The 125,618-nt window shown below is 38.1% G+C and overlaps 4 protein-coding genes and 1 non-coding gene across 7 annotated transcripts; 3 read left to right on the top strand and 2 right to left on the bottom strand.

Annotated features, from left to right (window-relative positions):
• Positions 1 to 13,040: 13,040 nt before the first annotated feature.
• On the top strand, positions 13,041 to 40,724 carry LOC121428159. The gene is made up of 10 exons (XM_041624753.1): positions 13,041 to 13,530; positions 17,971 to 18,117; positions 20,384 to 20,560; positions 30,287 to 30,393; positions 32,865 to 33,151; positions 33,541 to 33,896; positions 34,450 to 34,532; positions 35,390 to 35,667; positions 36,917 to 37,062; positions 37,574 to 40,724. The coding sequence occupies exons 1-10, from the start codon at positions 13,138 to 13,140 to the stop codon at positions 37,889 to 37,891; spliced, it is 2,292 nt and encodes a 763-aa protein (XP_041480687.1). The 5' UTR covers positions 13,041 to 13,137; the 3' UTR covers positions 37,892 to 40,724.
• A 284-nt stretch (positions 40,725 to 41,008) lies between these two features.
• On the bottom strand, positions 41,009 to 84,877 carry LOC121428157 (nucleolar complex protein 2 homolog). Of its 2 annotated transcripts, none has more exons than XM_041624751.1 (17): positions 84,663 to 84,877; positions 58,640 to 58,759; positions 56,933 to 57,221; positions 55,469 to 55,585; positions 54,415 to 54,526; positions 53,602 to 53,689; positions 52,604 to 52,676; positions 50,728 to 50,838; positions 49,952 to 50,065; positions 49,347 to 49,535; positions 48,623 to 48,762; positions 47,666 to 47,777; positions 46,245 to 46,358; positions 45,108 to 45,209; positions 44,710 to 44,853; positions 43,285 to 43,398; positions 41,009 to 42,287 (listed from the first exon to the last, which is right to left on the bottom strand). In XM_041624751.1, the coding sequence occupies exons 1-17, from the start codon at positions 84,704 to 84,706 to the stop codon at positions 41,733 to 41,735; spliced, it is 2,538 nt and encodes an 845-aa protein (XP_041480685.1). In that variant the 5' UTR covers positions 84,707 to 84,877; the 3' UTR covers positions 41,009 to 41,732. The 2 variants fall into 2 exon arrangements, with proteins under 2 accessions (XP_041480685.1, XP_041480686.1); XM_041624752.1 differs by lacking the exon at positions 84,663 to 84,877 and adding an exon at positions 63,445 to 63,479.
• An 893-nt stretch (positions 84,878 to 85,770) lies between these two features.
• LOC121427261 (uncharacterized oxidoreductase YrbE-like) lies at positions 85,771 to 106,458 on the top strand. Of its 2 annotated transcripts, XR_005971682.1 has the most exons (9): positions 85,771 to 86,252; positions 89,682 to 89,919; positions 100,355 to 100,425; positions 100,772 to 100,880; positions 102,526 to 102,653; positions 103,373 to 103,596; positions 105,060 to 105,197; positions 105,369 to 105,481; positions 105,983 to 106,041. XR_005971682.1 is itself a non-coding variant. In XM_041623596.1 (8 exons), the coding sequence occupies exons 2-8, from the start codon at positions 89,696 to 89,698 to the stop codon at positions 106,102 to 106,104; spliced, it is 1,044 nt and encodes a 347-aa protein (XP_041479530.1). In that variant the 5' UTR covers positions 85,775 to 86,252; positions 89,682 to 89,695; the 3' UTR covers positions 106,105 to 106,458. The 2 variants fall into 2 exon arrangements, 1 of the variants encoding a protein (XP_041479530.1); XM_041623596.1 differs by lacking the exon at positions 105,369 to 105,481 and having other exon boundaries at positions 85,775 to 86,252; positions 105,060 to 105,225; positions 105,983 to 106,458.
• A 6,106-nt stretch (positions 106,459 to 112,564) lies between these two features.
• LOC121428240 lies at positions 112,565 to 112,726 on the bottom strand. The gene has a single exon (XR_005971762.1). It is a non-coding gene; the product is annotated as a U1 spliceosomal RNA (small nuclear RNA).
• Positions 112,727 to 115,518: 2,792 nt separating this feature from the next.
• Positions 115,519 to 117,023, top strand: LOC121427411. The gene has a single exon (XM_041623789.1). It carries the CDS (start codon positions 116,067 to 116,069, stop codon positions 116,835 to 116,837), a length of 771 nt encoding a protein of 256 aa, XP_041479723.1. The 5' UTR covers positions 115,519 to 116,066; the 3' UTR covers positions 116,838 to 117,023.
• The last annotated feature ends 8,595 nt before the right edge of the window (positions 117,024 to 125,618 follow it).

Here is a 125,618-nt window from a genome sequence, read left to right as displayed (position 1 = left end):
GTATGCAAATGAAGGAGCTGATAACGTCACTTACTATTTTCTTTGTTTTTGATATGAAAATGAAATATTATAAATTTCTCCTCATTGTCCTGTGATAATTCCTCAATATTTAGAATAAAAATTCGTTTAAAATTTCATGGTTCAGTCAAGTTGGTCCTTATTGCCAAATATTATGTAAAAATTATAATATTGTATATATATTTCGGACGATAAAAACAAAAAAAAAATAGTGAGTGAGGGACATTATCGACTCTCTCATTTGCATGTCACCGAGTTGTGCATATAACTATTTTGTGAAAAATAAGCGAAACTTATAATGCAATTGCCCTATTACACAAAAATACGGAATGACCCAGACAAAGTTAAAGTTGTGCAAGACTGCTCATGCAGACATCAGCAATTCCACCAATGGTGGTCAAAATCCTAATTTAGCACAAAGAACATTGCAATGGGGATATACAATCCTAAGCAATTATAGCCATAAATTATCTTTCATAATAAAACAGTGAATTCTTTAACACTCTCAGTCATATCAAGACAATAAAACGCATACAAATTTGAAAAATATAGATAACGACAGAATAAATATACGTTTGACAAATTCCTGCACACCATAAACGATTGAAAATGCGTTCTGTGAACCATATGGCAAATGACATTGATACATACTATTTGACAAAATCAATACAGAAATTGAAATAGATTTAGATTTAGATTTTATTCATTTTCCGTTCACAAAGCACAACAAAATCAAACAATACATAGTCAAATTCAAAGTACATCAATCGAAATAAGGTATAAACAATGAGAATTAATGCAAACTAAAGTAACTTTGACTATAATAACTATATAAAACAGAACGGAGGGGCTTGCCAAGAAAAGCGAAGCTTGTATGGGAGGCAAGCCCCCGTAACTTAGTTTCAATACGTATATTACAAAACTATAGTATAAAGGAGAGACGGAAGACAGTTTAAAAGGAGGCTATACAAAATATCGAAGGTAACAACGAAAGAGTGAACCAAATTAGAATAAATAATAATAGTAATAACAATAAAAATAATAAAAAATAACATGGTTACAATAATTGTGATTATGAGGGAAGAACAGAGGCAAATATAGGGAGAGAGGGGGTGCAGGTACAATTGGAGGTGCAAAGAAGAGCATGGCAGGTGCGGAAACAGGTAGCAGGCAAGTTGTATGATGGGAGGAAAAAAAAATTGTAAATGGTTTTGGTTATGTGGTAGATTGACTTGTTTGTGTAAAGTATTGGCAAATAAGCATCTTTTTAAGGTTATGTTTAAAAATTGTGATGCTTGGGGATTCCTTAAAGGCGTTGGGCAAGGAATTCCAATATACAGGACCAGAAAAAACAAAAGAATTTTTTGCAAGTAAAGTTCGGGTTGGAGGTAGGTGATAAGAGTTTCGTTGTCTTGTAGGATAATCGTGTACAGAGGAGTTTTTGCAGAACATAATTGAAAAAATTGCGGGGAGATCATCTTTATTTAGTTTGTACATAAATTGGCCGAGTTGGAACAGATATATATCATTAACTTTAAGGATTTTGTTTTCAAAAAATAATTTATCTGTGTGACATCTGAAATGTGTATGAAATATTATCCTAAGTGCTTTTTTCTGTAACAAAAGTATCCTATGTAATTGTGTTTGAATTGCACAACCCCAGGCCAAAATACCGTAATTAATGTATGGTAATATTAAGGTGTGATATAATGTAAGTAGTGTACGAGATGGAAGAAAAAATTTGAGCTTGTTGATAATTCCAATATTTCTTGAAATTGTTTTGCATATATTATCGATGTGTGGTTTCCATGACAATTTATTATCAATAAGTACACCCAAGAATTTTGTTTCAGAAACATTTTCAAGGACAGTGTTTTCAAAAATGAGATTGCCAGGCAAACTATTTACTCTATTACTAAATAACATGTAATTGGTCTTTTGTAAGTTAAGTGAGAGTTTATTTGCCTTGATCCATTCAGTCACATGCATGAGTTCAGAGTTAACGATCCTAATAAGTTGGTTTATGTTATCATGAGAAAAGAAAATGTTGGAATCATCGGCAAAGAGTATGAATGAAAGTAAATTTGAAGTTTTGTGGATGTCATTGATGTATGTGATAAAAAGAAGAGGGCCTAGTAAGCTACCCTGTGGTACCCCGCATGTAATTGGAAGGTTGGATGAATTGTGATTATTTATTGATACAAACTGAGTCCTATCTGTAAGGTAGCTCTTGAACCACTCCAAGGCCTTCCCCCTAATACCGTAATGAGATAGTTTATGCAAAAGGATTTCGTGGTTAATGGTGTCGAAGGCCTTGGAGAAGTCCAAGAAAATACCGACAGTATGACAACCTTTATCAGTGGAAGTAGTGATTTTGTTAATGAAAGATAAAATTGCATGCGAGGTGCTGTGATTTTCGCGAAACCCAAACTGAAAGTCCGAAAAGATATTGTTAATTTTAAAGAACGTACTGGTTCGTGTATGGACAAGTTTTTCAAGAATTTTTGATAACGAGGTGAGCAATGATATGGGACGGTAGTTGGAGACGTCCAACTACATGCATTTATAATGTGCATGTTTTTACTATAAAGAAATAGAAACGATTTTGTAATTGAAAAACAACAACGTATAGCAACACACTACAATCATGTGTCTTGACGTTTGTGCAAAATTTCTTGTTACAATCAGACCATTCAAAGTCGAAATCTAAAAAGGGGGCCAGAATGACCTCTCCCAATGAAAACAATTAAGGGTCTTAAAAAGCCCAGTTATAAAAAAAAAGCTGTAAAAGCTTGCAAATGGAAACGATTTCAATGATCCGCAGGACAATTCAGAGGGTTTGTCCGCTGTACACAACATATTTTGATAATTCGCAAAAACAAAAGCTACATCATCTTTTTTAGTCAGTTTTAATTTTTCATTTCATTTTTCATTATTTATCATTGTTGACGGCTTGATGACACTATTTTGAATCATGATGGATACCAACTTATTTTGTTTACCTTGATTAAAATCATCTGATTAACTTATTGGTATGATTGAAGAACACGAATTATACCAATGTTCTCAATAAAAAAAATTGAAGTTTTTAATGAAATTACATCTTACATTTGATTTCTTGGTGTCCAATTCCTGCAAATGAATTGAGATGAAGACTCATGTACATTTGTATCTGAATACTATTCCTTTGTCATGTTTGTAGACAGATCATCTAACTTCTACGGAGCCTTTAAAGTGCCATCGACTTGACGACTTGACTAGAAACTTTATATTTCCATGTCGACATATTAATATCCTTATTATGTCGACATGGTGAGATACGTTATCTTGCGAAGTTGACTTACAAAACATTATATGTCAACATGGCGAGAAGTGTCCAAGGCCCGGCGAGAGTGCAAACATCTCGCAAAATTGACATAAAACCTTTTATAAGTCGACTTGGCTAGATAAAATATCTCACCTTGTGGACATATATAACTTTTTATATGTCAATTTGGCTAGATAACATATCTCACCTTGTGGACAAATAACCTTTTATAAGTCAAATTGGCAAGATAAAGTATCTCGCCAGGTCGTCAAGTCGATGGCACTTTAAAGGCTCCGTAAATTCCGCCATTATTATTGGTTCCGATGAAAAATATCAGTGTGAAGTTTGATTTGTCTTCATTCATTCAGTGTTGTTTATCACGTACGGCACATGGATGGACTCACCAAAAGGCTCCCCTCTTCTCGGTTTTCACTGAATGTGCGTGCGCGTTAGGACTTAGGAGCAGGAGCATAGTGAAGTCACGTGACTTCACTTTCAACCAATCAGATGGCAAGGCCGCGATGGGGGTAATCACTAACGAGCAAGAATCGTATGTGTATGCCAGCACGATGCAATGTGACCTGCAGTTTTGTATGTTAAGAATTTAAACGAGAGAGGGAGCAATAATGGCTGAAACTGTTCCCACATTAAGTCAATTCATAATTCATATAGGAATTAAGCCAATTACGATTGTCGTTCATTTTGGAAGAACTCGATAAAAAAAAGAGAAAATAAGAACAGGGATGGTATACCAATGTATTTTGATATGACATCGGGGGGGGGGGGGGGGTGGACACGGAGTGGTGAATCACAGGTGATTTTTTTTAACAATAGGTTACAAAATCATATCAATATTATCTCGTTTCCATATTATTATTTTTATTTCTCCTTTTTATTATCTTCCCCTCTATACTTTCCCCCTTTTCCCATTAATCTTATGGTCGTGTTATCCCCAAAATACACAATAATATTGATAGGTAAAGAGTCTGTCAGAATCTGAAACTTTTTAGGGATTAGTGGACTAATCGCTTATTCCTTTTCATGTTTGTGAACTTCTTTATATTGCTGGAAAACATAAGTGTACTTAACCTTATAATGGCTGCGGTATTTTGACGCCTTAAAGACTGGGGCTGATTCAGCTCCCACCTATTTAATTATCTCGGCCGCGCGGCTCCACGCCATGGCGACGAAAATTAATCGCATTACACATGGCATAAAATTTGCGAAACTGTACGATCATTACTAATTATTTATGCTAATTTATTCTTTAAAATGCTCTAATTGATAAATAATGTCTCAAACCGTTTTTTTATTCACACACTCTCTGTACGATTCTAATCGAATATACTTTAAAAGTTCAATATCACATATTTTCTTTCATACTTTACTTTTTAAAAGTTCTTATGTTTTTCGACTTTTTAAAATTGTTTTTTCGATATAAATCGTCGGCGAATTTATTCTGATAATAAACAAGATAAAAATCGATTGAGTAGGCCTATAATCAGTACAAGTATGAATCATGATACATTTATGAATTGGGGCTAAAACACAAGTTGCATTTGATTTGCATAAGAACTCACATTTGAGCAATTTTGGGTCTGACATGCACTTACGAAATGTTGCGTAATCCAAAAATTTTGCAAGACTTGAAAAAAAAAAGTCACGACATGGCGCCGCGCCAGCCTTTGGCGTTACAGATTCATTGCAAAAAAATGTCGGGGGGGGGGGTGCTGAATCAGACAATCAGACCACAGCTCATGGCCACACGCAGAATTTCTTTCTGGGAGGCGGGGGGGGGGGGCAAGAAGAATAAAAACAATTTCTAAGAAACTCGAAAGCGAGGGATTGAAGCGACCCAGATTCTCACAGGGAGCTTTTGCATTTTCGAAAGTGAAATTAAAGGAGTCATGCACACTGTTAATGATTGTTATGAAAATTTTCAGTAAAAGAATCTAGGTTTCAAAAATTTCTGGGGGCAACTGCCCTCCTGCCCCCCCCCCCTCCCTCCGCTGCGTACGGCCATGCCCCGGTCTTATTCTAGGGTTAATGCATGGCTCCCTCGTATTGTAATTCTTATAGGCTCTTTCTGATTAATACGCCAACAAGGAAACGCCGGTGAAACGTTACGAAATATAAAAAAAATTGTCAATATTATTCTAGGACATTATTTCAATATGATACCCCCAAAATAGACATTAATATTTGGTATAAATCTTGAAATCGGTAAAAGAATCAGATCGAAAAGAAGAGACAAGATGAAAATGAGTGAAGCGACAGTTTGAGCACCATAATTCACACTTCACAATCTGAGTTAGCACTGGATCTAACAAAAGATGGGAGCGGCAACTACCTTTTTGTCCCCGTTTCCCTTTTTTCGGCAATGGCTCCAAACAAAAATATTACTAAAATGTCAATAATAACGACAATGATAATAAAACAATAGTTTTTCACCCACGGTAGCCACTTTAGGTCTTATAACGGCGGTCTGTTCATATTCCTGCAGAACTATGAATTTTAAACATTCAAACACGATCAGGGCAGGTGGAGGAATCTCTGAGTAATGTAATTATTACCCTTCTCTATTCTAATACGCCGAGTGCCTGACCAGGAGGCAGAAGGTCCCATTTCTAAAGTCTTTGGCATGACTCGGCCGGGGATCGATCCCACAACCTCTCGTTCATAAGGCAGACGCTCTATACCTACGGGATACCTACGAGCCATCATGACCGTTATGACGTATATGTTTTATAAACTTGTTCGACACTCAGAGATGATTATATATCATTATCTATAAAATGATAGTATTATGACTATTTCATGAGTATGAAGAAAGAGAGACAGTTTTGTTTATTCACTGATCATCATGACCATGATCGTTCTGCGTCGCTCGCAGGCTTCCAACTTTCTGTATCATCGCCGGAAATGCTTGTGACGAGAGAGATTATTTTGTTAAAAACCTTGTCTTTGTCCAAGAGTAAAGCGAATGCATTTTCTTCCGTTTGAATTCGATACGACGCAGTACATGGCAGAGAATCAGGAAAGTTAAGGTCTCTCGATGGTTCTTTTCCGCTCTCCGCCATTCTTCCGTACCGGAAACAGTGTTTATGTCAGATAAAAAGCCTATCCCCCGAAGCTAGCATGCACGGATCTCGGGCGCGAAACGGCTACGTTGATTTTTGCCAGTTTCCCTCTTCGTGCAGACGACCGCTGAATCGCCCGCCGTACACTTCGCATTAGGACGCGTCTTTAACGTATGAACCTCTGATTGCAAGAGTCAAGGAAATAAAAAAAGGTAAGTAATTATTATACATTTAATTTCTGAATAGCTTACACCACCCCTGTTTTGACCGAAGGTATCTCTTTTAAAGAAGTGGTCAGTAATGTCTTTCGTAAAAATGTTTGACAAGTTTCTTTGATTGGTATCACATAGTGTGTATGAAAGTGACATGTTCGATTTTGTATTGTCACATTTATACACGTAATCTTCATAATAAAGTTTCAAACTTTGAATATATGTGGATTTAATTCATTTTTAACTTCAAATAGCATTTTCCTGTTGTCTTTTCAATCCCTTATCGTTCTGGTTGTCTTTTCTTTTTGCGAAGAAATGACAAGCAAAACTAATGGTACGTTCTGCTAACTACGGTAAACGATAATCAGTACTTTAAAACACGCCCTCAAAGTGGCATGTGGGGAGTTGCAAGGAAATAACTGCAATTGTAAAATTTATTTCGTAATTTACAATTGATAGATGGATTTTAACTACATTAAATCAATTCAATCATCTGGTCTAATTTCAACAGCACTTCACTGCAAGACTTATTGATTGATTTATTTATTTTTATCCAAAATTGACTTTCGGGTGATTGCAAGTTTCTTAATTGCAATGCCCTAAATAATGGCCCTGGGATCCCCCCCCAAAAAAATAATTTATTAAAACTACTAATCAAGCGACGAAATAATGAACATTTAATTTTCAACCCGGTGGGTATTTAGGCATATTCGAATATGAAATTTTGTTATACTTTTCGTTTGGCATGGTTTTTTTTTTGCGTGGTCGGTCTCGCGATAAAACGTGAACATTCTGAACTAACAGAGGGTGGAGGTCGAGTCACCAACCCATCTGCATTTCGATTTTTATGAAAGTTGAATCATATTTGTTAGTTATAGGCCTATGCATATCATTAAAGGTCAAGTCCACCTCATGAAAATGCTGACTTGAATAATAGAAAAAATCAAACTAGCATAGTGCCGAAAATATCATCGAAATCGGATGTAAAATAAGAAAGTTATGACAATTTAAAGTTTCGCCTATTTCTTTTTTTTTACAAAAGAGTGATATGCACAACGAGGTGTGGGTCAGTCGATGATGTCAATCGCTAACTATTTATTTTGGTTTTTTTTATTGTTTGAATTATACAATATTTCATTTTTATAGATTTGACAATAAGAACCAACTTGACTGAACCATGTAATATTAAACAATGCTATTGTGTTCAGGGAGGGATTATTCGTTGTATCACTTAACTGACAATGAGGAGAAAATTAGAATATTTAATATTTCGTATGATAAAATACAAAAAAAAATAGTGAGTGAGTGATGCCATCAGTTTACTCATTTGCATACCAGCCAGGATGTGCATATGAATATTTTTTGAAATTAAGCAAAACTTTAATGTCATAACTTTCTTATTTTAAATGCGATTTTGATGAAATTTTCTTGTTGGATTCTCCCTTTTTTATTCAAATCAACTTTTTGTTGGGGTGGACTTGCCCTTTAAGAATAAATTTCAATAAGAATAAAATAATGTACGGGGGTGTGAACGACATATCAAGAGGTAACCCATCAGTCACATATAGAATTATAATACATTTCCAAGTTTCTGCCGAGATGTGACATCGTTTCGTCATCATGACGTCATGCGGCACCAAACTTTCAGCGCTAAATAATCGTCATTTCCTGATAACGTGGTATGTTATTTTCAACGGGAATACATGATTACGATGACAACGGGTGGATTTGAAAGGGATAAGGGCGATTTCGTCATAAATATGGCCTAAAGCTCGATTTAAGGAATAATACCGCCACAACTTGCTAGCTAGAGCACACGGAAGAAGCATTTCTGTAGTTTTCTTAGTCTAAAATAACAATATCATATTTTCTTCTTCTAGGAATTAAAGAATGCGTTTTCTGTCTGAAAATAATTCAGTAAGCAATAATTAGCCTAATATTGTAATTGTAAGCCTAAGGTTTAGGCTGAGAGCAACCACACAATCTTTGTATCTTTTATTTGATCACGATTTAAATGACTAATCAGTATTTTGAAACATATTGTTTTTCGATAGTAGAAGGTTGAAATATAGATGCATATCACAGCTAAATCCATTTGTATTTAAGTCACGAGCGTCACTTCTTATTTAAGGGGAGCCACCCCCGTAACCGCACCTGATTTGAAATCTGCGTTAGATATCTACACACTCTCCCGAAGCTTGTATGGTTCGATGCCCGGATGAGTGGTGATGGATTCAGAATGGTGTTCAAAGCGCAGCATGATCGGTGTTAACCTATATAGGAGGGTTCGATATTGATATCACGAACGGTTACATCGACACCCCGCTACCTGTCCTCGTCCCTCGTATCCTGCCCCCCTTCCTCACGCATTACCCCTCCTCCGCTGAGTCATTCCCAAAATGGCCCAAACGTCGCCGGCGGACGTGGCGAATTTAGGAGCGGAGAGGCGGTAACTAGGAGAGGAAGAAGCGGGGCGAGAAGCCGTGAACTCGTCATCAGTTCGGCCTCTGCATAATACGATCGAGGTTCTGGATTTATCCACGATTTAACCCTCTAGCTCTCGTGTCCTTTAAAAAAAGGGGAAGACACACACACACACACTCCCAGGGACTTCCCGTGTGAAAGTGAACTCACGACTATAGCCTTTGACTTGTTTTCGGTCTCACTTTTAAATAAGCCTATATACTCACTTTCACTGGCGTGAAAACGGGTGCTTATAGGGTCTATGACCACCCCCGAACACCCCCCCCCCCAAAAAAAATTATAAAACCACGACCAAGAAAAATGGAATAAAACAAAGAAAGTGGAAGGAAAAGGAGTGAAATATGATATTATTTTCTAAATCATTGTGTCCAAATCTATCTCAACATTATAGGGTTTTGTATATTAAGTAATTTTTTTTTCTCGCTCGCTTCGCTCGAAACCTTTTATAATTTTTGCATGGTAAGCCATATCTGACCCCTAAATTTTATGGGGCTCATTACTGCTCCCACTTTAGAAAAATGCCAACTAAATCAGCTGATCAAGTTATTTACATAAGCATTCTTCACAACTTTCGTCGCTAAAATTTCATAAAATAAAAAATTCAACTTACTGACATAATTTGGTATCGTAAAAATCCTACAGCCTACGGGCACATAATTTCTTTCTTTTCCGAGTAATCAATCTATTTTCATGTATATGTCCAGTGGCACAAGCAGACAGGTGGGGCGCTTGCCCCTCCCCTCTCGTCAAAATTTGGGATAATAAATCCAAAGTGACCTTTCGTATATCGTTTTTTCATTATCGTTGTTTGGAAGTTTTAATTGCTAGCAATTGCATGTGTTCCATTTTAGGATGTGCCGACCACTGTCTCTCTCCATCTTTCTCGTTTGTTGTTGCTTTGCTTGTCGGAAAAGTCAAGGCATTTTAAGTCTTGAAAAGAAGCAATCGAAAAAAAAACAGAGAGAGAGAGAGGGGGGGGGGGGAGAGAAACACAATGGGATCCGAATGAAAGCCTCATCATCGACCACCCCTCCCTCTCTCTTCCTTTCTGTCTCATTTTCTTCCTCCATCTCTCTCTGTCTACCTGGTTCATTGCCCGCTCTCACTCGATTTTTCTCTCTCATATTGGGGCACAGTGCCAACCCGCATGCCCAAAATAAAAAGTGTCTAAAAATCTTATGTCTTATATAACTCCCGTATACAGGTGCAGGGGGGGGAGGGGGCAAAGAGTTTTATCTGTCTTTTAATTACTTTTGATTTCTACTATGGTATACTGGATCGAGCTCCCATGAATTAATGCTTAAAGCAATAATAAATCATGTAAATTGATGAAACTACACCTAAATTTGATATTTTAAAACTAAGAAGAAATTGTATATACGTTGTCAGGTTGAGTTTTCTGAACCTGACAAAGTTATGAATGCCATTGAATACACGTCTAGACGTGCAAACAAAATAAATTCATCTATTTTGCAACAGCTCAAAATTTCCGACTTTTCTCTTTGTTTTATTTCTTAGTGTGACTTCTTGGAGGAAAAGCAAACGGCTCGAATACTAATTTATTGTTCCCAATCGTCTTGTGTTGTATCATATTGTTTCATTCAATTATTTTCATGAAGGAAGTTTAATTATGAAATGACGGGGATGGACGCCGACCCGTTGCCTGATATAGCAGCACGAGAAAAAGTTTACCCTCATAACTATCTTGAAGCGTAAATAGGAACAAATAATAATAGCTCCATTGTATAGAATAACAATTAATTATGCACAATCTAGTGTGCCGATTTTTCTTTCCACTTCGTTTTTGTTATTCGTTAATAGTAAATTCAACGTGTTCCGTCGATATACATATTGTTTCTTTTTCCTGCTGGAAAATAATGTAAATTTTCAATTCTTTAGTGACTGCCCCATTTAATTCCACTCTCCACTATATACGAGTATTTGGGGGTGACGAGAAATATATATGCTCCTGAATTGTGAATTCCCTCCCCTTATTTCTATGAAGATTTTGGCTTAGGGTTGTAAAATTCACTGGCCGGCTTGGTTTGGCTTATTTTGGTTGATTGTTTTGAAGTTTCTCGTATTATGTAGCTTTCCACGGTTGAAGTTATACAGTATAGTCCCACGTGCGGAAACAAGCCTCGCCTCTATGACGTCAGTCGTCGCGGAGCGAGCGGAAACTTGGTATTATCTACGTTTGCCTTATCGAGTCCACGCAAACCTCTGTGGGGCGACCAGTCTGCAATCCCCCTCCCTAACGGGCGGCTAACATTATTCGACAGGCATACCCCCACGCATGGAGGTAGAAAGAAATGCCCCACCCTACTAATTCCCTTCCTTAATCATGTACCCCTTCATGCCGAATTTAAGCTCAAAATATTTTGGCATATACGATTGGAATCTCGAACGCCCCTTCTTCCCGCACCCCTCTCCCCCTCTCCCGGCCCTCTCTATATCCACCCACAGCATCTTCTCTCTTTTTTAAAAAAAATCTTCCTTTATCTAATATCTTGCCCTCTGCACCCTTCATTATCCAAATCCTATAGACCTACATGCCCCCTCATCCCAACGTCCTATTCCAATCGTATTCTCTCTCTTTTTTTTTACCTAGTTTATGATCAGTCTGGCCATTATTACCATTGTGTCCCTTGCCTGTTCATTCGCAGTATTAGCTGCTACACTAAAATCATTACCATTGGTTTGCATGGTTTGGTTTTATTTACCGTTTAAAAATCACAACAAATTACATTGTACAAAATATGAAATTTGAATATGTAAACACTTAAAAAGATACGGATTGTTCTTTATGGAGGTCCAATGTTTATGAAATATAAATGTCATTGTATGTGATAATTTTTCTGCGTACCCCCCCCAATTTCGATTATTTTATATTGTAGAATTAATCGTATATGGCCCCCTTACATAAAGAGAGGCCAAAATCTCACGAATTAGTTTTGGTGAGGGGCCAAAGGAAGTATTCAAAACTCTTTAAACAGGATAAACATGGCTAAAATGATCTTTGCAAGGAAAAAAGGGCAATTACTTCACCGAATTGTAGTAAAACACAAGTTTCGTCACAACAGTTCCTAGTTTGTGCGTTCCGATCGCTTTCTCGAGAAACAGAAAACTTTTTTTTCGAGGCACGTGACCCGGTAATGGCGGTCAGGTTAAATTTCCGTCGATTTCCGTTCGTTTCTGCATGCAGTAAAGCTTCCTATGGCGTGGGGTTTGGGACGGTTAAGCATGGTCAAAATAGCTCGAAAAAGAAAATGACGTCACTTTGGAGAAAGAGAATGGCTGTATATACGCCGCATAAGGGGCAGGGAGCAGTTGCCCTTTCCCGCCCCCCCCCCCTCCCCGAAATTTTTCAAACGTACAGTGCATTACTCTTACTGAAAATTTTCACAAAATTCACCAAAAGTGCTGCACAAAATCCTTCAATTTCACTTTAAAAATGCAAAAATGCCCTCTAGACAAGCTCGTTCCTTTCGCTCCCTCGCTTTTTATTTTCTTTCTTAACAAAAATTGCGTCTTGCCCCGGGACTGCGAGTGGAGGAAAAATATATAGACGTGAAAGATTACTGATATTTTTATAGCCGTCTCAGAGGTTTTTATTTTCGAAAAACAATGAATTAGGCCCTACTCATATTCATGATCTGTTTTTGGTAGCATGATAGGGCATCAACTTAAGAGACCCATCGGTATATTCCGGTGCCCGTTCCATATAACTTGTTATAATAACAAATTAACAACAGTTTAAAACTACTGTAATCATTCGATCTCATTAATGGCTGATAGTAAATTTGTTATGTAAATTGTGTATTGTTATCAGAACAAGTCTTTATGAAAAGTGACCTTTATCATGATTATGTTCTATATTTTGTGAAAATATCAGTCATATTTTTACCCTTTTCATTTTTGTTATCTTTTCCTATAAAAAGGCGGTGTCGACGAAATCTTGACTCAGGAGTCATAAGGAAAAGTTCATCATCATCATCTTCATCGTCGTCGTCATCATTCTATACCAAACTCTAGTATGGGAGGACCTGAAGGGTCAAACGACACCGAAAAGCAAAACGGAAATGACACTGCTTCGCAGACACCGACAAAACCAAACCCGGTGAGCATGGTGAAAGTCAAAATCGAAGTTGACGACGACGATGATGACCACGAAAGGGGTGTCCGGGTTGACGTCGAGAATAGCAGACAGAAAGACTTGAAAGCGATGCTGACGTCGGATGAGAAGACGAGATCGATTCCGAAGAGGGAGACGGATGATGCTGTCGGCAATGTCGGACGAGTTAGTACTCGAAGGAATTCGGACAATGCAGCAGGCGACAATGGAATGATTTCAGCAGGAGCGATAGAGAACGAAGAAAATGGATCGGACGATCTTAATCATGATCGATATTCACCGTTCGATGGGATGGTAAGCTTTTATCATTTCGTTTTCATTGAAATTGAATTTTCATCGGGTTTTTCTTCTGTCTGCTTCCATTCCTCTCTTTTATGGGGGGGGGGGGGGGGCAGGGCTATGTAGCTTACATGGTTTACTCTAGTCGTCTCGCCTACTTAGCGGAGTAAGACTACGAGTCGCCGCTTTTCTGATGGCAACGGCTCGCGTCGTCAACATTGAAATCTTAACCAAGGTTTAAGTCTTTGAAACGTCATCATAAACTTAGTAATTATATGGAAGTATTTTATGAAATTGAGACATAGGGGTAATCAATTTACCTCCTGCCCTTTTACTATCAAGTCATATGACCGAGGTCAAGGGTCATTCAATAATTAATCAACATCGAAATATTAACCAAAGTTAAGTTTTGGAAATGTCATCATAACTTTGAAAGTATGACTCTATTTATGAAACTTGGACATAAGAATAATCAAGTATGATTTATATGGGTTTCAAGTCACATGATTATGGTCAAAGGTCATTTTGGGTGAATGAACTATGATCATGTTGGTGGTATTTATTGAAATGCCGTCATCATCTAGTTCATGAATCTTTGGCACTTTTTGAAGGGTAATTAAGACTTTCACTGATCGTCCTGTACAATTCTATTATGATTAAGTTGAAAGGTCATTAAGGGTCAATGAATCTTGTATTTCACCATGAATGGTCATAGTATTAACGACAGAGGTCAATTCGGGTCAATGATGATGTTGGTGTATTAATTTTGCTGAAATGTCGTCATGACTTTGAAAGTTTATGGATCTAGTTCATGAAACGTGGGCATAGGGATATCACTGATCGTCTTACACGAGTCTAAGACTAAGGTCACGTGTCTTATCATGAATGATGTTTTTTATGAAAAAAATATTCATACCGGTACTTTAGTAGTTTTCAAAGTCAGCAATGCTGCTACATTGCATCGCGTTATGCAGGCGAGACTGCCAGAGGCGTTCCACTTGTTTATTGTCTAAATGCCTTATTTGTCAATGGGCGGTATAGTTGCGCCTAATCGTTTTGCAAGTTAAAAAAAGTTAACAAAAGGGGAAGCAATCCCCCAAACGAACATCATGGTCAAAACTTCATTATCACTTAGTAATATAAGGGGGGGCAAACATAGCGGCTCATTCCGAAGAATAGATTGGTCCTCGGAGCAGGATCCAGACAGGAGCAGGGGGATATGGTGGACATTGGACCAAACAACGTCCGAACCCCATGCAAGCAATCATAACACACGACAAGCCAACTTCGCCCTACATTTTGTAGCGATGACGTGACGTAATCTATAAAAATAGCGGCACTCGTTATCGTTCCCGGCTACTGCGTTAGCGCTCCATTTTGCACATGTCTATGGCGCATATACGCGCTGCGCTTAACTACGCTGTCGTTGATACGCATATGACGCGCATGAGAGCGCGAATATCCTGCGTATATGGAGCGCATGGAAGCGCAGTGCAGTCGATCGAATATTATTGTTAAGCAGACATTTTAACAAAGCTTAACGATTAACGTTAGATCTATTCCAGAATGATGCCGAACGGGATGATGCGAATGCAAATGGCAGATGGCATGTTTATGATGATGCCAGAACAAAGACCCGGAGGAGGACCTATGATGGCCCCGATACCAATGCCAATGGGCATGCCAATGCAAATGGCCCCGCCGCCCATGGGAATGCCAATGCAGCAGGTGCCCGCTTCTTGCCCGGACCCACCCCCACGGGCGGCCGATGTGAATGTTACTGAGGGTAGCGCACCTAATGCTGTCTCAAACGATAACGATGTGCAAGAGAATGTTTCTGGCGCTGCTGTCGCTTATTACACTGCTGAAATGAAGGTAGGACAAGCCAACTAGGCCTAGGCTAGAGCTAGACCCTAGACTAGATCTAGAGTAGAGTACCGTACCGTAGGCGTAGATCTATCAATCGTCTAGCTTAGATTATATAGAACTAGCCTAGATCTAATCTAGTCTCCAGACCTCATGAAAGATTCTGGCCAGGCCTATAAAGCCAAAGCTAGGTTCTACGTACATGTAGATCAAACTTAGATCTAGATCCAGCTAACGTTATGTTTTGATCAAAATCTGTTTTTAATATCAAAATGATCAATCATAGATCTACACTAACGTTAAGCCCAGTCTAGATGGATTTTCTATCAAAGTAGACCCTCTAACTGTTAGATGTAACTCTTTAAGTGAGAGAAACCCTCTTAAGCGCCAAAACGTTAATTAGATCTACCGTTATCTAAAAGAAAGCTTAAATGTCCTATAAACTAAAAAAAAATACCAGTTACCACCACCAAAAACAATAACCGACAAAGAAAGTTAAACTTCTCACTCTAAAAAAATTGGTTTATCACCTTCATTTAGTCTAATTATCATGATGGTTTAATGTTTATGATGATGACGATGATGGTGATGATGATTATATGACAATGAGATGAGATGATGAAGAGATTGTGATTATGATGATGGTGGTGATGAGATGGTGATGAAATTAGATAATGATGATGAAATGATAACGATCTGAGGTGATGATGATGAGATGACGATGATGATTTTGATGATGATGGTGATGATGAGATGATGATGAAATTGTGATTTTGATGATGATGAAACAATGATGATGGTGGTGATGATGAAATGGTGATGAGATTAGATGATGATGAAATGATAAAGATCTGAGGTGATGATGATGAGATGACGATGATGAATCTGATGATGATGATGAGATTGTGATTATGATGATGATGAAACGATGATGCTGGTGATGATGATGATGAGATGATGATGATGATGGGATGAAATGATGATGAGATGATGATGATGTAAATTGATGATATGAGATGATGGTGAGATGGTGATGAGATGATGGTGATGAGACGATGATGATGAAATGATAATGATCGGAGGGGATGATGAGATGACGATGGTGATGATGTTGATGATGATGACCTGTGGTTATGATTAAGATCCATATCTTTAAAAATGCATCACCGAGGAAGTTTAAGATTATTCGCACAATCAGAGGGGTAAAAAATGAACTTGAGAAGAACTAATATAATAAAGACACGACGAAAATAATTAGGTCTAACGGCCTCTGTACGATACAAATGAAATAACCATGATACATGGATATCTCACAACAAAATCACCAAAACCAAATGAACAGCAACAATCATCAAAACAAAACATGGAAAAAATAATCACACGAGCAAAAAATAAAAAATAAAAAACCGTAAGTACGAATATTAAATAAAATCATTTATTTTTGTTTTGAGTAGCGTTTAAGGCGCTGTATCAAATATCTTTTAGGTTGAATTGGACGGGATGAAAAAGTAGAAAAATTCCAATTTGGGAGGAAAACAGTAACAAAAGTGATATTGATGTATCATGTCCAGATATAGCGCAGTATGTCTTACCCAACTGCGCTTTGATACTTGATATCATTATACCCAGGCCGGGTACCCATTCACCTCACCTGGGTCGAGTGCAGCACAATGTGGGTAAATATCTCGCTCAAGAAAAACACGCCATGGCCGGGATTCGAACCCACGTCCCTCTGATCGGAAGGCGACAGTTGTAACCACTAGACAACCACGCCCCTACTACCTTAAAAGGGAATAGTTGTAATGTATTCAAATCAAGCCAGATCATAACCACGATAACAGATTTAAATTTCTAAAAGTATTACTTGGTAAACTTCTCTGTAAACTCATCTTCATGTATGATTATATTTTGGTTTTAATCTTAAAGGGATTGTCCAGGCTGAAAATATATCTAGCTTAATAAATGGAGTAGAATTCACTGAGCAAAATGCCGAAAATTTCATCAAAATCGGATAGTAAATAACAAAGTTATTGAATTTTAAAATTTAGCAATATTTTGTGAAAACAGTCATCATGAATATTCATTAGATAGGCTGATGATGTCACATCCCCAGTTGTTCTTTTGTATTTTATTACATTAAATTAGATTATTCAAATTCCTTTCTCCAGGAACTATAGATATTGGATTGACAACTGATTTGATGCATTAGATATTTATTGCTGCAACTTATTTCATTATAAGAAAGACATATTATTCACACAAGTATGAAATGACAAAAACATGAATTTATGTAATAACATTAGAAAACAGAAAATAGAGATGTAACATCATCAGCCCATCTAATAAATATTCATGACGACTGTTTCCACAAGATATTGCTAAACTTTAAACTTCAATAAATTTATTATTTGCTCTCTGATTTTGATGAAATTTTCGGCATTTTGCTCGGTGAATTCTACTCTATGTATTAAGATATAAATATTTTCAGCCCGGACCATCCCTTAAAAAAATTATCAAAAAATTATTTAAAAAAAAATGATCACAGTTCCAGATATCTGCCATTTTGTACTCCCTGTTTTATGTATACAGTGTGAAAACTCCGAGAGCGATTTCTTTAGCCCGATCCAGGACCAGAGCGGCAACGTGATACTTGAAGTGGCCTGTGGATCAAACAATGCCTTACTTTACGTCAATAAGCTCTGTCAGGGATCCAAGGGGCAGTGCATTTTCTTCGAGGTAAGTTCATCTTTAAGATACAGTGGTGCTAAAAATGATCTTTTAGATATTTACATGTAATTGTGAAATCAGGGCCACGTCTTACAAAGAGTTGCGATCAATTATGGAAAGCCATCAACATCTATAATGCGTGTCGGTACAAAATATTTTCTACACATGCTGTATATTCATGCACTCTCTGCTTCCGAAAGACACCGAGTACAATTTCCTGCAAAATAAATTATGATATTGATGCTTTGTAAGACGGGGTCCCGGTGATAAAATATTACATTCAATTTCAATAAAGTTTGTTTCTCAAGGCTCGCCGGCCTATTGTAGTGTTGTCTAAATTCAACACTCAGCATAAAGGAGTGCATTTTCTTGTGGGGTTCACTATACCTTTTAGCACCACTGTAATATGAATAATTCAACGCTTAGAAAATATTATTGGCCTTGTTTTAAGGAATAAAAATGATGGTCCTTTTAGTTTATCATTATCAGTATTATAATGATGATGATGATTTAATATTTGGATGAGTGGGGGTTGAGGAAATAGCATACTTAAAGGTCAAGTCCACCTCAGAAAAATGTTGATTTGAATCAATAGAGAAAAATCAGACAAGCACAATGCTGAAAATTTCATCAAAATCGGATGTAAAATAAGAAAGTTATGACATTTCAAAGTTTTGCTTATTTTCAACAAAATAGTTATATGAACGAGCCAGTTACATCCAAATGAGAGAGTCGATGATGTCACTCACTCACTATTTCTTTTGTTTTTTATTGTTTGAATTATACAATATTTCAATTTTTACGAATTTGACGATTAGGACCTCCTTGCCTGAAGCACAAAATGTTAAAATAATGGAATTCCACGTGTTCAGGAAGGAATGAAACTTCATTTCACATGACAATGATGTGAAAATAAAAATATTTCATATTTTATATAATAAAATACAAAAGAAATAGTGAGTGAGTGATGTCATCAACTCTCTCATTTAGATGTAACTGGCTCGTTCATATAACTATTTTGTTGAAAATAAGCGAAACTTTAAAATGCCATAACTTTCTTATTTTACATCCGATTTTGATGAAATTTTCACTGCTATGCTTGTTGAATTTTTCTCTCTTTATTCAAATCAAGTTTTTGTTGGGGTGGATGGACTTGTCCTTTAAAAAACAAAACGAATTACGTTTTTAAGATATGGGAACACTTTGCCAATTCTTTGGTAATTCCTTTCAAAGGCCTGTTCATGAAATCATGGATCCATTGATTCATATCTTATTTATGTTATTAGAGAGATTTCTGTTCCAGACTCTTAAATCTGTAAAGATTGGTTACCATTTCAGACGGTTCACGAACGGATTGTATATGGTTACGGAAATCATTCCTTATTTATGTTTAAAAGTTTATTCTGATTTGAACAAAGACATCTCTCACTCCAGAAGTAGTAATGATAATAATATGAAAAAAGATATTAATTATTATAATGATGATGATGAAGGTGAATAGTAATATTGATATTATTAATGATGATAACAATAATGATAAATCATAAAGCTCCAAATCCATTATGCATAATGCTCAATGTACATAGAGAGTTAAGAAAGAAGCAGAAAAGCTGTAAGCTAACTTGTAAGATTTAACAGCGATACACATTTTGATGTCTTCGGGAAGGCTATTCCACGAAATCAATACTTCTGCTATTTTCATTTCCCATATTCTTCCTGGAGGGAAAAGGTTGTAAGGGCGTAGTCGTGTTAGTATTTTTCAAAATCATTTTACAGAAGCTCTGGTGGCAATCAATTTCCTTGTGTTATGCTGTTACTATTTCCGATCGATAACAGTTATTTCGGTAATACCGCGGTCTGGTATTGGAAAATTTAATAGTGTATAGGCTCTGCCGGGATTCACAGGAAACTGCAATTTTTTTAGGTAAGACATATATGAGAAAACATATTTGATATTGTTTGAGGAATGAATAGAGGGTTATTTTATTGGCCTCCATTTTATTATTATTACTCTTATTGTTATCAAAATTGTTATCATCATCACTTTAACTTTTTGAATTATTTATTTATCTATTGCCATTTTGTGCAACTTCCGAATCTTTAAGAAAACGTATAAAAATATCTGTTCAATTCTTTTTAATTTCTTTTAAGCGCGTTTATCACTCTACAGAGTGGATTTGGCGCGATATAAGTCTATTATGGTTATTATTATCAATTTCATTATCATTATGAACATCGCGTTTATTTACAAATCACGTCTTCTTTATATGACTAGGAGCGGTGGTACACGCCCAACGAGTTCCAGTTTATCAGCGGGAGAGAGACGGCGAAGGATTGGAAGAGGAGCATCCGACATCGCGGCAAGAGTCTAAAGATTCTGATGGGGCGTGGTCTTCTCATGGCTCATCCGCTCATGTGCGAGTGCGACACATGCCGACTTAATTTCGCTTCTGTAAGTAGTTCATAATGATACACACACAAACTATGGCCCGTATTCTGAACTCGGGTTCAGGGGGGCGTTTCATCAAGATTTTCGTCCGACAAGCTGTCAGATCTGACAAATTTCCTGGATTCTGATTGGCTGAGAGGTACTGTTACTATAGTAACTGTCGGATAAAACGTCCGACAAGTTCTTTCATGAAACGGTCCCCAGTTTAAACTCTGGTCTAAAGTTGTGGTTCAAGTATGGATAGCCCCTTGTGACACGAATCACAAATCACTAACAGTACAGGTGGATGTTTCATAAAGCTGTTCGTAAGTTAAGAGCGAATTTAAGGACGGCTGGTGATCCTTTCTTGTGGTAAATGGTATATTCATTGGCGACGGTTTAGCGCGTAAGAAAGGATCACCAGTCGTTCTTAAAGGCGCTTTTAACTTACGAACAGCTTTATGAAACGGCCCCCAGGTTCGATTTTTTTTAGATTATTTGTTACTCAGATCATTCATTTAACTCTCTGCGAATAATAATTAAATTACCCTTTTCGCCATTAAAAATGATGAAAGAGAACGGTGAACATAAAAGAAAACATGCAACGTTAAAAAATATTGACTTTATCGGCTTCCCATGGTTTTAGCAAAGAATTAAACCATGTCCTAGTTAAATCGGACCTCAGAATGCGGGCCTACATTTCTAGTGCCCATGCGGCACGGTAAATAGAGACTCCCACTCTCAGAACCTACAATGTAAAAAATAAAAATAAAGTTCTTTAATGGTCATTCAACTTTTTCCGTACAGTCTCGTCGATGTTACCAAACGGCTTTATAGGAGTTACTGAGAATCGAAAAGGGGTGCATTACTTAAAAGAAAATTCAGATTATAGCTGATCCAGAAAACTTATACCTTATTCGGTATGAACATTTATGAAAGCTTTTAACATTTTACGAACCCTCAATTCAAAATGAGTTAGTAGGCCGTAAATTTCGAGGTTTTTTGTCTCACCTGCGAAGCAAGTGAGACTATAGGCGCCGCTTTTCCGACGGCGACGGCGGCGGCGGCGTCAACATCAAATCTTAACCTGAGGTTAAGTTTTTGAAATGACATCATAACTTAGAAAGTATATGGACCTAGTTCATGAAACTTGGCCATAAGGTTAATCAAGTATTACTGAACATCCTATTAGAGTTTCATGTCACATGACCAAGGTCAAAGGTCATTTAGGGTCAATGAACTTAGACGATGTTGGAGGAATCAACATCGAAATCTTAACCTGAGGTTAAGTTTTTGAAATGTCATCATAACTTAGAAAATATATAGACCTATTTCATGAAACTTGGACATAAGGTTAATCAAGTATCACTGAACATCCTGCATGAGTTTCACGTCACATGACCAAGGTCAAAGGTCATTTAGGGTCAATGAACTTTGACCGAATTGGGGATATCTGTTGAATTCCCATCATAACTTTGAAAGTTTATGGATCTGATTCATGAAACTTGGACATAATAGTAATCAGGCATCACTGAATATTTTGTGCAAGTTTCAGGTCTCATGTTTAAGGTCAAAGGTCATTTAGGGTCAATGAACTTTGGCCGAATCGGGGGTATCTGTTGAATTACCATCATAACTTTGAATGTTTATTAGTCTAGTTCATTAAACTTGGACATATGAGTAATCAAATATCACTGAACATCCTGTACGCATTTCAGGTCACATGACCAAGGTCAAAGGTCAATGAACTTTGGCCGAATTGGGTGTATCTGTTGAATTACCATCGTAACTTTGAAATTTATGGATCTGATTCATGAAACTTGTACATAAGAGTAATCAAGTATCACTGAACATCCTGTGCGAGTTTCAGGTCACATGATCAAGGTCAAAGGTCATGTAAGGTCAATGAACTTTGGCTATGTTGGGGTTTTTTGTTGAATAACCATCATATCTCTGTAAGTTTATTGGTCTCGTTCATAAAAAGTGGACATAAGAGTAACCATGTATCACTGAACATCTTGTGTGAGTTAGAGTAGTATTCAAAGTCAGCACTGCTGCTATATTGAACCGCGTGATGCAGGTGAGACGGCCAGAGGCATTCCACTTGTTTAAGGGTAAGGTCACTTTTCTTATAGGGCATGTTTTTATATTATTACAGCACAATTTAAGAAAATAGATAAGGGAACATGAAATATCCAAGGCCAAGGAGAGGGGCGTCCAGGCCAATCAGTAAGACTTCAGATGTCTTTGATTAATATAAGCCCCAAAAGGGACATTTTAATCGCTTTAAATTTGTTCTTCAAAAGTACCCGTTTATATGCTGGCTTTTTATCATTAGTCGTCGCACGCATGTTTTAAGCAGGGACCATGACAATCAAAGCGTGCAGCACCGCTCCAAGTGCATTCATGTGTAGATTACCGGAAAACTACCCCTAAAACAATAAAAGCTATGACAGTCCTACATGTACATGTACGACGATATCAATAGTACGAAGTCTATATCTAACCTAGATTTCATAGGAGAAAAAAATTATCTGAGGACTTCACATATTTTTATTTCCTTTATGAAACACGAATTCCATTGCCTTCATTAAATCAGAGTAAAGTGAACACCCCCACCCGTTTTCTCTTAATGTTTGGAAGCTAAATCTTCAATAGATTTTTGTCAGACAGAACAACCATCATAGGGCTATATAGTTCCTCCCTTCTTACGCGTTTTTCGTATAAATTTCATTCAAAAAGGAATAGAAAGTAAAAGCTGTATTGAATATGTACGAATACATCGTATCGGCCTTAAGGATAGGCCATTACTGTTCTCGTTTTTTTTTTTATTTCCTTGTGTCGTACTGCATACTTTGATAGGTCAAATAGACTGTTTATCGTCACGAAAAAAAAAAATCACGGAACTGTAGCGAGAGCATGATACAGATGCATATATACACACACAAGGAAATCACAAATATGTTATTCAGCGTAAATATGCAAATGACTTTGGATCTAAAACGGAAATTTGTCGCAAAAACAAACGGAAATGATGCCGGTTGAGCGATTGAGTGAAAGAGAGTTCGAAAGCGCCAACAGCGGAAACGAAGCGTGATGTGCGAGGGGCTATCCTCCATCTGGCGTGGCTCCCATAATCCAGTGCGCCGACTAGCGGAAACCTCACGACATCCGGTTTGGGTCATCGGTCATTGCAACAAGAGAATGAATGTAAATAGACTAGACAGGATCTTATGTTGTGATCAACATAATAGTGACCATGATAGTTTAGGGGAATTAATAATTTATTTATCTAATAAGACATGACAGTATATTAAAAAAAAACGAAATTGAAAGACGTTACCCCATCCTCCGATGTCTAAAATATGTAAAAGGTTGATTAACTTGGGCTTATATTTTTTTAAGGTCGCATTTTTTCTACTACTTCTATTATAGCACCACCACTACTACTACTACTACTACTACTAATACTACTACTTCTTCTACTACTACTTCTACTACTACTACTACTACTACTAATAATAATAATGATACTTCTACAACACTACTACTACTTATGCTACCACTACTGCTACCAATTCAAGAACTACTAATAACGTTGCTATTACAAGAACATCAACAACAACTGTAACATGTACTACTAAAACTTCCAGTACTAGTTCTAATACTACTACTAATACCAACACTACTACGAATATTAATGATGATAGTGTCCATGGTTTCCGTTTGGTTTCAGAGAGAAAGTGAAAGGAAGAACGAGAGAGAGAGAGAAGTATAGATAAATATAATTATAGAGATGTATAGAGTGAGTGCCTCTGACGAATCAATCGTTCTCGATGGATAGGATGATAGGATGAATCTGACCAAAAAATGAAATGTCAAGAGCGCCATCTATTTTTCATGTTTCTCAAAACAGCCACATCTGGGATATCGACATCAGCATTTATATTTTCCCCTTCCCTCTCATTCTCTATACACATCAGAGCTCGCTCACGTTCTAAAATCAGTATGACGAACTCAGAATAAAACGATATGCTTTTAGATGGAAACATTTATTACCAGATTCAGGATCATCTTTATTTTCCTGCATGGTTCATATAGTCTAGGTGATTGGTGAAAAAAATGTTCAGAAAATGGTAAAAGCATGAAAATTGGCACAGAGGTAGAGGAAGTTATTCTAATCACTTTTAGCAGGGGGTGCCAACGTAAATTTGCCAAACATAGCAACGGTTGCTAGGTAACATATTTACCTTAGTAACTGAGCTTTATTGGGCTTAATTAACATTTTCATGAGTGATGTGTTGCATGAATTTTAATCTAAAGCATGTTCCTTTGTATCACAACAGTTTTGATCCATTTATTCACAGCAACGGCTGCTAAGGGACCATTTTCCATAGCAACAAATTGTTTATCATTGTTCAGATGAATATGATCCATATGATTTACTCAGAATAGTTCAGAAATTAAATCTGGCCCATAGATTCCTAATGTGATGAATTTTTCCTTAGGAATACATAATAAGCACCATAGCAACGGTTGCTAGGTAACAGTTTTCCACAGTAACCAATTCTTACAGGGTATTTTTTCATGATCATAATAATATGAACCATATCTTTTCTATTAAAGAGTTTATACATTAATCACAACAACCCAGGAACTATTATACCATGTATATAAGGCCATGCGAAATACCAGATGATGTAACATGTTTTCTGTAGCAACCAATGATTAAAGGTCTTACGGCAAGATTATTGATAGACGATTATTGATTGGCATAAAATCTTGCACAAATTGAACTACCTCATGATATGGTTCACATTTCCAAAGACGATGTCTATGGGTTCCATATTATTGGTATAGTAATTCTTGCTGCACCTTAACACCAATTTTTCTCCATTTGGAAACCATAATTATCATGGTCATGTAAAAGATCGACCATCGATTTAAATTATTTGGTGTCTTTCATAGCAAAGGTTACTTTGTTAATGTCTGTTATTACTATATAATTTAGTTACCCATTTATCATTGAATGATAATAGACCTCTTGTTTACTTATCTGAGTGATTGGCAATAGAGGTAAAATTGATTGAATTTGTATCATCGAGAATTAAAAGTCTGGAAACCGTTGACATTCTGAAAATTTGTGGCTATGTATTTGCCCCATGAATATCCTTTAAGACCCTGTGTAACACCTACAATGCCCTTGGAAAGAATTCCACAAAACCAACATTTGACAAGAGAAGAATAGTTAGAACAGTTACGAGAGCTCACCAGGAGGTCATGGCTGCTTATAAGTTGAATATCTCTGATCTTGGAGCGATGAAAAATGACCACCAAGAATTGAATGAGTCAACTAAGTTAGAAATTATTTCAAACACCAAAATCCCGCCAGAAAATAATTTTCAAATGAGTGCTTGGATACCACTTTATCTCTAGCTAACAGTAGTCTTTCTCTTGAAAGCCAACAAACTCTGCCTTGGTTTATCCCCACCCTTTCAAAGCCTGCAATGAAGATCATATTAGCTTTCCATACCGTTTCCGGACCTTATGCCATGTGCAGAAGTTGATTTTGACTTGTCAATTCCATCTCCAGGTGTTCTGACTTGGACCAATCCTGCAGCTATGTTATCTATCATGACGTGAAAGATCCTGCATGCTAAAGTTGATTTTGACCGATCAGTTCCGTTTCTAGTCATGTTGGCCGGATCCTGTAGCTATATGATTGATCTATCTCGACTCAACCCTGCAGAAGTTCATTTGGACCTGTCCGTTCTGTTGTAGGTGTTTTGACCCGGATCAATCCTTCAGCTTCAGGATTTATCATCACGTGAAATATCTCCCAAGAGTTGATTTGGACCGACCATCAGTTCTGTTTCCAGGCTTGTTGGCCTGGATCCTGCTGCTCCGGGATCTACATGTATCATTACTTGAAAGCTCTCGCAGAAGTTGATTTTGACCAGTCAGTTCCAATAATTGCAGGCGTTTTGGTTGGGATCCTGCAGCTTCATTGATCATTGCTTGAAAGATCTTGCAACATACATACAGACAATGATGCTTGAGCTAGCTGTTTCAGGTGCACATGCTCTGCAGTGCAGGAAATGATTCTTGAGGCTGTTTCAGGTCTACTGTACATATATATTCAAGTCAGTCAATATGATAACATAACTTTACTGACAAGTGCGTATGCATTACTCGCCATTACTTCCCAAGAAGGTTTGTCATTTCATTGGGAGCGATTAGTTGATGTTAAACAAATTTCAGCTTCCCTTTTCCCTCAAGGTTCGGTGTTTTTCCGAGTGTTCCATGCTGCATCTACTGCAATACCCTGATTCAGTTTCATAACAAGAGAGATCCTATCTGCACATTCGATGGCCCAATGATGATTCTTGTCTGTGTTTTAGCTTTGTTATGTGAGTAAAAAGTATGCAAAAATAGTAAAATTATGTATATCGACATTAGTTTTGTTACCTAGATAAGATTAGGAATGCAGGCATTATAATTATTTGGACTGTCTCTGAGCTTTTTTTGGATCTGGTATATTTTTTTCACTCCAGAGTCACACATTGACCAATTTTCTAACCACTTTCATTCAAACATTATGTCCAGATGTTGTGTTATTATTATCTATAGTTGCTATGGAAGTTGTGTTGCTTAGCAACTGTTGCTATACGTGGTTGGAATGTTTCTTGATATGTGATTGTAAAATGGGAGCTTCTAAGTCAAAATATAGTTTTTGAAATGTAAATAACACCCCAATAATGGTGGTTGTCAAGGTAAATATGTTACCTAGCAACTGTTGCTATACGAGAAGAGGTCGGGTTGGCACCCCCTGCTAAAAATGTTCAGCACTATTTTCTCTACCTGTCAGCCAAATTTCATGCTTTTACCATAATCTGAACAATTCTTGCTATTTTTTGCACCGATCATCTAGACTAATAATCAAATGACTGACATTTCCATCTGCATTTATAGTATTTGCCATCGTCGTAGTTTCCATATGGAAACCTTGATTGTGATTGGCTGCTGAACCGTGTTGTCATGGTAGTTGCCATAATTGCAAAGTTACAATTCTTTTAACCCTTAATGAAACAGGCCTCAGAAGGCACATTTAAGATCGATTCTATTGACATGGTTACATATGCCCGTTGGGTTTTTTTTTGCCATAACTCCCGTAGGAACTCAGAAAAGCAGTTTTCCGCCGCACCAACCCAAAGCTGGTATATTATCAATTAAAGAGGAAAGATTCTGAAGTCTGAGTAATCAGTCAGAGTGGCTAACGTTATTAGACGACAGAAAATACTATCGGGTCTTTGTTGAGGTTTAAAGTGGAGAAAATGGCCGAGCGGGAATTTGAACTCTCAACCTCTCAATCATGAGCCCAATGCTTTAACCACTAGACCACACGACCCCTTATTTGAAAATGTAAGAAACAGTGATGGTTTCATGATTTGGCCTTGAAAATCAGATATCAACAACAAAAACTTGAATCCCACTCAATCCCACATACATCTCCTAGAGAAACTAAATCAGAAGTGAACAAAAGTGAAAGTGAGAAATGGGTCCATTGCGTGTCATTTGCGTGATCGTAAATATCCAATCTTTCTCGTTTTCTCATTTGATTCGTAAGATGTGCGTGTGATGGAGCGTGGGTGTGTGTGTGTGCGTTCCAACTGGGGAAGCGTCATAATTACCGTGACATACACAAAGATGTGTGAATGGGTGTGTGCGTATGGGTGAGAGGGTGTGAGAATGCGTGGTGGTGAGGGCGAGGGTGTGTGTCCAACGTGAGGAAACGACATAATTACCGTGACATACACAACAATATTAAAGGCGAACAATAGGCGTTAAGGAAATACAACATTTATGATAATGGAACGATGGTACTATCCATTCAGGCTTGTCTTTTGGAAAGAAAAGCAATCCCGATGGAAGAGAGGTGAATTTGTTAACTTTGTTACATTTTTTTGTAATTTTTTTTTGTTGGAATTCAGCGTTTGCTTTATAGTCACAGTGGATGAAAAGGACGTTACAATAATTAATAATATTGAGCACTCAGCGCGATAAAATTAGTGTATTTACGTCATCAAATTTATAATAGCTATTTATTTCAAAGAGGCAAAATTGGTAAAAGAAGTACTTTATGTACGTATGCACTTCTTTCAAGAATGTTGTCTCTATCCACGATAGACGTGCCAATTGGCTATTACCGCAGGTATTTTGTACTTTGTTGGCTATTACTACAGATCATAGTGTCTATGTCATCCATTTCATGACGCAATCTATCCGTGTAGACTTGATGAGATTGTAATCAAGCAGGAGATGCAGCCATTTTAATCTATTAGCCTCCCTTGGAGGAAGGAGGCCCCCTATCACGAGGTTATCCGTCCCCTAGCTCAGCTCATCCCGTGTTCCTGTATGCACTACCGCTCCGCCAAATCATCTCAAAGACTTGACAAAGATATTGCTGAGCTTCAGACCCTCGCAACAGCCCCTTCTCCCTTTATTTCCAGGCTATCACAGAGAAACATCCCCATCATCAACATTATCATCGTCCCGTTTAATAGCAGAGAAGAGAGACAGACAGGGAAAGAGAGAGCGAGAGGGGAATTAAAAAAAAATGGCGATAGAGTCTCACATCCTCTCCCCGCAACTCTCCCGGGGATTTCCTGCTGAGCAGCGGCCATCTGTAAGTGAATATGTGAGCGGAAGAACGTTCAGGAAGGAAACCGTCGGGGTAGGGCTGTCCAACTCGAGGGGTTTTCTTCTTCTCCTTACAACTCGGGGAGGAAAATCCGTCTAATTTGAAGTAAATTATCGAAAGCCTTGTTGCATTTGCACAGGATGAATTGTAAATACATTTTGACGCGGGTTCCTGTACAGGAATGAGTGAGGGGACGCGGTCTTTGTGATGAGAAACAAATTGGTTTGCGTAATGACATAGTGTTAGGAAGAAAGGAGAGAGAGAAAAAGTGGACATATTATTTTGGCGCCAGGAACGAGCGCCGCATGACCAAGGAAGAGAAACGATCTGCACATCCACTAATGTTCACAACAACTCATTTTGACGCCATTTTGAAGTCTGTGTCTTCAAACTACCACTTGTGGATCTTTAATTCCATGACGTACCGCCACGGAATTACATCTATGTGATCATCTCTGATCTAGGAAAGTTTGAAAAACCCAAGTAGATCTACTTTAATAGTAACTTGCTTTTCTGTCCACTTCATCTGTATTTGCCCAGCGATTTCGAGAGGATGGTTTTGGTAAGAAAATAAGCAAATGCACACTTTGCTCTTTGGAGTCAAGCACCTACACGCAGGATACCTTTTGGCATGCATTGTTTCCAAAATACGTACATGAGTATTCAAAAAGTGACGCCATTTTAGCAAGAAATGTTTTGTGTGTGGCAATGTGGCGTCCTGTGCAGAGCGTTTCGACGTCTTTCCGATATTTCATGTTGGTTATATTTCGGCCGAAACTTCTTTTTGCAGGTGCGGCATGAATGCGTTAAGTGTCAGGTTATATTTTGTTTGTTATAGGTGTAGAGGTGTATGTGTACCCGTGTCATATGTTTATGGGTAATCATCAAGACTTCGAAAGGCATTCGCCTTTCTACTTGAGTAACTAACACTACTCGATATAGACCAATCGCCTGAAGCCATGACAAAAAATATCTTGCTAAAAGAGACAACTTCAACTTGTAAAGCTCTTTTAATTCATAATCATTTTTTTTTATTGTTCCCGTTTTAGAAAGGATTGCGATCTGGTGATCGACGAGGAGCAATGACGACATCATCGTCCAGTTCCAACGGATCGTCATCGATGGTTGACAGGTCGAGACTTCGACGTGTTACAGGGTACGTATGAGAGGTTTTGAGGGATTAAGAAAAGGAGGATATGGGACACGGAGGGGAGGGGCGACTTTACCATGTTTACTGGATTTACTACTACCACCTAGGATGGTAGGTTGGTTTGTCTCAGTCAATATACACATCCAAACAAGTTCTCGGATCCTGGATTCATTTTCACATACTCGTCATCGATGACAAAACAAGATTTATATGACAAATTAATCACGTTGACAATTAGCCAATTGAATTTTATGATGTCAGTAGCGTTTAACAATTATATCGAGTTGAGAGACCCAACTGCCCGTGATCCAGTTTCATAAACGTTAAGTCTGCAACGTAATATAGGTTAACTGACCACCTTACCTGCAGTAAAATCCTTAGTTTCGATCGCTGAGAAGCACTGTGACTCAACTTTTATTACAATTTGTCACTGCAATAACAACTTTTATTACAACTTGTCATCAATACCACTTTACGTGGAGCTTCGTGGCCCAGTGGATTAGTCTTCGGACTTTGAAACAGAGGGTTGTGGGTTCAAATCCCAGCCATGGCGTAATTTCCTTCAGCAAGGAATGCATCCACAGTGTGCTGCACTCGACCCAGGTGAGGTAAATGGGTGCCGGCAGGAAGTTATTCCTCAAAAAGCTGTGTGCACCTGAATAGGTAGCCTAGATTAGCCGGGTAATAATAACAGCAGGGCCCGCTGGGAGAACAGTTTCGGAACTGAAGTGGCTACCCTGGGTAAATATACCTATATTATTATTATTATTAATGAAAACGGTAAAATCTGGAGGGTGTTGTGCTTGATTAAATAGAGTCATGATCATATCAGTGTAATCTGTGAACACATTATGATCGAAATGGTGGTGGTGTTGATTTGACCTGATTTGCTAAGAAAGCATGAATGCTTGTGAGCAAGCAACCAGAGGACCAATGGCTTAAGGTCCTCGCCGATGGACCTGGTAATGAGGATAATTGCCTTACCAAAGGGCACTAGCGCACCGAGTAGGATTCGAACCCGGGTTAGCGGAATCAGAAATCCCAGTTCTACCGACTGAGCTATCGCGCTTCCTGTAAATAAGGCACAATTTTGACAACTTTCATTCTGAACTCCTAATTAATCATATATTAAGTTGGCAATCATTGATGTAATATGTTACTTGACCTGCCTCGATATGAATATCATTTTACTAGAAAAAGTCTTTGTTCTCATTATTTGATCATAGTTAATCATTTTATGAAGGGGCCAGGCAGAAATCTAATATGAGAATGAAAAGAATGTTCAACTTCAATGTATAAAGTCTCTGACGAAACGAGCTCAGTTTGCTGAATGATAAATCTCCCATCACTCTGCTTAGTAAAGACGTGAAGTCATCTGAAATTGTCAATTCCTGTATAAATCAGTCCAAACGGAAATCCCCATTACCGTCACGGAAAATGATAAAAGGGCTCCCACTTCTCTTTCTTTACAACGTGACAGGATGTTGGGGGAAGGGGCGAAGGTTGCGTGATAGGGGTGTAAGCAACAGAATGACAGTGCCTATTGCCACTTTCCAGATGAAATCAATTTAGATGACATTTATTGAGAGCTTGCTTAAAAGGCCGTTATTTCCGCCTTCAATAATGATGACAATGAAATCATGATGTGATTCTTCAACCGTATGTTCCTCGGTGAAAGGAAAGTTCTAAGATGGACCTATATGCGGTCATGTTATGATTTATCAATCATTTTCCTATATGAATTCAGGGTGGAGTTGTTATTCAGACAAATCTGTCATTTGTAAATAAAATTGTCTATTATGAAAGGGCGCGGTGGTTCTTGTTTGTAGCTAAATTGTGAAATTGCCACCCCTGTGTGTGTAGAGAAGGGGGAGTGGGCCACACATATCCCAAGGATCATTTCTTCCAGGCCTAACACAGTCAAGAAAGGACACTAACTTGACACCTAATTGATACCTTTGCTTCCTTGCTGACGAAGTGAAGATGATTGAAAAAAAAGTCACATGAAGTAAAAGAACAAATAGAGGTACGGTATGTTTTTGCGGCTAAGTGAATAAGCCTCCGGACTTTGAACACAAGGTACGGGGTACGATTCCCTCCGCGGCACTCGCGTCCATCGGCAAGACGTTTTTATCTACATCTGCCACTCTCCATCCAGGTGTATACATGCAGTAAACGGGTACCCGGTACATGTGGTTGGAAGTAATTCCTTGAATGCGTGAGCACCCGATCGGGGTAGCCGTGCTAAAGTGCTAAAGCCGGGGTAATCTTATAGCATGATAGCATGCAGCGCGTAGAAACACTGAATTAAGCAATATATAAATGTTGTATATTATCATTATTATTATGAACATTTTATTGATATTATCATTTATAAAGAACACACATGACATAGCTGAGATAACGACACTGCTTACCAAGTAGTCCAGTTAAAAGGATCACAACATTGAATCATGTTTATATGTTGTCATTTACAGACCAGATGGCGAGGGTGGTCATCTCAACGAAATCATCGACCAGCTCCAGCATAGCAACAACAATGGCTACTCTAATGGAAGCCACAACCACGCGTACGACAGCGGTCGTAAGCGATCTCACGGCGTCGATAATCCGAGCCCGACGGGGTCCAGCCCGTCGTCAATGCCGTGCGGGCTTGCGTTGGTGAAGCGACCGCGGAGCGTCTCGCCGAGAGACGATGATATCTATGACGAACAGCAACGGAAGATATTCGAAGCCGCGAACTCGCCAGAGCCTCAGAATATAGGTGAGATTCGTGAAATAAGTACCAAATTGTTATATGATATCACGACACAAGACATACAAGTAAATATCTAGTGTTTGTAAACAAGTGTTCATAATAAAATCCCCTGGAGATGAGTAAAATAGTAGGTCTATAAGTACAATCCAATAAGTGCCTTTAGATTCTCTTAATAGGTCAACCTTTTTAGGGATAATCTGGGACCTGGTTGCAGAAACAGCATTTTGAAGTGACTAAAAGAAAAAATAATCGGAAGTACGGAATGTGCGCTGCTGATTGGTTAAAGTAAAGTTGCGTTTGATTAATAATGACTATTGCAAGTCACTCAGGTTATTGAAGGCCTACATCTTGTTCGTCCATTAAAGTATTTACAAATGTCATTACTTTCATTACAGAAAATCTTCGTCGTTCACTCAACTTGAGTTCAAGCCGCTCCAACTCCCCATCAAACAGCGACCACCACCAGTCTCCCGGCACCGGATCACATCCCGCGTTCTACGGTAGCCATGGCAACGGACGAAATGCCCCAACCGTAATGGTCGCGGCATCAATAAACAACAGCAACACTACTTTGCTAACAAACGGTTCGGGGCCCGCAGATCTCAGCCGCCACTCGTCCGCTTCGCCGCAGAGCGCCACATCGACGCGGCTATTACTTTCACAACCGCCTCAGATGATAGTGAAACATCAGACGAAATCCCGCAAGCAGACTGCACCGCAGCACCTAGACGTCGGTAACCACGGAGACGAGGTAAATACGCGGTGCAAAACCGGCGTTGCGGCGTCGGTATAAAACACTTGCAAAACTTGAAGATCAAGCAGTAAATTATCGCAGATAGAATTTGAAGAGGGGAGATATGGCCTCCATTTCAATAAAAAAAAATATTTTTTTACCGGCGGTTGTGACTAAATCGGTGTGCCATTCATGACTGATCCCTATGGCTGGAAATAACGGTTGCTCTGAAAAGTTTCGAGTGTAAAGGTGCTTTCATTTTAACAAAAGAGGCTCCGCCGATTCGCGAATCACTTGGATTCACTTTTGCTCAAATATTTCCAAGTTTTTTTCTTTCCCACTTTGTTTAATAGATTTTTAGTCTTTTATGATCAAAAAGATAATTTGAAAATGATATTCCATCAAGAAATGAAAATATAAATATAGAATTACGAGGATAGAAAATTGATGATTGCAACCAATTTGCTAATCAAGGCCGCCAATAAAGAAAATGTATTCTTATTCAAAGTATGATTCAACAAAATAAGCCTTGTGATATTATTCTTTTTCATTTGCTAATGCTTTATTTCAGGCTCATCCTCATCGGGCCGCCCACATCGTTCTTTCAAGTTACTCTGGACAATCATATAAAGCAAATGCTGCAGTCCGGCCAAGGTATAATGGAATTTACTTTATAAGATCTTTTATCACTTATACTAATAGACCTTGGACCGCTTGCATGAAACTTTTGCCGTAAAAAAACTCTGGCAAACAAATTTATGTCATTGAAAATTACACAATAAAAAACTCTGGCAAAAGATTTACCAGAGTTTTTTTAATGGCAAAAGTGTTATGCAACAAGTCCCTTATGTACATGACGTGTATTATCATAGCGCCCTCCCTCAGAGTATACAAGAATACGGAATTGTCAGAGATGCGCCAGCTATTCAGATCACCAACGCGTGCAAGCCTCGGAGTCGAAGATGGTGGCGCTATGACGTCATTGAATAAGATCTAGTGGCGGGTTCAGAGAGAAATGTATTTTAAGTTTACTAGTACATGTATGTGGTTATCTGGACGACAGAAGTAAGCGTAATGTGTGGGAGAATTTATATTAAATTTTTTTACACGCGTCTACCATTTTCATCACCGAAGGTACAAAGACCAGCTTTTGGTTTATATCTGGCGCAACGAGCTGCAAAACTCAATCTTTCTAAACACCGGCGAGTGCACATTTTCACATTTTATTGAAAATATTCTCAAGAAAGTATTTTTTGTCCTAAGGAAACTTGCAGATTATTTTCATTTTTCATTTGGCCACTGAATGTTTTTAAGACTAAAAAGATGACAAAATCATGAACCTTATATTTCGCATGAATTCAGTCTTTGTATCTAAATATGACTGTTCTGTTAAATTTCTGACCCCCACCCCTCCCCTCCTCATTATGTTTGGAGAACAATTAATTGATATATATCAAACATGTCAAAATAGAATCTTGGTTTTCATGAAACTTACGTTTTCCTTGTTATAGATATCAGTCGACACCTGTATACAACCACCGCGTCACCACCAACTCGTCTTCTACCCATCACGCCACGGGAAGCTCGGGGGAGCTTAACCTCTCAACAAATGGCGGTTCGCGACGAACGCAATCTTCCAACATGGCGGCCGTAACGCGAAGCCCGTCATCACAGCGAACCCTCGGCGCTCAGATGAAGATGATCGAACTCACCCGGCCCGAGATCGTTCCCTCATCTAGCAGTGGGTTCAGCAGTAGACCAAGTAGCACACATAGCAGCTCAAATCCAGGTAAGCCTACGAAAAGATATATAAAATATATAAACAAAGATTTTTGAGACGTCCTCACTTCACAACTTCTGACCATTGGCAAACCCCATGAAGTGACAATTATAAGCTTAAGTTATATACAGTGCAGTGTGCACAAGTATTTGAGTAGTGATTTTACATCTTATGAAGATAGGCATCATACATTTTAATGTGTTCGTTTTAAAAATGTGAGCTATGAAAAATATTGGAGTCGCATAATTTTATCCCGAACGGAAGAGATCTAGAGGGGCGGCAGGCTGAATAAAGGATACTGAATATTCATAAAAGCCAAACAACTGAAACACTAAAAAGTGCGTCAAAAGTGTAATAAGCTTAGAGTGGGTTTTTAGAGTAGTGAGTTTACATCTTATGAAGATAGGCATACTTGTTGATGTGGTGTTCTATAAAGTGGGTTATCATGAAAAATATTTGGAGTTGCAGAGGGAGGGACAGAAAGAAGGGAGTTGAATAACAGATGAGAACAAAGACAAGCACTAAAAATTGTTGAAAGTGTACTTTACTTTCAGTGCATTTCCAGAGCAGTGAGTTAATATCTTATGAAGAAAGGCATTATACTTTTGATGTGGTCTTTAAAAGAACAAAATATTAGACTTATATAAATACCAAACATAAAAAATGAGGATTTTATTTGGGGGGGGAGGAGAAGAAGGGAGATGAAAAACAGAAAAAAAACAAGTGAAACACTGAAAATTTGTCAAAAGTTTAATAATCTTTCAGTGCACTTTCAGAGTAGTGAGTTTGAAGTTAGACATCATACTTTTTGATGTGGTGTTCTAAAATGTGGATTATCACAAAAAAGTATCGGAGTTGCATAATTCTGTACCAAATGAGAGAGAGAGAGAAGGTGATTAAAAAGAGATAAATATTAAACAAGAAAAAAAAACACAAAAAAGGCGAAGGTGTAATAAGCTTTCAGTGCTTTTTTAGAGTAGTGAGTTTGCATCTTTAATATGAATAGAGACACCATACTTTTTGATGTGGTCTTTTGAAATGTGTTTGATGATCATGAAACATAGTTGACTTGCAGTTTTTATAGATATAAAATGAGAGGGGGGGGGGCAGAAGGGAGGAATGGGTGGGGTTGAGCAGGCTACACCTTTCAATGTTGAACAATCTAAAACTATGTCGCCATATAGAAGGATCACTATAGTTACCAGAACCAGTATTACAGCATTAAGCAAGTGACTTATTTTCATTTCTCATGTTTCAGGCGAAGAAGGCAGATCGCATACTCCTGTCCATCCTCAAATTGGCAATGCAGACGCAGTCTTTCTCCCTGCAGATATAACATCATGGTCCATCTCGGATGTTTCTCACTTTGTCCAGTCACTGAAAGGATGTGAAGACTATTGTCAAGTGAGTTTATTTTCTTGAGGCTACTTAATTAAAATATTTTCTTTTCTGTCTGTGTATGGGGGGAGGGGTGGTGCATCGTCATGGGAAGCACCCCCCTGGAAATCCCGCTGGTATGCCAAAAAGTAGAAATCTAATCAAAATCACCTTAGTTTGGGAGTAAACACCTTTAATAATTTTTAATTTTTTTTTTGCTTGTCATTTTTAATTTTTTTCAAAACAACTACCCTCTCTGCAAATAAAATAATTCCCAGGGCCCTGGGGTGTTGTTTAAAAAAAAAAATCATAAACATTAAATGGGAAGATTCAATTTTCATTGGAATGATCAATTCTAAAAGACCTATTCCAAGAAAACCAGCATTAACAAAAGAAGATACAAAATCGTTTTTTACAATTGAATTTGTATATTCAAGAAGATTCCATCAGTTAACTATCATTAAACTTGTCCCTGTGCATTTGTACAAATTACAATTAAATGTTGGAATTATGATCTGATTTTTTTTCCAAATGGTAGGTGTTCCGGGAGCAAGCCATTGATGGTGAGATTCTTCCCGTACTCACCGAAGATCACCTTCTTCACAACATGGGTCTGAAGCTGGGACCGGCTCTCAAGATCAGACTCCACGTTGCCAGACGTCTGGGCTTCACGCTGGACGGTCAGTACTGTAACACCAGCGTACCTCCTCAGTCCACCCCCCTCACACCCCAGCTCCCGCCACCGACGTTAACGCCTCAAGAATCAGCGGCCACCCCTGTCCCGCCCCGTTCGGTTACCCCAGCGACGGGAACTTCGAAACCTTCCTCTAGCGAGGTGTTCACAGATGATGTGTAGTAGTCGGGAAGTGCCTTTTACAGTTGCAGACTTTCATAGCTTACAGAGGATGTTCAGTGCTTAGCAAGTGTCCTATAGCCATTTCAGACTTTCGTAACATTCGTCATTACCTGTGCTATGGCGTGATTGTTGCCGTTGGGGTGGATGTAACCCGTCTGTTTCAGAAATGTTCCATAGTAGTGAATCCTTGATAGTTCATACATGTAGCTGTAACATAACCAGACAACTCCCACGGCATAATTGTTCTGATGAAGAGAAAGACAGGAGCCAGGAAGGTGTTTCAGATAGGAATTCAATTTGACTTTGAGTTCCGTTTAAAATTCCTAGTCGTTTATGGTGCAACAACACATCTCCATATTTGTGATTTCATGCTCAGGCTTAGAGACGTGCCTTTGTGAGATAGTATCAAAGAGATTTATATTTTCAGTATACTATATGCTTTACTTCAACATGACCTTCCCTTTAAACATGACTCTATATGTGTTAAACAGCCAAAAGGTCAATGATGTTACAGCTGGAACTGTGATGTCATCTACCTGATTTAAGTAAGAAAAGTCCATGTTTTTCAAAATATGCATTTTAATTTGATACTGAACTGTGCAAATGTTCACAATTTTGTCACCATCATGTAAGCCTACATTTTTAAGTTTTTCTTGTGGATCAACAAATCAAAAGTACAAGCCTTAAACTAGATCAGCTGAGAGGTAAATAAATTAAAGTTAAAAAAGTTATTGAAAGTATGTCATGAACATAAAGAGCAATTTTTCTTGATTTTACTTTGAAATCGATACTTTTCCAACAATTGTAGAAAAGTGCCATCAACCACTTTCTATACTTTGTCAGCAGATTTTACTCAATGGGGCCATCGGTTAATATGAATCCTCGTAAAATAAATTGAAAACTCATAAGTTGGACCCTTGCCCTACGTTGTTTGCAGGATCTGACAAATGGGATTTATCAAAATCATCTTGCACTCGCTTTCTAAAAGTAAGACAGAAAAAGCTCACTAATATATTCACAGGCCTAATTGTTTGTTTTGATTTTTGAACTATATGAAGTGTATGAACAGCAGAGTACTTATTTTTAGATAGATCTGCAACAATCAGTGAAGCTCTTCTCTGGCTAGTGCAATCCTTCTTCATATACAGGGTATCTCAAAAAAATGGAAGTCTAGTGTTGAAGGTTGCTACTTCTCGACTCGAGCCTTCTACTCAAGCCTCTCACCCTGCCTACTACTCGGTTTTCCACTCATGGTTTACAGTCCTATTTAGGACTACACTCCTTTGAAAAGAATACTCTACTTTTCAACCTCCACTTTCTTGCCTTTCCATTTCACCTCCATTTCTGTCCACCTTCTATCTCAATGTACTGTAAACCACTTCCACGAGTGTTCTTAATTTGTCTTCAAAAAGACTGATTTCCTCCATATGTAATGCAAAAATCATTGCATTCAGTGCTTTTTTTTTATTATTAAATCCTTTCCCAAATGGTCATTCATATGACCTATATGATGTGAAGGGACAGCTGTCCCACACACCTCTTGTCAATTTCAACTGTTTCAAGTTTACTTGCATCCATATGCTTCTCCCGAACAACATAACATCATCAAAGGCTCTTGTACATCGCCCAAATCTGCAAAATTCTAAAATGACTGCATTTTAAGAATTGTCATGGAAATCCCTTCAAAAGGCAAGGCCCTTTGTAATCCATCATTCCACTTTCTTTTGGACACCCTGTCTTTTGCGTTATTTCTTGCCAGGGTAATGTACCCACAGGCGTGACCAATTTCATCCAAACGATTGGAAAAAATATGCAAATAATTGCCACATTTGCAGATTATCTGTGGTAATAATATTTGAATATTTCAAGACATTACCACCGTTTACATTTTTGCCAAGACCTAAACATGAATATTTGTCAAGTTTGAAGGTTCGGGTGCCTTAACTTATGCATGTGTATTGAAAATTTTGATACATTTTGTTTTTTCATTCCTTGCCTTTTTTTTCCAAGTGGAATAATTCATCAACATGTCAGAAACTTAAATTTTTAGTGGGTAACTATTTCGATTTGCAATTTATTTGTTCATTCTGTTTTGGAAGTTTGATATGTATGTATATTTGTAAATTCTATTTATTGTTAAAAACTTTCATTTCGCTTTCTTTCTTTCAAAGTTTTTGAATTTCTTTGCAGCTTGTTGCATATTCCGGATATTTTGCATTGCATCAAGCTTGTATTAGATGTTTGTATATATTGCCTTTTCTAAAAAAGAAATTAGATATAAGTGCCTTTATCGCTTCAATATTGTATCAATATGTGGATACCAAATGTATGTGCATTGACAAGAAACTAAGAAGAAAGGGGTTTTTGTAATAAGAAGTGCTAATACCTGTTGTATCAAATGGATATTTTAATAAATTTATTTTGATAATGAAGTTTGGTGAGTTTGTGTTCTGTTTTTAAAATGATTCTACCACAAAGTCTGTAAAGCAAGCCATATTTCGATACTCGGATGCTTAAAAAAGCAAGAAGTTTTCAGTTCAATGTAATTCATAAAATAATCAACCATTCTATACACCTGACCCCCATTTTTAAAGGGATACTCCAGGCTGTGAATTTTACTCTATTTATTTAGAAATAAATATCTTCAGCACAAAGCATCCCTTTAAGAATTCTTACATCACTTCATAAAACTGCTTGGGTAATTATCTTTTCATAGCATTTAAGACAGTCATAGAATCAGAAATCAAAGAGCTGTGAGTTGGACACACACATTTAGTGGAAATGCCCTTTACGTTATTCCAAGGAAGTTTCTAAACTTAATTCAACCCCCCCCCTCCCCCCCCAAAAAAAACGAGCTCAATAAACTTGATTGGCCATTTGGCCTACAAAACAAAGTAAAAGACAACTTGCTCATGGTCAATGGGCAAACATTCCAGCTTCACATGTGTGCTGCTATTACAGCCACCTTCCATGCACCAAACAAACTTTCTTGATTTTTTCTTCTTTCTAAATAATCTCGCTTAAACCTGTCAAAAACACCTATTCCCAGGGTAGCTGGCAGTCATATTAACAATGTGAAATTCTGACACAAACATATACTTGCAACTGCATTATATCTGCAAATAGTGAACAATTTTTATTTGTCTTTATATTATTACATCAATTTACTTGACAGTCATGAAGTTAAATGATTTATACAGATCTTAAAGTACATTATTATACTTTGATGGAAGTCTTGCATATCACCTCTTGTGCTACTTCATTCATTCATGCTAGCCTACAACCAAGGCCCCGTTACAAACACCTTAGCATTGATCATAAGGCCAACTTTATGATTGACCACATAAATCATTTACCGGGTAGGCACATTTTCCTAAAGAAAAATTTGACAACCCATCCCCTTCAAAACTTCTGTTTTAACAGCATTTTTACATTTCAAATTTTAATTGTGCCTCTCAAAGGGGGTGGGGGCCATGGGCTGGCTTTGCCCCCCCCCCTGGATCCGCCTGTGCATGTGTCATCAGGTATACAAATGAACTGTATGATTGTGCTTAAATTGGTTAAGAGTGGAATCGAATTCAGTCTGATAAAAATAAGATTGAAAAAGAGAATCCAGTCCAAGTTACATGGTCCACCCATGAATAATTCAAGCTTCATGTTACAAGGCCTAAGGGCCCATTTCATAAAAAGTTACAACCAGAGCAACCTTGCCATTATGGCAACTACCACACAAACCTTGATTACGATTGGCTGCCCAGTCATATTACCATGGTAACTGCCATAATGGCAAAGTAACAACAGTTGTATTAGAGATTTTGTCAACTGCAAACCAACACATCCCCTAGCTTTTCTTGTTGACCTTCTTCTTGTTCTTCTTTTGAGACTTCGGCGATTTCTTCAGAGCTTGTTGGACACCTTTAGATTTACCCTTTGATGATTTGGAGGTCTTTTTACTTGATCTTGACTTTCCTTCCACATCGTCGTCCTCATCAGACCACATTGAAAAGTCCTCTACCACATCGTCCTGGTCATCGCCACCCTCCCAGATGTCCTCTTTGCTGGGTTTGGATGCTGTCTTTGACGACTTCTTCAAAGAGTTCTTTGACGTTGACTGGTCTTCAACATCATCTTCATCCTCATCATCATAACTTAAATCGGCAAAGTCTTCTTCATCTAAATCTTCCAGGTCATCGTCTTCGTCGACGTCATCATCACTGTACTTTCCCTTCTTCTTTGGACGCTCCTGCAACCTCTTCTGCTTGCGCTCTACCCTCTTGAAGAGATCTTCCTCGTCGTCCGATCCGACGTCCTTCTTGAAGAGGTCCTTCATCTCCATCTTGCTCTCTAGCTTCCTCTTTTTACTCTGAGTCATTGTGGGAATCTTATCGTCAACAAGCTGGGGATGAAAAAAAACACAAAATGAAAAAAGAATTTAGCAAACAGTCACTATTGCATACCCAGGCTGTCACTTCATTTTTTTTAAGCAGGAAGAGTATATGTGAAAGCGATTTTAGCATGATTTGTTTCCCAATTCAACAACTGATCTGTCCCTTTAACCCTAAATAGACTGGGCCGTCAATCACGCGATCGCGACCAAAATTGGCATGCGCATTACCCATGGCATTATCTACAAAAAATTAATTTTAAGCAGTAAAAGAAAAAATAATGATTCTGGGAAAAATCTCGATGCTCATTAATTATGCTAACTTATGCGTAAAATCATAAGTTTGCTCTAATTAATAAAATAATGCCCCTAAAATGTTAATTTTTGTTTCATACACTCTAGATAAGCATCTGATCAAATCTCTTTTAAAAAAATTCAATATCACATTCATTTTCTTATGTATTCTATTGTTTTCTAAATTTCTTATGTATTCCTATGTTTTTCGAGTTTTTGTTTTTTATTGTTTTTTCAATGGAAATTGTCGGGGACTTTATTTCGACCATAAAAAAAGATAAAATTAATTAATTTTAAGCAGTAAAAGAAAAAATAATGATACATGTATGAATTTTGGCTAAACACACTATTTGCATTGGATTTCTACACAAATTCATGTTTTTGAGTAATTTTGGGTCTGCATGCACTTACGAAATGTTGCGTAATTTCGGAACCACATACCCGGGGGTCACAATTTTGGTCTCAAAAGTTGCGCGAGACGTGAAAGTAAAAGTCAGCGAGCGACACAGTCCAAAAATTTCAAGCGGCGGATTTATCGTGAAAAATGTCGAGGGGGGGCTGAATCAGCCCCCCCCCGTCTTTTTAGGGTTAATCATAAATACAATAATAAAAACACATTCCTGATCTGGAGATAATTTGAATTGGCTTTATAAGACGCCAATACACCAGATGGTGGCCTGTACTGTTTCCATACGAAGGAGAAGACTTGACTCACCCTTTCTTTGCCTGCTTCCTCGTGTTTCAATTCTCTTTCTCTCAGCTTCTTGTAGGTCACATAGGTTTTCAAGATGGCTGTTCCTTGCTCTCGACTCTTCATCTCCCATGCTTTCTGAAAAATCAAATCCGCATAAAAACTTGAATGAAAAATGAAAGATCATAAATGTATGAAAATATCAATTTTCAACAATCCCACAAAATATTGACACCAAAACCAATAATTTTCTATAAAATTAGAATTTTCTTGAACGTTTCACAGACCTGCTGCCCTTATTTTTAGGCTTTGACTAAAACAAAATTCAAATCTCCAAAGTGGACTTCATCTTCAGGCATGAGACAGAGAAATTTGAAAAAAAGAGGAACTTCACGGCCCCCCTGGGGAGATTCCCCCTCCCACGAAAATTTTGGAATTTAAGGTAAGCAAAACCCATTTTGATGCATTCTACAATCAAATTTTACTGTTTTGAAGAGGTTAGTTTGGAGATAAATATAGTCTCCGTAGCTGACTTTGCAAGCTCAACTTCATGGTCCAACCACTGCCATTTGAACTTGTTGGAGACATCCTTGTCAATATCACTAACACGAGGGTCATTCTTCTCAACAGTCTTCATTTTGTAGTTGAAGAAATTACATCACACACCCTACAAATTCTTGTAAAATCCACGATAATCCAACTCGAAAATGCTGTACGTCCGTATCACTTGCATTCAATGTAAACAAATGTATACACACGTGCATGCAGAAAGCTGCCAGCTCCCTGGGGCTTACCATGTATTTGACCATACTCACGGGACTAGTGTGATTTATGGTCTAAATATTTCTCCAAATGAATTGTGAAAATAGAAATTATGCACTTACCTCGATTATATGGATGAAGGTCTAATGAGTGGCAGTTTCCTGACACCTGGGCACAGACTGGAACCTCAAAAAACAAAAAGTTCTCTCCTCCCCCGTCTTGATCGGCCATTTTTGTTATGAATCGTAACAAAATGGCCAATCGAGACTGGGGTAGGAGAGAACTTTTCGCTTTTTTGAGGTTCCAGTTTGTGCCCAGATGTCAGGAAACTGCCACTCGTTAGACCTTCATCCATATAATCGTGGTAAGTGCATAATTTCTATTTTCACAATTCATTTGGAAAAATATTTAGACCATAAATCACGCTAGTCCCGTGAGTATGGTCAAATACACGGTAAGCCCCTGGGCTGTAGCTTTCAGACTTTACTTGTCATGTTTCCAATATGAGATAAACACTTGGACATTTGAATGGACTTGTCAGACGCTTTATTGGACAAGTCCTGTTTTATCTGACAGTTACTATTTTAAGTAGCTGTGCTTCTTGACCAATAAAAATGAGAGACAATTTTCAGATCCGACAACTTCTTGGACGAAAATGTTGATGAAACGCTTCTCAGATATACTTACTACTGCTTTGTCGTCTGCTAGTCCAAATGAAACCTTTTCTCTCCTCTTTGTGATCTCTTGGCAATTCTCCAAGACTTTATCCAAGAACTGCTTCATCTGACGAGTAAAGTTGGCAACCTTACACTTCTTCAGGAACGTTCTCAACTGAAAAAATAAAGGGAGATATGTAATAGAAAATGAGGATTTTTAGTGACATAAATAATAATAAAATGGACCATTTATATATCTACTATATAACTATACTCAACCATGCTTAACAATTGTTTTTTAAATCAAGAATTAAAAATTAATTTAGAAAATATGGTACAATTATATTATGATGGCAACATCAGCCCCAAATGATAAAATGATGAAATTTAGGGGGCAAAAAAGGAGAAAAGAATATAAGTAAATTTCACCTCTAAGACAACAGGTAGGGCGAGTTCAGGGAAGCCGATACGATGGCAATGAACCTGAAGATACTCTATGAGAAGATCATATACCTGATCCATTACTCCATCCTAAAAGAATGATCAAACATCAGCCAAAGGTTAATCTTAACATATTTACATACAAACATTATTAAAGGGCAAGTCCACCTCAGATAAATGTTGATTTGAATCAATAGAGAAAAATCAGGGAGATATGTAATAGAAAATGAGGATTTTTAGTGACATAAATAATAATAAAATGGACCATTTATATATCTACTATATAACTATACTCAACCATGCTGAAAATTTCATCAAAATCAGATGTAAAAGAAGAAAGTTATGACATTTCAAAGTTCTGCTTATTTTTAACAAAATAGTTATATGAATGAGCCAGTTACATCCAAATAAGAGAGTCGATACTCACTCACTATTTCTTTTGTTTTTTGTTTGAATTATACAATATTTCAATTTATACGAAATTGACGATTAGGACCTCCTTGCCTGTAGCACAAAATATTGAAATAATTGAATTCCAAGTGTTCAGGGAGGAATGAAACTTCATGTCACATGACGATGGCGAGAAAATAAAAATATTTCATATTTCATATAATAAAATACAAAAGGAATAGTGAGTGAGTGATGTCATCAGTTCCTCATTTGCATACTGACAGAGATGTTGCATACAACTGTTTTGTTGAAAATGAGCGGAACTTTGAAATGTCATAACTTTCTTATTTTACATCCGATTTTGATGAAATTTTCAGCATTGTGCTTGTCTGATTTTTCTCTTTTTATTCAAATCAAGTTTTTGTTTGGGTGGACTTGTCCTTTAACATGACATAATTTCAAATATATTCATGAAACAACAATACTTTGCATTGAAACCATCAGTTTTAACAGTAATTTTGCCCCTCCAACATTCTCACATTTCTACCTGTGCTAGTGCAGTTAAAACTCACATTAATATTAGACCTGCCAGAATCCAGTTTGGTAGTCTGTGCATAACTTTATAAACAAACAAATTAAACACTCCCCCCATACAATTTGCGTAGAAAAAATAAAGGGGTGAAATGTTTATCCAACTGACCTAAAAACTTATAATGAAAATGATAACTCTCTCACCTTGAAGGCTCTCTCTTTCAGCTGTGAGTTTGAAAGCCGTAACATCACAGCAAAGTTAAGGGGTTTGAAGCTAGCAATGGAATGTTTCTTGTTGAAATCTGTTTGCTGGAGAACCTGAAAAAGAACCGGGAGAAACTCCTTTTCATAATCAAGTTAAGTCAATTTTACACTGCAGACAAAATGTGACACTTGATGTGGAGGAAATGATGGATTAGTTATCGTGGTCTTGATGTACAGTTAATCCTCTACACTTCAGAGAAGTTGATCACGATTTTAGAAGGGCTAGTCAGAGAGAAAGGGGGTGACAAAAGAAGACATGGAAGAAGCAAGTGGTGGAGCAAAGTACGAAGGTTGGGTTGAGGGATGGGGATGGTCAAAGCGGAAGGCGGTGGCCGAAGAAGACATGGAAGAAGCAAGTGGTGGAGAGTAGGAGGGTTAGGCTGAGGAAGGAGGATGGTTAAAGGGGAAGGGGGCAACCGAAGAAGACATGGAGGAGGAAAGTGGTGGAGGAGAGTAGGAGGGTTGGGCTGAGGAAGGAGAATGGTAAAAGGGGAAGGGGGTGACTGAAGAAGACATGGAATAAGCAAGTGGTGGAGGAGAGTAGGAGGGTTGGGCTGAGGAAGGAGGATGGTCAAAGGGGAAGGGGGTGACTGAAGAAGACATGGAAGAAGCAAGTGGTGGAGGAGAGTAGGAGGGTTGGGTTGAGGGAGGAGGATGGTCAAAGGGGAAGGGGGTGACTGAAGAAGACATGGAAGAAGCAAGTGGAGGAGAGTAGGAGGGTTGGGCTGAGGAAGGAGGATGGTCAAAGGGGAAGGGGGCGACTAAAGAAGACATGGAAGAAGCAAGTGGAGGAGAGTAGGAGGGTTGGGCTGAGGAAGGAGGATGGTCAAAGGGGAAGGGGGTGACTGAAGAAAACATGGAAGAAGCAAAAGGTGGAGGAGAGTAGGAGGGTTGGGTTGAGGAAGGATGGTTAAAGGGGAAAGGGGTGACTGAAGAAGACATGGAAGAAGCAAATGGTGGAGGAGAGTAGGAGGGTTGGGTTGAGGAAGGAGGATGGTTACAGGGGAAGGGGCTGACCAAAGAAGACATGGAGGAGGAAAGTGGTGGAGGAGAGTAGGAGGGTTGGGCTGAGGAAGGAGAATGGTCAAAGGGGAAGGGGGTGACTGAAGAAGACATGGAAGAAGCAAGTGGTGGAGGAGGTAGGGGGGTTGCGTTGAGGAAGGAGGATGCACTGAATCAAGTAAAGTGGAGGGAAGGGGTGAGGTTGCTTTCTGTGAGTGTGAGGTGTGTACAGCAACTCCTATAGAACACTAAACCAGATTCATCATCTGGATGACTATCTGTGCCCTCTCCTCCTTCATCTCCCTCTCTATTTTTCTCTCAGTTTTTTACCCTCTATCTACTACATCTACTGCACCTACCTCTAGTATGAATGGAAGAAGTGGGATGAATGTACCGGTAGCTTCTGAGAGGAGATTCAAGGCTCGTACCACGTGAAATCGTAGGGGGTAGTAACGTGCTGCTGGGATAAGCCTGTGGATAAACATAAATGTCAAAACTTCAAATTCATCCCTCTTGCAGCAAAAAAAAATTGATTCCTGGAGAAACAAACTCTGTTGGATGATCTTACAATACAAAATGTACATCTCATTTGGAAACTGTAATATGGATTAAAGAGATGTGTTCCTAGTTTTATGAGCATAGATCTAAAATTGATAAAGTAGATCAGTCCACACTAGTGCAATGACTTGTTTTTACCTTGGCAATTCAGTATTTGACACTTTTGAAATGTGTTTTGCGCATATTATCCAAAGATTAATGGGAATGCCCCATTCTATGTAAATTGTGCTAAAATATTGAAGGTATTCTGGAGGTTACTCAACAATGACTGTGTTCATTATTATGTACAATTATATTGACAACTACAAGGTAGCAAGCATTCTCGGGGCATGATTGGATTGATCTGGGCCCCGTCTTACAAAGAGTTACGACTGATCTGATCAATCTAAAGTATATGGAAATCCATCATTGGCATAGTTTTTCTTTAGGAAATTTGCTCAATGTCATTTTGAAAACAAAGAGAAGCATACTAAACTGTCAAGAAAACAGTGAATGTATGAACATACATCATTCCTAGTAGATATTTTGAACAAACATGTAATTTTAGATGTTGACGTTGCTGGCTTTCCATAGCTGTGATTGATCAGATCAATCGAATCCTCTTTGTAAGACGGGGCCCTAGTGACATGACATCACACGAAACAATAAATTTAAGTTGAAACGATCCCTGACCTGCAAAACTTAAATCAGACTAAGCCCCCCCCCCTCAATCCAGGGCAATCTAAACACCATATCTAACCAACTAACACTCGACTTACTTGATAACACCTATCGATGTCTGGACTAGAGGATACACCAAGGGTTTCAGTGTCTCATCATTGTGAAGTGTAGCTAACACTCGACACCAGAGGTAGATACAGTGTATGTACTGCCAGTTGTAAACAGACTGATACATATCCTGAAGTTAAACAGATAAATAATGAAACAAAAAGAGAATCTTGTGTAAAGGACAAGCACCTATTAAAGTTGGACATCTCAGAAGTAGGGATAAGAGCAAAAGAAGTTCTGATGGAAAAAAGCATTAATGCCAAAATCTGAAATTAGTGAAATATTTTCAGACAGGTAGATTCAAAGAAAACTTTAAAAACCACTCGCAAACACTAAACTGATCGCTACTAATAACAACTGTGACCTTTGATTAGATATTACGCCAGAGATTTGATTGCACTTATAACACAAAGACTTATGACCATTCCTCAAATCATTTCCTTGACTGTAATATTTGGAATGAAAGCACTACAATTAATAAAACCAAATAAAAAAACGAATTAGAACGTCTACTGGGGAGCGTTCATGAAAGGATTTGTTCGACGTTTTACAAACAATTACCATAGTAACAAAGATATTCAGCCAATCAAAATCAAGGGAAGTTGTCAGATCTGACAACTTGTGAGACAGAAATGTTGAAAATGATCCCTCGGTCTCTGGTGTAGGACGTACAAAATAAACTTCAGTGAGACCATGAAAAAAAGCAACACCTACCTTTTTCTTGACTGTGATCGCGTTTCTGAGGTGTATAGCGAGCTGACGGATGTAGATGAAAGCATGCTGGTACGTAAGCCGAGTGTTGAGAGCAAACATCTCCGTCATCGACCTCTGCATGAAGTTTATCACTGGTAGGGTACTGGGTGACGTGAACTTGGTGTTTCGCACGTAAGCTAGGTACAATTGCTGTAATTGACAAATAAAAAATGTGAAAAAAATTAGCTGTGCCATAAACAAATCTAAAAGAAACCTTAAATCCTACACAAAGTTAATGATTTGTACAGAAATCAGTAGTAGTAGTAGTGGTGTTACATTAGTTGGAGTGTGCAGTAGTTGCAGAAAAAAAATATCAGTAGTAACTGCAAATAGATACAGTAGTACTATCATCATCACCATCATCATCTCCACAACCCACACCACCATCACCACCACCATCATCATTATCAAGATCACCACCACCACCACTACCACCAATACCACCACCACCATCATCATCACCATCACGATCACCACCACAACCACCAACACCACCACCACCACCTCCACCACCACCACCATCAAAATCACTACCACCACCACCACTTCCAGTATGACTACCTCACCTTGAGTATAAAATCCAGTCTGGATTGCTTGGTACACCTCACTATCGAGAAGAGACATAGGAATGCCAGGACCCGGACCGTCTCTTCTCCCGTACTCCACAGATTCACCAGTTTCTAAAAAAAAAGAAAGAAAAAGAAGATACAGATTATCTACAGGGCTGTCAGTACAGTGGTTTCCACCAGTTGGAACCTTCCATTTCTAACCCCCCCCCCACCCCACAATGCAATGTCAAACCAGCCCACTGATATAGAAGCGTCGTGGTGCATCAGTTCCGACTCTCGCCTTGTAATCAGAGGGTCGTGCATTCAAATCCAACCACGGCTTAGTGTTCTTCGGCAAAGTGTGGATTAACGCATTGCCACTCTCCCCCCAGGTGTTAAATGGATACATGCTTAGCGATTAAGTCTTGGAACTTTTGTTGGAACGCTTCCCAAGGAGTGGATAAAGTGCATACATCATGTACGGACATGCCAGGATCTGGGGCCCGTTTCATAAAGGATTTGCAACTGTTGTAACTTTGCCATAATGGCAACTACCATGGTAACAGGCCTCAGCAGCCAATCAGAATCAAGGTTTCCAAGGTAGTTGCCATAATGGCAAAGCTGCAACAGTTGAAAGCCCTTTATGAAACGGGCCCCAGATGACCGGGGCAATAACAGGAATATGTATAGCGCTTAGAAATGCAAAGAACTAAGCGATATATATAAAAGTAACTACAAATAAAGAAATATTGGTGTAAGCTTGGAGAAAAGATAATTCCCTGTATTCAACTGACCTTGATTACGACCTTGACAAGCTTAGGAAAGCATGTGTAATATGGGATGAGACACCTGACATGACGAAGGACTACACTCACTATGCTTGGTTCACCTACATTACCTAATAGCTGAGAAAAAAATAGAAAGAAAACAAAGAATGAATTCATTTGATATATCTGTGTCTTAGGTATACTCTACTCCAGACATTTTGAAGGTTTGAGCAAGACATTTCCCGTAGGAAACCTGCAAGCATTTTCCTACTAATGGTATTATTGTAGTCCCACATGTCGACTTTTATGTAGATTGACCGAGTATCACATCAATTGTAACAGCTCTCTGGCGATCTCACCTGCATCACACGATTCAATATAGCAGCAGTGCTGACTTTGGAAACTACTATAACTTGCACAAGATGTTCAGTGATACTTGGTTACTCTTATTTCCATGTCTTATGAAATATACCAATACACTTACAAAGATATGATGGTAATTCAACAAATACCCCCAATGTGGGCAAAGTTCATTGCCCTTACATGACCTTTGACCTTGATCATGTGACCTGAAACTCACAACAGGATATTCAGTGATACTTGATTACTCTTATGCCCAAGTTTCACGAGTCAGATCAATAAACTTTCAATGTTATGATGGTAATTCAACAGATACCCACAATTCGGCCAAATTTCATTGACCTTCGACCTTGGTCATGTGACCTAAAATGCACACAGGATGTTCATTGATACTTAATTATTATGTCCAAGTTTCATGAATCAGATCCATAAACATTCAAAGTTATGATGGTAATTCAACAGATACCCCCAAGCCCCAATTTGATGTTGACGCCACCGTCGGAAAAGGAATATCTTCATTTAATTGAAAGTTTCAAACTTAATAAAAATAATTTCATGGAAATATGAAAAATGGATGTCATTTCATGGATGTTAAGATGTGAAATTTCAGCAACTTTTTGGAAGGAATTTCTTTTCTTCATTGTTTTTACCACCACTGGTTAAGACTAAATATTTATCTCTTAATAGCAATTAATTTTTTTTTACATAAGCATAATGACGTGATGACATTTTCAGAATAAACATAGTAACTTGGCATCGTGGCATGCCCCTGTAATCCAAGCTACATGGGAAAATTACAAACTGATGCAGAAGTTCTCAGGTTTGAACCTTGGTCACGTCTATCGCGTGATGATGTTAAAAGTCGGTCCCAGATTTAACTAATTATATCTGATTGAAACACGTCTGTAAAAGCTTCAAACACACAGGCCAAGACGAGACCAAAGGGAAAATAAACAAAGTGGGTGCAGACCTGGGTTCCGTAACACAAAGATTAGCGATTTATCATACGCTTGATTTTCATGATTGATTGTACATTGTAGTCAATGGAATCAATCATAAAAGAATTCCTAAAGGGTTTCCAATATTCTGATTTTGTTACATCTTTTATCTCATGCATTATAAAGTTATTTATTTCAACTGATTTCTAATTCTGGCACAATTATTTTAATCAAATATTTGTTCCTCCTGGTTTTCTATGGTTATGTCAAACGTAAGTTGATTCCTTTTTTTGTGCAACCTACCCGTTTTATATTTTGTAACCCTATTATATGTGATGACCTTTGTGCACCCAATCGGGTGTGGGAGGGAAGGCCTGTGGGCCATGGCCTTTAAGTTGACCTAATCCCTACCCAGGCTACCTGGTTGGGTGAGAAAGGGTCTAAAAACTATTTGTATTTTTGTAATATTTCTCAATCTTGCATTGTACATGTTTTCTTTTTGATTAAGTGCCGAATAGAATAATAATAATAATAATGTTCTATGATGATTGCTAAGGTTTGTGTTAGGGGCATTAGGTAGAAATTGATCAAAGTTGGATACTGACCTGAATGACATCAGTCAGATAGGCTTTCACATCCACATGATGGTTCTTCCATTTAGGAGAACTTGAAGGCGGTCTGTCAAGAGAAGAAAAAAAATGGACATTTCCTGGTGATTTTGAGATTTTCATTCAAAATAAACTGTTTCAATGCAATTGAGAATGTGTACAGCTGAAATCTACTAGATTCTGATTATTTCAAAAACTTAAATCATTTGTTTTGATGAAAATTGTACTATCAGCAAAATTCAACAACTAATTTGGGGCACTGGTTTCTTGTAGAGAATGCAGTCTATGGATGAAGTGTTGTGAAGCAAGATTTAGTCAAGCGGAACAACCGACAAAAAAGAGACTGAAAATTTCAGTCTATCAAGATGATGCAATGGACAATCACTACTCAAGCATCTTGAGTAGATTTAAATAAGATTTAAGGACCATCGCAAAGATGAGACATTTTCTCACTTCTACAAATGGAGTTTTCACTGTACACAAAACAGGCATACAGGACTACGTTGGATAAGGGGACTTTTTCACAATTATAGTATAGACCTTATGTATATGAACTCATAATATAATAGCGCCCTCCCTCAGAGGATACAGGAATAAACATAAACAGAGTTGTCAGAGATGTACCAGGTGCAGATCACCAACACATGCACGGCAATGGCTTCAGCCTCTAAGATGGCAGCACGTTGATGTCAATGCATAGGTTGCAATGGTGGCTCTGTGGTAGAGCGTCCGCCTCATGAACGGGAGGTCGTGGGTTCGATTCCCGGCCGAGTCAAGCCAAAAGACTTACAAAAATGGGACCTTCTGCCTTCTTGCTAGGCACTCAGCATTTAGATTGGAGAAGGGTAATAAATAACATATTACGTTATGCAGGGGCCCGCTGGAAGATCAGTCTTATGATTGAAGTGGCTACCCTGGGTAAAGAAAACTTTATTGCTTTTAACATGCTTTATTCTTAAATTATGAACTTATGAATTATTAAATGATGAACTTACGTTTTGCCAGCTTTGTCCTCCAACTCCAAAGAGTGTTGAAGAACTGGATAGACTTGTTTCAGGCATAGAGACACGACAGCATTGAAAGCTGAAAGAGAAGAGAAAAAGCTTTTCACATTATTACAGTTCACTAATGGAAGTACAAATGAACCCTGTGTATCTTTTCTAGTAGGGCAATTCCATACAATGATCAACCTGTTTGTACGTCCGACCCCCATTTTTCTAAATTCTTATTTCACTTCTTACTTCTTTGAGAACATTACAGAATGTCAAAGGAACCAGAAATCAGAGACAGAAAATTTCATGAAGGTCCAACACATAGGGGGTCGGACAAATATATTCTATGGAATTGCCCATTGTAAACAAAGCAATACATGATCAGTCTTTTTTGTACCTTATCTATTGGCAAGGTAATAACTTGGTCACATTTGCTCTACGGCGGCCGTACGGCGAGTCGAAAACAGCCGTTTTAACATTTTTTTGTCCAACTACATATGGGTGGTTTGAATTAAAATCAATAAAACGGCTGTTTTCGACTAGCCGTACGGCCGCCGTAGAGCAAATGTGACCAAGGTTAGCCATTGCAAATAGGTAGTGAGAGCAGAAAGTGAACTAAGCTTAACCCCAGACTATAGGTAGGGGGTGAAACATAAATAAGACAGAATAAATTCCTGGACTACTCTTTATAAGTAAAAGAAAAATACATTAATCAGAAGAATACAAGTTCTACTCACAAGACAGAATAAATTCCTGGACTACTCTTTACAAGTAAAAGAAAAATACATTAATCAGAAGAATACAAGTTCTACTCACAAGCAGACCCATCCACAGAGTACTTAGTTCTGACATGTTCTTCTGATCCGGATTGCTGTACTGCTGCACGGAACGCCTTCATCGCCTCTCTCAGAGCCTTGACGGAATGATTCTGCACAAAGTTAGAATAGAATATTGTCAGTAGTCAATAAAAACTCATCACATAGGAGCATTAAGTTGTAAAGGGAGGTATTTTTAGAGTATTTGACAAAGACATAGACGAATCAAATGCCTTCAATCCCAATATCTTTATCACCATTAGAATAATATCAATACTGTGATGATCATCATCATTATGAGCATGGTTATCATTATCTTGATAATCATCATTGATGTAATCATTATCTTCACAATTATCATCATGATCATCCTCCTCATCACCATCATCACCATCATCATCATCATCACTGTCATCACCATCATGATAATCATCGTCACTGCCATCACCATGATAACCATCATCAAAACCATAGAACTGATCATCACCAACACCAGCGCTACTATCTTCATCATCACCATCATCATCACTATCATCATCATCATCATCATCACCACCACCACCACCACCATCATCTTCACCTTCTTTTTTATCATCATCATCATCACTGCCACCACCACCACCATCATCATTATCATCATCATCACCAACACCACCACCACCACCAACATCTTCATCATCATCATCATCATCATCACCACCACCACCACCATCATCATCATCACCACCACCACCAACAACATCATCATCATCATCACCTTCTTCTCTATCATCATCATCATCACTGCCACCACCACCACCACCACCATCATCATCATCATCACCAACACCAAAACCAAAACCACCACCACCATCACCATCATTATCATTTTCATCATCATCACTGCCACAACCACCACCACCACCACCATCATCATCATCATCATCACCACCACCACCACCACCATCATCACCATCATCACCACCACCATCATCATCATCATCATCACCATCATCACTATTATCATCATCACTGCCATCACCACCATTCCACCATCCTGTCAATAATCTCCTCACCTCAAGCTGCTGCTTCCATTTATCTACCAGAGCCAAGGTCACAGGAATACCACCTCTTTTCTTCTTCTTGCTTCCATCACCTTCCTCATCAACAAAGTCTTCTTCATCACTGTCAAGCTGATAAACAAACAAGCCAAGCAAAAGAACCTCAGGTTTTGCACTGCTACAAGGGCACGGCATAATCATAGCAAAAAGGAAAAAATATGCCCCCCCCCCAAAAAAAAAAAAGAGGAATTGTTGGCATCTTTGTTAACAGCTGCTGCTAGGCATTATTTTCATTCATTTTGAATATTTTAAATCTGCAGTCATTTATGTCTACCGGACGCATGATTTTTTTTACCGTTCGCATGATTTATTTAACGGATGCATGAAAATTCCAAAATGTAATGCAGACACTTTGATAACCCTGGACAACATAAATATGGGCTAACTAGATAATATGTTGGCACAAATGCTTTATTATACCCAAAATGCCAGATACAGCTTTGCTTTGACTAGATCTTGAGGCAGCCTCCGACCTCCAATTTCTGTGTGTGTACGGTATGCCCGGGCCGCGCCAGGGGCCAGCGCCTGCAGCTGCCTGGGCCTGCAGTGGAGATTTGGCTGTGCACAGCCAGCCCAGGGCAGTAGATCTAACGTTAGATCGTATGTCTGGACTTCTCAACTAACGAGTATGCGGGCAGTTTTAATCCCTATGACAATTACGGTACCGTATTTGTACTAACAGATTATTTTGCATCCTTTATTTGATTCATTCTGCCTTGATCGAAAATTCAAAATTTTGATGTAAACAAGCGTAACAGTACATGCGCGATGACATCACATTGACCTTTTCAGGCGATATCGTTTACAGTGGATATCATTTTGATTATCGGGATATCGTTCATGCAGCCCAGTAAAAATTCTTGCATAGCTCTCAACCAATCAGATTGTAAGGATTTTCTCATTCATTCTATAACAAGGCTTGAGAGCCTGGGCCAAGGTCACACGATCCAAGGCCAAGGCAAGAGGTAAAGAAAAAGGCAAGGGATGACTGCCTGAAACCAAATGCCAAGAACCGAAGACCAAAAAAGAAAAAAAAAGACATAACAGGTGCTTTAAAATGAGTCCCATAATGCATTTTAGAGCACTATGTTTTCAATATGCCAACCCTGCAACCAGCGCAGATATAATAACGATAAAGCAAAATTTGCAATCAGTAGCTCAATTTCTTTTTCAATCATTGTTTTATTGAAATTTTAAGTCCTTTGCTTCATAAAATCTTACTCAATAATGTTTGACTGGGAGTATTTCTTCAGTATTTGTCCTTTGAAAAGTTGTTAGATCTGACAACTTTCCTTGATTTTTATTGGCTGAGAAGCACAGTTACTGTGGCAAATGTGTGATAAAATATACTTTGTTAAATGAAACATTCAACAGAAAATACTTAGTGGAAAACCCATGTGTCCCTATCTTTTTCAATACCTCATTGGACTTTTTAGTTTCTAGATCATCTTCATCTCCACTCTCTTCATCTTCCTCCTCCTCCTCATCATCATCGATTTCATCATCGCTATCGACATCATCAGCTCCATCATTCTCTTCGTCATCGAGTTCATCTTCCTCCTCCTCACTTTCCATCTCAGAATCATCCGATTCGTCAAAGTCTAGAAGCCCGCCCTCATTCTCTTGAAGGAACTCAAAGAACTCTGGGTCGGACGTCTTCAGTTTCTCAAGGGACTTCTTATGGCCTGCGATCTTGGAGTCTTTTCCACTGAAATGATAGAAAAAGACATTCACAAAATAATAAAGAAGTTCCTTGGGGATTTCTTAGGGCCAGTAATCTTTAAGTGTCTTTCCACTTTACATATATAAAAAGACATATCACTGAAAGACAGGGATTCATCTACAAATGTTAGCAAGAAAGAAAGGTCCCAACAATATTGGCTACTTACACACTCACTCACCTCACAGTCACAGTGTACACACACACAGCACTGCCATTCTTGTACAATTCAAACTACAATACAGTACCAGTACATCTTATCAAATTATGATCTGTGTCTTTTCCGGCGTAGGAGGAAGAAACACTTCACATTTCTTGAATCACAACCTCACAATCACTTTTAGAATTTGTCTAGCATTCGATGTAATAGCATGAATTATGGATACAGGATTACAGAAAGGTTCAAGAAACAAAGAAATTGGCATTTTTTCCAGTTGTTTTTACAGCTTCGTGCCATCTCTCTCTCTCTTGCGTGGTGTATATGTTATCTTATGAAAAGCAAACAGGAAAGAAAAAATAAGCTGGCGCGAAACGGGACTTTAGAGGGGAGGGGTTAAAATGAATAGCGCCAGCTTAAGTCGCACTATAACCACAATACAACGCAAACTCTCAGCTCACTCAAATCTCGCTCAGCTGTGACAAAATATTACCGAGTATGCTTGGCGTCTCTTTGAACTTAGCCACGGAACTTCGCTGCTTTGAATCGAGAATAAAGTCGAAATTAGTGTCATGAAGGTGGGTGCGTTTGTTATGGACAATATTTGATTAAGATCGTAGTAATCGCTTTCCAATACTCGCGGTTCATACCCCTCTAAACGACATTGCCCTGGGTGGGTACGCCCGGCCTCTCGATGTGTTGTGAACTGGCAGACGTCTTACATGTTCGGGACGGGTTACGAAGGGCTGGCTCAGACCCGTCACCGTGGATAAACCGCACCCCCAACATTTGCTTCTATCTCGCCAAAATAAGGTGCGGTTAATAGACCGTTACTTATGGTACTATACAGATTTCTTGTGGCCTTTGGTCATGGAGTCTTTTCCACTGATATAATTCAAAGACATTCACAAGAATAAAAAAAAAATTCCTGTGTTGTATGTGAAAAATATATCATTCACACTAAAGTGAGGTTAATACACTGTCTTCTAACCTCACACAATGACCCATAATTGGCAATTTAGCTCCTGGGTATTTAAAAAGACTGTTTCACAAAATTATGATATGCCCATTGTAATTGTGTGCATTTGAATTGCATGTGCCAATAAAGGTAATGGCCTTCTGTGTGGTAATATATAGAATGAATCTTCCTAAACTCTCAATTAACAGAAATTTTCCCCAAGAGGTCTCTTATATTAACCGCTTAATCTCGTCAAAGTTAAAATGATTTTCAAGTGCTAACCATAATTACCTTTTTGGCTTTTTCTTCTCAGCCTTGCTACTGTCGTCATCGTGATCATCATCTTCTTCCTCGTCTTCTGAGTCGAAATCATCTGCCATGAAGTCATCTATTGACATATCTGCCAAATTGCTGAAAGACAAATGAAAGGCAAATAAAGTCAACCTCTGAAATCGATCAATGATTGAGCAAACACAAAAAAATAAAATATTCATGAGCTTGACAAGCTTAACCCAAACCACTTTTTCGAGTAGCTAACAGAACTAGAAAAGGTCATGGGTTTGAGCTTGTACAGCCAAGAAGCAGGGCAAAGGAGAAGAAAAATAATGAAAAATACAACAATTAATTTCTATGAAACTAACTAAAGATATAATAATCTTATTCTGTAAATCTTGTAATTTATGCAAAAGGCATTGACAGCTTCTAAAGCGCAACAAATGGGGTTCATAACATTTCACTTGGCTTTGAACTTTCAATCGTTACAACGTTCTTACACTGTGGTGATATTCAAAAGCCAGCACCGGTTTCAAATCAATTAAAATATTATTCAAATAAAATTTATATTTTAGTTGTAAATAATTATTATTAATAATTATTCACAACTGAAATGTTAATTTTATTTGAATAATTATTACTTGTTACTTATGTCATACGGAAGCGAGTCAAGGGTTAAGCCTATTGAATTAAACAGCATGGGAAGATTTTTCAGTTGCCACCAGGAGATCGTTCTGTTAAGAAACCTCTCATTTTTCATATTTTTGATTAAAATACTTATGAAAATAACCAGAAATATCGTGATTTGCGAGGGCATGCAAGAGAATTATATCGAAACTTCATTGTGAAATGACTGGGATGGAATAACACTTGTTATACGAGCCTTGCACATAAACTTTAATGTTGACCTGAAAATGACCTTTGACCTTACCATGTGACCTCCAACTGCAGCATAACATGCAGGTCGCCTAAGTAAATCTACCATCCAAGATTTGTTGAAAAGTAACTTACGGTTGCAGAGTTAGGTGTCATAAGAGAGTCTTGCATGTAAACTTTAACGTTGACCTCAAAATGACCTTTGACCTTACCATGTGACCTCAAACTGCAGCATAACATGCACGTCCCCAAAGTCTATCTAACATCCAAGTTTGGTTGAAAAGTGACTTACAGTTGCGGAGTTAGGCAGGGTTGGCGGATTTAAATCACGTTGATTTAAATCGTGATTTAAATCGCGATTTAAATCACCATGATTTTTTTTTTAAAAATCATTGATTTAAATCACTTCCATTGAAAAATGTACAAATCATGGACAAAGTATTTGTTCAATGCAGTTTTAATTCTTCAAGTCAACTGAAAAACTTTGAATTAACTTTATATCAATAAAAGATCAACAAAGTCTTCATATCTACTTAAAACAAATTAAAATCAAATTAATAAAATCAGGTAATTCCTTAAAAACTACAGATGTATGTTGTCAATAGGTACTCATTTTTTGTAAATTATGTCGAGTTTTTCTTCTGAAATTTTACATTCTTTGTCAGTTATTATTAGTCAATTTCTTTCTTAACATAAAGTTTTCACATAATCCAAAGACTTTCAGAGAGCAGTTTGTAAAAAAAAATATATAATATATAAAAGTCAATGAGAAAAGGTTTGTTGGCAGTTTTCCAGTTTTGATCCTTCGCCTACACATAACTACTTATGTCATGTAAATACCTGCATGTAATCAACATATTTAACATGCCTCTTATTTTGTATTGTTACATTTATCATACATTTGATGTTTTAAATAACATAATTATAAAAATCACAATAACATAATGTAGTACAGTCATAATTTGACTGTTGAGAAAAGCTTTCTCTTATAAACCGTTTAAGTCACTGCAGCCCATTTTATGTTCAGTGCTACAAATAATGGAAGTTTTGTATCTGCATGTAATAATGGAAAGAGCTCTATAACAACAATTTGCAAAACTCAGAATAAACATTTAACACTGCATTTTAATGTTAAGATGCAGGTACTTCAGTTACATTCATTGGCAGTTGTAAGCTGTGTCTCATTTAAAATAAAATACTTCTTTTTGTAATACATATGTTGTAATTTAAGCAGTTTTGCAGTTTCTATCCTTTAAGTTAAAAGTAAGTAGATTTTTTTTCATACTTCATGGATCAAACAGATTTTTTTGTAGAGAATATGGGAATAAAAATTGTAGATTAATGTAAAAAAATCACAGTAACAGAATGTAGTATAGTCACCCTTTGACAGTTTGACTAAGCTATCTCCTATATTGTTCTCCAAAACTGAGAGTTTTGCATCTATATCTGTAGCAAGAGAAGAGCTTTTTATCAAACTAAAAAGATCCTAAACATATACAGTTGTAGTCTCTCTTTGACTATTGTAAAGCTGTGACTAATTGAAAAAAAAATCATTGATTTGAATTATTTCTCTTACAATATACATGAATACTAGTAATTGGCAAAGGGTTTGTTGGCAGTTTTGATAAGGGATTTTTTCTCTTGGATTTTTTAAATATTTGAATGAAAAATCCCAGAGGGGAATTTTCTCTACTCACTGGGAATTCCCTATGGAATATTCCTTCATAGGCCTATGTATGATAGAATTAAGTTCAGATACATGATTCCTCAAATTTATTTTTAATTGTCCATTTTTGTCTCACCTGCGAAGCAGAGTGAGACTATAGGCGCCGCTTTTCCGACGGCGGCGGCGTCAACATCAAATCTTAACCTGAGGTTAAGTTTTTGAAATGACATCATAACTTAGAAAGTATATGGACCTAGTTCATGAAACTTGGCCATAAGGTTAATCAAGTATTACTAAACATCCTATTAAAGTTTCATGTCACATGACCAAGGTCAAAGGTCATTTAGGGTCAATGAACTTAGACCATGTTGGAGGAATCAACATCGAAATCTTAACCTGAGGTTAAGTTTTTGAAATGTCATCATAACTTAGAAAATATATGGACCTAGTTCATGAAACTTACACATAAGGTTAATCAAGTATCACTGAACATCCTGCATGAGTTTCACGTCACATGACCAAGGTCAAAGGTCATTTAGGGTCAATGAACTTTGGCCGAATTGGGGATATCTGTTGAATTCCCATCATAACTTTAAAAGTTTATGGATCTGATTCATGAAACTTGGACATAATAGTAATCAAGCATCACTGAAAATTTTGTGCAAGTTTCAGGTCTCATGATTAAGGTCAAAGGTCATTTAGGGTCAATGAACTTTGGCCGAATCGGGGGTATCTGTTGAATTACCATCATAACTTTGAAAGTTTATTAGTCTTGTTCACTAAACTTGGACATATGAGTAATCAAATATCACTGAACATCCTGTGCGCGTTTCAGGTCACATGACCAAGGTCAAAGGTCAATGAACTTTGGCCGAATTGGGTGTATCTGTTGAATTACCATCAAAACTTTGAAAGTTTATGGATCTGATTCATGAAACTTGTACATAAGAGTAATCAAGTATCACTGAACATCCTGTGTGAGTTTCAGGTCACATGATCAAGGTCAAAGGTCATGTAAGGTCAATGGACTTTGGCCATGTTGAGGTTTTTTGTTGAATAACCATCATATCTCTGTAAGTTTATTGGTCTCGTTCATAAAAAGTGGACATAAGAGTAACCATGTATCACTGAACATCTTGTGCGAGTTAGAGTAGTATTCAAAGTCAGCACTGCTGCTATATTGAACCGCGTGATGCAGGTGAGACGGCCAGAGGCATTCCACTTGTTACTGGATTTTAATTACAAAATATGTGGTTAACAACAATATTAGGGGTGAAATGTATAACATCAATATTGATGTCATTGTAAGAGTAAGGGGGGGATAATTACCCTTTTTTTCAAAGGAACTTCAAAAAAATAAAAAAAATCTGATTTAAATCAAATAAATCCGATTTTTAAAAAAAAATCAAAAAAATCGCCAACCCTGGAGTTAGGTATCATAAGAGAGTCTTGCATGTAAACTTTAACGTTGACCTGAAAATGACCTTTGACCTTACCATGTGACCTCCGACTGCAGCATAACATGCAGGTCCCCCAAGTCCATCTACCATCCAAGTTTGGTTGAAAAGCGACTTACGGTTGCGGAGTTAGTTGTCATAAGAGAGTCTTGCAGGTAAACTTTAACGTTGACCTGAAAATGACCTTTGACCTTACCATGTGACCTCCGACTGCAGCATAACATGCAGGTCGCCTAAGTAAATCTACCATCCAAGTTTTGTTGAAAAGTAACTTACGGTTGCAGAGTTAGGTGTCATAAGAGAGTCTTGCATGTAAACTTTAACGTTGACCTCAAAATGACCTTTGACCTTACCATGTGACCTCAAACTGCAGCATAACATGCACGTCCCCAAAGTCTATCTAACATCCAAGTTTGGTTGAAAAGTGACTTACAGTTGCGGAGTTAGGTGTCATAAGAGAGTCTTGCATGTAAACTTTAACGTTGACCTGAAAATGACCTTTGACCTTACCATGTGACCTCCGACTGCAGCATAACATGCAGGTCCCCCAAGTCCATCTACCATCCAAGTTTGGTGGAAATGCAACTTACGGTTGCGGAGTTAGGTGTCATAAGAGAGTCTTGCAGGTAAACTTTAACGTTGACCAGAAAATGACCTTTGACCTTACCATGTGACCTCCGACTGCAGCATAACATGCTGGTCCCCTAAGTCCATCTACTATCCAAGTTTGGTTGAAAAGCGACTTACGGTTGCGGAGTTAGTTGTCATAAGAGAGTCTTGCATGTAAACTTTAACGTTGACCTGAAAATGACCTTTGATCTTACCATGTGACCTCAGACTGTAGCATAATATGCAGGTCCCCCCAGTCCATCTACCATCCAAGTTTGGTTGAAAAGCAACGTACGGTTGTGGAGTTATATGTCATTACAGGTTTGTGACGGATGGACGCCGGACGACATTTGGATCCCTAAGTCTCGCCTTCATCTCTGGTGGGCGAGACAAAAAAACAGTATAAATTCAGTTTTTGAGAGATAAATGTGTTTAATATAATATGGATTCCGAGGGAAATTCATGTGTTTACAATGTCCTACAGGGAACTTTATACCAGGCTTATTTATGCTCCGAGACGTAAAGAAAATGTAGATTAAAAAAAAAAAATCTTCACAGAGTCCTCTAGGCTACATCCCTCCCCTAAACCCCAGCCTTACCAGAGATACCAACGTCTGGAAATCAGAATTAGGGAGGATTTGCAACCAACACCAAATTATGTGCGCATAGCGCACATCTGGAGCGCGGAGCTCTCGACCCTTGCGGCTGGGGTCCAGGGCCCGCCTAAGGGCCCTGGAAGCTCTGCGTTTCTAGATGCTCTCTGGTGCAATCTGACCCTTATTTTGGAGCATTTCACATGTTTTTAAAAAAACATCGTTCCCACTTTTTTAACATAAAAAATATCAAATAAGCATTTTTACATGGAAAAAAAATGAGGATTGAAGGGAAGAAGAAAAGTACCCGTTCAACAATAATAATGAGGTATTATCAGCAATAGGCAGCTTATGTTCCACTATAAATCCAGTAAAGGAAAGCTTAGCGCGGGTAACGTCTACCTGTAAAGAGCTTGTTTTCGCAATGTCCGTATGCCGTTTGCTCCCAAAGTGCTTCTGAATATCATCACGACCTCCGTGCTCAACTGAAATGTCACACTGCAAATTGTGCAAAATGCATGGTAAATTTCTCTTTCCGACTTCCGAATACACGGGTACTAGAGACTGTATTCAGTCTTATACTTCTGAGATAATTTCTTGGTCTTCTTTTGTTGATTTTCCGCCATTTCGTGTCAATATCAACCCATCAACATGCTGAAATCACACACCGATATTCCACCGCACGACTCGACAAATCCAGTGGCCGCGAGCACACACGACTCCTGAAGCTAGCCGGGCCTACCGGCCTGGTGCACAGTGGATTCCTGTTTGGCATATCACATGCACCAGGTTTTCGCTGCTCCTATTTGTCTGCCTTTCACACAGAATTTAGTAGCAGCGAACGTAATGGAGTTAATACATGCTAAAGTTAGCAGACGATACATGTACTTCCAATCCAATTTGATCAATGCAAAAAATCATAATTTCGGGAGGATTAGGATGGTAATCGTAAGGGCGGGAGTTGGGATGAATTTTCTGGAGCGAAATCGGGAGGGTTGGCATCTCTGCCTTACCCCCCTTTTCAATCTGCATTCTCTAACGTATGGATCTTGATCTAACTTGCGCACCTGAATCTTCACTCCAAATGCGAAAGAGCCAATCCAATCTCAATCACACCCCTCCCAAAGGCAAAGCGAGACGAGGGTCTTGTCTTTCCGGAGGCGGGACGACCCACACCTCCTTGAGAGCGCACTATAGCTCCCTCTCGAGCGAATAGTGTATATTTTTAATGATTTTTTTTTTTTCTTACATCTTCACTCTAGAACAACGTTGGCTGATGTAAATTGTGATTTAAATCGCAATTTAAATCGCAATTTAAATCAGTATGATTTTAAAAAAATCATTGATTTAAATCACTTCCATTGAAACGTGTACAAATGATTGATGAGTGTTTTTGTTTGTGGCAGTTTTATATTTTTGAGTCAAAAGAAAAAGATTTTATCAACTATATATCATCCAACAATAAATAAACCCTTCATATCTACTCAGAGCAATTGAAATCGAGTCAATCTTGCAAAACCAAAGATGTACATGCAGCCCATAAGCAATTAAAGGGGAATCCAGCCTTGGCCATAAAATGTTGTGTTGGGAAGGAGAAAAATAAATTAAACAGAATGGTGAAAGTTTGAAAGAAATTGGACAAGCAATAAGAAAGTTATAGCTGCTTCAAAATTGAGATCACTAATACTATGTAGATTTCAAATTGGCAACTGGGTAAGTAAATTATGACAAGAGGCAAGGACAACTTTCCCATAGGCCATGTACTTTATTATCAGGGATTTGTGGTTTTCTCCTAAGTACCCGTTCCCCTGGGGCAGTAATCTAAATATAACCCATGTAGTATATTGTTTTATGTCCTCATGAAAGAAAAAATATAATTTGAAATAAAACTATTGGGAAAAATGACATTTTAGCCATAATATGTATTGGAGTACATGGAAGAGTAGTCCTTGCCTTACATCACTATGACATCCCATATGCGGCCAATTTGAAGTCTCCATGGGTATAGTGATTACCAATATTTACAACTTTTAAAAATTCATATCTTTCTTTTTGTTTGTCCAATATTGTTCAAACTTTCACCTATCATCTTGTCTGATTTTTCTTTTCCTTATAAAAACAAGTTTTTATTTGGGTTGGATTCCCCTTTAACACTTAGACCCCTACTCCACTTTTATCAGTGGACTTACAAAATTTTCCCTGTAAAATTTTTCTTTGATAGTAAACAAAGTCCTTGTTTCTTTACGTCAAAATCCAGAAGTATTTAAGAAGACGGTTTTTTAAGAAAATGTAAGAGTAAATCAAGGTTTATTGGCAGTTCTTCTATTCTGATATTTCACATGAACTACTGCATATTACTCTCCAACACTTACAATTTGTTCATATCTATCCATAGCAATAGCACTTCAGAACAAAAAATATGTAAAAATTAAAAAGATGAATTTATAAAAGAAACCCTGAACTTAAAAGGCTGAATTCCAGAGAATTTTACCAGGATGGGTTTGAACCAAGGCCTGTTCAAACTTTCTGTAAATGATAGTGCTTCAATTCAGCGGGTACACTGAGAACGGTTCAGTAATCCATATTAAAAAAATGTATGCATGCTCTAGGTAAATAACAGTAAATCATGGCAACAACCATACATTTAGTCCTCTATGCCAAAAGCGAGCATATATTTTGTACACTTCTCAGTGAATGTATTACATTGAGTGCAATCATACATAAAATCTGCATTGTTCCTGGTTACCCATAGTTTAACATTATTTCATTTTGAATACATACACTCCGGTAATGTTGTAGCTGTAGAACCCATTTTCTCATTTAGCAAAACTGCTAAGAACTGCCTGATACTACTATTCAGGTTTATTATAAAAGAAGTCATTCATATCAACTTGCAACTTTTTTCCCAATAGGTCAGAGCTTTGCAACTCAGTGCTTTGAAACAGTCAAAGAGTTAACTTCCAACTTTGGCTCAAAGAACAAAGGAGGTTTTGAAACAAAAAATAAATGCATTTTTCTTTAACATATGACCTTCAGTCCTTGGCTTTAAAATAAAAATGTTTCTCTTTGGAGAATGCGTATCTCAGGGTCAATTCTTCCAAAGAAACTGATCCTAATATCATGTTAAGAGCTTTGATTAGGAACACCAACTATGCAGCATTACATGTAGCTGTACCAAGACAGTTCATCAATTTGGATTGAACCAGTCAGTAGGAGCTCTCTATATCAGAGGATGCAGACACAGCAGAAATTGTCAGCATTTTCATGACGTTAATATTTTCCATACATGTAAATTCTATTTTGACTTGATATAATTTTGAAATAAAAAGCTCCAAGAATGATTTTAGTATTGAAATGTACTATGATTTCAAAGTTCATGTGAAGGATTATATATTTGGTGTTTGCGCATTGTTTTACAATTTTTGTTTTAAAAAAATATAAAAATCCAATTTAAATTTTAAAAAATTTGATTTAAATGATATCAAATAAATCTGATTATTTTCATTTAAAAAAAATTTAATAAAAAATATCACCAACCCTGCTCCAAAAGGTGCCATAGGTGGAGAAGCGGGGGGGGGGGGGGGGGGGGGAACAGGTCCCCCCTAAATTTGTGTGGGGGGTCCCCCCCTAAATTTTTTGTTGATAACCTTTTTTTTTTGGCTTGTCAAAAAATGTAGGTCAATGCACCCAAAACTCGCCAAAGATACAAATACCACCCACAAAAATGACCTCCCCAGCCCGACCGACTCCAACTTCAGACCAGGGGGGCGTTTCATGAAAGGACTTGCCAGATGTCTTATCCAACAAGTCCTATTTTACCCGACAGTTACCGTAGGATCAGTGCCTCTCAGCCAATCAAAATCATGGAAAGATGTCAGATCTGACAACTTGTCGGATGAAAATATTGATGAATCGCTCCCCTGACCACTTGTTCACTGCTACCAGTACGACGCTGCCTGTGGGGAATCTAAATGTAGATCTTTGCAGTGCAGAACACACATTTTAAAAATTCACTAAAGTGAAACTTTTCTAACCAAAAATACTAACTTTCATACAGTTGCAATCTATTTTTCATTAGTAACATGGGGATCATTTTTGTATTAGCCGAAGCACAAAAAAAGGGGAAATTTTGGCATATTTTTTGTGCAGGCCCTCTAGTGGTGAAAAATAAAAGTTCAAGAATATTGTATTTTTTTCAATCTCTACGTTATTCTCAATTTATAAAAAAATAATCAAAACAAAAGACTTCAATTTACTTAAGAACCAAACCAAGTTATATGATGAATAGTTGTAATGGAAACTGACAGTGTTAAGAAATCAAGCATTTGTCCCCCCCCCAAAAAAAAAAAAAAAACAAGAGAAAATAAGCCAAACATTGCCAACCACACAGGAAATACTACCGGTATATGAATTCATGTCCAGGTTGCAGTTGCATTTTACACTGTTCATGAATTGTCAAAGAATGGACCTGTCCAGATCCAGAGCTGAGCCAGCGCCAAACCAGCTCCCTTGCATACCATCCTGCCTGTGGAGAATCTACAGGTAGGACTATGGCATGCCAATGCTGTATTGAGCACACACTATGAAAAATCATTAAAATATCACTTTTGTGACTAAAATTATTAATTTACATACAGTGGCAATTCAATTTTCATTAAAAGCTTATAATAATTTTTGTATTGACCAGAGCGCTCAAAAACATGAATTTGGGGCATATTTTTGTGTACGCCCTCTATTGGTGGAAAGTAATATGGCAAGAAAATTTTCATTTTTCAAGCTCTATTTTTAATAAAGAAAAAATAGTTCAAAGAATCAAATTTACTTAAGAGCCAAGTTATATAATGAAAAGCTGTAATGGAAACTGACAGTGTAAAAAAATCAAGCATTTGTCCAAAAGAAAAAGAGAAAATAATCCAAACATTGTCAACCTTATTTTGCCACACATAGATATGTAACTGAGAACAAGGTTAACCTCACTAATCCAATGAACAAGGTTATGATATAACCTTGTTCTCAGTTATATGTCCATGTGTGGCAAAATAAGGGTGGCAATGTTTGGCTTATTTTCTCTTTTTCTTTGGGACAAATGCTTGATTTTTTTAAACTCACAGTTTCCATTACACCTATTCGTCAAACAACTTGGCTCTTAAGTAAATTTAATTCTTTAAATTATTTTTTTCTTAATTAAAAATAGAGATCAAAAAATGAAAATTTTCTTGCCATATAAACTTTCCATCAATAGAGGGCGTACACAAAAATATGCCTAAAATTCAAGTTTTTCAGCGCTCTGGTGGATACAAAAATTATTCCCACATTACTAATGATAAATAAATCAAAACTACATGGAAATTAGTAATTTTGGTCACAAAAGTGATATTTTAATATATCACTTTTTTTTAAAGTATGTGCTCTATACAGCATTGGCATACCATAGTCCTACATGTAGATTCTCCACAGGCCAGATGGTAGCAGTGAACAAGTGGTTAACCTTGTTCAATTCACCGAATGAGTGCTTGCACTTAGACTTTAGAGAGTGTTTAATGACTGTATACTTGAAATTACCTTACTGGCATAATCGTGATATAGTCCCCAAATCCAAAAGTGGGGATTATTAGAATCACACCTACCAGAACGCATGAAAATCATTTCCTTTCTCCAGAACACAGTCCCCAACTCTCGCACTGCTCTGTAGCAAAATGATAACACACACAAATGAAACACACTGTATATAAACACTAGGGTTCTCTCCCTATTATATACTCGTGATACAATCCCCACTCAATGGGAAATCAAGTTTGATTTTCACGGCGGTGGGGACAGTTTCAACAGTATAGTATACTCGTGATACAGTCCCCACGCTATGGGATACACAGTTCACTTTGTACGCAGTGGGGACAGTTTCAACAGTATAGTATACTCGTGATACAATCCCCACGCTATGGGATACACAGTTCGTTTGGCACGCAGTGGGGATAGCTCCAACAGTATCATACTCGTGATACCGTCCCCTCACAACATAAAATCGTGCTCGTTCAACAAGGGGATGGGGACAGTTTCCCGATGCAATGTGACAAGGATAAAGCATTTTAGGGTATGGCTGCGGAAGTTGGGGGGGGGGGGGGGGGCTTCAGCCCCTCCCTTTTTCCAAACATAAACGTGAAAATATGATCATAGGATTGTGATTTTATGTGCAGCTTCCCCCTTTTGCACCCACAAATGTAATGCACTTTACCCACGAATGTAATAATTTTTGATCGCCCACAGATGTAATCCTTCTAAACTAAAATCCTATAGAACTTCCTTCATATAGCACAAAAGTGCAAAGTCTTTTTTCCAGACCCGGTTAATTAAAAATTATAATGTAAGTCCAAAATCTTTTTTTTCAGACCCGGTTGATTAATAAATTATAATGTAAGCCCAAAGTCTTCTTTCCAGACCCGGTTGTTTAAAAAATTATAGGTTCAAAATCTTTTTTTTTCCAGACCCAGTTTTACAAATCATTTCTTAAAGAGTCAAAAAGTAACAAAGATCCCCACTCTCTTATTAATATTAAATAACATGGAAATATAGCGTAGTCTTACATCCAGACCCAGATCTTTCAAATAAAAATGAATATACTACTACTAATAAATTAATATTATTATGAATTGAATACTAATGAATTAATATAATTATTAATTTATTAGTAGTAAACAACCGGGTCTGGAAAAAAGACTTTGGGCTTACATTATAATCTATTAATCAACCGGGTCTGGAAAAAAAGACTTTGAACCTATATTATAAGTTTGGAAACAACCGGGTCTGGAAAAAAAGACTTTGGACTTAAATTATGATTTTTAATTAACCGGGTCTGGAAAAAAGACTGCACTTTTGTGCTATATAAAGGAAGTTCTATAGGATTTTAGTTTAGAAGGATTACATCTGTCGGCGATCAAAAATTATTACATTCGTGGGTAAAGTGCATTACATTTGTGGGTGCAAAAGGGGGAAGCTGCACATAAAATCACAATCCTATGATCATATCATATAGCTATTAGTTAGCTATATGATCATATTTTCACGTTTATGTTTGGAAAAAGGGAGGGGCTAAAGCCCCCCCCAACTTCCGCAGCCATACCCTAAAATGCTTTATCCTTGTCACATTTCATCGGGAAACTGTCCCCATCCCCTTGTTGAACGAGCACGATTTTATGTTGTGAGCGTGAGGGGACGGTATCACGAGTATGATACTGTTGGAGCTATCCCCACTGCGTGCCAAACGAACTGTGTATCCCATAGCGTGGGGATTGTATCACGAGTATACTATTCTGTTGAAACTGTCCCCACTGCGTACAAAGTGAACCGTGTATCTAATGTTGTAAATCGGATCAAAAATAAGATCGAAAATCGGATCGGCAGTTAAGCTTCTAAAATCGAAATCGAATCGAAAATCGAATCGGCGATGTTTAAAAACAAAGGAATACATCAAAATTTTGTTTGCGGTCGCGCGCATCTTCCTGACAAAGTCACAAAGACGAATGCATTGGAATGGAAGTCGCCAACATGCGCGATCGTTTGGAACATGTTTTAAAGGGGTTTTGAGGTGTTATTGCTTTAAAATAAACAGAGTGATTTTTATTAGAAAGATAAACGAAAGACGCATCTTCCGAGCAAAGGCGCAAAGGAAAATAAAATGAAAATATTTCTCATAGATCACAGGTTAATGAACGATCGGCGGGACATCTTTTATAAGTATTTTTAGGTGATAGCGATTTAGAATTATTGGAATGATCTCTTGATCTCGTACGACGCATCATCTTAAAGTCGCAAGTGCAATTAAAATGTAGTAGAAGACGCAAGCACGCACGATGATTTGAAATATGTTTAAAATGTTTTGGGTAGCTAGCGTTTTCAAATCAATTTATTACTATCTTGAGAAATGAACTTTTGATATCTAAGAAGAAATATAAAAGAAGCATCTCCCGACGAAGTTGCAAAGACAAATATATCATTGAGGTTGAGAAGATGTATATCGTCATAAACGATGTAAGAGAGTAACGCAATGAGCTCCGTCGATAGTACGACTTTTAAAAGTTCACGGCGGGGTCCGCTATCACCACGAGGTTGAAGAGAAGATTTATATCATAAACGATATGAGAGAGTAGCGCAGTGATCTTCGTCAGTAATACGACCTTTAAAATTTTCACGGCGGTATCCGCTATCACCATGAGTTGGAAGAGAAGATATCTATCCTCTTAACCACTCCTAGTACCAATGAGGTCCAAACATTAACATGTATGGACCTCATAGGCGACATTACCCAAAAATATGGGTTAGACAATGCTGTTCTGATTTCCAACCCAAGACTTTGGTAAATGTACGCCTTAATACAAATTGGAGTTACGTGATATGACTTTCATTTGTTGGGGAGACATTAAAAGTATTAATTAAGTAGTTCAAATTAAAATATATTATCATTAAACTTACATTTCAGGCCCTTTTTGTTGATTTTCAGTGAGCGTTCCACACAGCTGCGACGAGTGATCAACTCCGAAGTGATACGCGAACTGGTCAGCTGATCGGTCAGGTGATCGGTAGATTATCTTTTTGTCAGACGTTCATAATTTATGTAAAGCGTATCAATCTTCAGTATCTTGATTCCAAAGTATCAGTATTGCAGATAAATGTCATTATTGATTGGAATCAGTGGCGGATCGGGGGGGGGGGGGGGGGGGGTGGGGGTGAGCATTTCTGCCCGATCCCCCTATTGAGATTTGTAGTAAATATTTTGGAATTAAATACGTTGTTCATACTAGTTATGCGACCCCTCCCTTATGATGATCACAGCATTATTTGTAATGGGGATATTTCGTTCATAATTATTCTTGTCTCTTCTTTCTCCTTTTTAGCCTTTTTTTGCTTGTTAAAACCTTTTTTCCTTTTTTCAGTTTTTTTTGGGGGGGCTCGCCAAATTTTACGTGGGTCAAAATTACCTTCATTTTTTTAGTGACAATCTTTTTTTCATTTGTCCAGTTCTACGCGAGACAAAATTACCTTCGATCATTATTATAGTTAAAAACTTTTTTTTATTTTTTATTTATTTATTTTTTTTTTGGGGGGGGGAGGTTGCCAAATATCACGCGAACGTTTGTCAGCTTTTACTGTTTTATTCGACTTATAATCAAATATTAAATGGGGCTTACCACAGTTTTTTTTAAAGTCAATTCATAAGAATATTCCTCCTCGGGATTTGAGCTTTCTTTCATGAAATATCAATTTTTTTCATGATTACCAAAAATACTTAAAATTTTTTATCGGTGTATGCCTATAAAGCTTTAGCTCATGCGTTGCGCCTGCCATATTTTAATGCTGATCAACTTTATGCTTTTAATGAATTCCTAAAAACAATAAATTCTCAGATCATCAATTTTGTCGCAATCGAATAATTCGATTGCGTCTCTCTATCAGTTTTGAATATTCATAAAAAATATCAGCTCGTGCTTTTTGCTCATAATATTTTGATTAGTAAATTCTTCTCTTATATAATCGAGTCGGATAGATAACTAGAGAGAGAGAGTTGGGGGGGGGTCCCTCAGCTACTTGTCCTCGCTTATTTGTTATTATTTGTTATTATGCTCATGTTGTGAGAGCTTTGTGTTTTCACATTTTTTTCTTTTTCAACCTTTTTATTGTCTCGGAGCTTCCCTCTATTTCTTTACACTATATTATAATGTAGTCCTGTTTCAATCATTGGCGGCGGAAGCCCCAAATTTTAGGAGGGGACAACCTAAAAAATTTTGACAAGCAAAAAAAAGGCTCTCAACCCAAACATTTTAGGGGGGACGTAGGAAAATAAATTGACAAGCAAAAAAAAAAGGTCAACAACAAATTTAGGGGGGAACGTCCCCGCTTCCGCCGCCTATGGTTTCAATTCTTTTTTTGTTCTCATTTCAATGAAAACATCATTATTAAACTGACGTACATGTAGAAGACTTTATTACGAAATTTTGACATTGTTTTGTTTCATTTGTTTGGCTTTCTTTTTTTCTTCTCCTCATCTTCTTTTTCTTCTTACTTTTTCCCTTTCCTTATTTTCTCTTCAGTATTTCATTCAGGTATCCGCCAATTTATACAACACCAAGCATATAGAGGCGGATAATCAGTGAGGGAGCATGACGGTGTGCCGCTCTAAAAAAAGGAGGAATATTGGAAGAAAAAAAAAAGAAGGGATGGGGAAAAAATAAAGAAAAAAAAAGATGATGATGGCAATGACGATGATGAAAATTATCTTGGTGATGATGATGGTTGTGGTGACGGTTGTGGTGATGATGATGGTGATGCTAATGATAGTGGTGATGATGATGATGATGACGAGATGTAATTTTGTTATTTTGTCTTTGAAAAAATTAAGTAGTGCAAAGTTGAATTCATTTAAAGTTTATTATGAAAATAGCAGAAAAAAATTGGTATGCGTTCGAGGAAAATCCATCCCCCACCAATCTTTTTCAAAGGTAAGATTTTTTTTGCCCGGGGGGGGGGGCCACTTCCATTCACGAGTGGATACCATGCGCGACCATGGGGTCTCGAAAAGCACCCTAAACACGTAATTTCCATATTCTGAAAATGCACCCCTTAACAAGTATTGGCGTGTGAAACCCTACCCTTAACAAGTATTGGAAACAAAACGATACTCTTGGCAAATATTCCCTGAAATGAACCCCTAAACAAGTACAGGAATGTTTTATTGTTACGGGTCCTTCGGTCGTCGGCTTTACCTTATTTGGTTTAGTACGACCCCACCTTCTACACCTCGCGCAAATCGGACTCTAAACACGAAGTGTTGGAGCAAAAAGGACATCCTTTATAAAACATTTTGATTTTGTTTTATCATCCCCGCAAATTAGACCCTAAACACGACGGTTTTCCTAGCGAATTAATAGATACCCTTTTTTCGTTATTTTTGTGTTTTTGACACCCTTATCACGTTACGTAGGTAACGTGCCCTATCGTGAAAAGGACATCCTTTTTACGTTTTTTTTTGGTCGCGCATGGTATCCACTCGTCAATGTAAGTGCCCCCCCCCCCCGGCCCCCCGGTTTTTTTGTGACGGCGTAGGCCTTTGCAAGCAGCTATTATTATGGTAAAAAAGTAAATGAAATGTCAAGAAATACATGATAATGATTTTTATGGTACATTTTAGTAGGCCTATATCAATTCATACTTGTTATCAAAAAGAAAAAAGTGGGTCGTTACAGACCATTAAAAATGGGAAATTTGGGCATTTTATATTTAGGATAGAGCAACTGCTCGTTATAGACGTCACAATAAATCAAGCATTCTAAATTCTATCAACTCCATTTTTTGTCAAATAACACCTTCATCGATATTTTGAAATGATTTTTCTCATATTTTCATCATCTTTTTATCAGGGTGAAATTCCCCTTTAATTTACAAAACAGATTCGCAAACAATATCAAGAGTAGTGGGAGGCAAGGGTGGAAATCTAAGGTAGGGGACCAGGGGCTGGAAAACAGGCAAAAAAAAACAAAAACAAACTAACAAAAAAAAACAAAAAGGAAGGTTTATCACCCCCAAAAGAAGGTCGTCTCGTCCAAAATACATGTTTTACTTCGATTTAAATGATGTAGGCCTATTTCTTTCCATCATATATAAAAGAACAAAAATAGTAGGGGGACATTTGATAATGTGCCCCTACTATTTTGGGTTAGGGGGAAGTGTCCCCCTGGGATTTGCGCCCATGTGGGTGGGGGGTGCTGCACCTCCTTTCGGAATCATTATGGAACAGTGTGAATAGTCGCTGTGATTTCGATCTCATACCTATAAAAAAAAATAGAACAAAAGAACGCCTTGACCACAGGCCAAAATGCCTAACAATTTTTCCGCGGCATTAACAACTCTCGTAAGGGGCGCTCCATTTATAAATAGAGTTGCATGTGTAGCTGTCTATGGCAACAGAATCCATCGCAGAATTGAAGCCAGAAGCGTGGGAATTTGGCAGAAAATTCAAGAAAAGAACCGGTGAGTACCGATTTAAGAGTAATTATATATTCATTAACATTTATTGAATCATAAGAATAAAGATTTTTTACGGAAAGAAAGCTTAGTTCTAAGCTAGGGCTGCCCAAATGCGCGTGAGTGGAGTCTCAGTTTCTTAACACGGGTAAGTATTGCGGTGTCGCCTAGAGTGCTCTTAACCATCGTCAGAGATACTACCGCATCTTTCTCCCTGAATAATGCGTCTTTCTCCCTGAATAATGCGACCTCTAAATAGCTAGCACCTCACTAGATCACGCACTTTTACTAGATCTACGCCGATTTTTTATTTTCGATTTTTTCCTTCAAGGGGCATGATCGAAGATCGGCAAGTGATCGCCGATTGTGGTGAAATCGAATGGAATCGGTTGCCGATTGCAAAATCGGTTACAAGCTTATGTGTATCCCATAGCGTGGGGACTGTATCACGAGTATACTATACTGTTCAAACTGTCCCCACTGCCGTGAAAATCAAACTTGATTTCCCATTGAGTGGGGACTGTATCACGAGTATATAATAGGGAGAGAACCCTAGTGTTTATATACAGTGTGTTTCATTTGTGTGTGTTATCATTTTGCTACACAGAGCTGTGCGAGAGTTGGGGACTGAGCTGTGTTCTGGAGAAAGGAAGTGATTTTCATGCGTTCTGGTAGGTGTGATTCTAATAATCCCCACTTTTGGAATTGGGGACTATATCACGATTATGCCAAATTAGTACTTTGCCTCAGCATGGGTCCATGGCCTCAGCATCCCTATAAAATAATCTTGTCCCGTTTTCGTGATTTTCTAAAATGAATGACGTATGGCAGTGTATCCTATTGCCGGACACTTTCATTTCAGTGCTTTAAAAATGACAACTAGAGGAAATACAATCAAGAAAAATTATCACTTGCTATTCCAAATATTCTGAAAATCATGAATATGATAAAATTATTTTATATTTTCCAACCATTTTCTTTGCACCGCACTTGCCGCATACCCCTCCGCGAAAAACAATTATTTTCGTGCGTGACAAATTATATTGTAATTCCGGACGCGCGCCGGACGGGTAAACATATTCTTGATTATAATGATGTAAGAAAGAATTGGTGTGATTTTTTTCGAGATTAATCATCTCATGAGTAAATTCTAAGTTTTTGTTTGCTTTCTTATAACGATTGTTACGATACTGCAACAAATAACAATCAAGAAATTGATGCATAAAGTTTAATTTCCTCTTTTTTTATTACAGGAAATAATTATACATAAATAAAACAAATAATGATCTTACATAAATCTCTTGAAGTGTCCGATGTACAATCCAGGGTTATAGTTCACTGTTATAGTCCAATATATATATTCCAGGTAGGCTGGGAAGATTCCTTATTGATGATGGCGATGATGAAACTGATGTTGAAGTCCGATGAATAATAAAAGTCACTGTAACGAGTTGAAATGTCCGTGAAGACGATGTTGATGATGATTAACAGTTAATTTCAGCAATCCATGGGTTGAAACGTGTTCATTGAACAGGTTGATGTTGTTGATGAGAACTGATAATTTCTCTCTCAAAATAACTGCAAACAGTTCATTGATGGTGGGCATAAACTGCTCTGATCTGATCTGGTGAAGTGATCTCATATGATGTGATGTGATCTCCTGCTCTCATATGATGTGATGATCATCTTGAAAAATCTGCAGCTTTTATACTAATTACAAGTGTTCTAGATCATTCTCAAATTTCGACTAATCTACAAGCTTCTAGAATTGTCTTCCAAAAGAACTTTCTCCTTTCAGGAGCAGTCAAAATCCAGAACACTCTTGAATGACCTCATTGAAATCAACAGTGTAAACAAAATACCTAAGCCTATTCATTTCCACTACCAATACAATTCTATTGTTTGGCTTTTCCTTATTCAACAATAAAACTCCTTGGCCTTTAAATAGGCAAGGCCTGCATAATAAAAAGACATCCTGGAATGTTCTTTGCAATTCTTGGCTATCCTTAAAGGGAAATAACTAATAGATTAATGTAACTGCTTTCACAATTCTTCTTATATATAACACCTCCCCCACCGGGGAAAAGAAAGCTTTACCGTAGTAAAGGTTTCTTTAAGATTACTTTTTTTTCTTTAACTGCTCAAAGTCATCTTGATAAATCATTTACAGTTATCGTGTACAAAGATATAGTACTTAACGAACATGTTAAAATAAATGAACATCAAAGATGTTTTCTTCAAATGACACACTTGGTCAAAATCATGAATAATTTCACTTTTTATACTCTTGATAGAGCATCAGCAATTACATTATTCTTTCCCTTTATGTGTACAATTTTCAAAGGGAATGGTTGGAGCATTAGGCTCCATCTATACAGTCTTTGATTCTTTGTTTTAAATTTCTCCAAAAACACAAGAGGATTGTGATCTGTATAGACTGTAATCTCTCCATTGGTTAGATACACCTCAAACTGCTGAAGGGCTAGTACGAGACTCAGGGCCTCTTTTTCAATAGTTGAGTATTTCTTTTGAAACCGATTGAGTTTCTTAGAGAAGTAGCACACTGGTTTTTCGATGCCTTCTTCATCTTCTTGGAGCAATACTGCTCCTACTCCAACATCACATGCATCAATAGCTACTTTGAATGGCTTTGTGAAGTTTGGAGCTGCCAAAACAGGCTCATTCACCAAAATGGCCTTTAATTTCTCAAATGATCTTTGACATTCGTCAGACCAAACATACTTCACTTTTGCCTTCAGCAGGTTTGTCAGAGGACTAACCACAGTACTGAAATTTTGAACAAATTTCCTGTAGAAGCCACTCATACCTAAGAATCTGAGCAATTCTTTCTTAGTTGTGGGAATTGGGAAGTCTAAGATAGCTTGTATCTTGGCTTCTCTTGGTAGCACTTGCCCTTGACCAACCACATGACCAAGATATGTGACCTTTGCCTTGGCAAATTCACTTTTCATCAGATTCACTACTAGATTGGCTTTGTCCAGCCTGTCAAACAGTGCTCGCAAATGATTCAGATGATCATTCCAAGTATCACTGTATACTAGGATGTCGTCTATGTATACGACACAATTGTCAAGTCCGGCAATCACTTGATTTGTCAACCTTTGGAAGGTTGCTGGTGCATTTTTCATTCCAAAAGGCATGACTTTGCATTGAAACAAGCCTTCAGGTGTAACAAAGGCTGATATCTCTTTGGCTCGGTCAGTCAGTGGCACTTGCCAATATCCTTTAAGCAAGTCTATCTTTGTGATATAGGCAGAATTTCCAACCCTATCAATACAATCTTCTAACCTAGGAATTGGATACGAGTCAGTCTTAGTTACTGCATTTACCTTCCGGTAATCAATGCAAAATCTCTGAGAGCCGTCTGGCTTTGGAACCATTACAATGGGAGAACTCCAACTACTCTGACTCGGTTCGATTATGTCATTATCTAACATAAATTGTATTTCCTTATTCACCATTTTCAACTTGCTTGGATTGAGCCTATAAGGATTCTGTTTGATAGGTCTTACATCACCTACGTCTACATCATGTACAGTTAAAGGTGTACGACCTGGTTTGTCTTTACATACATTCTCATATTCTCTTAACAGGCCAGATATATCATTTCTTTGATCTTCAGGCAGGTGTTTTAATGCCTCATCCATGTTTCCTAACATCTCTGAGTTAGACAACTTTACACCACATGGTTCGTTCTTAGATACATCTGTATAAGACAATTCATTATCTGTCTTTTCATAGCATTCTTCATGTACATTTACATGTTTTTCTTCTTCTTTGACCTGTGTTGTACCTATTGGCTGACTAGCCTCTCGCTCAAAGTATTCTTTCAACATGTTTACATGACAAACTCTTTGAGACTTTCTTCGATCAGGGGTACTGATCACATAGTTGACATCATTCAATTTCTTTTTGACTATGTAGGGACCACTAAACCTAGCTTTCAAGGGCTCACCTTGCAAAGGCAACAACACTAACACTTTGTCTCCAGGCTTGAAACTTCGCTCTTTTGCATTTTTATCAGCATGAGCTTTCATTTTTCCCTGCGACTCTTTCAAGTGTTCCTTAGCCACATCACAAGCTTTTGAGAGCCTTTCTCTAAACTTTGACACATAGTCTAGAAGGTTTACATCATCATCCTGAACCATAAACCTCTCTTTGATAAGCTTTAGAGGACCCCTAACCTCATGACCATAGACCAATTCAAATGGACTGAAACCTGTGGACTCATTCGGGGAATCCCTAGTTGCAAACAGTAGGAATGAGATCCCTTTATCCCAGTCATCGGGATAGTCTTCACAATAAGCCCTAATCATGGTCTTCAAAGTCTGATGATAGCGTTCTAACGCTCCTTGGGACTGTGGGTGATAAGCAGAAGACTTAATCTGCTTTATTCCCAACTCCTTCATAACTTGCTGAAATATTCCTGACATGAAATTTGACCCTTGATCAGATTGAATTTCCTTCGGCAGACCGTACCTAGTGAAAAACTGCACTAACGCCTGCACCACTGTCTTCGCAGTGATACTCCTCAAAGGTATCGCCTCTGGAAACCGTGTAGACAAGTCCATAATCGTCAGGAGAAATCTGTGACCCGACCTCGTTCTGGGTAAGGGTCCGACACAATCAACAAGAACCCTAGTAAAAGGTTCATCAAATGCAGGAATGGGTATCAATGGAGCAGGCTTGATAGAAGGCTGTGCCTTACCAATAATCTGACATGTGTGACATGTCTTACAGAAATGCACAACATCTTTGTGCATCTTAGGCCAATAGAAATGCCTCATAATTCTATCTTCTGTCTTCCGAATACCGACATGACCTGCCATAGGTAACTCATGAGCCATTTTCAGAATATCTGTGCGGTAACAAGGAGGAACTACAACCTGGTGAATTATACACCAATCTTCATCAGCTGGTCTCCGGGGAGGTCTCCATTTCCTCATCAAAATGTCATCTTTGACATAAAAGCACTCAGGAACCTTATCAGCCTCAGCCTCAGAACATGCTTTCTGTGACAAGCTTTTTAATTCTGGGTCTGCCTGTTGTGCCTGTACAAGGGAGGATTTACTAAACAAACTATCATTGTTAGCAACAGAGCCTTCAACACTATCCCCATTCAAATCCTTAAAAAAGGTTTCAGCTAACCAGACATCAGTACTCTCCTCTACATCAGCAGATTCCGCATCATCCTTTTCAGCTCTACGAGTCTGAGACCTAGTAACAACACAATCCGGGAAAATCCCTGGAAAATCTTCCTGCAACAATTCAGTTTCAGCTACCTCAACGGGCTTTTCCGAAACCACTGGAGATGCAACAACTTTATCTCCAGCCAAGTCGTTACCTAGCAAGAAATCAACACCTTTCATGGGTAATTCTGGAACGACACCAACAGTCACAGGACCACTAACTAGGTCACACTTTAAGTCGACCTTATGCAAAGGAACCGACATGAAATTTGGGCCAATACCTTGAACTAAGACGTTGGCATTCTCTGAACTCTCCGGAGGAAGAGCCGAATCCCCTGGCACCATCAGGGACTGTGCAGCCCCTGTATCCCTAAGGATCACCACTGACCTACCAGCAGCACCAGTCGAACAAGGGGATACTTCACCATCATGCAAAAAACTTCTAAAAGTTTCATCAACCTGTTTGACTTTATCAGCAAATACCAGAGAAACACTCTCAACATCTTGATTGGGCTCTGATGGAACAAACTCCATCGAGGGAACACTTGTTTGCTTGACAAAACCCATGTCTTTCTTAGTTTTGGTTGGCATTCCAACCAATTTCCAACATGATTCTTTCAAATGTCCCGATTTATGACAATGAGTACAAATTTTGGAACTACGACTCTCAGACCTTTTGGTTGATTCTGTGCCCGCACTAGCCTGATTCTTGTTAGTGTCTTTATCCTTGCTTGCATATTTTCCCTCACTAGGTTTATTGTGGGATTCAAATGACCCTTTACCTTTCTTTTTCCAATAATTCTTGAAAGGAGGCCTATCTCCACTACCTTTATGTGTGACCTCAAATTCATCAGCTACTATGGCTGCTTTACTGACTTCAGTAACTCTATGGTCATCTAAGTGAGATTTAATGCCAAAAGGAAGACTCTTTTTGAATTCTTCTAGGAGGACAACTTCCCTAAGGTGAACAAAATCTTTGTCAACTTTCAGTGATCTGTACCACTTATCGAACATCATTTCTTGTTCCCTAGCAAATTCAACATACGTCTGGCCTGTTTGTCTTTGCATGTTCCTAAATTTATGTCTGTATGCTTCTGGTACCAACTCATATGTATTGAGAATTGTTTCTTTTACTGTAGCATAGTCACATGATTGCGTTTCAGAGAGTGAAGAATAGACTTTTGCAGCCTTTCCAACGAAAACACTTTGGAGGAGAAGAGTCCAGTATTCCTCGGGCCAATTCAGTCTCTTGGCCACTTTTTCAAATGACACAAAATATGTATCAACTCCCTCTTCATCAAATTTTGGCACAAGGCGAATGTTTTTCGCCACATCAAAGCCTTGGGGAGATTTATCTTTAACAGAGTTAGTATTAGTATTTGCATGAGCTAACTCCATTTCTTTCAACTTTAACTGGTACTCCAATCTCATTTTCTCCATTTCAATGTTTTCTCTGATTCTTTCCTTCTCAAGGTTTTCTTTGATTCTTTCCTTCTCAAGGTTTTCTTTGATTTTCTCTTTCTCGACATTCTCTTTCATTTTCATTTCCATTTCAAACTTTGCAAGTTGAATCTGAGCATCATCTGAAACAGTAACAGAAATTTCAGACTCCTCTGTAAGCTTCATGTGACTAGCTAACAAGTCAATTATCTCTGCCTTCTTTAAACCTGGGGCTAGAGATACACCCAAATGATCACAAACTGTTATCAAATCATCTTTCTTCAGTGACTTCAAATGATCATATGACAATTCTGTCATTGCAAGAAATTCTTCAACATCAAATGTAGCCATAGTGAATATACACAAATACAAGCAAGTAATAACACAGTACAGTATATTCTAGAACTTTCCAAAAATTTCCGAAATGTTTCCAATTCAAATTGAGATTTGTTTCAAATTGACTTTCGTCTCAAATTGGTTTTCGTTTCCTGAAAAAATGTTTTTAATTTCAAATTGGCTTATACAAATTTGGTTTTCGTTTCCCGGACAAGCCCCCAAAATTATTTGTTACGATACTGCAACAAATAACAATCAAGAAATTGATGCATAAAGTTTAATTTCCTCTTTTTTTATTACAGGAAATAATTATACATAAATAAAACAAATAATGATCTTACATAAATCTCTTGAAGTGTCCGATGTACAATCCAGGGTTATAGTTCACTGTTATAGTCCAATATATATATTCCAGGTAGGCTGGGAAGATTCCTTATTGATGATGGCGATGATGAAACTGATGTTGAAGTCCGATGAATAATAAAAGTCACTGTAACGAGTTGAAATGTCCGTGAAGACGATGTTGATGATGATTAACAGTTAATTTCAGCAATCCATGGGTTGAAACGTGTTCATTGAACAGGTTGATGTTGTTGATGAGAACTGATAATTTCTCTCTCAAAATAACTGCAAACAGTTCATTGATGGTGGGCATAAACTGCTCTGATCTGATCTGGTGAAGTGATCTCATATGATGTGATGTGATCTCCTGCTCTCATATGATGTGATGATCATCTTGAAAAATCTGCAGCTTTTATACTAATTACAAGTGTTCTAGATCATTCTCAAATTTCGACTAATCTACAAGCTTCTAGAATTGTCTTCCAAAAGAACTTTCTCCTTTCAGGAGCAGTCAAAATCCAGAACACTCTTGAATGACCTCATTGAAATCAACAGTGTAAACAAAATACCTAAGCCTATTCATTTCCACTACCAATACAATTCTATTGTTTGGCTTTTCCTTATTCAACAATAAAACTCCTTGGCCTTTAAATAGGCAAGGCCTGCATAATAAAAAGACATCCTGGAATGTTCTTTGCAATTCTTGGCTATCCTTAAAGGGAAATAACTAATAGATTAATGTAACTGCTTTCACAATTCTTCTTATATATAACACGATTCTGATCAGATCTTTGTTATAAATTTACGTTTGCTAACTAATTTCCTTTTTTTAATTGCGCGTTCGATATTGCACTTCCAAGTGTTAATGATGCTCGTTCATATCGTAAGACTCAGTCATCAAGTTAAGTTCTATCGATGCGCTGTCGATCATTGACGGCTCTCCAACACGGTAAACCTCGCGCACGGCCGGGGTATATACCGGGAACATTGAGAACTAGCCGTCGACGATTTAATCGATGGAGCGTACGAGATTGAAATTCGGCAAATCAGGTCCGTATTTCAATCAGAAAATAGATCAATTGGTATCAATTGTTAATGCCAAAACTGTGTTATGTTATTTCAAGCATTTTCTGTCATTTTTAGAGAAAAATAAGGTAACAGTTATATTTTCGCTTTGGTTTTGCAATCTCGTTCTTTGAATTGATCTGTGATATTGAACTGCGGAAGTCTTACGGTACGAAATTGATTTCCTACGCAGTTATATGCGCGTCCGGAAATATGATAGTGTCCGGTAATACAATACGTCACTATACATAGCGAGCGCGATCGACCCATGTGCATGATGTGTAGCCTAAACGCAAATTTCATTGGCCCACGTATAACAAATGTTGTTTGTGACTTTATTTTTGATGTGGTATTGTGAACGAGCCAAATTGTTACTGTTTTATCTTAGTTGACCTTATATCAAAGGATACTGAGTCTACAAACATTGAAACATACCTTTTCTTGTCATCACTTGTCCTTTTCTTCTTCGATTTCGTCATCTTTAATGGTATTTTCAGATCAGGAGCTCGAGAAAATAGAAATTCAGGTATCACAACACACGTGTATTGCGTAGATCGACTAGTTTTTATTCAATGCTCTTCGCACAAACATTTAAGACAGGTCACCGATAAAGTATCTGAGAATGAGCACAATTATATATACTATGTCCATAAAAAATCAAGTACACTGATTCGCCCCCCCCCCAAAAAAAAGAGAAAACATGTTTACCTAAAGCCCCAAAGGTCGATTGAATCCCCAAGATAAGGTCTGAAAAATAGACTAACACGAGTTGCTTAAAGGGAAATTTCAACTGTGGGAAGTGAAAAAAAATAATAGGAAAATTATGTAATAAATATTGGTGAAGCTTTGAGGAAAATGCATTAAAAATTAAACTAATTATAATCTTTTTATTGTCATTTCATATGAGAGCAGTACGTGTCCATGTTGAGGACCGTTTAAGGACTTAACCCCTTAACCTTGCCATAATGGAAACGTACTATACCATATGGTAACAGGGCTTATCAATGCTTATCAGCCAATCAGAATCAAGGCTGGTAGTTACCATTGGCGGCCGAAGAAAAAAAATTTAGGAGGGGACAAGCAACAAAAAAAAAAAATTTAGGGGTAAACGTAGGAAAATATATTGACAAGCAAAAAAAAAAAAAAAAAAAAAAAAAAAAAGGTTATCAACAACAAATTTAGGGGGGACCGTCCCCCCCCCCTCCTCAAATTTAGGGGGGACACGTCCCCCCCCCCGCTTCCGCCGCCTAGTTACCATAATGGCAAAGTTACAACAGTTGTAAGTCCTTTATGAAACGGGCCCCTAGCTGGTATCATGTATGGTGAATATATATATATATATATATAATATATATATATATATATATATATATATATATATATATATATATATATATATATATATATATACATATATATATATATATATATATATATATATGTGTGTGTGTGTGTGTGCGTGTGTGTATATATATATATATATATCCCGATATATATACGGTATATATTTAGTAGATGTTGAACCAAGGAGCTTTGGTAAAACGAACTAGACAACATTTTACCTGTATGAATATTAACACTTCTTAAAAGGTGGGAGTGTTGAATGAAATTCAACCCGTTTGCGATGTTAAATGGGCGTGTAAAAGGCGTGTCCAAAAGTTATGGGCGTATCCATCTGTGATCACTGATTGGATCGATGACCTCGCGATACCCCCCGGCACGCCCATATACCTCCACACCGTGCAATTATTAAAGCACAGCCGCAGCCGATTTCTACCGCAAAGTCAAGAAACAAACCGTCGATGCATATCGTATTTCATTGAAAATTGCACTTTCAAATGATTCGAAACAAGTCTAACCTTAGCCTAACAATTCCAAGCTAGGATTTGTCGTCTGTTAATTGCTCATCATTTTTGCATCAGGTTGTGAATTCCAATTTTAATTTTCGGGTTTCTTGGCCAGGCCAATTACAGTACAGCGCTGAACACCGTTGCGGATCCCCGTCCGTATACAATACAGCGATCGGTAAGTAAGCATGTCCGACCATGCCGACGGAGAACGGAGTTGATCTGGGGCCCTTTTCATAAAGGACTTGCAACTGTTGTAACTTTGCCATAATGGCAACTACCATGGTAACAGGGCTCAGCAGCCAGTCATAATCAAGGTTTCAATGGTAGTTGCCATCCCGGTTGCCATAATGGCAAAGTAACAACAGTTGCAAGTCGAAGTCCTTTAAATTATGAAACGGGCCCCTGGAATAGCCAGGCCAGGGCATGAGGCTTCCTGTCCTATAGTGTATAGAGTAAAAATCATTTACTAACATATTCTTGCGTCCCATTCATGCGTGTGTACCACAAAAAACTGAAACTTTCGCCCCGAGATTTCTACTTTCCTTCTAAAAGATCTAGCCCTAAATCACGTAGATCTAAATGAGATACAACTTAATTTCCGACATTTCTATGATTGATACCATTTTAAACAAGAATTCATTAAAAAACAAGAAAAATATTATGAAAAGACAGGAAAAAAATTGCCAGTGTGTTTACGTCGTCATCTTGTTTTCTTCGTCTTGCTATAAGACGACAGCATGCATATCGCGATAGGCATTAATCGGCAGGCCTATATCCGGGTGTGGGTGGGGGAAGAGATTGCATACACCCCCACCCCATGGTATCTTTTGCCCCTCTTCCACTTTGGAAAATAGGTTGAAAATAGGTCCTGTTTGGAAATGAAGACTTCCATTTTTCATAATGAGGATATCACTTAAAATGGAACTGATGTTACTGCTTACATGTAGTCATCAATGAGACTGTGTGTGCGTTTGTCTTTAAGAATGACTCTAAAATCTAAATCAAACTTAACTTTGTGAAATACCCCACCCCAGGGGGTGTTTCACAAACATTTAAAGGTCAAGTCCACCCCAGAAAAATGTTGATAGAATAAATAGAGAAAATTCAAACTAGCATAATGCTGAAAATTTCATCAAAATCTGATGTAAAATAAGAAAGTTATGGCATTTTAAAATTTTGCTTAATGTCATGCAAATGAGTCAGTCAGTGATGTCCATCACTCACTATTTATTTTGTTTTTTATTGTTTTAATGATACAATATTTATTTTTTTCACAGATTTGAAAATAAGGACCAAGTTGACTGAACCATATAGTATTAAACAATGCTAATTTCACATGTTTAGGGAGGAATTAATCATTGTTTCACTTGACAATGGGGAGAAAATTAGAATATTTTATATTTCATATAACAAAATACAAAAGAAATAGTGAGTGGATGACGTCAGTCTCCTCATTTGCATACCGACCATGGACCTGTCCACGGAGGATTATTCTATTGTTACTGGGAGTGCTGAGCATTGTCACAGCACCCCCGGTAACAATAGATAATCCTTTGTGGCCAGGTACATGATACTGACCAGGGTGTGCATATACGGTAAATGTTTTGTGAAATTAAGCGAAAATTTGAAATATCATAACTTTCTTATTTTACATCCGATTTTGATGAAATTTTCAGTGTTATGCTTGTTGGATTTTTCTCTTTTTATTCAAATCAACTTTTTGTTGGGGTGGACTTGTCCTGTAGCAACGGCTAAATTTAAGTTGCATGCAGTTTATAACGTCAAAATGTTGGTCAATCATGTGCACAGAACATCCATCAATCAGATCATATGTTACATAACGTGCGTGTGATAAGTACTACTTAAGTCCCACTTATCAATTTGTGAAACACCCCCTGGATTATTACCCTGGTTGTACTTTGACACTTCATTTTGACAGCTTTTTCCTTGAGACTTGTGCCTATTGACATACAATATATAAACAGTAGAGTGGAGGGTTGTACAGAATTCAAAATAACACTGTAACTAGAGTGGAAGCCCTTTTCAGGGATGCCACTTTTCAGACATTTTAAACATATTTTCTGCCATAGAAAACAACTTTTTCATGTAGGAAAGGGTAATTCTAGGTGATTTTCAGACATTAGATTTAGATTTATTCATTTCCAAAATCTGATGGAAATACAGAATATACAATAGCATAAAAAAACATTCAAAAATACATTCAAACACCGAAATACAAAAGGATACACTATAAATACAGCAAATAATAGAAAGTAGTGGGATTAACAATAGGCCTCAAGACCTTTTCAATTCCTATAAGTATAACAAAAAAGAGCTACAAAAACCAAAGGGGAGGGGTGGGGGGATAAGGCAAATTAATATGAGTAATAAAAGAAAATTTCTGAATATTCGTATAAAATTATCAAGACTTTGGCAAGATTTTAATCAATTCTAAGTGATATCCCTGCTTTTCATTTGAATATTTGCAAGGGGTGTGTGGTACTACATGTAATTGCTCAATGCAGTTTGCCATTATGTCATCAGCTAGACAATAGTGGTCGTCATTTCAATCTGTATTTACATTTAGTCTAGAAAGCAGGCTGAAACAAATAGATCAAGAATTTGGATTGCTGATAGCTTATGAAATGCACTCTGACCTAGGTAATGACGATTTGCATCCTGTACAGAAGGCAAGCCAAATGTTTACCACTAATACCAGATGTGATTTTCATTGTGGTTTAGGAGAGATTTTGCCTGGTTACACAACCACATTGTAGAATGTAGTGTCACTCCAAATTGCTCAGTAACCCTTTGAAATGAGGGCCGCATCCTATTGAATTATTCAAAAGATCAATCAATAATAATAACTCTGCTTTTATAAGCAGCGTCTCTATGCACTTAACTCTTAATGTGCCATTCACTCTAATCAGCAAGTGCCACTTTTTTCAAAGTCTATTTTTAAATGTTAAATTTATATCTAAAAAAAAGGAGAATCACTCATGAGACAGTAATGTTAAACCTCTTGACCATAAGCTGAACTGAACAATGGAATCACTCATGCATGCAATGCACTCCTCAAAATGCAATAGGCATAACAATAGCTGTATGACCATTGCACGAAAATTTGTTTGTGGCACTCCAGTGGATGCACAGATATGTATTCATGGCACGTTAATGGTTAATATTACCCAATTCATTGGATTCTAGATTGCCCACATGCAATGTAAATCTGGTGCAAATGTGCACAGTCTACACTCCTTGGGGAGTATTCCATCAAGGTGCAGTCAAGATGCTCTTATTTTCAAGCCAAAGAACATGATGCTATCAGAGGCTCTATTTCGGCCTATAGAGCCAGGGGATTTTGTGCTCTTTATGCACATAGGCCTACACTATTTGATTGATCCAACCCCCCCCCAAAAAAAAAAAGATTGATGCACATTGATTACATCCTGGGATAGCTTTGGAGCTGGTGAAAGGGATTATTCTTCAAGGCTCAAGGCTCTTGACCACTTAAGAAAGTACAGATATTGTAAACAGAATTTTTTTATACAACCTCAGTACCGTATTCAAATTTATGTTTTTTTTATGATTACTCTTTTTTTAGATAAAAGAACAACCATGAACGTCAATGCACAGAGAAAGAAGATAGGAGTGGCCCTGTTTGGCGTAGGGCGTGCTGGAGCCATCCACATCAAATACCTTGCCATCTGTCCTCGCGTCGAGCTAAGGTGGATCGTGGAAGAGGACGTCGAGAAGGTCAAGCCCTACTTAGACCAGCTTTATCTCTACGATACTCCTGTCATTTCTAACAAAGAAGCTGATAAGGTGTGGAATGACGAGAAGTAAGTACATCCTCATGTGATGGATCCAAGATTTGATTGATGGGGGGGGGGAGGTGGAAAGGCCACTCTCCGACTGAAGTCACCCACATTACAGGGGCTGCGGAGGTTTTTTAAAATGGGGGGGGGCTGGCCATGCAAAAAATCACAATAATCAGGGCTCCGTAACACAAAGATTAGCCATCAATCGCTAAATGAACTGACCAATCAACATCAATGTTACACGCGAATTTGGCTGAAAATACTGACCAGGGACCAATCAGAGCGGTTCTTACATATTTGCAGTCCATCAGAAACCATTGTGTTATGGGGCCCAGATGGTAATTTCCATGTTTTTGTTCACAATTTTGAAAAAAGTGGGGGGATGAAGCCACAAAGCACCCCCATTTCTGTGGCCCCTGCATTATGGGTTCGTCTGTCCTTAAACCTTTACCCCACTGCAATAACACAGGAACCTATGTATTTCAGGTTTGCTATCACAACCACTTTCCTCGTTCAAATAGTTAGGGTCTAACTATATTTTTCATACATCATATTGAACAAGTGATCAGAGGAATTGTTCGATATCTTTACAGAGTACATTTGAAGTTATTGATACTATAGTAGCTGTCAATCTGAGTTATTTTGTTGTTAGTGTGACGCAGGATAAATCACGCTAAAGGCAGTAGTTGCGTTTAATCTTTTTATTCGAAAACACCAAGGAAAAACCTGCATCAAAGACACAAAGATAACATATGATTATAAGCATTTACGATAACACAACCATAGCAACATATTTATATCAGGCAGCCATTTACTTATGAAAAGCAAACACCACAAAACAATAAATCAATAGTATAAGGATACCAGTCAAGGTAAGTGTAGTATCAAGGAGATTTCTAAATATTGATAAATGACAACTATATGTTTAATCTATCTATCAATTGATCGGTTCACACATTCCCTTGACAGCATCTTATACTAATGCTCACTTCTCTGAACATCAATATCCCTGTATACTTCAAGTAATTATAAGAAATAATGACTCCTGAATACACAGCAAAGGCAGAGCGAACAATATTATATATGGTCAATATTATACTCTAAACATACTCAAACAATGAGTTCGTGATATAGGAAACTGAACTGTACTATTGTCAAGGATACCACAAAAACATACTTTGAATAGCAGACAAGTAGTCTGTCTTAGTTCATAGGTATAATTCCTACAACAGTTCAATACTAACCACATAAGATGATTAGAAATACCGACCTCAAATCCCGAAAATACGTTAAAATGTAATACATGTACATTTACAAATCCAAAGTCAACACATATATAATAATATTGAATACAACAATAAAAAGACCTGTAGAGAACATGTAGTCAATATTGTGATGCTAAAGAAGCTCCTCAGCAATGCTCAGATATGTAAGATGAAATAATTTGATAATCGGTAGCAGGCAAAAGTATCGAGTACTGACATTTATCTGAAAGCTAGATTATTAAACTCACCCTGGCTATGCAGCCTCCAAGAAGAATTACAATGCATGTATAACGGTAAGATTAAGACCAACTGTCACTCTGGTACGTGTAACTAGAAAAAAAACAAAACACAATATACCCTTAATTGGTGCACTGGAACAGGTATCACATTCTCTGCGCATCAAAATCCAATAAAAACACCATGAAGGTAAGACATTTAGATTACAATAGAAACCCTTTCTTAAATCACTTTAGAAATTTCTTAAGGAATGACTGCTCCTTGTCAAGTAAAATGTTAACAACTAGAACTTTATAAACCTCCATAAAATACTCCACTAGCAAATATGAATGATAAAATACAAAGAAGAGTTGGAGACTGGCCATTTGTGCATGACATATCTAACAACAGTTCCCTATTAACATGGAGGTTTCTACATCCATGCTAGAAACACACTTTCAATGCCTCAATGGACAAACACCGACCTTCACACTCAACACACACTTTACTTGTCCTAAATCCCTCTAGCTCACACACATGCATTCATTGAATATACACAAAGTTAACACAACCCATTGTCTTAGTGCATTGGTTATAAAGAAATTTGATGAAAAGGCATGGCTTACTGTAAACTTTTACAAACTTTTACACATTTAGGAAAATTCTAATTTTGCAATACATCTCATCTATGAAACAACAGGAAACATTTCTACACCACATTATGCGATTATATTAACAATATAGGTAACAGAAATCATGATCTTACCAAAATAAGATGACAAGAAGGAATGACACCCTGTGATGAATTTGACAACATACTGCAGGAGTGATGTGTACAGGCAACTCAACACAGAACCCTGTTTGGGAGTGATCCACTCTTTAGGAGGGGGAGGGGGATTACATTAAAGGGATGGACTGCTCTTGGAGTGTAATCTGCCATGTTACACACTTCCCTGCTTGAGCATTGCTGTCCCAGCAATTAACTAAAAAAACAACAGATTACAGAAAAAAAACAAAACAATAAAAATGTAATTAAAAAACTCATTAGACTTGACCGAACTACGGCTGTTCCTACACTTTGGTCACGTCCATTGACAATATTTGCTTCGTCCAGTGTGGACCGAGGTAAACTGTTAGGATTTGAATGGTAGCCAGCGTTAATCCGGGAAGACCTTCGAGGTCTTTGCTCTGCCGGCTGGTCGACTATGACACTCTCAGCATCTACTTCATCAGCTGAATCTCCTCTCGAGGGGGCTGTAGCCATCTCAGCTTCATTTTCTAACACCAAGTTATGTACTGAAGTAGGGAGGGGAAGATTGCACGACTCTGGGACGGGAGCATCTCTTATCCCTATTTCTTCATCTTGGATGTCCTGAATCCTTTCAAGAGATGGCCCAGATTCATTTATATAGCTTTGACTATCTGAGCTATCCATCGGAGTAGATGTTGATTCTTTTGACCCTCCAGCATTTACCTTAGACTTTGGAAGAGACTTCTGTCGCCTGGATGATCTACTAGAGGGAATTATGACTAACCCGTCACTCGGTATGTCATCTTCGAACTCCTCATGTTCGTGTATGACAGTTTCGTCTGCTGGTTCTCCTGTCTCAACGATTATCTCTGTGTCCTCTGGAGCTCCATCAGCTATGTTCCTACACTCAAGGAGCTCACCTCGATGTACTGTCCGAGAATTTCCCCCATTTACTGGTTCCACTACGTAAGTATGACCACCAGTGATAAGGTGTTTCACGACCTTATGTGGCTCTGCATCCCACACATCCTGGATTTTGTTACGACCAAGTACTCTACGATTTCTTAAGAAAACTGTTGCTCCCATAGGTAGATCAACATCGCTTGCCTTGGCATTTCTCAATTCCCTTCTTCGTAATGCCTCCTTCTCTGTTTTCTCAGAAGCCATTTGGAAAGCTTGACTGAGTCGCTCGTGATGTTCTGCAATCCATTCTTCAACTTCTGTATTTTCGGTTTGAGAAGACGACACAAGCCCTAAGACATGATCCATGGGTAGGACTGGGTCCCTGCCAAAGAACAGATAGTGAGGAGAATACCCTGTAGAAGAGTGTGGAGTGCAGTTGTATGCATAGACCAGTTCTGGGAGATGTTCCGGCCATTTTCGCTTCATTTTAGGGGAAAGAGTCCGCAACCTGTCATGAAGAGTACGGTTAAACCGCTCGCATTGCCCGTTTCCTTCCGGGTGGTATGGGGTTGTGTGGCTCTTCGTTATCCCATACATCTTGCAGAGCTCTTGTATCAGTTTACTCTCAAAGTTGCGGCCTTGATCGCTGTGAATTCTCAGCGGAACCCCAAACCTAACGAACCAATCGCGTACAAGGACACGGGCTACAGTTGAAGCTTTCTGGTCACGTGTAGAGATGGCCTGGGTGAATTTGGTGAAAACGTCAGTCAACACCAAGACGTTTTCCAACCCGTTGCTGCTTCGTTCCAGGACAGTAAAGTCAATTGCCAGTACTTCCAACGGTTTTGATGCAATAAGCGAACCCATGGTGGGATGAAGTCGCTTCCCTGCTTTGGCCAAAGTACAGCGTTCACACCTTTGACAAAAGTCTGCTACGTCCTTCGCCATCCCGGGCCAGTAACATCTCCTCTGGGTTAAAGCGAGTGTCTTCTCTGCTGCTTGGTGGCCTACATCGTCATGCATTGCCTTCAACACTTGGGCTATTAGGCACCTGGGTAATAACAACTGCCTAAGATCATCATTGGCATGTTGCACATTTCTGTAAAGGACACCATCCTGTTCGCTTACTTTGTCCCAGCATTTCAGTAATTTACGCACTGCCTTGGGCTCTTTCATTCCCTGTCGACGAGTTGGACGATGTCCTTGTCTCCATAAGACACAAAATCTGCCTACATCCTCATCTGACATCTGAAGCTGTTGTAAATCAACTTTTGAAAGGGAAGGGAGGGTGGATGTTGATCTAGGCTGGACATTCGTTGACCTTGTGCGGATTTCATTAAGCAAAGCCTCAGTAACACCATCATAAATTCCTTGACGAACTTCAGGAGGTAGTGGGGTAGGACTCACACCCTCGGTGTACCGTTGCAATGGGTGAACAGTAACAACTGCTTCCTCCAGTCTCGCCGTGGTGGGCTCATGACCATGATCTTTCTTCCTACTCAGGGCATCTGCGTTGCCATTCGATTTTCCTGTTCTGTACTTGATTTTGAATCTGAAATGAGCAAGCTCTGATGCCCATCTTGACTCTGTCGCCCCCAGCTTGGCGGATGTCATCAAGTAACTGAGGGGATTATTGTCTGTGTAGACTATGAACTCCGCACCAACCAACAAATCCCTGAACTTTTCTGTGATCGCCCATTTAAGAGCAAGTAGCTCCAATTTCATGCTTGAGTAATTGTCCATCTTTCTTTCGTTCGGCTTTAAGCTCCGGCTTGCATATGCCACAACAATATTCCTGCCCTCTTGCTGCTGGGAAAGGACAGCTCCCAGACCCAGGTAACTAGCATCGGTTTCCAGAGTGAAAGGGAGCTTGAAGTCGGGGTATCCAAGGAGAGGGGGTGAGGTCAGTGCCCCCTTGAGGGCAAGGAAAGCATCTTCACAATCTTGGTTCCAGTGTGGCTGAATGTCTCTTGGTCGACCATGTCTTGCTTTTTTTCTTGAGCTTCCTTTTTGGTCGTCAGGCAGCTTCAGGATGTTGTGAAGGGGGGCGGCCACTCGAGCATATCCTTGCACAAACCTTCTATAGTACCCCGAAAGCCCAAGGAAACCACGAAGTTCTCTCTCCGTCTCTGGCCTTGGCCATTCTTGTACAGCCCTTATCTTTTCCGGGTTTGGTGTTGTCCCTTCACTTGTTACCACATGTCCTAAGTAGTTTACCTTTCTCCGGAATAGTTGGCACTTCTCAGGTTTCACCTTCAGGTTCAGTGTGGTTAGACGTGAAAGAACAGTCTCAAGCCTCTGTAGGGTCTCCTCGAAAGTAGAACCAAATATCAAGATATCATCAAGATACACAAGAAGGGACTGAAAGTTGAGATCTCCAAACGCCTTATCCATAACACGCATGAAGGTTGCAGGCGCGTTACAAAGTCCAAATGGCATCCTTGTATACTCGTAGAGCCCTCCAGTTCCGGTTCTAAATGCCGTCTTCTCAATATCCTCCGGAGCCATTGGCAGCTGGTTAAAGCCATGCGCTAAATCTAAAGAACAGAAGTATTCAGCACCCTTTAGAGTTTGGAGGGCTTCCTCAATTCTCGGGAGAGGATAAGCATCTTTATGTGTTTTGGCATTCAATGATCTGTAGTCCACACAGATTCTCAGCTTCCCATCCTTTTTCCTTACTAGGACGATGGGGGATGCATATGGACTGGAAGATTCCCGAATGATTCCCCTCTCTAATGACTTTTTGAGGTAATCGCGAACTTCGTCCCAATGATGTGGAGGAATCCTCCGGTAGGGTATCTTTACTGGTCTGTCGTCTTCGGTCACAATCTTGTGGCTAACTAAGTCACAATAGCCAATATCATCTTCATCTTTACTGAAAGTTGCCTTGTACTTAGAAAGGACCGAGTAGAGTTGCTTTTGTTGGACTTGGTTGAGATCGCCAACATCCACCTTAGATACTAGATCTGTTATGTCATCCTCCTCTACGTTATCCTCAATAATGGCAGCAGACTTTAGCACAGCGACCGGCATTCTTGGTTGGAGGTACACATCTTTGTCACTGAAATTGGCAATCTGGATTGGTACTCTCCCCTTTTCATTGACAGTGACCAAGGCTGCTCCCAGTGCTACACCTCTAGGAAGCTCTGCTACATGAGAAACGTGCCGTTCCAGTAACACACTTCGATGTTGCTCCTGCAAGGAAGAGGAACATGACCCTTCAATAACCTTTATTGTTCTCGCAGGGACAAGCAGAGCATGATTCCCAGCTACTCTCACTGTTCCAAGGCTAGTGTTTGGCTTATACACCTGAACTGCACGGAGTAGAATGTCCTGCCCATCTTCGCGTCCAGCAAGTATATGGGAGAAGTTATCTCCATAGATATCCTGCAGTTGTGCTCTAACATCACGCATTATATTTGATCCAAGCACTACTGGGAGTTCTATTTTCCTTCTTTCTACTGGGGTATTAACAGGGTTCTTCACAACTAAGAACCCCATTTGATGAAATGTATGATCCCAGGCACTCAGTTTAAGCTCAACGTACCCGAGGTAGGGGATGTCTGTGCCTTGTGATGCGGAAACCTGTATGAACTCCGACACATCTGTCAGCTCCCAGCCAAGAGCTAAATTCTCTTTGTAGAATTCCTCTGTTATTGTTGAAACCTCAGCACCTGTGTCAATCAGGCATCCCACTCTTGTATCACCAAGCTCGAGCCTCACTTCTGGGCAGTTCCCCACAGCACGCTTAATTATAGAGCCTACCTCTGCTCTCGCCTCGCCCACCACCCGGCTCTCAGTGGAAGGCCCAGCTAGTTTAAAGGTGTTTGTTTTGAGGATGGTCCATTTGCTGCAGCTCCTGCTGTCGGCTGGGGAGGGTGTGTCTGTGTAGGAGGTACAACTCTGGGTGGTAAGGGACAATTACGCCTGAAATGACCCGTCTCATTGCAATTCCAGCAGGCCATATCTCTTTGGGGGCGTCCTCTTGGCTTTGATTGAAGATACGACAGCAAAGACTGGATTTGGGCCTGCTGAGTTGCGATTTGCTCCTCTTGTTTTTTTATGATTTTCCCAAAATCCTTCTCAACTGTGTTCTCCCTTACGACTGTTTCCTTCTTGCTCTTCAACCGATCCCTGCCAAGAATTCTGATGAGGTGATCTCTTGTGTCAAAGAATGACAACTGAGGTTTATCGGCAATCAATCTTCGAAGTTCCATCTGAACGGCCTCTTCTCTCATAGCCTCTGCAAGACGATCCTTTAGCTGGTTCTCCCTTGAGTCCCTCAGGGAAGGGTCCAAAGCGATGATCCGATCAAACAGCCTTACAAGTTCAAGGGAAAGGGATATGATATCCTCTCCTTCCGATTGTCTATAACTGTAGAACTTCTGCCGAAGCTGCGGCAAGTTTGTGCTGTCACTGAAAACCCTTAAGAGCACTGCAAAGATCTTCTGTGGACATCCCTTTGTCTCAACCCCTCTTCCCAGGATCTCACGACGGGCATTTCCTGATAAATGTTCTAATAAGAAAGCTGCTTGTTCTTTACCCTGTAGGCCCTTGGATGCCATGACCATCTCAGCATCCTCAATCCAATCCTCTGCTGACAAATCTCCCGGCTTCTCAGGTCGCCCGCTAAATCTCTCTAGCTTCCGCCCAGCGGTGATGTAGACAGCTCTTGGCAAGGTGTGGTCTGAAGGTGGCAGAGGGCTGGAGGACAATTCTGACACATTGTCTTCTTCTCCATTTTCTCCCATGCCTTCACGCAGTTTTAACAACTCTTCTTTAACAGCGTTTGCTTCTGCATTTGCTTTGTCAGTCTCCTGTGCCTTCAGTTCCATAGCATGCTTCATGGTTTCCACAAGGCTCTCCAATTCTGACAAACGCTCTTCCATTTTTGTAGCCATGGTTAAAGGAGACAATACTAGAAGGAATAATAAAATACAGCTCAATATTTGGTTAATGACTTAAGCAACATATGACAGAAATATTAAAAACACGTTATTCATCTGGTTGCGAAAATACAATCTTGATAAAATACTTCCTGAACTGATCTATCTCATATGTATTCATTAGCAATCAAACAATCCTGACAAGTTAGAGTTTTAATTCTCTGTCAAACAATAGTTCTTCGTCACCATTGAGCAAGGTATCACTTGATCTATAATCCAGGATAGTATGCGATGGCAGTCACTGAAGAATAAAAGGTGATCTTGCACGACAGGCCGTGATATTGGGAGAATTAAAGTCAGTTCTTTCAAGGCCTTATCAGCTCCCAACAGTCATCAGGTTACTCTAGAAGTTACAGGACAGACTCTGTCTTGGGTACAGGCTGTGTCTCCGTTGTTCTTAGTAGCCAGGGTTTGGTGTCTGAGTTGATAGAATAATCCTGCTGACAACGCCAGATGTGACGCAGGATAAATCACGCTAAAGGCAGTAGTTGCGTTTAATCTTTTTTATTCGAAAACACCAAGGAAAAACCTGCATCAAAGACACAAAGATAACATATGATTATAAGCATTTACGATAACACAACCATAGCAACATATTTATATCAGGCAGCCATTTACTTATGAAAAGCAAACACCACAAAACAATAAATCAATAGTATAAGGATACCAGTCAAGGTAAGTGTAGTATCAAGGAGATTTCTAAATATTGATAAATGACAACTATATGTTTAATCTATCTATCAATTGATCGGTTCACACATTCCCTTGACAGCATCTTATACTAATGCTCACTTCTCTGAACATCAATATCCCTGTATACTTCAAGTAATTATAAGAAATAATGACTCCTGAATACACAGCAAAGGCAGAGCGAACAATATTATATATGGTCAATATTATACTCTAAACATACTCAAACAATGAGTTCGTGATATAGGAAACTGAACTGTACTATTGTCAAGGATACCACAAAAACATACTTTGAATAGCAGACAAGTAGTCTGTCTTAGTTCATAGGTATAATTCCTACAACAGTTCAATACTAACCACATAAGATGATTAGAAATACCGACCTCAAATCCCGAAAATACGTTAAAATGTAATACATGTACATTTACAAATCCAAAGTCAACACATATATAATAATATTGAATACAACAATAAAAAGACCTGTAGAGAACATGTAGTCAATATTGTGATGCTAAAGAAGCTCCTCAGCAATGCTCAGATATGTAAGATGAAATAATTTGATAATCGGTAGCAGGCAAAAGTATCGAGTACTGACATTTATCTGAAAGCTAGATTATTAAACTCACCCTGGCTATGCAGCCTCCAAGAAGAATTACAATGCATGTATAACGGTAAGATTAAGACCAACTGTCACTCTGGTACGTGTAACTAGAAAAAAAACAAAACACAATATACCCTTAATTGGTGCACTGGAACAGGTATCACATTCTCTGCGCATCAAAATCCAATAAAAACACCATGAAGGTAAGACATTTAGATTACAATAGAAACCCTTTCTTAAATCACTTTAGAAATTTCTTAAGGAATGACTGCTCCTTGTCAAGTAAAATGTTAACAACTAGAACTTTATAAACCTCCATAAAATACTCCACTAGCAAATATGAAATGATAAAATACAAAGAAGAGTTGGAGACTGGCCATTTGTGCATGACATATCTAACAACAGTTCCCTATTAACATGGAGGTTTCTACATCCATGCTAGAAACACACTTTCAATGCCTCAATGGACAAACACCGACCTTCACACTCAACACACACTTTACTTGTCCTAAATCCCTCTAGCTCACACACATGCATTCATTGAATATACACAAAGTTAACACAACCCATTGTCTTAGTGCATTGGTTATAAAGAAATTTGATGAAAAGGCATGGCTTACTGTAAACTTTTACAAACTTTTACACATTTAGGAAATTCTAATTTTGCAATACATCTCATCTATGAAACAACAGGAAACATTTCTACACCACATTATGCGATTATATTAACAATATAGGTAACAGAAATCATGATCTTACCAAAATAAGATGACAAGAAGGAATGACACCCTGTGATGAATTTGACAACATACTGCAGGAGTGATGTGTACAGGCAACTCAACACAGAACCCTGTTTGGGAGTGATCCACTCTTTAGGAGGGGGAGGGGGATTACATTAAAGGGATGGACTGCTCTTGGAGTGTAATCTGCCATGTTACATTAGGGAGCAGTGGTTATTTATTTTCAAATGCAAAAAAACTTTGATTGCTCTGTCTGATAATGAAAATAATAAGTGTTGATCATTCAAATGTCTATTCTCTTTCCCCTCTTCTATCTTTTCCCCTTTTTTTCCTTTCTCTCCTAGGACTGAAGCGATTGTAGTTTGTGTACCAACTTTACTTCATGAATCTATCATTCTGAAAGGACTTGATAAGGGTAAGTTATTATCTATTTCATTCATTCACTTAGTCACTTCCTAATTAATTGATTGATTCATTCATTCATTCATTGATCCATCCATCATTCTATTTCATTTGAAATTCTCATTAAGAAATATTTAACATACAATAATTCAAGCAAGAATATTGCTTAAAAAATCAACAAAATTTCACTGAACCAAAAGTCATTAAATTTCAAACTTTTGATTATTTTTGTGAAACAGTTATTTGCACTACACAGATGATATGCAAATGAGATATCAGTTTTTCTCTTTAAGAAAATATTGTTGTATGCAAATAATGCAATGGAATATTTCAATTTGTATTTGTCTGTTTGATGATAGCGAAGGCCGTATTTGTGGAGAAACCAATTGCTGTCAAGTTAGCTGACACCAGGGAATGCTACCTCAAGGCTGCTAGGGTGGGCAAGCCTCTCTTATGTGCTTTTAACAGGTAACGACTGCCTCTTCTGACAGCTTAAAGGGACACTTTAGGCTGAAAATATTATTTGAACAGATAAAGTAAAATCAGGCAAACGAAACACTGAAAATTTCCCCCAAATCAGATAAGGAATAAAAGAGTTCTGACTTTTAAACTTTGGTGAAACAGTATGCATGTCTTCATGCATTGTGCAGTGAGCAAGCCAATGATGTCATATCCCACTTATTCACACATGTATGAAATTGGATATAATTATTTTTATGTAATAATGTGATAAAAGTGGAAAGTAGGGTTATGTCATCATCAGCCAGCCAACCCAATATACAGTGCGTCCCAGAAAAAAAGGAAACAAGGATTCCCATGTCTTTTTCTTCAAAGGCAAATGAATATTGATATTTCATTTACATAATCCTATAATTCAAAGCTTCATTTTGATACCTGATATGAAACAAACACTTCACGCATTAATGAGCAAGACGAGTTTGAAATTTTAATGTCAAAACCAGATTGCGCAGAAAATTAGACAAGATAGGTTCGTGATACGGCGATCGTGCTTATTCCACGGTTGGCTCATTTGCATTTCTTTTGTATTCTTTGTTAAGTTTCTCTCACTGATCCCTGAAATGAGAGTTGATTCACATTCTAAGGTTCGTTTCTGCGCAAATCGTTTCTGATAGGTCTCTATTTGTTTGTAATCCATCTTGAACAATTTGCTAAGCTGTTGGTTTCAAATTAGAGATGAGATTCCACTCTTGCCATGAGTATCAAATTCAAAGTAAAAACGTATTTGATAATTGTGAAATCTATCTCTGAAAACGGGTTTCCTATTTTGTGGGATGCACTGTATATTCACAATGGTAAGCATTTAACTGTATGTACATGTATGTAGATATTGTACAACGCCTACTTAGCTTGTTTTACGCGAGCAAATGGGAGACTGAATGTCAAACATTCGTACCGTTGCACACACGACGTACAGTACCATCCAAAATGTACCGTTGAACAGCTTTAGGAGGTGACGTCACAGTTAGATTTTATTAATGTGCTCAGTAAAATGAAGGTGCAATACGCGTATAGCCTGCTGGCTAAATGCGCAATGCTGCCCAAGGTCATGTGCGCTTGTGGGATTTTGCTTTTTGCTTTCAATATTTTTGCTCCCTTTCATAGATGACTGCAGGGAAAGCTCTTATCTTTCATATTTTCGCTAGATTCCGAGGCGTTGTACAACACAAATAGCGAATAATCATATTCGTGCAATGGTGAAAGATTTCGCAATTGGTGAAAGAAAGAAACACTATTTAACTCGGCTAACATCTTATTGAGTAGAGCATCTTTCTTTCACCTCATGCAAAATCTTTTACCATCGCACTCATGCCTATTCACTATTTGTATATTATCAAATATTTTCTCAAAATTGAAGTATAGACCTTATTCATGTAATGTGTTAATCTCATTGGACCCTTCCTCAGAAGATACAGGAATTTGAGTAAAGAAAGCTCTCAGTGATACACCAACTGCACATCACCATCTTATACAAGGCAATGTTTGCCTCCAAGATGGTGTCGCGATGATGTCAATTAATAACGTCTGTGGCCGTCAGAAGCTGATGTTAATCACAAATGGAACAATTTTCCTGGTTATTTCATTTCCATTTCAGGCGGTTTGATCCATCTATCCGTAAGCTGAGACAGAGGGTACAGAATGGGGAGATAGGACAGGTCAGGTGTATAAAGACGACGGCCAGGGATGCCCCTTTTCCTCCTATAGAATACCTTAAAATATCAGGTGAGGTTAAAAGGGCTAATTGATTGCGAGTAGAGACCTGCGGGTCACAGTTCTGTGTGCACGCCCTTCTAGGCGACCCAGATTGGCTGGCTCCTCCAAAAATGCGCCTTTGAATGTCTTTGACAGATACATGGGGCTATACAAATGCTGTGCATCATCATCATCAAGAGGGGAATTGGTGACGGTTTGAAAAAATTCTTTAAAGAATAAGAAAAAGTTATTAAATTAATTCCTGATTGGTGATTGGTTAATTTTTGATTGGTGATGTAATATTCGAGCAGCTTCACCTTATATCGTGGAGCAGTAAAAATATATTAAAAAGGGTTAGGGTTAGCGCATATCACTGCCAAATGTGTCCCTATGCGCTTTTGATGGAGACAGAAAAGGCAAAGAAAAGATGAGGAATTTGCTGGAAATTGTGGCACTAACTCATTTAAAAGTCTTTTTGAATAAATATGTCTTCAAAGTGGATTTAAACTTGGGTGGAGAAGAGTTCTTTACATGTGATGGGGTGGTATTCCAAAGTGAAGGGGCAGCATGGGCAAAGGATCGTTCTCCATAAAACTTGGTGTGAACACTAGGACATTTTAAAAGATCCTTCTGAGCTGATCGAAGATTACGAGATGGCACATACTTCACTAAACAATCAATAAGATATTTTGGATGTGCCGAGGCCTTTAGCCTTTGGTACATTAAAAAATTCAATCTTTTTATCATAGGTGGATTCTACCATGACTGCGCTGTTCACGACATCGACCTTGTTCTCTGGATACTTGGTGAGAAACCAACCAGCATCTTTGCTCAGGGCCACGCCTTCAACGACCAAATCAAAGCCATGAACGATGTCGACCAGGCTGCCATCGTCCTCAAGTTTCCGAGTGGTATAATCGCGACTATCGACCTCAACCGTGATGCTGTGTATGGTTACGACCAGCGAATAGAGGCAAGTCTCGAGTCGAGTAACTCAAGGGAGGAAAACCTGGGCCGTGTCTTATAAAGAATTGCCTTCGATCCAATCAACCACAACTATGGAAAACAAGTAACACCCACATCTGAAATGCATGTTTGTTTTTTTTTCAAATTGTTTTCTAGAAAGTATCTTTTGTCTGAACAATTATGAAATGCATTTTTTCATCAACTTGTTTTCTAGAACTTATGCCTATTCATGCATTTGTCTGGACAATTCGGAGTGCTCATCTTTGTTTACAAAAGACATTGGGCATATTTCCTGTTGGAAAACTTATGATGATGATGGATATCCATATAGTTGAGATTGATTTGATCAATCACGACTCCCAGTCTTTGTAAGAGAGGACCCAGTTCGAAGTTGGTCCATGTCACAAAAGACCTCGGTTATCCATTTGATATTTTTAAATTGTGGAGAAATGTGTTTGTGCACTCAGAAAGCAACAAAAGTACCTCATGAATTGCTTTTGATTTCCTTTTGAATGAGGATTATCTCTGTCTGGACATCATGGGATGTACCATGGGTGAACAATAGACCATGGCCCGTATTCTGAAGTCGGTTTAACTTAAACTCAGGTTTAAAGTTGTAGTTTAAGTATGGAAAGCCAGTTGTTACATAAATCTATAAGAGGAGAGGTTCAATGTATCAGCTCATTTGACTCCCAAAACATTATAAACTGCCTGGAAAGGATAAGTATGACAGTTGTCTGTACCATTAAAGAATTAGTAAAGAGCACAGTAAACATGAGAAGTTTCACTGTAAACAAAATTTTGAAATGTTTGGCTTCCCATAATTTTAACACAGAGTTAGAACATGGTCTAAGTTAAACCTGACTTCAGAATACAGGCCTAAGTGTATTGCATCCAATCTATTCATGTGCTTTTCATAATCAGTGGGTCATTTTAAATTCAGTGTTGACCTTTGGTGTTGGTGTTAGGTTAGTTTTTACCCTAGTATAAACATCAAACGAATATGATTTTGAAGTCACTATGTGTTGAGCTGTAAATTTGTGATCTGGATCATTTGCTTAAACTCGGCATAGGTTTTTGAGGAAGCGCAATTCAAATTATGCTTCCAACACTGGACTTGAAATCCCCCATTGAGATTCGGTATCCACAATCCAATCTGCATAAATATTAGGCAATCCACAAAGAGTTTCATATCTGTGCATTTTGGATTTTGGTGCAAATGGCCTGTGTTTTCATGTGGTCAGATTGATATCCGAACTGGCCAGTCGGATCTCATTTTCTCATCTATAGCCCGATTTCACAAAGGTAGTTTCAATTGCACCATATTACAAAACCATTAATCAAACTTTTGCGCTTTATTCAAGCACAAATCTAGTGCCCTTTGCCAAAAGCATGTACCGTTTTAGTTCTACACTCTGTTTATGACACAAAAATTGATTACTTGATATCCATCTATTTTGTACTTTTTAGGTTTTAGGATCCAAAGGTATGTTGCAATCACAGAACAGAATAGAGGCACCTCTCACAAAGCACAATGAACAGGGAGAACTTCTAGATCCGATCTTCCCATCATTCCCTGAGCGCTACAGCCAGTCGTACTGCGATGAGATGGACCACTTCCTTGATGCTGTAGAAGGTAGGTATTTATTTCCCATCATTCCCTGAGCGCTATATCCAGTTGTACAGCGATGAGATGGCATAACTTCCTTGATGCTGTAGAAGGTGGGTATTTGTTTCCCATCATTCCCTGAGTGCTACAGCCAGTCGTACTGTGATGAGATGGACCACTTCCTTGATGCTGTAGAAGGTAGGTATTTATTTCCCATCATTCCCTGAGCGCTATAGCCAGTCGTAGTGCGATGAGATGGACCACTTCCTTGATGCTGTAGAAGGTAGGTATTTATTTCCCATCATTCCCTGAGCGCTATATCCAGTTGTACTGCGATGAGATGGACCGCTTCCTTGATGCTGTAGAAGGTAGGTATTTATTTCCCATCATTCCCTGTGCGCTACAGCCAGTGGTACTGCGATGAGATGGACCACTTCCTTGATGCTGTAGAAGGTAGGTATTTATTTCCCATCATTAGCTTAGAGCTACAACCAGTGATACTGTCCAATGCTGATGCATGCTTTTGTTAAAGATGTTAATGTTCTTGTGCCAAATGGATGCCTGTTGCCAAGATCGAAGAAACTATTATATCAATGAGTCCACCAAGTCAAGTGAAGTGGGTAATATTAATGAGGACGATTATAATAATAATACAAGTGTAGATTTGTAGGGTGCACACACAATCCGAAGACGCTCATGGCGCCGGCTCACGTCAGTTCTCTTGTATATATGTAAACAAGCTTCAAGAATGAACTTTCTCATCAAATTTTTGTTATTATTGCAGGAAAGATCGAGAAGTTGGATGTGTCAATGGAGGATACATTGAGTACATCGTGGATTGCTGACCTATGCGAGCAATCCATGCATCAGGGTAAGATGATTCCTTTTACCAAGCCCACCTTCTAAAGTTCTACCACCGTGAGTGTGCGGGAAGATCTGATAAATTCTCTACCAATGATGGGGGAATGCTCACGAGATGATCCCTGTAACCAAGCCAGCGTTCTAAAGATCTACCTCCATGTGGGTAGGAAGATCCGATCAATGCTCCACCGATGATGAATGATTTCAAGATGACCCCTTTCACCAAGCCCGCATTCCAAAGATTTCCTGTATGGATATGCTCTGCTAATGATGATTGTTCCAAGGGTCATGTAGAATATACCGCATTGGTGCCAAGATATCCAGGGACTGGTAACACAAAGCTTGGCAATGATCGTTGAACATTTTTCTACGGTTGATTGCATTAACCACAATGTACAATCAATCATAAAAAATAAGCCTACAATCAATTGTGTGACGGGACCCAGATTGGGGAATTTGGGAATAGAAGGACAACAGGATACCTGTAAGGAGGGGGGAGGGGGCATTCGCTCACCTGTGATCTTGCAAATTGTGAAAAAGGATTAAAAAAAAGAAAAAGAGGGAAAATAAGAATAAAGAATAATTTATATTGAATTGTCAGTTGCCTTGAGCATTCTTGGGAGTCATGTGCGCATTAGAAATTTGGTCATAATTATTATCAAGAAGGAAGACTTTTAAAAGAGAGAGAGCTCTTGGCCATGCCCCCCCCCCCCTCCCATCAAAAAAATCTGATGCTGCCCCCGGTACAGTATGCAACCTCATAAAAAATACTTAAGTAAGCCACCATGTCATGAGTCTTTTCCCGCAGGAATCCTTCAAGTAACCTTTCATTACAAATCATCACAGTCACCATAGACAAAACAATGGGGACTGCAGGAAAGCTGCGATGAAAGAAAAAAAAAAGCCTAGCATCCTCATAGCCGGATTCCTGGCTGGTATGAGACATGACACAGATTTTTGATGTTGTTTTGAAGTTACCAAACTTTGCCATCGGTCACTTTAATAACTTGCCATCCAAAGATCAACAATCATTGGGAACCATACTCATAGGCCCGTACTCTGAAGTCGGGTTTAACTTGGACCATGGTCCAACTCTGCTAAAATGATGGGAGCCAAAAACTCACATATTCTGTTTACATTGTATATTTTGATGTGTTTACTTTTTTGTTTCCATTTGCTTTGATAATTAGGAAATACGTGAGTTATCGTCCTCAAAAGTTAGGAATAATATGAGTGTCATGTAAGTTAATAAATTGAACGCGTACTCATAGAGATCTGTGAACCGATTGGCTCTCCATAGTTTAACCACAACTTTAAACCAGGGTTTGATTCAAAGCGGAGTTCACAATACGGGCAAAAAGGACAATCAGCATCAAGGATTCTGAATTATGATAATAGGGAGTTTTGGGGCAACTGCAATGAGGACGGTTTCAAGAACTCATCAAATGTATTGAAAATGCCCGTCAAATGACAAAGAACAGCTGGGAGGGCTTCGTCGAAAATTGCAGTGTACTGGAACAGCAGTTTCGTCCCAAGTTTCAGAGATGATGAAAAAAATGCAAATATGTCGTTTGTCCAATGTCCAGGACGAAACTGCTGTTTTGATTCACCAATTTTCGACAAAGACCTCTTGGTTATGCTTTGTCATGAGGGGCATTGAAAACTCCCAACCCTAACTTAGGCTACAGGCTGGATTTAACAGATGTGCATTAAAGAGAAATGCCAGTAGTTGCAGTAAACACTGATTTCATGAGAAAGTCTGTAAAACCAGGCTTAATTGTCAGTATATCATCGAGGATCTAGATCTGGTAAAGTTACATAAACTCAACTTTGTGAAATCGTGAAATCTACGCTGAAAAATGTTCACACTGAAGATCACCAACACAAATAGGCACACGTGGGACAGCGTATTATTATTGCTGGAATAAAGACCCGATGGAAGTGACCGAATCCGCGCTTATTTTGCTTATTTCTCAGCAATTACACAGTTTCTTCCAGAATCCTTTGGCACATATTTTTTATTCATACAAACAGACACTTGGGTGGTCATTATATTAGATTCTGTAAAAAGTCATTTTGAGATCGTTACCAATACTGGAATTTATCTTGAACATGCCTATATATTAAACTCATAATTTGGTGAGTTTTGTGCACTTTGATGTAAACAGATCCAATTCATCTCTTAGGCTAGCACGCACCTGACAACTGGTCTACAATCTTGTCTTGGAAAGATCCCATTCTGGTTATTTACTGAAAATATGAATCTATTGTTATCTGAGATTCAAATTTTAAATGTGAAAATACAAGTATCATTTTTTTTTAATAAATAATTGCAAGCCATTATTTTTTAGTAAAGGCCAAATTGGTTTCAAGTCATAGCCCATTGTGTCTGTCATCTGTTCAGTCCAAATGCACAAATTGTTTCATTTGTTTTTTTTTGAAGATGGCAATTTAAATTTTAATCTAAATATGGGCATAACAATAAAGCACAATTTTCTTTCATGAGTGAGAAAATTTAATCAAGATATAAGTTTCAAAATGTTTTTGTGTATAGTTTCAAAATATTTTTGTGTTCTTTTTAAAATAGAGAGTCTAGCAGTTCAATATATATAACTTCATACATATAGTCATATATTTTCATATGGGCATTTGTGTCTTTTTTCTTATATTCATTTATTCATACATGTAGATGATCCAAATATTGTGGAAATGGAAATGGCAGAAAGTGCATTCCAAAAGTCTACTCAGTGTAGATTTCCCATTTCTAGAAGTATATTGCTTAATCTACACAGCTACAGTTGCATGTAGCACATTAGAATGGTAATTAATTATTTCTTATTATTTTGATCTAACTCAGGGATCCGTAGATCCAGGTAAGATCATTTGACTAAAAGGCCAAAATACACGTAGATATTAGGCCCAGCCCACTGGCGGATCCAGGGGGGGGGGCACAGCCAGCCCATGCCTTTTTTATTTTGCTTGTCAAATTCTTTTCTGAGAAAAATGTGCCCCCCACCTTTTTGAAAATCTCAGATCTGCCCCTGGCCCACCCGCCATTAAATCAACCAGACCATAGTAATATTTGGCACTGACGTAAATCTGTGACCTCATACTAATCCTCGGTTTTCCCCCTATACAAAAAAGGGTAAAAAATCTCATGGATTTCGGAGTGAACACAGAATTTCACAGAAAGTGCAATTTATTAGGCACCAAGAATTTGAATTACTGAAATTGAGAGAAAATCATCTTTGGAACACTAAAACAAAACTATGCATCACTGCCAAATCAATTTTTTTGCCAATCAAACTTTGTTTGCTTTGTTTGTGTTTAACAAGCTTTATCTGCATATATTGCAGTGCATGTTTATAATACAAATTAAAAACAATCACCCCTTATTACAAATTGCTTACCACAGAATTTCCGTTTTTCAATACGGAATACTGGAGACTTTAATCAATTTGAGGAGAGGATAACGTGACCTTCAAATCACCATGCATTGCATCTCAAAATGGAGTTCTAATTTTTTTTCTCAGACATTTAATGTCATTTATTTGTCAATCTCAGTAATTGGACAATCCGTCACAGAAATGCAGAACTGTATAATGTATAAGGATAACAAGTGACAACTCGTTTAAGGTTTGCATGAATGTGGATCTTGGCAAATACAAATACTTTTATTTTTCATCTTTTGAAATCTTGATTGATGTTCATAATTTTATGACATATAAATATTTAATCGAAATGACCAAAGTTAACTATTTTTATATCGGGTTCGTATGAATTTGTTTGATTTGCCTGCGATAAGCTTTTGATTGTTTATTTTAATGTAGCACAAATACTTGTATGTGTACAAAATGTTATGAATGTTGTATTAATATATTAATCAATTCAGGGCATTTGTTAAGTGTAAGTATTTTCAAGAAGGAAGATATTATATTGATCTACTTTGCCATATTTTAACAATTTCAATAACAACAAAGTACTATGTATCAGGATACTTTTGAATTGGACAATGTGTGTGACCTCCATGCAAATTTTTATACAGTATTGAGAATAAAGTCATTAGGAAAATTGATTAGTCTGTGACTGTGTTATTTATTTGAGGGTTTTTCTGGGTTTTTTTTTCTTCAAGTAATCACGAATGTAAAAGTCCAAGTCAATCCCCACATCAAATGGATTTGATAAGAGCTATATCAAGCACATGTAATGCTGAAATATACAGTGCGTATCAAAAAAAAGTTTACACTTAGAAAAAGTCCTGTAAAATTATACATTTGTAGTATCCTGAAGATTTTTCCACATTTTAACATTGATACAGATCCATTACAGCAAATGACGATATAACTGTCAAAAAACATTTCCACTTGAGTGAGCACCACTTACTTTTGCAAAGTTAGTGGAAAATGATTTGCGCAGAACTCTGAAATAGTTATGCGAATAAAAGTAGACCTTAATCATGAAGAACACATAGAATTTATATATATATATATATATAAATATCTTTTACCCTTTTTAACGTGTTTCCTTGCCCAAAACACTTCGAATAGAGCCATTGCGCTCCACACCACTCCCCCACACACAGAAACACTGAGCTGTGATTTTCATGAAATGGCCTAGGCTTGATTTTCATTTTGTTAATCATTGTCAAGCTTGGAAAAAGTGGAGAAACAAGTATTGAATGAAATATAAGCCCACTTTAATTGATAAAAACTTAGTGAAAAACTGCTGGAGATGTCTGATATAAGCTTTTGTTTAGATTTAGTTATCTCCTCAGATCCAGCTGGCACAAAAGGGGTGAAGGTCGTGCTAAGTACATGTTAAATTCATATTTTTGGTGGCAAATTGTTAAAATATACTTGCATGTATCCGTTTTTATTTCAACTGACTCAAAATGAAAGGGAAATGTATGAGAAATGTTTGGCAAGGTAAGTTTTAATTCGCCTTTTCCCCTTGATACAGCGTGAAAACGACCATTTCTGCGCAAACAGATTTCTGCGAGCTTTACAAAAATGAACAGTGCTCACTCAAGTGTAACATTCTGTCAAAATTTTTATTTTCATTGGATAGATGAGACCCAACCCAAGGATATATGTGGAAAAATGACCCACATGTTGTATATATTTCAATTCCCAGGGCTTTTTCAAAGTGTAAACTTTTTTTGATACGCACTGTATATAGAAATCATATGAACACTATTTTTTTATATTATTGTTATTACATGGATACATTTATTATTCCATTTTTGGTCAAAGAATAAAAGATATGAAAAATTAACATTTTTAATTTTTGACATATGTGAGCAGCTCCCTAGTGGACGTAATGTAAATTCATTTTTAAGATTCATCACTCGCAAATTTTATAAAACCACTTTCATTATTTGGAGAAAAGTGCATATGGAACTTATATCACATGACGTCACAAAATGAAAGAGACGTCTGTTATTCCGAATTCGATTTTCACTTCATCTTCACCAATATTTTTCTCAAATTTGTCTGCGTTTATTAAAACCAATTGTCATGGTGAACTTCTCCTTTAAGAAGTATGATAAAGAGGGAAACATTAAATATTTCTTCTGATAATACACTGAATGAGTGTGTCTTGTGACGTCATCTGTTCCCTCATTTGCATAAACTTTTCTGCATATTACTGGGGTCAAGTCCACTCCAGAAAAATGTTGATTGGAATAAATAGAGAAAAATCATACTAGGGTAACGCTGAAAAGTTCATCAAAATTGGATGTAAAATAAGAAAGTTACGACATTTCAAAGTTTCACTTATTTTTCACAAACAGTGATATGCACAATTCAGTGACGGGCAAATGAGACACTCGATGTCCCACACTCACTATTTCTTTTGTTTTTTATTGTTTGAATTATACAATATTTTATTTTTACAGATTTGATAAGGATAAACTTGTCTGAACCATATTAAACAATGCTAATTCCACATAGGGAGGAACTAATCATTGTTTCACTTGACACTAGAATATTTCATATAATGAAATACAAAAGAAATAGTGGATGACGTACGTCATCAGTCTCCTCATTTGAACTACCGATCAGGATGTGCATAAAAACCTTCTTATTTCACATCTGATTTTGATGAAATTTTCAGTGTTGAATTTGGTGTTTGTTTGATTTTCCTCTTTTTTATATTCAAATCAACTTTTTGTTTGGGTGGGTGTACCAGTACCAGAAATACGGCATTACTAATGCAATATGTTAAATCGAAATAGCAATAATTATTATATTTGAAACGTCAATGGAAAGAAACCGTAAAAAAGATTCGCGCTGGGAGGGGGGTGTAAACTCCTTAACCCAGAGATTGTACCCCTTGTACGCGGCGCTCTACAATCTTTGGACCACAGAGATACGATCTTACGTATACGTAAGCTCCCGAAGGAAGCGCTTTGGACGTGCCCGACATGCCGAGCTAGCTACGAAATAACAGAAAATTAACATGCATTTATGGGTGAATGCGAGTTCTGTCTTGACATGTTAGAATGTAGGAGATAGCGCGAACGCAGATCTCCGCTACCATAAATTATACGCCCGAGTTCCCCACGTTTGGGGGAATCGCAAGGTTCAGCAAGCCGGAGTGCAATGGCAAGCCTCGCCCTGGGGGTGCATCCTTCATGATCAATGCGACCCCTGCGCCAGGTAAGTATGCTTACACAGCATGAGGCAGGTTATATCTACGTTGTATATGAACGTTGTAGTAACAGTTATTAACAAACGAAACCTATCTTTAAAATGTTCATTATTTTGTAAATTATGCATTTCTTTGATTTATTTCATCCAAAATCTCATTTGTAATACTATGATCTCGGTATTCAGTACTGTTTCATGGATTTCGTTAACGGCTAGTGATGAAAAAGATGCAATTTAGCTACAAAAACAACCTTCGAAATTCCAACAGTGAAACCATATTATGAATATTCATTTTATACGACATACGTCATCGTTCACTCATGCGCAGTGCGTTTTCGGTGTATGCTGAAGACGGATGGTGTTCGTAAATAAAAAATATGAAAGTAAATGTAATCTCCACACATTTTCTGCATAGACGCTCTTTACCCATTACCATGAGCGTAGTCATGTAAGTATAAAAATATTTGTTAATCATTGCATGGTCCTTTAAAGGGATGGTCAGGCTGGAGATATTTATATTTCAATTAATAGAGTAAAATTCACAGAGCAAAATGCTGAAAATTTGATAAAAATCGGATAACAAAGTTATTGAATTTTAAAGATTTGCATTATTCAGGGGAAATATTTATTACATGCGCTGATGTCATATCCCCATTAGGTTTATTCAATTACCACTAAAACAACAACTGATTAAGTCGGCAGTTATTTTTTGCCGCAACTTATACCATAATGGAGACACATCAATTACACATGTATGAAAAATGAACCAAATGTGATTTCACTTATAATACTCGTTTAGGGTGCTATTCGAGACCCCATGGTCGCGCATGGTATAGCCATGCACTCGTAAATGGAAGTGGCCCCCCGGGAAATTAAAATTGAAACTGGGGACAATCATATTATTAGGAGACCAACATGGTCTTTTGGCATGACATTCGGATGAAGTATTTCCACAATCGATTCCGGTTTTTTTTTCTTTTTCATATAAACCATAATGATGAAAGTTGAATACGCAACAAAATATATGACAATCACAACAAAATGTATGTAAAATAATGAGGGAGCTGATGACGTCACTATTTCTTTTGTATCTATGAATATAAAATATTCTAATTTTCTCCCCATTGTCCTTAATCTAACGACTTGATTTTCACTCTGAGAGCAGGTTGGAATATCTCTTGTTATACGCGGCAATTTACCCTATAGGGGAAGGCGGGGTAAGTTGTGACAGTTTTTGCTTTTTGCATGTTAGAATTTATATGATTAATAATCTTGTCGAAATAAGTACCTTGCTTTGAAATTTCATTCTTCTGAAATATTTTCCACCTATATATAACTTTCTACCCCAACACTGAAAGTCATCGTGACCTTTGAAAAAACCGATGTCAAATGGCTCAACTTGCCCCATATATGGGGTAAGTTTGAGCCACCTTCTGGGGTAAGTTGAGCCACAAAAACTATGTCCAAAATGTATGGGGGGAGAACCAGCATGTGAATTTTTTGTTTAAAGTCTTTTCACTTGCTAATTCTCTATAAATACTAACATCCTGTAAAAGGAAAAGAGCAGTCATGTAAATTTGCTCTTTTCAGCCTGCATTTCAATTGATTTTTATGGTTTGTTTGTTTTTTAAGATACATTACCATAGGAATTACCATGGCTCAACTTGCCCCATGCTGTTTGGCTCAACTTACCCCAGTCCGAACTTAGTGCGATAATTTTGTATCCACACATTTATTATGCATCCATCATATAAAAGACTATTACAAGAATGAAGATCCATACCTGGACTAATAATGTTGTTGTCATGTCTTTATTATATTTAAAGACGTGTGTGTTTATAAAGCACTTATCTATTTCACACTCTTTTTTACTTTTTTGGCTGAAATTCACATTTTTCCCTCTAAAAAACTACTTTTTGTTTCAAAGTTGGAAACAATGTGTTGGGGTTAGGGGTTATGCTATGGGTCATCAATACATAACACCACCACAATGTCTGACTCATTCATTATTGGCCTGGGGCTGGTGGCTCAACTTGCCCCTATGCTCAACTTACCCCGCCTTCCCCTACTGTGTCTAATGACTTTAGATTGGATCCCTTTGTCAGGAAGACACGCGCCCTCATTGGTCCAAAGTTAATTGATAGCTTACTGAGAAAATGATAGTTGGTCGTTTACAACGGGGGGGGGGGGGGGGGGGGGGTGAGAGGGGAGTTACGCACACACATTTCATAGTTGGCTTTTAATACATTCTCTTGAAGTATATGAAGCTCTATACACTTAACGAATTTCTCAAGGCTATATCTTTAATGATTATGAAACGGGAATGAGGTGAATCGAGTGAAAACTAAACTCTATATCGCAATTCCGTGCTTGTTCCTGATCTTAGAACATGGGTATAACATTCGGAGGTAAAAAAAAATCATGCTCTTATAGTTTATTCAAAGAAATGTTTTATGGTAATCAAATACATATTCAGTTGATTTTTTTTTATTAGTAATGGAAATCCAATTCACATAGGTTTTAACATATATATAAGATACGAAAAAAGGGTAATTTTCTCTGTACAGAAGACTGATGACCCAAACAAATTAGTTCTCTTATGAAAGACAACAATGAGGGATTCATGGTGTGGTATACTTGCATTATTTTCAACGTTTAATGTTTTAACTTCATACTGGTATTTTTATTCAAATAATAATTCAAAATTATTTAAATGTTGAATGAGATGCATTTACCGTCCCCCCCCCACCCCAAAAAACAAAAAAAAAACGTAGAAAGTATTGGCAAACAGACATTTGGCTATGTGTATCCAGTGTATGGAGTAAAAAAAAATAAGTTGATATAAAAAATTAAGTTTACACACCAAAATTTCGAAAAATATTATCAAGCATAATTTGGCTATAGGCCAAGGATGCTGGTAATGAGTGATAAGTGGGAGGGTGTTATTGATTACTTAATTAGGGGGCGTTGCCGGATGTTATTGCGCTCCAACCCCCGAGACAAATGGGATGCAGTTAAGTAACTTTCGCACCCAATTCTTATCACCGCGAACAATGCGTGGAATTTTAAGTGGGGCCTATTATTGTTTAGAGATTAAGCTCTCTAATTGGAGCGAGGTCTACCCCAATCACCGAGCCTCTCCCCCTTAATTTGCATTAATTGGCCCCGCGGGGATGGGGTATTGTTCAGGATAATAAGCTCTGTGATTGGTACGAAGTCTCGGCCTATCAGAGAGCTCGACCACTAATTTCTCCTTTGCTGGAGAGTTGCTCTATAAAATACCACAATTTTCTCCAGTTTCTTCAGTCTCACCTAGGACTTGACAAGAATATTACGTCACCTTTTGTCAGATATTTCATGACCGTCGCTCCAACCGCTCTTCATCACCACAACCTTTGTATAGTACAGAACTTTAGCAATCGTCTTCTTTACGATTTCTGCTTCGGGATATCACTATCAGACCTACTTCTTTTTGAAGCGCATTTCAAATTTTATTTTATCATGTCGGTTTCTAGCATTTCTAGCTGCAGCTCATCTGATTCTGATTACGAGCCGCCTGTCGTTCTCGTGCTAGGTCATAGTTATATTAGCCGTCTTAATGAGTACATCACGCGCGATCCCAAGAGGGATAATCTCGGCCTGAAGAGATCTTCCGTTCTCACTTTTATGCATGATGTCGGCCTCGACCAGCCTGGCGTTTTCTCCGCGGCATCGCAGCTCGATCTCGTCTGGAATCTTTCCCCAGACGCAGTGGTGCTCGACCTCGGGTCGAACGACCTGTGCGACGGACGCGCGACTACCGATTCCACCGTCCTGTCCATTGTCGATCTTGCGCTTCGCATTGCGCGCATACCCGGCGTCCGCCATGTGCTCGTCTGTGGTATCATCCCGCGTTTGTTTGTGCCGAACTGGAAGCCGAATTTCAAAGCGATCGTGCAGGACACCAACCGTCTGCTCGCTAAGTTTCTGGAAGGTGTGCCGAATGTGCATTTTTGGCGCCATCGTTCTTTCGCGCTCAACCACGGCAAGCCTTTTTCGTCTGACGGTTTTCACTTTAATGACGCTGGAATGTTGAGGTACTACCGCAGCGTTCGTGGAGCAGTCATGAAGGCTTATAAGATGGATTGACACATCAACCATCGTTTTATATATTGCTTGAATTCTAAGCGCAAATGGGTTTTGTGCGCCCTGCCGAGCCAAGATCTTCTCACTTGTCTTCAGTGTCGATGGTATACTGACGCAGCGAAGTTCGCGATGTAATATTATAGAGGATGCTAGGGTATCTGTTTCTTTGATCTCCGGTTATCATCAAGTATATTTGTTACGATACTGCAACAAATAACAATTAGAATATGAAATATGAAGTTTTAAATTTTCCTTTTTTTTATTACAGGAAATAATTATACATAAAATAAAACAAATAATGATCTTACATAAATCTCTTGAAGTGTCCGATGTAAAATCCCGAAGTGATGATGCTATATCCAAGTAATAATCCAAATGATAAAAATCCCAGTTGACTGGCGAAAATTCACAATGATGGCGATGATGAAACTGATGTTGAAGTCCGATGAATAATAAGAGTCACTGCAACGAGTTGAGATGTCCGTGAAGACGATGTTGATGATGATTAACAGTCAATTTCAGCAATCCATGGGTTGAAGCGTGTTCATTGAACAGGTTGATGATGTTGATGATCTCGATGAGAACTGATAATTTCTCAAAATAACTGCAAACAGTTCATTGATGCATAAACTACTCTGATCTGATCTGGTGAAGTGATCTCATATGATGTGATGTGATCTCCTGCTCTCATATGATGTGATGGTGTGATCTAATATGATGTGATGATCATCTTGAAAAATCTGCAGCTTTATACTAATTACAAGTGTTCTAGATCATTCTCAAATTTCGACTAATCTACAAGCTTCTAGAATTGTCTTCCAAAAGAACTTTCTCCTTTCAGGAGCAGTCAAAATCCAGAACACTCTTGAATGACCTCATTGAAATCAACAGTGTAAACAAAATACCTAAGCCTATTCATTTCCACTACCAATACAATTCTATTGTTTGGCTTTTCCTTATTCAACAATAAAACTCCTTGGCCTTTAAATAGGCAAGGCCTGCATAATAAAAAGACATTCTGGAAAGTTCTTTACAAACATGCTGTGGAATGTACTTGATCATTCTAGGCTATTCTTAAAGAGGAAATAACTAATAGATTAATGTAACTGCTTTCACAATTCTTCTACAATTATTCTTATATATAACACCTCCCCCACCGGGGAAAAGAAAGCTTTACCGTAGTAAAGGTTTCTTTAAGATTACTTTTTTTTCTTTTAACTGCTCAAAGTCATCTTGATAAATCATTTACAGTTATCGTGTACAAAGATATAGTACTTAACGAACATGTTAAAATAAATGAACATCAAAGATGTTTTCTTCAAATGACACACTTGGTCAAAATCATGAATAATTTCACTTTTTATACTCTTGATAGAGCATCAGCAATTACATTATTCTTTCCCTTTATGTGTACAATTTTCAAAGGGAATGGTTGGAGCATTAGGCTCCATCTATACAGTCTTTGATTCTTTGTTTTAAATTTCTCCAAAAACACAAGAGGATTGTGATCTGTATAGACTGTAATCTCTCCATTGGTTAGATACACCTCAAACTGCTGAAGGGCTAGTACGAGACTCAGGGCCTCTTTTTCAATAGTTGAGTATTTCTTTTGAAACCGATTGAGTTTCTTAGAGAAGTAGCACACTGGTTTTTCGATGCCTTCTTCATCTTCTTGGAGCAATACTGCTCCTACTCCAACATCACATGCATCAATAGCTACTTTGAACGGCTTTGTGAAGTTTGGAGCTGCCAAAACAGGCTCATTCACCAAAATGGCCTTTAATTTCTCAAACGATCTTTGACATTCGTCAGACCAAACATACTTCACTTTTGCCTTCAGCAGGTTTGTCAGAGGACTAACCACTGTACTGAAATTTGGAACAAATTTCCTGTAGAAGCCACTCATACCTAAGAATCTGAGCAATTCTTTCTTAGTTGTGGGAATTGGGAAGTCTAAGATAGCTTGTATCTTGGCTTCTCTTGGTAGCACTTGCCCTTGACCAACCACATGACCAAGATATGTGACCTTTGCCTTGGCAAATTCACTTTTCATCAGATTCACTACTAGATTGGCTTTGTCCAGCCTGTCAAACAGTGCTCGCAAATGATTCAGATGATCATTCCAAGTATCACTGTATACTAGGATGTCGTCTATGTATACGACACAATTGTCAAGTCCGGCAATCACTTGATTTGTCAACCTTTGGAAGGTTGCTGGTGCATTTTTCATTCCAAAAGGCATGACTTTGCATTGAAACAAGCCTTCAGGTGTAACAAAGGCTGATATCTCTTTGGCTCGGTCAGTCAGTGGCACTTGCCAATATCCTTTAAGCAAGTCTATCTTTGTGATATAGGCAGAATTTCCAACTCTATCAATACAATCTTCTAACCTAGGAATTGGATACGAGTCAGTCTTAGTTACTGCATTTACCTTTCGGTAATCAATGCAAAATCTCTGAGAGCCGTCTGGCTTTGGAACCATTACAATGGGGGAACTCCAACTACTCTGACTCGGTTCAATTATGTCATTATCTAACATAGACTGTATTTCCTTATTAACCATTTCCAACTTGCTTGGATTGAGCCTATAAGGATTCTGTTTGATACGTCTTACATCACCTACGTCTACATCATGTACAGTTAAAGGTGTACGACCTGGTTTGTCTTTACATACATTCTCATATTCTCTTAACAGGCCAGATATATCATTTCTTTGATCTTCAGGCAGGTGTTTTAATGCCTCATCCATGTTTCCTAACATCTCTGAGTTAGACAACTTTACACCACATGGTTCGTTCTTAGATACATCTGTATAAGACAATTCATTATCTGTCTTTCCATAGCATTCTTCTTCATGTACATCTACATGTTTTTCTTCTTTAACCTGTGTTGTACCTATTGGCTGACTAGCCTCTCGCTCAAAGTATTCTTTTAACATGTTTACATGACAAACTCTTTGAGACTTTCTTCGATCAGGGGTACTGATCACATAGTTGACATCATTCAATTTCTTTTTGACTATGTAGGGACCACTAAACCTAGCTTTCAAGGGCTCACCTTGCAAAGGCAACAACACTAACACTTTGTCTCCAGGCTTGAAACTTCGCTCTTTTGCATTTTTGTCAGCTTGAGCTTTCATTTTTCCCTGCGACTCTTTCAAGTGTTCCTTAGCCACATCACAAGCTTTTGAGAGCCTTTCTCTAAACTTTGACACATAGTCTAGAAGGTTTACATCATCATCCTGAACCATAAACCTCTCTTTGATAAGCTTTAGAGGACCCCTAACCTCATGACCATAGACCAATTCAAATGGACTGAAACCTGTGGACTCATTCGGGGAATCCCTAGTTGCAAACAGTAGGAATGAGATCCCTTTATCCCAGTCATCAGGATAGTCTTCACAATAAGCCCTAATCATGGTCTTCAAAGTCTGATGATAGCGTTCTAACGCTCCTTGGGACTGTGGGTGATAAGCAGAGGACTTGATCTGCTTTATTCCCAACTCCTTCATAACTTGCTGAAATATTCCTGACATGAAATTTGACCCTTGATCAGATTGAATTTCCTTCGGCAGACCGTACCTAGTGAACAACTGCACTAACGCATGCACCACTGTCTTTGCAGTGATACTTCTCAAAGGTATCGCCTCTGGAAACCGTGTAGACAAGTCCATAATCGTCAGGAGAAATCTGTGACCCGACCTCGTTCTGGGTAAGGGTCCGACACAATCAACAAGAACCCTAGTAAAAGGTTCATCAAATGCAGGAATGGGTATCAATGGAGCAGGCTTGATAGAAGGCTGTGCCTTACCAATAATCTGACATGTGTGACATGTCTTATAGAAATGCACAACATCTTTGTGCATCTTAGGCCAATAGAAATGCCTCATAATTCTATCTTCTGTCTTCCGAATACCGACATGACCTGCCATAGGTAACTCATGAGCCATTTTCAGAATATCTGTGCGGTAACAAGGAGGAACTACAACCTGGTGAATTATACACCAATCTTCATCAGCTGGTCTCCGGGGAGGTCTCCATTTCCTCATCAAAATGTCATCTTTGACATAAAAGCACTCAGGAACCTTATCAGCCTCAGCCTCAGAACATGCTTTCTGTGACAAGCTTTTCAATTCTGGGTCTGCCTGTTGTGCCTGTACAAGGGAGGATTTACTAAACAAACTATCATTGTTAGCAACAGAGCCTTCAACACTATCCCCATTCAAATCCTTGAAAAAGGTTTCAGCTAACCAGACATCAGTACTCTCCTCTACATCAGCAGATTCCGCATCATCCTTTTCAGCTCTACGAGTCTGAGACCTAGTAACAACACAATCCGGGAAAATCCCTGGAAAATCTTCCTGCAACAATTCAGTTTCAGCTACCTCAACGGGCTTTTCCGAAACCACTGGAGATGCAACAACTTTATCTCCAGCCAAGTCGTTACCTAACAAGAAATCAACACCTTTCATGGGTAATTCTGGAACGACACCAACAGTCACAGGACCACTAACTAGGTCACACTTTAAGTCGACCTTATGCAAAGGGACCGACATGAAATTTGGGCCAATACCTTGAACTAAGACGTTGGCCTTTTCTGAACTCTCCAGAGGAAGAGCCGAATCACCTGGCACCATCAGGGACTGTGCAGCCCCTGTATCCCTAAGGATCACCACTGACCTACCAGCAGCACCAGTCGAACAAGGGGATACTTCACCATCATGCAAAAAACTTCTAAAAGTTTCATCAACCTGTTTGACTTTATCAGCAAATACCAGAGAAACACTCTCAACATCTTGATTGGGCTCTGATGGAACAAACTCCATCGAGGGAACACTTGTTTGCTTGACAAAACCCATGTCTTTCTTAACCTTGGTTGGCATTCCAACCAATTTCCAACATGATTCTTTCAAATGTCCCGATTTATGACAATGAGTACAAATTTTGGAACTACGACTCTCAGACCTTTTGGTTGATTCTGTGCCCCCACTAGCCTGATTCTTATTAGCGTCTTTGTCCTTGCTTGCATATTTTCCCTCACTAGGTTTATTGTGGGATTCAAATGACCCTTTACCTTTCTTTTTCCAATAATTCTTGAAAGGAGGCCTATCTCCACTACCTTTATGTGTGACCTCAAATTCATCAGCTACTATGGCTGCTTTACTGACTTCAGTAACTCTATGGTCATCTAAGTGAGATTTAATGCCAAAAGGAAGACTCTTTTTGAATTCTTCTAGGAGGACAACTTCCCTAAGGTGAACAAAATCTTTGTCAACTTTCAGTGATCTGTACCACTTATCGAACATCATTTCTTGTTCCCTAGCAAATTCAACATACGTCTGGCCTGTTTGTCTTTGCATGTTCCTAAATTTATGTCTGTACGCTTCTGGTACCAACTCATATGCATTGAGAATTGTTTCTTTTACTGTAGCATAGTCACATGATTGCGTTTCAGAGAGTGAAGAATAGACTTTTGCAGCCTTTCCAACAAAAACGCTTTGGAGGAGAAGAGTCCAGTATTCCTCGGGCCAATTCAGTCTCTTGGCCACTTTTTCAAATGACACAAAATATGTATCAACTCCCTCTTCATCAAATTTTGGCACAAGGCGAATATTTTTCGCCACATCAAAGCCTTGGGAAGATTTATCTTTGGCAGAGTTAGTATTTGCATGGGCTAACTCCATTTCTTTCAACTTTAACTGGTACTCCAATCTCATTTTCTCCATTTCAATGTTTTCTCTGATTCTTTCCTTTTGAAGGTTTTCTTTGATTCTTTCCTTCTCAAGGTTTTCTTTGATTCTTTCCTTCTCAAGGTTTTCTTTGATTCTTTCCTTTTCCAATTCAATGTTTGCCAGTTGTATCTGAGCATCGTCTGAAATATTGATAGAAGTTTCAGACTCCTCTGTAAGCTTCATGTGACTAGCTAACAAGTCAATTATCTCTGCCTTCTTTAAACCTGGGGCTAGAGATACACCCAAACGATCACAAACTGTTATCAAATCATCCTTCTTCAGTGACTTCAAATGATCATATGACAATTCTGTCATTGCAAGAAATTCTTCAACATCAAATGTAGCCATAGTGAATATACACAAATACAAGCACGTAATAACACAGTACAGTATATTCTAGAACTTTCCAAAATGTTTCCAAAATGTTTCCAATTCAAATTGGCTTTTGTTTCAAACTGACTTTCGTCTCAAATTGGCTTTCGTTTCCTGAAAAACTGGTTTTAGTTTCAAATTGGCTTATACAAATTTGGTTTTCGTTTCCCGGACAAGCCCCCAAAATTATTTGTTACGATACTGCAACAAATAACAATTAGAATTTGAAATATAAAGTTTTAAATTTTCCTTTTTTTTATTACAGGAAATAATTATACATAAAATAAAACAAATAATGATCTTACATAAATCTCTTGAAGTGTCCGATGTAAAATCCCGAAGTGATGATGCTATATCCAAGTAATAATCCAAATGATAAAAATCCCAGTTGACTGGCGAAAATTCACAAAGATGGCGATGATGAAACTGATGTTGAAGTCCGATGAATAATAAGAGTCACTGCAACGAGTTGAAATGTCCGTGAAGACGATGTTGATGATGATTAACAGTCAATTTCAGCAATCCATGGGTTGAAGCGTGTTCATTGAACAGGTTGATGATGTTGATGATCTCGATGAGAACTGATAATTTCTCAAAATAACTGCAAACAGTTCATTGATGCATAAACTACTCTGATCTGATCTGGTGAAGTGATCTCATATGATGTGATGTGATCTCCTGCTCTCATATGATGTGATGGTGTGATCTAATATGATGTGATGATCATCTTGAAAAATCTGCAGCTTTATACTAATTACAAGTGTTCTAGATCATTCTCAAATTTCGACTAATCTACAAGCTTCTAGAATTGTCTTCCAAAAGAACTTTCTCCTTTCAGGAGCAGTCAAAATCCAGAACACTCTTGAATGACCTCATTGAAATCAACAGTGTAAACAAAATACCTAAGCCTATTCATTTCCACTACCAATACAATTCTATTGTTTGGCTTTTCCTTATTCAACAATAAAACTCCTTGGCCTTTAAATAGGCAAGGCCTGCATAATAAAAAGACATTCTGGAAAGTTCTTTACAAACATGCTGTGGAATGTACTTGATCATTCTAGGCTATTCTTAAAGAGGAAATAACTAATAGATTAATGTAACTGCTTTCACAATTCTTCTACAATTATTCTTATATATAACATATTTGAATGTGTTTGATATGCTCTACTAGCCTTTTTATCATCTGGGTTGTATGTTGGCTTTCCACTAGCCCAATCTGTTTTTGCAATAGTGCAGCAGCGGGTACATTTTCAGTTGAATTTGATACTGCTTTTGTATTTCCTTTTTTTTGCAGTGTCGGTCTCCCGTCAAGTTCTTGCTGTTCCAATATACGCACGCAGTGTCTCTTCGTCTTTGCTTTCATCCGCGAGGAGGTGGTTGGGATTGAAAAAATGGAGAATTAATGAGTGATTGAACCAAGCACGGTGTCAGAGGATTGAGGAATAAGAAACAATCATTGATTGGATGGGAATGGAAATCGGATTGTTGGTACAGACGTTAGGAGTTCCATCTCGTCCACCCCCTATAGCACTCGGTCTTCCAATATTTCTAAGACACTCGATACTCCTCGAACCTTTGTCAACCGCTCATCACTCCTTTCATCCCTGGTGGTTAAGACAACGTCGTAGGGTTGGGATAACGAGAGGCTATGATGTGATTAGACGAAGGAAGGAGGCGTTTTTGAGATGGGATATAGATGAAGGGTAAATAAGGAGTGAGGAGTGGTTGAGACTGTTGGTACAAATCGATTAGATGGAAGGAGTTCCGTCTTGGCCACTCTATGATCCTTTATCAAGAATGCTGTGTAGACCACTTATCCCAATCGTATCTCCTTCAACTCCATCTCAGCTGAGATGGAGTTAAGGAGTTATGATTAAAGGTGGGTGGTGAATTGGATAGGATGGGGGTTGGAGGGAGGCATAGTAATGCTTGTAGGGTTAATTAAAGGGGTCCCGGCTCAGCCACTGTTCACCCTTCTATCCCAGTCGATTGAGGAGTAGGGAGAGGATGGTGTCGCGGGAATTCGAGATCTGGGTGGGGAGTGCTAGAAGAGGCGGAATAAGTGAACTGGCATAATTTCACTTGTTCTACAAGTGGTTGATCTGCTCTTTAGTCTAATACTGCATGGCCTAAACCAAGTTGGTCTATCAATCTCCGTTTGGTCTAATTTCAAGTTAATCTATTCATAACTTTTTCAAATGAAAATTTGGTCTTAAACAGTAAGTTAGTTTGGACCAATTTGATAGAGATTAGCAGAAAATTGGACAAATGGGATAAATGACCATTAGACCAAACTGGCTGTTGTCTTGTTCCTCCTCTCAAAGCATCCTGGCCCTGCTCCATGACATTTGTTCTAACCTGATGCCCTCTGAGATATCAAGACAAGAGCAAATGTTATGTCACGTCCTGGCCAAACTCCTGTGAAGCATGTCAAATAAACATTACAAACATATCAGTGAAATATTATGCAGTATATATTTATTAAATGTCAAGATTATTACAATAAACACTACCTTTGGAAAGAGAGACTACCAAACAAATTTTCCCTTCAACCAAGTTTCATCAATTAATTAGCCACATCTTTGGAATGTGGGAAGAGAAAGGAGACAAAATTCTATATACGGTACCTTTAAAAGCAAAAAAGAATGCATTGAGTAAAGAACAACCCTGTATTTAAA

The sequence above is a fragment of the Lytechinus variegatus genome, chromosome 14 (genome assembly GCF_018143015.1).
Source record: "Lytechinus variegatus isolate NC3 chromosome 14, Lvar_3.0, whole genome shotgun sequence".
NCBI classification, from domain to species: domain Eukaryota; kingdom Metazoa; phylum Echinodermata; class Echinoidea; order Temnopleuroida; family Toxopneustidae; genus Lytechinus; species Lytechinus variegatus.
This window is presented reverse-complemented; position numbering and strand designations above follow the sequence as displayed.

Coding starts and splice junctions, on each gene's coding strand:
- LOC121428159 (XM_041624753.1), top strand. CDS start 13,138: ATGGGAGGACCTGAAGGGTCAAACGACACCGAAAAGCAAAACGGAAAT. Junction 13,531..17,970: donor ATTCACCGTTCGATGGGATG/GTAAGCTTTTAT, acceptor TTATGTATACAG/TGTGAAAACTCCGAGAGCGA. Junction 34,533..35,389: donor AATGCTGCAGTCCGGCCAAG/GTATAATGGAAT, acceptor TCCTTGTTATAG/ATATCAGTCGACACCTGTAT.
- LOC121428157 (XM_041624751.1), bottom strand. CDS start 84,706: ATGACGAAATCGAAGAAGAAAAGGACAAGTGATGACAAGAAAAG. Junction 49,536..49,951: donor GACTGGATTTTATACTCAAG/GTGAGGTAGTCA, acceptor TGTCAATTACAG/CAATTGTACCTAGCTTACGT. Junction 48,763..49,346: donor CGATCACAGTCAAGAAAAAG/GTAGGTGTTGCT, acceptor GTTTAACTTCAG/GATATGTATCAGTCTGTTTA.
- LOC121427261 (XM_041623596.1), top strand. CDS start 89,696: ATGAACGTCAATGCACAGAGAAAGAAGATAGGAGTGGCCCTGTTTGGC. Junction 100,881..102,525: donor CTCTTATGTGCTTTTAACAG/GTAACGACTGCC, acceptor TTTCCATTTCAG/GCGGTTTGATCCATCTATCC. Junction 105,226..105,982: donor CTTCCTTGATGCTGTAGAAG/GTAGGTATTTAT, acceptor TTATTATTGCAG/GAAAGATCGAGAAGTTGGAT.
- LOC121427411 (XM_041623789.1), top strand. CDS start 116,067: ATGACCGTCGCTCCAACCGCTCTTCATCACCACAACCTTTGTATAGTA.